Source organism: Neoarius graeffei, chromosome 20 (assembly GCF_027579695.1).
Source record: "Neoarius graeffei isolate fNeoGra1 chromosome 20, fNeoGra1.pri, whole genome shotgun sequence".
Taxonomy (NCBI): domain Eukaryota; kingdom Metazoa; phylum Chordata; class Actinopteri; order Siluriformes; family Ariidae; genus Neoarius; species Neoarius graeffei.
The window spans coordinates 48,050,427-48,181,195 of NC_083588.1; the positions used below are offsets into that span (position 1 = coordinate 48,050,427).

Below are 130,769 nucleotides of genomic sequence, written 5' to 3' on the forward strand. Positions count from 1 at the left end.
CAAATATTATACATCCTTATAAATAGCATATGATTAAACCTGGACTTGCATAACATCCAATTTTATCACCAAATATGCCTTTTTTCCTTTCTTCACACCTAAAATGGAAAATCACAGTAGTATAAACTAACAGGTTGTGTCCACTAGAGGTCACCTTGAGTCAACAAAACCAAATGGGCGTTTCACTAGATTAACAGTAACCCAGATTAGGCAATCCACACTTTGTTTTGTAGGTGGTTTATTTTAATCCTTGTTCTCCCTCTTGTTTTTTTCGTAGAAATATATTGGGAATTAGGGCGGCACGGTGGTGTAGTGGTTAGCGCTGTCGCCTCACAGCAAGAAGGTCCTGGGTTCGAGCCCCGGGGCCGGCGAGGGCCTTTCTGTGCAGAGTTTGCATGTTCTCCCCGTGTCCGCGTGGGTTTCCTCCGGGTGCTCCGGTTTCCCCCACAGTCCAAAGACATGCAGGTTAGGTTAACTGGTGACTCTAAATTGACCGTAGATGTGAGTGTGAATGGTTGTCTGTGTCTATGTGTCAGCCCTGTGATGACCTGGCGACTTGTCCAGGGTGTACCCCGCCTTTCGCCCATAGTCAGCTGGGATAGGCTCCAGCTTGCCTGCGACCCTGTAGAAGGATAAAGCGGCTAGAGATAATGAGATGAGAATGAGATATTGGGAATTACTATACACAAAGACAATCCAGCCACTTTTACATACATCTATAACTTTTATTGTTCAAAATATATAATGAATACTTCCTGTTCACAAAGCCAAAATCCAAGCTTTATTCCTGAAAACAAAAAACAGATTCCTGGAAATTCCTGACTTTCTCACCTCAGTAATCTCATCTCTCGGTCAGTAAAAGCAGAAAAGTAAGCAATAAAAATGTGGTGGGGAAAAACAAAAACCGTCAGCTGAGTTAGAATGAAAATGAGGCTCGTTTTATTGATGGACAAAAAGCATTACCACTACATAACAAAACAGGCCATATGCACAAACAAAGCAGCACAAGTCCTCAAGCCAATCAAAGCTTTAGAAACATAGAATAACCACAGGAGTTTAAGGCTGCTGCTATCTCAACAAACACACATCATCAGGCATAACTGTAGGTGGCACAAGCACATCAGTGAATACATGTACGGTTGTTCAGGATGGAGGTCTGAGCTCATGCAGACGAGCACAAATTCATTCTCTCGAATCGTGTGATGAAGGCGAGCAGTGGACGTGAGCGATAGAGTGATTATATGGCGTTGATCAGAAATTTGGGGACAATGGTGGTTCATGCCAGTATTCAACACTTTCTCAGGAAGGACGCTACAAATTGAGAAAGACATGCCTCTCAAGAACAGTTAAACTATTATTTATTTACGAGATGATTTAAGAATATGAATGAATGAGGATGGGATGCACAGTGGTGGAAGACAGGAATGATGAATCTCTAGTCAGAAGAAAAGAGAAAAAGGGGGAGGCGTCATGTATTATATTTTTTCCATCCCTAGTGAAAATGAACTCTTAGGAGTCCTAGCTGGGGGAGAGAGCAGGGCTGGGCTCGGTGCTGATGTTCACCAAATATTCGCTGGATTTAAGACTGGCCAAAGACTTGCAGCTCGGTGAAGAAGCCAGCGACCCACACAGGCCCAGCATAGACGGAGTAGTGTCTTTTACTAGGAGGAGAAGAAAGAAAAAAAAAAGAAGCATAAATCACATGCGAGAAACAGGATTCTTCTCCCACAGTGGAACTGGCAGACCTGTAGCCAGTCACCCACTCGCAGGTCCACAGAGCCTTGTGCGTTTTGGTCTGTTCAGCCATTATTGCATAAGTGTGTGTGTGTTTGTTTGTTTACGTGCGTGTTTACCTCCTGAGCACCAATCACTGTCCCCATTTTGTTTCCCGTCTGTCTTCGGAGACTCTCTTGAGTTCAGACTGACTTCACCAGAGAGGCTCAGACTGTGAAAACTTCTCCTAAACAACAGCAATGTGAGGACAGAAAGCACAGACAGTACATCTTATAAATATACAACTCGACTGCATTTACACTAATCCAAAACACACGTGTACACTCACCGACGGAATAGCTTTACGTCCCCTTGGTTGTTTGCAGCCTGTGCAGACGGCCACTGGTTAACCAAGGACACGGACAGGTCTTTTGACAAATGGGCCGGGTCACATGGAATAACACCAGTCCTTCAAGATGCAAGACACCAGAGAGAGAGAGAGGGGGGTGTCATAATCATATGATTGTGGGGGTAGGAGCTGGTATGCATTAGATTCCATTCCTCAGAAAGCAATGGTGCATTTGTTTAAGTTTATGGCACTGGATGCATTTCTGTGTGAGATCTGTATAGTACAGCTGAGTGCAAATGTTTGTACACCCTTAGGACAAAGTGAGGAAGGCAAAGAAATGTAATTTATATCGAGACATTTAGTGCGTTAGGTTTCACATACTGTATCTTCTTTGCCTTTATAACCGCATCTGTGCTCTGAGCAGCTTTTGGATGTTCTCATCTCATCTCATTATCTCTAGCCGCTTTATCCTTCTACAGGGTCGCAGGCAAGCTGGAGCCTATCCCAGCTGACTACGGGCGAAAGGCAAATGTTCTCATTTGTAACATTTGTCCTGTATTTCTTGTCAACATTTGAACAGTAAAGTGGATTTCGCCTAATGTATTGGACTGTTGTCTTGCTGCACGATAAACCTTTCATTTTTTAATTTTAAACCAAGAAACAATGGGGATGCAAACTTTTGCACACAACTGTAAGTATATTGTTGGTGTCTCTATGTACAGTTGTGCTTGTAGCTCCAGAATAATGGCCTCGAGCTCTTTCTTCTCCTGTTGGCTCTGGATTTGCAGCTCCTCCAGTTTTGCGTTCAGTCTCTTATTCTCCGTCTCGACGTTCTTCAGCTGCGACTCTCGCAGTCGCACCAATTCTTCCAGATAACCCTAAAAACAGTTACAAATATACACTTTCTAAAGAATATACAGGACATATACTGGTTTATAGCAACGCATAAGGCATATGATACAATCTAACATAAGCTTTGCTGCTACCCCAAATTCATGATAAAATTTGGGACAGTATAGGGAGATCAATCCTGCTACATTAAAGGAACAGTCCACCGTACTTCCATAATGAAATATGCTCTTATCTGAATTGAGACGAGCTGCTCCGTACCTATCCGAGCTTTGCGCGACCTCCCAGTCAGTCAGACGCAGTCAGACGCGCTGTCACTCCTGTTAGCAATGTAGCTAGGCTCAGTATGGCCAATGGTATTTTTTGGGGCTGTAGTTAGATGCGACCAAACTCTCCTGTTTACATAGGTTTATATGACCAGTGATATGAAACAAGCTCAGTTACACAAATTGAAACGTAGCGATTTTCTATGCTGTGGAAAGTCCGCACTATAATGACAGGCGTACTAACACTTTCTGCGCGCTTCGGCAGTGCATCGATACGGAGCTCAGATATCAATGCGCTGCCGAAGCGCGCAGAAGGTGTTAGTACGCCTGTCATTATAGTGCGGACTTTCCATAGCATAGAAAATCGCTACGTTTCAATTTGTGTAACTGAACTTGTTTCATATCACTGGTCATATAAACCTATGTAAACAGGAAAAACGCGGAAGAGTTTGGTCGCATCTAACTACAGCCCCAAAAAATACCATTGGCCATACTGAGCCTAGCTACATTGCTAACAGGAGTGACAGCGCGTCTGGCTGCGTCTGACTGACTGGGAGGTCGCGCAAAGCTCGGATAGGTACGGAGCAGCTCGTCTCAATTCAGATAAGAGTACATTTCATTATGGAAGTACGGTGGACTGTTCCTTTAAGCTCGTGTGTTCCTGTGTGCTTTCAGATATTTGTGTGTTCACCTTCTGGGCATAGACAATCTTGAACCTCTGCTCCATCTTGCGACACCTGGTGCTCCAGCTCTCCTCATCAGTGACCAGGGGGATGTAGGGATGCTCAGCCACGCTGTCTTCACTCGCACTGCTGTCCACGCTGCGCCGGTCCTCCTCATCACTCAGGTAGTCATAACTACAAAAAGCAACATCATCGCTATGGCAATCAGAGCTACAGCTGCAGCAGTATCACCATAGATACAGAATAAATGGCAATGATTTTAATTAACACAACTGGAGAAATTAAAGTTCTTATAGATCTTTTAAAACTAGTTAGCATTTATAATAATAATAAATTTCTAAAGTAACAATTCAATCAAATGAATGCATGTGCACTGGACACTCCACATGATCTAAACCTATTAATAAAAAGATTAATAAGCCTATTAATCTTTATTAATTAATGGATGGGCGGTCGTAATTATATGCAGTAGCAGTCATAGGTCTGAACACACCTAACTCAATGTTTTTTTCTTTATTTTTACTAATTAAAAAAACACTTCATGTCTTAAAGTAACGATGGATGTCGTTTCTCTTTACTTAGTTGTTCGGTTCTTGACATAATATGGATTACTACAGTTGGGGATGGAATAGAGCTATTTACCGCATTTTTATTATTTTCTATTTACTGTTTGATCTTAAAAACGCATTAAGGAGGCAAGAAATTGCACTAATTGACTTTTGACGAGGCATACCTGTTATTTGAAAAGCATTCATGAAGCTGGTTAAGATAATGCCAATAGTGTGCAAAGCATCATCAAGGTAAACGCTGGCTACTTTGAAGAATCTAAAATATGAAACATATAGAAATGGTTTGGAAATCTGATTTATGATCCACATATTTGATTTGGTATAGGTTTTACACTTCCTGATGCAACCCTCCCCAATGTATCCAGGCTTGGGATTGGCGCCAAGGGTGCACTGACTTGTGCAACCCCAATGGCTGGTTTGGAGGCTATAACATACTAATATGTCTATATTATACTAAATGGCCATTTCTATATACATCCAGTCTGTTTTTTTGCTAATTCCTAATGCTACACGCCCTCGTACACTGCAAGAGTTTCAGGTTCACGAGTTTCAGTTCTTGACATATGCATTACTACTATGATGCTCTCAAACACATTAAGAAGGCAAGAAATTGCACTAATTAACTTTTGACGAGGCACCTGTTAACTAAAAAGCATTTCAGGTGACGACCTCATGAAGCTGGTTAAGAGAATACCAATAATGTGCAAAGTGTCATCAAGGTAAACAGTGGCTACTTTGAAAAATCTAAAATATGAAAAATTTTTGTTTCCACATAATTCCATAGTTTTGATGCGTTCAGTATTGCTCAACGATGTAGAAAATAGTCAAAATACATAAAAACCTAGGAATGAGTAGGTGTGTCCAAACATTTGACTGGTACTCTGTGTGTGTATATATATATATATATATATATATATATATAAAAAAAAGGGGTGGGACTAGATTAAAAAAAAAATCTAATTAATTACAGGCTTTGTAATTAATTAATCTTAATTAATCGCACCACCGTATTTGCCCCAAAAGCAACATTTATTTAATGTAACTAAATAATATGTGAAGAGTTCAAATAATACACAGACATGATTTTTAGATTCAAGCTCATTTAATGGCTGTAAACAATATTTTGTTGGAAATTGTTCTTCTGCACGGCATTTGAAACGATGGATCACACGCCGCAATCTGCAATACATCTCGTAGACCCTTGTCTTCTACCACTGATAGCGGTCTGCAGTCCAGGGCAATCCACTTGGCCAGCGTGTTCGTTAAATTTTCCGACGTTGCCCTGCTCATTTTCTTCTGGAATCCAGCCATTTCTTCGAGTTTGCACTGCTGACCAGAACTGCTACCTCGAGCTGCAGCTGTTTCAATAATCACGGTGACATGCTTGGCATTTAAATGGTACCGTAAAGTTGACGAGCTTCTGTGATAAGCAAACTCCTTTCTGCACAGTTTGCAATAAACTGTGGTTTTATCAACAGTTCCATTGGGTCGTTTTTTGAATATAAATTTACCGTCCAGCAGACCCGACGCGCTTTCAAGCTCCATTGCTGTAACTGGAACTGTGTGCGTCAGTATATTTGTTGCACCATAACACGGTGCACTAACAACGATTCCGGGTTGTTTGGCATGCAAACTGCGATAAAATGCGTTAATATTTTTAAACGAATTAATTTGTTTGAAATTAATTAATGCATTAATGTCCCACCCCTATATATATATTCTTTTTTTTTTTAGATAGAGAACAGGATAAAGCAGCTAGAGATGATGAGATGAGATAGACAGACAGACACCCAACTGTTTTGTTAATAGAGAACAAATTATTGAGGAGTTTTCAGAGCAGAGGCCACAGAGAGTACAGTTAAAATAAATGTAAAATGTTTATTAGTGTGCTTGCTCAAGCGCACTATTGTTCTTCTTAAGTTTACTTATTCTGCCTTATTCCGACACATTTTTTGGATCCATTACTCCTCCTAGGGCGTTCGAGATAGAGACACTGTTCTGACTCTGAGACGTCTGGCCCGAAGTGGTGTAGTGTGCTTGTATACAGCTTTTGGATCAACATGCCCGTTCTCTTGTTCTTGTCATTTTTATTTTGTTTTTTTCCCCCCATAGAGAATGAATAGGGCTCATGAATCAAATCGTCCTATTCGGACATGCTCCATCACAGATGCACCAAACCTCATGTGATACTTCAGGCCAACTCCCCCGACACATACATGCAATCAGTTCTGACCCGCACTCATATTTTTCCTTTCTTTTTGCTCATCCCTTTTTCCTCCATAGGCTTACAGTACATTAATTTTTGGCCCCATTGAAAATGAATGGTAGTCTGGTTAACACCAGACCATATCACAAGTGAAATATGGTCTGGAATCTGCCTATTGAATTTCTCGTAGGGGAGGTGTGGTTTACGATTGTCAACGGCCATTTATTGGACGTTGCGAATGTCTATCATTTGGCGTATACGTAGCCCATGGCCAATCATGGCAGTTGTACCCGGTGACGTAGTTAGAGCGACGAAGACGAAGAAGAGGCGAAGAAGAGAAGGAAAGAGAAGGCAAAACAAAAATAGACTGTAACGCCCAACGCTGTTCTTTTTTTAAAACAAACTTTCGCTCTAAACTATTCAGAACAGTGTCTAAAGCTTGATCGAAAGTTTGGTTCGTATCGCTCGCCGCCATGTTAAATGTGATCCGTAAACAGTCCCAAATAAACTACAAGCTTCCATTTGTCGAGTAGTACGCGTCACCGTCTTTCCACCCCTCCCCACTCTCTGATTGGCTCCCTAACTCAGGCGAGCCTTTAGACCATAGTTTCCATGCTGTCTTTTCAGATCGGAACGATTGTGCAAAGCAGCATGGGATTTCCCAGGCTAAATGAATGGTGTTTCAGGAGAAAAACTTTCACTCTCCATCAATTTTTTTTTAACCAAGTGACCAAACTTTAAGAAACTTCACTTGATGCCTCAGGCCAAGTCCCCGCACAGATCCATCCCCTCATCTGAGACCTGCACTTGTCTTTTCCTTGGTTTTCACGCATCTCTTTTTACCTCCATAGGCTTCCATTGATTTTTGGCCCCATTCAAATGAATGGAGTTTTGCTCAGTAACACTTCACCACACATCCACCAAACTTCATATGGCACCTCAGGCCAAATCACCCATCACACACATGATATCAGTTCTGACCCACACTCATCTTTGTCTTGCCTTTCATCCGTCCATTTTTTCTCCATTTTGCCGCTAATCAATGGAAGCTTGACTGAGTCATTCCTCCCTTCCCCCATAGGTGATGATGCATTTGGCAAGGATCTGCTCATTTGAGACTTTGACAGCAAATCAATTTTAACTCAATGGCCACTTTATTAGGAATACTTACACGCACACACGATAACAACTAGCATATAAGCATTCACGTGTTACCATGCTAGCTGTTAGCATGGTAGCATGCAGAGTTCGCATGTTTGCTGTTAACGAGATCGCCTGAGCATGTTACCCTCAGGGTGTCAACATGCTAAATGTTAACATACTAGCCATTAGCATGTTAGCCTGTTTGCTGTTAACATGATAACTGTCAGCATATTAGCCTTAAAGTGTTAGAATTTTAACAAATAGCATGTTAATCATTAGCATGTTAGAATGCTAGCTGTTAGCATGTTATCTATTAGCATGTTAGCATTAACATGTTAACATGCTAGCTTTTAGCATGTTAGTATGTTAACTGTTAGTATGCTAATTGTTAACATGCTAGTTGTTAGCATGTTGGCATGCTAGCATGATAGCTGTTCTGCTACAGCTCAGCAAGCACACTGCATTTTCTCTGCGGAAATGCAGTCTAGTTCTGTTTACCTTTCCATTTTCCTTTACTAAAATCATGATGTTATGGATCTCCAAACCAATCTGCGGTTCAGGCGACTCGGTTAAAGGAGAACTGAAGGCAAATTTTTTATTATCAAAATTCTATTTTTTATCTCATTTTATTAAATATAGGAATGCATTTTTGATCGCTATTTTGTCACTGCTATAGCAAGTTATGAATGTTTGAAATATGCTATGTAATATCTCAGTCCATATGTCAAAGCAATGGCCGTAAACGAGATTCGTTGAGACCTGTGCGAGACATCGTAGGATGGAAGTAAAACGTACAGCGGAAATCAAAGTGACTGACATCTGCCAACGTTGTCAAAAGACGCACGCGCCCTCTTTCGAATGCTGATGTAATCAAGCCGGAAGTTGTTTGTTTTGATAGCAATCAGGAAAGTTTGAAAAAAGTAGGCAGTAATCGTCATTTAAACTCATTTTTGTGCAATATTTCGTTTGGAAAACAGTTTTCAAAATGGCGGCACTGACACCTGGCTGACACTTCACATTTCGAAGTCTCGCACAAGTCTTGTGAAGATCGCGCGGATAAGTGGTGCCTGCCGTGGACCAAACGAACTAAATTCAACATGGCTAAAAACCGAATAGGCCGATAAGTATAATATTTAATTGCAATTAGTTGCCAATACAAGTCACAATATAAGGTTGCTAAAACCGAAAACGTAATTGAATAACACGTTAATTAAGAAATAAAGCAAGTTTAAAAATGACTTCAGTTCTCTTTTAAACTATAGGCCATGCCTGTGAATTGGTTCTGTTCACACTTAGCCAGTTGTTTTGGTCATTTCTTTGGCCATCTTTTCATGATTTGTGGTGTGCAACCTTGGCCTACTTTATTTAACCCTACTACTAGAAACTGAAATTTGCAACGGTGAATATGTGAACACAGTCACACAGAGTTACATTTTGTCCACTGTAAGTTACAGTATGTCCTTAAGGCCTGTGCTTTAAACCATTAAATAGTGATAAGTGCTGGAAGGTATAGCCCTTAATCAAGTCTCGCTGGTTCACACTGTACGAGTTTGTTTAGCAAAAAAAGACAAATTCCTGCATAAAGCATCAAGTTATTGCCGTGTTAAAGTTAACTTCCCTCACCTCTGGGTAAATTTCAAGTATGGTGTGTAATCGATCACAGCTGGTGTCTTCCCATCCAGTACCTCTCCCTTCAAACAGAAACTGTAAAAAGAGTGACACATCAGACATTGGGGGGGGGAGGGGGGGGGGGGAGGGAGATATGCAAGATATGTACTCCATACTAGTCTTTGAACTGGTTTTGAATTTCAAAAAGCGCATTATCAGAATTGTCGTGCGTTAGTAAACGCATCCCTTTATTGTCCGTCTTTCCTTGTAGTACAGAGATCAGAGAGGAAATACATGGCTTCCTGTAGATTAGTTTTGCACCTGAAGTCAATAGCACTAAGTCCAATCAGCATCCCTGTCAGGACTGTAGCTTCCTCTCTCAGCATGATGGCACCATCATCGTAAAACTTCCTGCACAGACACACAAACAGTATATCATGTATCCATTACACACACACACACACACACACACCTGGCTAAAGTGGTCTAGGCCCAAAAAAAAAAAAATAAAAAAATCACATCAGGCCACATGTCTAAAGGACATTCTACAATAGTTTAAAAAGGGAGAGGGGAAAAAAAAGGCATTTCTACAGAATTCTCTAGGAATGAAATTCATGAAATGCTGTCCACTTTTTTTTTGTTTAAGTCACTGCCAAGGTTTTTAAGCTACAATTTTAATTTAAAGCCACAATCTAACCTTGTGGTACGAGTATCTCTTAAGGCTGTGGCGATGTATTCAGATAAACGCTTCTCCATAAGGGCCATGCGAATCCATGCTCGGCCCTGCAGAAGTGATCAAAAGAATTATTGAAGATGGAGGGGGGGCATTATCAAAAAGTAAAATAAACCAGTTCCAATGAAGAATTGCTTCAAGAGCACCACGGCTGTCGCATTATCATAGAATAAAACATTCAGATATACCAAGACTATAAAATTGTGTCACTTTTAGGATTGAATTATACTAGAAATGATCATTTGTATAGGCTCCAGCTTGCCTGCGACCCTGTACAAGTGGCTACAGATGATGGATGGATGATAATTTGTTGTTATTTAGGGTTCAGAAAATTTACACGACTCAAATCATGTGAGGCCAGGTATTTTAATATTGAAGACTCTTGCCTTGGCTCGGGACATGCTGATGTTTTCAATGTTCTCGATGCTGCTGATGCAGTTGTTGTGAACTTTACTGCAGGCCAGGCGAACATAATCCCAGAAACTCCTCTGTCCATCTGAGCTGAACCAACTGCCTGGACCTGATCAAACACCAAAACACAAAAATCATTTTAGGACCCACGATTCTTAAAAGGCACTTACTTCTGCACACACAAGAGGACATATTTCACCTTTGAAGCGGTGACTGAGAATGTGCTCCAAGATTGCAGCAAAGTTAACAAATTCTTCTGAGGAGTCATCGATGGGCTCAGCTGTGTACTTCTCCAAAAGAGTCTTTACTGAGAACCTGAATTAAACATGAAGATAAACAAGGAAAAGTTGTACAATAGTTTATGACAGCACATTATTTTCTTATAATAAACATGCATTCACAGAGAAATGGTGTAAAATAATGTCCACATACACACACACACGCTTCAGTTCTCCACTCTGACTGAAGGACTAGGAGCCTTTGGGAATGGTGCCACAACAGGCAACTGAGGTCACTGTTAATTGTCCTGTGTACTACACAATGCACCTCTTCAAATGCCTTGCCTCTATTAGCAGGACAGCGATTACAATCAGAGTCCTTGTAGCCCTATCCAATCGTGCAATGCTATTGTCAGCGTGAGGACCTTTGTCCATTTGCCTGGGTTCCATCCTAGGTTTCCCCCCCCCCCCCCCTTCTTTATAAGATCAGCTTCAGTCAGAAAATGACAGAATACCCTAAACAAACACCCACACACTACATGTCTCCACCCACTCACTGAAAAAGTGATGGCCTGATGCTGCGTTCAGCAGTAGCACAGCTACTCTGGAGCGCTTCAGTCTCACAAGGTTTTATAGCACAGGAAAAACCTGTAGGGTACTGGCATGCAAAGACTGCACTAACCCACTCCTACGCAACCAAAGTACAGAAGAAAGAGAGAGAGAGAGACTGAAACAGGGCTGGCAGCATCTCTGGAGCCAGCACCATTCATGCCTTCATGGGGAACACCAGCATCACTGAAGGCAAGACAGCCCTGTCTTTGGGTGGTTCCTCTATAGCTCGTGGCAAGACCTCTATCACCATGGGCAAGTCTTCCATCACTCGCGGTGTGACCACAACCTCCATGGGGGACTCCACAATCACACGAGGCAAGACTACCATCTCCCTGGGCAGAGCAAGTTTTAGCAGAGGCAAAACCACTACCTCTTTCGGAAAGGCTCTGATGTCCAAACGTCGTACCACTTAAATGGCAAAAAGCACCAAAACTGCTGGAATGAAGAGCAGGTTTTCGAGGGCGAGGAGGACAGTTGAAGACAGTGAGGCAACGGACATCCAGGAAGAAACAACTGGAAGCAGATCAGGAGAAAAGGCATCCATTTTGTTAAGAAAGACTTCTTTCATAAAAGGGAAGATGAAACTGCTGAGAAGCAAGAACGCCATCTCATGGGGACAAACCGCTGTCTCAAGAAGCAAGACAAAACTGAGGAGGGGAAAGACAGCATTTACGGTGGGTACAACCACAATTACACACGGGGAGACCACTAGTTCCTTAAGCAAGGCCACTTTAAGTCAAGGAAAGAAGTCTGTAACTGTAGTAAAAACATTCCTCAAAAGAGGCAAAGAAACTCAATGGAACCTCTACTGGGATTTTCATCTTTGACTGAAATACATTTACCAAATAGACTTCGGAATAAAGAATGTTCACGCAAGTTAGTTGATCTGCGAGATGCAAGTGTTTTGCCTGTCTGATCCGATGATATAGAATCAGTTGTTATTGTACCTTAAATCAGGTTGAAGTCTTGTATGAAATTTTTGTTCCTGAGTTGGAATATGATGGAAATGTCTGAGCTGATTTAAAGAAAAACAAACAAAACATTCATTTATGTGGTGATGGGAATCAGCCAAAAATGCTGATAAGGTCTTGTGTGTAGATTGTTTGAAGCAAGTGTTTGTATGGTTGGTGTCCTGGCAGGATTCCAGTAGGAAACAGCTGGTATGGTGTAATGTGTGTACACGAAAGAAGTCATGTGTCTGAAGCGAACCAATAATGTAAGATTCTGTTTTAAGAGGCAGTCTCATCATATATGAGAAGAGTGCAAAAGACTTATATGAGATAACCAATACAGAAAGTATGATACTATATGTGGATCATGTCTGCTATATTAATGTCAACAAACTAATGGAAAACTTAGCGAGGGTAACAAACATTAATAAATTGTACTTTAATATAGGTGAAAACTTTGTTTCTTTCATTTTTCCCCCCCTCAGAAGAGAGAATCACTCACCAACACAAAATCCCAGTAACAAACGTATTACAGTTCTCTATGTGGAGATTATATTTTGAAAAATGAAAAAAAAAAAAAGACTGAAGACTTGACATAGAAGTTTGATTTTGACTGCATTTTGAATAATTTTTAAATCTATCATTCCGTCACTCAAATGTTGTCCTTTGCAGATTGTGTAAATCAACCCAAGACTAACCCCAAGCTAACCCTAAACTATTTAAGGTTATTTTATATATTTGTATCCACGCTTTTAGTACCCATGTACAGTATCACCAGAGATACCATTAGAGAACAGTTCTACCAGAAAACAATGCCAAGGAACTTAGTGATGTCACCACCAATTGTATCTTTCAACAATGTGTCCTTCAGTTTGGTCCATGGCCTCGCATTGCCAGCGGTACAATGGAATCCACTGTCCAACCGGCCCCCAGATAGGGCTGCGGCCTCCTACAGCAGTTTCTATCCATTCACTTCGTACAGGGGAGGTATGTGGCCTTCTGGAGCCCACGTCGTCCTTCTCAACAACGGCTTTTTGCTGCTACGTGGGGGTTGTACCGAAAACGCATAGCATTCTGGTCCCATCCCAGCACTTGCTGCGTGGATCCGTCACACCCTGCCAGACATTGTCTGTGCAAGTGTGCTGCTACAAGGGTATGTGATGAGCCATTACATCTTTGGACTGTGAAACCAAAGAAGCAAAAAAAAAAAAAATCCCTAACTTCCCAAGGGATACAAGATTTAACCCCAACGTGCTCAACATCTCCCAGGCTGGGTGCTGCGGGAGGAGATCCCCTGCTACTCCTCTACCAGGATTTGGTTCTCCTCCACCATGGGTAACACCAGCTTCACAGAGGGAAGGACAGCCCTCAACCTGGGAAGCACATCCATCAAGAGGGAAAAGAGCAAGATTTTGATGGGCAACACCTCAATCTCTCGTGGGAAGAGCACCACATCCCTAGGCTCCTCAACCATTACAAGTGGCAAGACCAAGATCTCCCTGGGGAGTGCTTCCTTCAGCAGAGGCACCAAGACCACATCCTTCCGAAAAGCATTCATGCCCAAAAGGAAGACTCTTTAACAGGGAGTGGGGCCAAATTGTCTGGTCAAGGGTGTGTGGGGAGGGTGTGGGGTGCCAGGAAGGTGGAGGGAAGTTTTCTACAGTGTATCAAATCTAGAAAATATCCAAGAAAACTGAAGCCAAAATCACCACCACAATGGAATTCTGAGGGGGTTATTTTGGGCACCGATTTATTCATTTTTTTCGACAACCAGAAACTGTGGGATTGAATTTGACATCAAGGTTTCTTCTGTTCCAGTAACTGCTTTGGATTAAGTCAAAGATGCAGGTTAGTGAGCCAAGATATCTGCCAAAGTGGGTTCCAGTGTAACATGTTCTCTCGTTCATGGAAATATACTGATCAGGATAAGCCATTAAATCTGTTTAGGCCAAAATATATACAGCATTTACGCATACTGCTTGAAGATTTTTTTTTAGGTTCAGGTGCTGTTTTGGCTTGTCCTACAGTAATGATAGAGTTTAATATTTAAATTGGAAAATTGACATTTCTTGCTCTTTTTATCCCCCATACTTGATTAATGGGATTAAGTATAATATAAAAGTATTTGAGTGGTAACCTGGCATAATCAGGCTGTTGGGGCTGCAGATAGAAGGACAAACCAAAAGGCGCAAAACATTCATCAAAGCAATTATCTGTCCCTTGAAAATAAGCTAGAACAGTAGAGCAATGGTTACTCTTCTCTGAAAAGAGGCAATGTGGCTGCAAGTCCTTATTCAAGCCAAATAGGTGCCACACTGAATATAGTGGTTTGTAAACCACCGATTACACAAATTCAATCTGGTGAGCCTATTTCTTGATTGGAATGAAAACTTTTAGCTTCATTAGCCATGTATAGACAAGATTGAAGACCACTAAAGAAAAACTTTGTAAGAAATCCAAGAAAATTCCAGCGAATTTTTCTTGCCATGTGTACTCATCTACAGTGATAAGGTTTATTTTTCAAAGCACGAAGTCCGTTATTCACATCTAATCTCATGTACATGATGGAGGCGTAAAAAAAAAAAAAAAATGTAGGACTCCAAGCTAGTGTGGGCAAATGCATGGCTAAATCTTTGTCTTTCTGAAGAGACATTAGCAGAAGATAGAACTTGCATGCCTCAAATGCTAATTGTTGAATGGCAGTAAGATGCTCTTGGTACGATTTGACACTGACAAACAAATGTACAGCCACAACAACTGGCTTTTGTGCCTTAGCTCTCGCCCACCATGGCAGCATTCCAAGGGAAAACCATGCTGTGGCCCTTTGGAAGAGTCCCTCAGAAAGACAGTTTATGGACGTTTAATGAAGCTGCCCTCCACATATTTGCTCGAATAGCATTAAAGTGATGATTCTCAGTCTAGACATGCTGCCTTAATGTTTCTATACCACATTCTCCTCTTCTCCAATAGTAGCTCACTGTATCTCCTACCGTACATAGACATCCCTCTTTCTTCTTCTTCTCTTCTGCAAATGTCTCACCACCCTTCACATGTTCTTCCCCTATCTATCTCTTTCTCAGTTGATATTCATAACACTTTTCTTTTTCCTTCCCCTCCCTGTTCTTCTTTCTCTATATGTCTCTCTTCCCCAGTACTTGCAGGATCAGCTGACTTTATGGAGTGCCTCCATTCTTGAAGCTCAACAGCAGACCTAAGATCAGCATTTAAAACTTTTCTCCAAATCTTTGCCATTACATGCCAAGGCCACACCAGATCAGGAATTATATATGCACACGAGTTCAGTTGATTCATCTGTATATCAGTTTGGCAATGAAGCCCATAACATCCAATATTCAGTTTTCCATCAAGTATGACGAAGTTAAGTATCTACTGCATGTGATAAGTAAACGGCAAACGTATGTAAATTCTGAGAGTTGACAGAGGCTGAGATTAGAGGGTGTACCATCCTGTACTGAATGTGGAGTCGAGAAAAGAGTGACGAAAGGTCAGTATTAGGGAATTCAGAAAGCAAGCAGTTAGGGGACACAAAAATGTGATTGAAGGACGAAGACTATAAGAATAATGAATCTTTACACAAAGATACATGTTTGGATCCACTCCATACTCATTTTTTTTCTTGTTTAGCCTTATAATTAACCTACATTGTTATTATAGTGACTGCATGTAAATGGTCTCACACTCAAATTAATTCAGCAAATCTTTAAAGTGAGACTGAACTTTGTATTTAAAAAAAAAAAAACCTCTCTCTCTTTCCTGGTGACCACAAATTGTCGTTTCAAAAATAAAAGAGGGATGCAGGAGATGCGTGGAGCAGGAAACAAGTCACAGCAGTGAAGTGCCTTTGCCCCTTTCCCTGAAGGGCACTCCAGATAATGAGTGGCTCACTTTAGATACCATGTTACCTCATGTTTCATACCTTCTATTCATTTCTTCCTAAGCTTAATCCCAGGTTCTCCCTTGTGATGGGAGGAAAAACCCAAGAACGCAATAAGAAATGAATAATAAGTTTAATATAATATAATATTAATGTTAAAACTTTATTTTTCTTAGGTTGAACATGCTGCCACCACCACCAACTTCCCTAAGCGTCTGCCACATGAATTAGCCTTTTACACAAGACAAATTACTCCTGTTGCTTCTATTCAACAGCCTGCACTTCTGCCTAGTTTCCACAAGAGCCTTTGTCTTTTTAAACATCTTTACACAATGTTTTGTGCAAGGGCCATTGTCCCCTGAACTTACACGACACTCTTATTTGCAACTCCAGGAAATCAGTGAATTCAGGGACGGGACTAATTTTATGCTAAGGTCAAAATATCTTCTTGACGTTCTTGCTGAAATCACGTCATTCAATTTTTCATTCAGCCCTCAAACATGTGGAGACTTACTTAAAACAAAGACTTTCTTCAAACCTGCTGGAACTCTGACCTCTCAACTTTGACCTGGAACAGAAGTCATCATGCCCCATGCAAAACCCCCAGATCACCCTGTGACGAAGATGATACCATTTACTCCTGTTACTGTCCTTATGTTGTGTTTTATATCACTGTATTCATGTCATATCAATGGAGATCATAATACTTCATACATAAAAGTGACTCAAGCTGATACATGATCAGCACCCTCATTGTCTAAATAACATTGGGAAATGAAAGCCAAAAACTGATCCCAGTTAGCATAGTTTCTTCATGTCTATACCTATGACTTCAGAAGTATGCACCTCTGTACAATGTGCTGGAAGGCACTGATACAGATGAAATACCTTAAAAATACTTGTTTTATTTCGAAAAGGTAAATGTAAACCATGTCATCATGTAAAACTGTGTGTAGTGTGGATTATGTCTGTGAAATGTGTGAAAAGTAGAAGGGTAAAAACAACAAGAACACCAACAACTACATAATAACTAATGCTTTAGACATTAATGCTGACCCACCACAGATCGAACAGGTTGGGCAAGGATAAGTGAAGGCTTACTGTCAAACCAACTGTGTTTTTGAGCATCAAAACAAAATGCCATCATGTGTAGTCATTCTTCAGATCAACGAGCCTGTTCAGACAGCGGTGCTTGGAAATTTGTCCCATGTTTAAAAAAAAAAAAAAAAAAACCCACACATTTAAATGATTGTGCAATTGCACTTGCATGAATTTTTCACGTCACTATGTCACCTTTAGAACATATTCCCAACCCTAGTCTTGGAATACCCCATGTCCTGTGCATTTTAGTGTTTTCTGTTTTTCTCCCAACACAACTCAAATCAACTAGTCAGCTAATAAAGAGCTCCAAGTTGGCACGAGTGAGCAGGAAAAGCGCAAAATTGTGCAGGACAGAGAGTTCTACAGGACCAGGGCTGGTTGGTTCATCAAAAAGCAGTGCCATACTGCCCTCTAGAGGCTTTGTGGGCAATGAAAGGCCTTTGTTTTGACTAGCACTACTTAAAAATACTGAAACAGCTACCTGTTTGGCCCCACCCAAAATATATAAATATATATATATATATATATATATATATATATATATATATATATATATATATATATATATATATATATATATATATAAAAGACATTACGCCACATCAAACGGACCTTCCCATAGCTGCAAATGAATTTTGTCATTTCACTACACAACAGCAAAAATAGCAACTCCGATCAATACACACGAGTGCACAATTCAATGGAGAACGCAGTCTGGCAACTGAGAGTTAAGGGGCAGGGACAACCAAGCTGAAAACCAGACCAAGAAACACAGTAGGTTTCAGATACATCAAGTTTTAGAGTCCTGAAGAACTAATTTATATAGCTACCCTAAAATGTAATGGTCATTTATGGTTGAAATGTCTGTTCTAGCAACTATTAATTCAATTTCAGGGTTTAACCTTTTTATTCTATTCTATTCTACGTCCTTGTCTTATGTAGCTTGTCTTTAAATGTCTGAGATTATATTGATCTTCATGTGGTCAAGTAAGGGTTGTGGAGGAAAAAATGGCCACTGTTCTCGTCAATGAAAATGTCTTAGTGTTTACTGAAATCCCATTTGGATGTTCTTTTTTTTCTCCTCTCTTGCTGTGTTAGCATGTTACATGTTTAACCAGTGTTCAGCAGACACCTGGAAAGAGAAGATCTGACTGTAGTGCTTGTTTAATAAACGGTTGCTGACTTTTGCCTGTCTTTTTTTTCCTTCTTCTTCGGACAAAAGTCTTATAGACATAGGCCAACAGAAACCCAGAGTTCCAAAGAACATAGTTATTTGGTGCCTAGATCGAGAGCTTCTTATCAATAAGTGGAGTATGTTCGATGAGATTATTTGAGTACGAGACATTTCATGTACTACAGGACCCCCAGGTCCTCCAAGTGGGCAGTTTAATGGAAAAGTGACTGTAGAGGTTTCATACCGGACTTGGAATGTCTAAGAAATATTCATTGCTTGCTCTTCATACTGGATAAACTTAAAGAATTACCAAGATATGGTACTACTCCACGGGGCAGTACAGTGCAGATGAGTCCTTGGCAGTGTGGTTCTTCTTTACATTATATTGCAGGCATTTAGCAGACGCTCTTATCCAGAGCGACATACAACATACCCTGGGGAGCAGTTGGGGGTTAAGTGCCTTGCTCAGGGGCATTTCAGCCATTCCTGCTGGTCCAGGGAATCAAACCAGTGACCTTTTGGTCCCAAAGCTGCTCCTCTAACCATTAGGCCATGGCTTCCACCTGCTCTCTGATTTTCAAGTTGGCCTTTAGTCCCATATCCAGATTGACCTGTGGCGTCTTGTTAGAAAAATGTTAGGAAAACTTCAACCAGTACACTTCTTCAGATTATTCATCTTGGTGATACCTGAAAGGTTTTATGTAGAACCCTAAAACAATGGGTCCTTTTGAGAAAGCTGGAACTTTTACCTATTCAAAGAATCGGTCAGTAATGCACACCAAGTGTGTGGTCCTGCAGGTACACCATTTCATTCCACTGGATATAGATAAAAACCCTGATGATTCATCCATGACGTAACTGTGCTGGATGGATATTTTCAAACTTTGCAAAATGCTGACTTTATAAACGAAGCCCTGATACCCTGGGCTTTTGATCAGAAGGTGCTGAGCTGAAATCCAAAACCATTCAGATTTATTGAACTGTTGAAAAAGGCCCTTAATCCATAAACTGATCAGTTGTATACCGTTTTAGTTGTAAGATAGTTGGGATAAATGCTTCAACAAAATGGTAAATGTTAACTCGTGTTTCACTATAATAAAGCTTGGACCACGAAGGATCATTTATAGGTCTCTGATTACTCCAGCAACTGCAGTTTCATCCTGCTGTTCCTATGAAGCACTCAGAGTCTCCATATATCTTGCTGGTTTATTCAACACTCTGATATCAATGGACAGAGCAGGAAAGAAGACATGAAGATAAACCTCCAGTGACAGATGAATGCTACTGAACTGGTATATGAAACAACAAAAAAAATTAACAAAAAACAGAGTTACAGGTCACTGCTATTGACCCCAAAATTAAAGCACATTACCATTAACAATACCTTTCAGGTAAAAATACATCAAATGCCTAACCACTGCTACATCAAACGTGTCATATTTATCACTTTTTTGTACATGCAAATAATTTAGATTTTTAAAAACTCATCCACTCAACAGTGGTTCTTGAATTCAGAGCTTCCAGCTTTTCTTTGTGATTGCTCCGAACATCCAGCTTTGTGAATTTAAGAGCCACCAAGAAAACTGTCAATCACGTATTTCAGACTGAGGCCAAACACACTAATTTTTGCTTCATTATATTTCAGCTTAGAAGAAAAATTGGCCTGGTACAAAGGCACATACCATAGGAATTATCACAGAGTTCTAGTGTTTGCTAACGTTTCTGAGGTTGGCAAGAAAATTTGAGCTCTATTGGTTTGTAACGTTAAGGTTCATCCATGATTAGCTGAATCTCCCAGACCACGAGTGTGTTGATATTCCATGGTCAAGCCACAAGCGCTGATCACTGTAAATTCAGTCGGCAGTGCCATGTAGCATTACAAGATTTATACTGGGGAATGAAATTATCACATCTATAAATAGAGAACATAACCTCAATATTCAGTTATACAAAATGACAGTCTAATGCTATGGTCAACCTTCTGCGAAGAAAAGAGCCATGGAATGTCACTCGATATATACAGTAAGGTCCAACTAGTAAACCTGAGGGAAGCCCAAGACCCCTGAACGTTGTGACATAGTGAAAGGTCAGGTTTCCTTTCCTTGCATTAAAATATTTAACAATTATTCTACGAAAACGAGTCATAGAACAGCTGATAGCCGACGAGGCACATAGCTCCAAGTTGGCTATAAGCCATGTACGACGAGATTCAGTGGAATAACTGTTATTCTATCCACATTCGCTGGATTTTGAGAAACAGAGCATTTTTATTTTTCGCAAATTCAGTAAATAAAAACTTTATACAAAACATCAGACAAAGTCATTTCCGCTTAGGCGGACTTCTTAAAAACCTATCGATGGCTGTACGAATTGACTTTAGTGTTTTTAGTTTTTTTGTAGAAAGTGCCGTCTTGCTGCTGTAGTTTTAGACATTTATTTAGGTCTTCTTTGGACATTTCAGTTATGTAATTTTCAAACTTCTTTGAGCTTTTGAACCAAACTTTTCAATGCTTAAAGGTGTAGAATGTAAACAAACTGACAAAATGACAGTAGCAATTTGTGAAAAATTTGATAATTCTTGAAAATTAAAAAATACATACAGTATGTTCTTACCATCAAATACTTTCATTCCATATTTTGTTGCTTGGGGGGGGGGGGGGGGGGGGGGTTGAAGTAAAGTTTGTGTTTCATCAACACGCTCCACCATTTTGTTTTTCTCTACTCACGGTATACGAGCTGATAGCCTAGTAGTAGAGTAGCCAATCAGAGCGCACGATTGCTCCTATCCAGTGAATGTGGATACAATATGACCCTTTATGCTTGCTAAGGGATAACCATGAGACCTTAATACTTGCTTAGTTGCAAGTACAGACTTCCAAACAGCTTTTCAGGTTAGTTATGCTGTGCTTTTCCAGCCTGCAGAAACTGGAATAATCTGTGGGTGGAAGTCAAAAATAGTAGGCTCGTCCTACATTTAATCTAGTTTGGACGCCACATGGCCATATATCAATGATCAAGAAACATTAACCGCATTAAAAATGCCAAGATTTATAAATATACATAAATATACAATTTGGGGAAATCTGCATATCCTCTTTGTCTCAAAAATATCTAGCCACTGCTCATAAATTAGCTTGTATTTTTCACAGAAGCAGCATTTCACCATTCTCAATTTTACATCATCAGTTCTCAGCCAGGAATGTCAAAAATATACCGTGATGACGATAAAATTGTGTGTTCAGCACTATCATTAGCTAAGTTAGCTAGCTTAGTATGCTGGTTAAAAAGTTATTGTACCATGTGACCCTTTAATAATACTCATCAGATATTATAAACTCAGCACCACTGAATCTAGTTTTTTCCAATCAACATTTAAGCTAATATTGAGAAAATATTAAGTTTTCAGTAACAACTTTATCCAAGTCAGAGTTACAGTGGTTACACATAGTGGGAATATTGGGTGTGAGCTGGGAATACACCCTGAATGATTAATAGATGGATGGAAAAAAAAGGTTCCTTATACCTTTCAAAAAAAAAAAAGGTATAAGGAACAGATCTTTATGAGGTATAGGGAGGAGGAATTACAATAACATTCTATTGATAATATAAAAAAGTGTATATATGTGGGTATGGGTACATACGGATTATATATATATATATAAAAAATATAAATGTGAGTATGTATGTGTGTGTATATATGCATAAAATATACAGTGCTCAGCGTAAATGAGTGCACCCCCTTTGAAAAGTAACATTTTAAACAATATCTCAATGAACACAAACAATTTCCAAAATGTTGACAAGACAAAGTTTAATATAACATCTGTTTAACTTATAACATGAAAGTAAGGTTAATAATATAACTTGGATTACACATTTTTTTCAGTTTTACTCAAATCAGGGTGGTGCAAAAATGAGTACACCCCACAACAAAAACTATTACATTTAGTACTTTGTATGGCCTCCATGATTTTTAATGACAGCACCAAGTCTTCTAGGCATGGAATGAACAAGTTGGCGACATTTTGCAACATCAATCTTTTTCCATTCTTCAACAACGACCTCTTTTAGTGACTGGATGCTGGATGGAGAGTGATGCTCAACTTGTCTCTTCAGAATTCTCCACAGGTGTTCGATTGGGTTCAGATCAGGAGACATACTTGGCCACTGAATCACTTTCACCCTGTTCTTCTTCAGAAATCCAACAGTGGCCTTAGATGTGTGTTTAGTCATGTTGGAAAAGTGTACGACGACCAAGGGCACGGAGTGATGGTAGCATCTTCTCTTTCAGTATAGAGCAATACATCTGTGAATTCATGATGCCAATGAAATGCAGCTCCCCGACACCAGCAGCACTCATGCAGCCCCACATAAGGACACTGCCACCACCATGTTTCACTGTAGGCACCATGCATTTTTCTTTGTATTCCTCACCTTTGCGACGCCATACAGTTTTGAAGCCATCAGTTCCAAAAACATTTATCTTGGTCTCATCACTCCAGAGTATAGAGTCCCAGTAGTCTTCATCTTTGTCAGCATGGGCCCTGGCAAACTCTAGGCGGGCTTTTTTGTGCCTGGGCTTTAGGAGAGGCTTCTTTCGTGGACGGCATCCATGCATGCCATTCCTCTGCAGTGTACACCGTATTGTGTCACGGGAAATAGTCACCCCAGTTTGGCTTTCTACTTCTCTAGATAACTGCAGTGAACTTGCATGCTGATTTTCTTCAACCCTTCTCATCAGAAGACGCTCCTGTCGAGGTGTTAACTTCCGTGCACGACCTGGACGTCTCTGTGAGATGGTTGCAGTTCCATCTTTCTTAAATTTTTGTAGCACTTTTGCTACAGTATTCTGACTGATAAGTAAAGCTTTGCTGATCTTCTTGTAGCCTTCACCTTTGTGGTGGAAAGAAGTTATTTTCTTTGGGGAATTCTGAAGAGACAAGTTGAGCATCACTCTCCATCCAGCATCCAGTCACTAAAAGAGGTCATTGTTGAAGAATGGAAAAAGATTGATGTTGCAAAATGTCGCCAACTTGTTCATTCCATGCCTAGAAGACTTGGTGCTGTCATTAAAAATCATGGAGGCCATACAAAGTACTAGATGTAGTAGTTTTTGTTGTGGGGTGTACTCATTTTTGCACCACCCTAATTTGAGTAAAACTGAAAAATGTGTAATCTAAGTTATATTCAGGGCTTTGAACCAGAATTTTTTTCCTATTGGTTCGTTCCGAACAGAAACGGAATTTTAACGTTTCCGGTTTTGGGTTCCACCATTAAATAGACGTTCCCGAACCGGTTAGAACAAAAAAATTTAGTTCCCGGAACGGTTAATTACGTTCCCTGTCAGCTGTTTAACAAATGGCTATAAAATTATGTCTCTGTCTCATCCAGCTTAAGCCAAATGTAGGCTAATTCTATTACAACCTTCATTAAATAAAACAAGAAATAATTCAAAATAATTATTATTTCAAATGTTGGCGATTTGGATTCTCAGTATGTCTTCCCATCTACACAAACAGAAAAAGTGCCAAAAATGAAAGATAATTCGTTTAGTGTGTTACCAAAGGCTAGTCAGGCCCTATAGAGGGCTACCGCATGACGTCACCACGCCGCGAGATTTTGTTAGGCGCCATATTGGAAGACCAAGTACACATCTATGCAAGTACATACATGCATAAAACAAACTACACCTGAAATGTAGCCAGGGCCGGTTCTGCCCTAATCTGGACGCGGGTGCAACATCGCGTAACCCCCCCCCCAAAAAAAACACCAGTCTAAATCAGGACAACCATCACATAACTATAAACATTTTATATCAACTATTTTAACTAAATGGGCTATAATAAATAAGCCTGCAGGCAGCCACGGCGGGCTGCCTCAGAAAAGTAACCATTCAATGACACAACTGAAAGCCTGCAGCCACGGCGGGCTGCCTTAAAAAGTAACCATTTGTCCTACCTTAAAACTCGTTTTGCATTTTCTGCCTCCTTTTTTGTATTTTCAACCCTCCGTTTATTTTCTTTCCTTTTCTGAAAACCCGATTTGTGTCCAGACATTTTGTTCTGCTACCAACGAACTAACTCGTCAGGTCTCGTCTCTCGAGCCCGCGATGATTCCCGTGGGAAGGGCAACAACTGATACATTTTTACAAACAGCCAATAGGGAGGTTGCATCGTTCAGGCTCTTCTTTGCTCAGACACTCAGTAATGGAGACGTGACAGTAGTCCACCTTCCCGCTCTCTCCATTCAGTCAGTGAACGTCACACAGGAAGTGAACCCCAGCGGGTCATAGAAACTTGCGCAGGAGAAGAATGGCTTTTTTATTTGTAGGCTACGGAAACTTTGAGGAACGAAATAAAAACCGGTATTAACCGGTTACCATTATTTTTAATAAGCGTTTCTGTTCCGGAACATCTCATTCTCATCTCATTATCTCTAGCCGCTTTATCCTTCTACAGGGTCGCAGGCAAGCTGGAGCCTATCCCAGCTGACTACGGGCGAAAGGCGGGGTACACCCTGGACAAGTCGCCAGGTCATCACAGGGCTGACACATAGACAACCATTCACACTCTCATTCACACCTACAGTCAATTTAGAGTCACCAGTTAACCTAACCTGCATGTCTTTGGACTGTGGGGGAAACCGGAGCACCCGGAGGAAACCCACGCGGACACGGGGAGAACATGCAAACTCCACACAGAAAGGCCCTCGCCGGCCCCGGGGCTCGAACCCAGGACCTTCTTGCTGTGAGGCGACAGCGCTAACCACTACACCACCGTGCCGCCCTTGTTCCGGAACATAAAAAATAATAAAGTTTCTGGTTTCGTTTCTGTTCCATGTGAAATAGAAAAAGTTCCCGGTTTTCGTTCCTTGAACCAGTTCAAAGCCCTGGTTATATTATTAACCTTACTTTCACGTTATAAGTTAAACAGATGTTATATTAAACTTTGTCTTGTCAACATTTTGGAAATTGTTTGTGTTCATTGAGATATTGTTTAAAATGTTACTTTTCAAAGGGGGTGTACTCATTTACGCTGAGCACTGTATATGCATAATTATGATATTGGTGTCTGTGTACGTATGGATGTGTATGTGTGTGTGTGTGTATATATGCATAAGTATCTGTATATATGATTTGATCGATATTATACCATGTTGGTATGTCTTGGTATGTTTTCTTTTTTGTTTGTTGCTTTTGTATATATAGTTTATTATGGCAGAAAGTGACGTTTGATTAGCAGTGGTATAGAGGGTTAGGATTTGATAAGTTATTTACTTCTTACTAATCCTTTCCGAACATTAATATGTTACTGCCTTGTGGCTACGCTATTCTGTTTGTTTATGACGATGTTTTGATTATTGCATTTTTTTTTTTAATATCTTCTTTACTGTTCGGAATAAAGCAATCAATCAATCAAGGAAGGAATATTCAGAATATTTGGAGGTGACACACTGCTAATACAAAGTATTTCAGGGATAGGCTCTGGATCTACCACCCCTCTGATCAAGATGAAGGGGTTACTGAGGATGGATGAATGGATAGATGGATGGAGGCCTCTGGTACTGTACTACTTTCCCACGCTACTGTACACTACTTTAGCAGGCTGGTAGTCCACGTACTACTCCCATTACCTCCGTAGATCATTTATGCTGCTTAGTAATCATGGATAAGACAAAGGCTTAATGATTTTGTTTGCTGGTATGCACTAAGCCTCGTCAAAACTAAGCAGAACTTCAGAACAACCCTCCGTTTCTAAACAAACACAGACACTAGGAAGACGAGATGCTGATGCTGCAGTCTGACATCGAGTTGAAGTCCAGGGCGCATGGGCCGTTTTGGAATTTACTCACGGAGGCGAAATACCCGAACATGCGGCAGTGTGCCACCTCCTTAACCGCATTGTTCGGCTCCACTTATTTGTGCGAGTCGGCCTTTTCGCATATGAAGATCATTAAGTCCAAATACCGCTCCAGTATGTCCGACGATCATCTCGAGGCCTGCTTGAGGCTCGCTACCAGCCGCTACTGTCCGGACTATGCAGCCCTCTCTGACTCCCTCCAGTGCCGATCATCATCGGATTAAGATCTGATTTAGGGCCTACATCAGTATGCTATGTATTAATGTTGTGCTGTTGCTAAGTTCCACGGTTAAAAAATATATTATATATATATATATATATATATATATATATATATATATATATATATATATATATATATATATATATATATAAATAAAAAAGAAGGAAAAATGTTTTTATATAAAATTGTTGTAAATGTCAAATCTCTGTCTAGCAGGCTATACAAAAGTCAATTGATGTGGACAAAAATGTTTTGGGGTTTACAATGCCTGTCTGGATGCATTTAACTTTTTTTTCTAAACATAGCCGTTTTTTTTTTTTTTTTACAGTGGGCTTGTTTCATGTTTACTTATTAGTAGTTTGCGGTTTATAAAAGTTAACAGTGATTTGAACAAAAATACGTTTAGGAGTACAAAGCTTATGCATTTAACATAATTTGAATGTAAATTTCAGTCACCTTTTTGTATGCATGTTTGCATGTTATTAAACAAATTGCATATGAATGTTTATAAATCAAAACAAGTGTCATTATTGTTATTATTATTATTAGTATTAGTAGTAGTAGCAGTACTAGTAGTCATAGTAGGCCTAGTAGTGGTAACAACCTAGTCCGAGTAGATCATATTAACATGGTCATTTTAAAAGTAGCTCGCGAATCAAAATATTATGGGCACCCCTGCAATATACCATCTATGGTAAGACCAATGCAGTGTCCTATCATGATAAATGTTAGATGTTAATGTCAGTGCATTGACCCCTGAGGACATCATGAGCACTTTGTCCTTTTTTGGAGAGGTGTGATGATGATGTCACAGAAGATGAGCTGAAGTTGATATCTATTGTGTGCTTGTGAAAAGCTCATAAGAAGAAACCTTTATTTGTCACATGCACACTTCGAGCACAGTGATGAGTGTTTAGTCTATGTATAGTTCTTATCTAGAGTGTTTATACTGTTTGTATTGTTTATTTCAATTCTATTTTTTATTTATTGCATTGCCTGTTTGCACCGTGGGTCAGAGAGGACTGTAATTTCATCTGTGCTGTATGTCAAGCATCTCATATCATCTCTAGCCACTTTATCCTGTTCTACAGGGTCGCAGGCAAGCTGGAGCCTATCCCAGCTGACTACAGGCGAAAGGCGAGGTACACCCTGGACAAGTCGCCAGGTCATCACAGGGCTGACACACAGACAACCATTCACACTCACATTTCACACCTGCGGTCAATTTAGAGTCACCAGTTAACCTAACCTGCATGTTTTTGGACTGTGGGGGAAACCGGAGCACCCGGAGGAAACCCACGCGGACACGGGGAGAACATGCAAACTCCGCACAGAAAGGCCTTCGCCGGCCACAGGGCTCGAACCCGGACCTTCTTGCTGTGAGGCGAAGCAGTGAACAGTGACACTAGAGCAGTCAGGGGATAGATACCTTGCTCAAGGGCACCTCAGCCCAAGGCCGCCCCACGTTAACCTAACTGCATGTCTTTGGACTGTGGAGGAAACTGGAGCACCCTCCACACAGAAAGGCCCTCGCCGGCTGCTGGGTTCGAACCCAGAACCTTCTTGCTGTGAAGCAACCGTGCTAACCACTACACCACCCATAAGGTGGTGTCAAATGAAGTGTCGACGCAAACTCACATCAACCTCCAAGCTCAGGTGTCCGACAGGAGATGGGATCCAAACTCACTTTGGCCTAACAGCCATCATCTTCACCTTGGTTAGTAAATAAGCAGGTAAGCGCAGTTGAGTCATAACACAGCTTACTGTCAAATCGCTTATTCATGCAGCAGACTCCTCCTGGACATGGCCAGCCATGGACGCTGTGTGAAAACAAAACCTTACCTGCACACGGTGATGAGGTTCTTCCGCTCCACCGCTATGTTTCTGTTCGATGCTTTTTTCGACGTTAAACCCATCGCCATCGCGGTGTGCACACAAGCCGCTTCCATCCGAGGGAGCCTTAACACATCGAGCTGTGAGCCTCCAACCCCTCCCTTTGGACCAAAACACACACTTCACACATACACACACGCACTCAGGACAACCTGAACATGTTCTCACAGCACTGCAATGATGCTCTGCCTCTCATCACCATGACTACAACTAACACTTTGTTTCCACACAAGCATTAAGCTAAAAACATTGTGTTTGTGTGTGATATTAATGAGGCCTAATTATTTAGATTAACACAGAGCACTTACAACATATGTCTGGATGAATCACGCTGTTAAATAATGTGTTAAAAGTCTCTTAACTACACCCCAGAAAACCCTAAATAGTGTCCATACATACCATAACAGCACAGTGCACTTCCCCCTTTCCCCTCTGTGACTCAGGTTGCCATGTTATCCAAAATCCCCCTCCCCAGAGAGCTAATACACAGCTGTTCGACCTATATTATTATTTTTAATAGACTATATATTGTTTAATATGAATCAATATATGCATATCATTGAATAGTCTCTAGTTTTAAGCCTTAAAACAAAAACATTCATTTCAAAATACCGACCTAAATATCAAACTACGTTACACGCCAAATTAAATCTGCCTAGCAACCTGCAGTTTTTCTTTCTTTCTTTTTTTTTTTTAAATAAACATCACATTAAAATAATTGATAAAAGTACCTTGTATTTTACACTGTAGTAGCCAGGGATTTCCAAGTTTTATCTGCTCTTGAAATATAAATAAACCCTCCTGATTTTCCCCCCCTCACAAATCAGCTAGTTAGCATATAGCTAACAATGTAAATGTGATTAACTGTAACTGCTTGCACACTTATTTGGTTTATGAAGGAGGAATTGAGTCTGGTGTCTCATAACTGTTAAATTAAAAAATAAAAAATGTCATAACTGAAAACCAGGAAAAAAAAAAATTTCCTTTGCCATAAGTGCATGGGGTACTTTTTTATCTTCTGCTATTGTATCTTAAACAAACAGCTACTCTATATTAATGTTTACATTTATGGTACAGTATTTGAAATAGAAACTTATCCCAGGTCAGACTACACAAATTCGAGACGATTTTGTCATGGCGGCCAACAAATTTCCAACGTCAGGCCTGAATATGGGGCGGCACGGTGGTGTAGTGGTTAGCGCTGTCGCCTCACAGCAAGAAGGTCCGGGTTCGAGCCCCGTGGCCGGCGAGGGCCTTTCTGTGCGGAGTTTGCATGTTCGTCCCGTGTCCGCGTGGGTTTCCGCCAGTTTCCCCCACAGTCCAAAGACATGCAGGTTAGGTTAACTGGTGACTCTAAATTGACCGTAGGTGTGAATGGTTGTCTGTGTCTATGTGTCAGCCCTGTGATGACCTGGCGACTTGTCCAGGGTGTACCCCTGGGATAGGCTCCAGCGACCCTGTAGAACAGGATAAAGCGGCTAGAGATAATGAGAATGAGATGAGGCCTGAATATGAATGTTGGGAATGGCAAAAACACCATAGCGTGAAATAATCAAAGAACAGGAATGTGGCCTCTGGGAAGTCCCATGACACCCCAGTGAAAAGTCTAGCATGTCAAACAGGGCCATAGGAAGCATTTTAAAATCACCGAGGTCCGTGATGCGCAAAGCGCGCGCTGAAAAATCTCATCTCATCTCATTATCTCTAGCCGCTTTATCCTTCTACAGGGTCGCAGGCAAGCTGGAGCCTATCCCAGCTGACTACGGGCGAAAGGCGGGGTACACCCTGGACAAGTCGCCAGGTCATCACAGGGCTGACACATAGACACAGACAACCATTCACACTCACATTCACACCTACGGTCAATTTAGAGTCACCAGTTAACCTAACCTGCATGTCTTTGGACTGTGGGGGAAACCGGAGCACCCGGAGGAAACCCACGCGGACACGGGGAGAACATGCAAACTCCACACAGAAAGGCCCTCGCCGGACCCGGGGTTCGAACCCAGGACCTTCTTGCTGTGAGGCGACAGCGCTAACCACTACACCACCGTGCCGCCCCACATAAGAGATCTATTCCTGAAATTACTTTTAACTGTGTTTGAACTGAATATCATCAGTTTTGAAAAAAAAAATGTATGTGGCAAAAGTAAGAATAATTTAAGCTTGTTTAAAGGTTTGATCTGGCCCCAGCAATGAGGACAAAACTGCGCTGCTTCGAAAATGTAAATTTAACAGCTTCATGAAAGTGCGCTGATGGTTACCATGAAAAACCCATGTCTACTGCACTGCATTCCTCCCCCGAGTCACGCGCTCATTCGTTTTTGTGTTCTTGGTGTTTTGTGTTCCTCTGGGTGCTCCGGTTTCCCCCACAGTCCAAAGACATGCAAGTTAGGCTAATTGGTGGCTCTAAATTTACCGTGAGTGTGAATGGTTGTTTGTCTCTATGTGTCAGCCCTGCGATAACCTGGCGACTTTTCCAGGGTGTACCCTGCCTCTCGCCCATAGTCAGCTGGGATAGGCTCCAGCTTGCCTGCGACCCTGTAGAACAGAATAAGCGGCTGCAGATAATGGATGGATGGTTGGGGTCAAACTTGTAGTGTTTCCAGTCTCCTGACCAAGAGAAGACAAGACTTTATGGCACTATGATTGCCTAAACTGACATGGTGACCATCATCTCAATAAATACATCTTCACTGGTTCATTAGGACAAGGATTAAGAGCACTATCAGTTGAAAAACCCTGTTGAAGAGATAGCATGGCATTAAAAAAAACCCCCACATAATTCTTTTAATTACAAAGTGCTAATTTGAGTACTTCATGAATATTTAATATTTATACTTTAATATTTAATACATTTAGCTATTGTTTGAATTAAGTCTCTTTGGACATGTAAAAAGCTTAGTTTTAGGCTTAAAAGACTTTTAACTGGTGAAAGAAATATATACATTTCAAAACATTAGGTTAATAAACAGGCGGCACGGTGGTGTAGTGGTTAGCGCTGTCGCCTCACAGCAAGAAGGTCCTGGGTTCGAGCCCCGGGGCCGGCGAGGGCCTTTCTGTGTGGAGTTTGCATGTTCTCCCCGTGTCTGCGTGGGTTTCCTCCGGGTGCTCCGGTTTCCCCCACAGTCCAAAGACATGCAGGTTAGGTTAACTGGTGACTCTAAATTGACTGTAGGTGTGAGTGTGAATGGTTGTCTGTGTCTATGTGTCAGCCCTGTGATGACCTGGCGACTTGTCCATGGTGTACCCCGCCTTTCGCCCGTAGTCAGCTGGGATAGGCTCCAGCTTGCCTGCGACCCTGTAGAAGGATAAAGCGGCTAGAGATAATGAGATGAGGTTAATAAACACCACAAAACTAACAAATAGCTGACTGTTTGTTTGTTTGTTTTTTGTTTTGATTGATTTATGCCCTTCTTTTTGATGGATTTTTCTTTTGTAAACAGTGCATTTAAAAATGTGTTTATATAGATTTTTCACCACTTTATTTTTTAACACTGTATACAGATATATTGATTTTATTATTTTGGTTTTATAATGAAAATTCCTTGATGTGTTGGAAGAGTACCAAAGAGTGTGAGAAAGAAGCCACATCTTATTCTGAAGGTCAAATTGGATGAGACCATTACATAAAACATAACCATGCTCTCCAGTCACTTTAACAGAAATACATCTGCTCATTCATGCAGTTAGCCAGTCAGCGGCAGAAGTAATATACATAAAACTGTGCAGATACAGGTCAAGAGCTTCAGTTAATGTTCTTTTCAAACATCAGCACAGGGGAAATATACTAAGCCTGTTTGAGGGGGGAAAAAACCCACCCTGTCTGGCACCAGCAACCATACCATAGTCAAAGTCACAGTGATTACAGTCTAAATATTTGATGTGAACATTAACTGAAGCTCTTGACCTTTATCTGCATGGGTTTATGCATTGTGCTGCTGCTGCTACATGTTAACTACATTAATAAGCATAGGTTTTTGCTATTAAATTGGTTGACGTGTGTATGTTATTGCATAGTGTATCATTAATTTCTTATTTGGGTCTATTTGTAATATATGGAACTTAAATCCTGTAGGATTAGCTCATTCTTCTGTGTGAAAATGTACTTGAAGCTCCACTCTATGAGTGAGTTCATGTGGGCAGCTCAAACACGTTATTATGAAACTTAACCTCCAGGGGGCAGCATTTCATAAAAGTTAGATTTCACAGTCTTTTGCTCTCAAGTGGGCATTCCTATAATCTGTAGTCCTCAGCACCAGAGTTCAGTCACTTCAATGATTTAGGTCAATAGGAAACTAACACTCAAAAGTATATAGACACACTGAACAGAGTGTGAGTTGCCCAGACCTCAAGGCTGACATCTCGGCATACAGAGGAATGCTGAAGAAGAATTAGACGAATCTGAATAGTGGCTGGCGACACGGTGGTGTAGTGGTTAGCGCTGTCGCCTCACAGCAAGAAGGTCCTGGGTTCGAGCCCCGGGGCCGGCGAGGGCCTTTCTGTGTGGAGTTTGCATGTTCTCCCCGTGTCCGCGTGGGTTTCCTCCGGGTGCTCCGGTTTCCCCCACAGTCCAAAGACATGCAGGTTAGGTTAACTGGTGACTCTAAATTGACCGTAGGTGTGAATGTGAGTATGAATGGTTGTCTATGTGTCAGCCCTGTGATGACCTGGCGACTTGTCCAGGGTGTACCCCGCCTTTCGCCCGTAGTCAGCTGGGATAGGCTCCAGCTTGCCTGCGACCCTGTAGAAGGATAAAGCGGCTAGAGATAATGAGATGAATGAATGAATAGTGGCTGTACTCCATCAGACTTGGAGCAAAGGATGGTGTCAGGCCTTAAACATGAAACTCATTATTTAAAACCTTAATGAGATTAAAATTAAGCATGGCACAGCTTAATCTCATTTCAGTCCAATCAGCACAGATTTCCTTTCATACATTTATGGTGTAATTGCCCTGAACATTGGCTCATGAGCTTCCTGACTTGTCGATTTTCCAGAAGAAACGTTGTTGGTTTTTTTTACTCAGTACTAAGAGCATGCTCTATTAATGGTGTTGCATATATCAAGATTGGCATGCTGCTCTTCATATTGTATCATACACGCACACACATACAATAACTGAGTGCCAATAAAAAGAGGTCTCACACACACAGTACTAGAGTACAGTAGAAGACAGTAGAGTATATTGTAGCTGAGAGGACGAGTACAGGAGAGCCTTTAGCCAGGCAGCAACAGATGTTGACTCAACAGAACATTAGACATATTCATATGTACATTCAGTCTTCTCCAAATAAATAACATAAATGACTAAAAATAAATAAATAAATCAATAAATGCAACTTATTTTTACATTACCATCTCCTATTCACTTGACACTCCCTTTCTAAACACTAAACCTGTTCTATTAAAGGGATCTATGCAGGAATTTGATTCCTTTTCAAAAATAACAATGCTGTTCATGTTCCAATGGACAGAACTCCCCAACAGGACATACAGGTGACAAATTAAAGGAAAAGCCAGTTATGCACGGTTTGCATCCATTTGTCCCTTTAGAGAAAAGCTTGAATGGAAATCAATGCAAATTTATTCGGACTGATTAACGTTATCCTTTGATAGATAAAGTTTCTATCCTGATAGGCGTGGTCTCTTTCAGAATGACCCCGCTCCAATCCACAGGACTGGTTTGATGGGGATGAAAATTCTACACCATATGCTAGAACCTTCATGTACATCAAATATTAACCCAATTGAACAGCTATGGGATATTTTGGCTCAGCATGCTCATGCTTTCCATCACCACTAATTGAGGGAATATCATTTGGAAGAGTGGTGTTGATCCGTCCAGTACAGTTCCAGAGCCTGAAGGTGCTCTAGTGTTCCAACACCTTACTAAGAAACACTGTGTTGATTTTTACTTTAATTTATCACCCGTCCATGCTTAAAACAAACCCATTTTAGCTACATAGATGGCATTCAGTACAGGGAATAAATATGTAAAATGATATAATAAATAATAAAACCTAACAGTAGTTAAGACTTAAAGGAATACTTGTGTTTCTCCAAGTTAATTTCCATCCATCACATCTGTAGCATGGGTGTTTACCATAGACAATAATTTCTATGGTTGTTGAATTATTTCAATAAATACTTTCATACATTTTCAGTTGAAAATTAAATGCTAAAGAAACTGAGTTGTATACAGCAACAAAAGGACAGTTTTGGTAAGGCTTTCTTTCATATCTGTCTCATCCTTTATCATCAGAGTATAATGATTGCATCTTTGAATTTTCACCTATTTTGATCTTTTTTCTTTTTTTTGATATTTGTTATTGAGTAAACATATTTTCCATTCTTTTCTTAACACAGGGAAACTTCTAGTCCACGGAAACGGCATATATGCTACAGATACAGTGCTGCTTGAAAGTTTGTGAACCATTTAGAATTTTCTATATTTCTGCATAAATATGACCTAAAACATCATCATATTTTCACACAAGTCTTAAAAGTAGATAAAGAGAACCCAGTTAAACAAATGAGACAAAAATATTATACTTGGTCATTTATTTATTGAGGAAAATGATCCAATATTACACATCTGTGAGTGGCAAAAGTACGTGAACCTTTGCTTTCAGTATCTGGTGTGACCCCCTTGTGCAGCAATAACTGCAACTAAACGTTTCTGGTAACTGTTGATCAGTCCTGCACACCGGCTTGGAGGAATTTTAGCCCATTCCTCCGTACAGAACAGCTTCAACTCTGGGATGTTGGTGGGTTTTCTCACATGAACTGCTCGCTTCAGGTCCTTCCACAACATTTCGATTGGATTAAGGTCAGGACTTTGACTTGGCCATTTCAAAACATTAACTTTATTCTTCTTTAACCATTCTTTAGTAGAATGACTTGTGTGCTTAGGGTCGTTGTCTTGCTGCATGACCCACCTTCTCTTGAGATTCAGTTCATGGACAGATGTCCTGACATTTTCCTTTAGAATTCACTGGTATAATTTAGAATTCATTGTTCCATCAATGATAGCAAGCCATCCTGGCTCAGATGCACCAAAACAGGCCCAAACCATGATACTACCACCACCATGTTTCACAGATGGGATAAGGTTCTTATGCTGGAATGCTGTTTTCCTTTCTCCAAAACTAACACTTTTCATTTAAACCAAAAAGTTCTATTTTGGTCTCATCCGTCCACAAAACATTTTTCCAATAGCCTTCTGGCTTATCCATGTAATCTTTAGCAAACTGCAGATGAGCAGCAATGTTCTTTTTGGAGAGCAGTGGTTTTCTCCTTGCATCCTGTCATGCACACCATTGTTGTTCAGTGTTCTCCTGATGGTGGACTCATGGACATTAACATTAGCCAATGTGAGAGAGGCCTTCAGTTGCTGAGAAGTTACCCTGGGGTCCTTTGTGACCTCGCCAACTATTACACGCCTTGCTCTTGGAGTGATCTTTGTTAGTCGACCACTCCTGGGGAGGGTAACAATGGTCTTGAATTTCCTCCATTTCTACGCAATCTGTCTGACTGTGGATTGGTGGAGTCCAAACTCTTTAGAGATGGTTTTGTAACCTTTTCCAGCCTGATGAGCATCAACAACGCTTTTTCTGAGGTCCTCAGAAATCTCCTTTGTTCATGCCTTGATACACTTCCACAAACATGTGTTGTGAACATCAGACTTTGATAGATCCCTGTTCTTTAAATAAAACAGGGTGCCCACTCACACCTGATTGTCATCCCATTGATTGAAAACACCTGACTCTAATTTCACCTTCAAATTAACTGCTAATCCTAGAGGTTCACATACTTTTGCCACTCACAGATATGTAATATTGGATCATTTTCCTCAATGAATAAATGACCAAGTATAATATTTTTTGTCTCATTTGTTTATCTGGGTTCTCTTTATCTACTTTTAGGACTTGTGTGAAAATCTGATGATGTTTTAAGTCATATTTATGCAGAAATATAAAAAATTTTAAAGGGTTCACAACCTTTCAAGCACCACTGTACTGTGAACAGTGACCAGTTTGAAGAATACAGGAGTATTCCTTTAAGGAACTTTGATCCAGTGCAAAGTCCTCTCCTTCTTTGCAGTGCAGTGTTTTTCCTGCTAGCAGCTCAGTGATGCAGAGACCTGCCCAGCACCCATCACAAGTTAACTTCTGTTTCTGAAGCACACAAATAATGTAGCAGTACATTCTGCCTATCTCCTGTATATTACTGTTTTGCTCAGATTAATATTATGGTGAGAAAAGCAAAGCATGGACTGAAGCAGAGTTTTAAGGCCAGTGTGTCAACAGTCCTCGAAAACTCCAACACAAAAGCCCTGCTGGGTTATTTTAAGCTCAATAAATAGGTCGTGATTACTGAAAACAGCAACACAAGCTTGAGAAAAGGACAGGTGCAATGGGGCGGACATTTCAGAAAACCCCTGGAGTTCCCTTGGGTGCTTTAGGTGAAGCACTCAGGCTGAAACGTCTGACTGTGGAGAGACTGCAGAACTGGGAAATCCATCTCTCAGCACTTTTCCCCTTCGCTCTTTCTTTTTAACTCTTAAGTCAGATTAAAGGCAGCTATCAGTGTATATGTAATCCAGTCAGAATAAATAATGGAAACAAATAAACAGGGGCAATAATTCAAAATGAAAACGTTCAACATAAATAATAGTAATAATAATAATATGTTAAAAATAAATAATTAAAACTAAACAATTTGACATTAGACATTTGCTATGTACATCCTGACAGAAAAGCTGTTCCCTATTCTTTCTATGAAATATTAAACTGAAGAGACAGAGAGACTGGGCTAGGAAGGAGAAATTAAAGAGATGGAACCATCTCTCCATCATTCACTCATCACATTTCTGTTAATGGTGGTTCAGCAGTTTGGAATACTAACATGCCCACAGCTTTCACCTGTTGTTTCTGCAACTAGGACGATAATGGCAATGTACAAATGATAAGTGCTTGTGTACATTACATTATATTACATACCCCTTCCCCAACGGTCTGAAATTCAGTCATGGATTATAACTGGGATGACAAATACAATCCGAACATCTGTCCGCATCAGGAGGTTTAACATCAGGAGTATGAAACAGGCTTTATTAGCATGCTATTGCAATTCCTCTGAGGGAAATAAAGAATGGAGGTGATCATCTGTCTCTTTCTCCCTCTGATTCCTCTGCCCCTGTCTTCTATCTTCCTCACCTAATGGAGCAGCAGGACATTTACTATTTGTAATATATTAGTATTTAACCTCAGGTTTCCTGTTATATCTGAGGCCTAAAAACAGCCACTGTGCCTTTTTTTTTTTTTGCTTCCAGCCCCTCTGTGTCTCTCAGTGTGTGTTAGGCTCTCTTTCTGTGTCACGGGGGCTGTAACCATTGGCTGGAGGCATGATGGGGGTTTTGGGCTCAGAGTCCCTACTGACTGAGGGACGATGATGGCGAGAAGCCCGGGTGAACAGGCGAAAGGCTCCTCTGCAGATCAGACAGAACCAGTACACCTGAGGAGCCATGAGGAGAGCAGCACCCATGTTACAGTGCCACGGAATGGACAGCGGCACCATGTACAGGGGGATATCCGCATACCTACCACACACACATACACAAACAGTCACATCACATGCCAATGACAAGAGACTAAACATTTACACTGCTATTTTTTGCATAGCAGATACAGTGGGGCAAAAAAAGTATTTAGTCAGTCACCAATTGTGCAAGTTCTCCCACTTAAAAAGATGAGAGAGGCCTGTAATTTTCATCATAGGTATACCTCAGCTATGAGAGACAACATGAGAAAAAAAAATCCAGAAAATCACATTGTCTGATTTTTAAAGAATTTATTTGCAAATTATGGTGGAAAATAAGTATTTGGTCAATAACAAAAGTTCATCTCAATACTTTGTTATATACCCTTTGTTGGCAATGACAGAGGTCAAACGTTTTCTGTAAGTCTTCACAAGGTTTTCACACACTGTTGCTGGTATTTTGGCCCATTCCTCCATGCAGATCTCCTCTAGAGCAGTGATGTTTTGGGGCTGTCGCTGGGCAACACAGACTTTCAACTCCCTCCAAAGATTTTCTATGGCAGGGGTGGCCAACCAGTCGGAGCCCAAGAGCCACAATTCTTACTGTGTTACGGCAAAGAGCCACATCGGCACATGAACATGGGCACACAATTACCCTTCCTTCTGCGCGCGCGGACACACACACACACACACACACACACACAGAGCCACATTGATGTCACACTCCAACTTAACCAATGCCCCACACCAACATGATGATACATTTACTGCAGTACCAAGACCACAGGCCAGTCATTTTCAACAGTGGCGACTGGTGAAGAAAATTGTAGGTGGGGCACAAAGGCAGACATTGTTTACATGTGGGGATTCCCCCCATTGGGGGGGTTCCGGGGGGGCCTCCCCCGAAAAATTTTGGATTTCTTAGATGCAATTTCCTGTATTCTAGTGCATTTTGGAGTTACCTTTTTAACATCGAAAATGCAAAAGCCATTTTGATTCAGCTTGAATTCTCAATTGCATGACCTGCACAAGACCTGCATTCAAATAAATAAGTATTCAAATAAATACAGTCAGTCGGAAAATGGAAATTACAAAGTGCTAATTTAATTTCCTCAAACAGTACAAGCTCCATCTATGGGGTTGAGATCTGGAGACTGGCTAGGCCACTCCAGGACCTTGAAATGCTTCTTACGAAGCCACTCCTTCGTTGCCCGGGCGGTGTTTGGGATCATTGTCATGCTGAAAGACCCAGCCACGTTTCATCTTCAATGCCCTTGCTGATGGAAGGAGGTTTTCACTCAAAATCTCACGATACATGGCCCCATTCATTCTTTCCTTTACACGGATCAGTCGTCCTGGTCCCTTTGCAGAAAAACAGCCCCAAAGCATGATGTTTCCACCCCCATGCTTCACAGTAGGTATGGTGTTCTTTGGATGCAACTCAGCATTCTTTCTCCTCCAAACATGACAAGTTGAGTTTTTACCAAAAAGTTCTATTTTGGTTTCATCTGACCATATGACATTCTCCCAATCCTCTTCTGGATCGTCCAAATGCTCTCTAGCAAACTTGAGACGGCCCTGCACATGTACTGGCTTAAGCAGGGGGACATGTCTGGCACTGCAGGATTTGAGTCCCTGGCGGCGTAGTGTGTTACTGATGGTAGCCTTTGTTACTTTGGTCCCAGCTCTCTGCAGGTCATTCACTAGGTCCCCCTGTGTGGTTCTGGGATTTTTGCTCACCGTTCTTGTGATCATTTTGACCCCACGGGGTGAGATCTTGCGTGGAGCCCCAGATTGTGGGAGATTGTCAGTGGCCTTGTATGTCTTCCATTTTCTAATAATTGCTCCCACAGTTGATTTCTTCACACCAAGCTGCTTACCTATTGCAGATTCAGTCTTCCCAGCCTGGTGCAGGTCTACAATTTTGTTTCTGGTGTCCTTTGACAGCTCTTTGGTCTTGGCCATAGTGGAGTTTGGAGTGTGACTGTTTGAGGTTGTGTACAGGTGTCTTTTATACTGATAACGAGTTCAAACAGGTGCCATTAATACAGGTAACGAGTGGAGGACAGAGGAGCCTCTTAAAGAAGAAGTTACACGTCTGTGAGAGCCAGAAATCTTGCTTGTTTGTAGGTGACCAAATACTTATTTTACCAAGGAATTTACCAATTAATTCATTAAAAATCCTACGTTGTGATTTCCTGGATTCGTTCCCCCCATTCTGTCTCTCATAGTTGAAGTGTACCTATGATGAAAATTACAGGCCTCTCTCATCTTTTTAAGTGGGAGAACTTGCACAATTGGTGGCTGACTAAATACTTTTTTGCCCCACTGTACATTTTTTTCTTGAAAGACCACCCCTTCTGTTTTAGAGAGACACCATTCAGAAAAACCAAGAACAATGATAGCAGAACACCAAAGAACAGGTTCCTTATGATACATGGATATGAATCGTGCATTATCAACAATCTGTGACACCCAAGTTTGTACAGTATTTTATACCTGACGCAAGGCACAGAGCCCCTGTCCCAGATTCTGATTAATCCTAAAGGAAGTGTATGAGACAGAACATACCTGCCATAGGTGTAGTAGAGGTAGGGGAAGAGAAGAACTCGACAGACGAAAAAAGTGATCAGCATGACTGCTCCGTTAACTTTATGAAGGAGAGTGTGCTGCTGCTTGTACTGAAGCATGGAAAGACAGACAAGGCAGGAGAAAGGAAGAGAAGGGGTGAGTACCAGGCAAGCTTATGAAAGGAGAATATCATCATGAGACCCAACAGTAGGAGGTACATTGCTCTTTCTTCTGGAAAGTGAGGGAGAGGGCTGTGCTCACAAGGAAGCTAATAAGAAAGAGGCAAAGATATACACACGCAAAGAGAATGCATTTGAGCAAACTGAGCTTCAAATGTGCTTGTTTATGGAGTCCACAATACAAAAAGAAAGCTAATTAGTAAGCAGAAAATGAGGAAGGAAAAATGGCTGATGGAAAATGTGTTGTTGGGTAGATGAATGTGCAATGGAGAAATTGGCAGTGGATAGATGAGTTAATGGATTAAGCAGTGTTGGGTAGATGAATGTGCAATGGAGAAATTGGCAGTGGATAGATGAGTTAATGGATTAAGCAGTGTTGGGTGGATGAATGCATGATGGACAATGTTGGGCAAATGCGTGTGTGCTGGAGAAAATAGTGTTGAGTGGATGAGTGGGTGATGGAGAAAGTGGTGTTGGGTGGATGAGTGCGTGATGGAGAAAGTGGTGTTGGGTGGATGAGTGCGTGATGGAGAAAGTGGTGTTGAGTTGATGAGTGCGTGATGAGAAAGTGGTGTTGGGCAGACGAGTGCGTGATGGAGAAAGTAGTACTGGGTGGATGAGTGCATGATAGAGAAAGTGGTGTTGGGTGGATGAGTGCGTGATGGAGAAAGTGGTGATGGGTGGATGAGTGCATGATGAGAAAGCGGTGTTGGGTTGATGAGTGCGTGATGGAGAAAGTGGTGTTGGGTGGATGAGTGCGTGATGGAGAAAGTGGTATTGGGTGGATGAGTGCATGATAGAGAAAGTGGTGTTGGGTTGATGAGTGCGTGATGGAGAAAGTGGTGTTGGGTGGATGAGCGTGTGATGGAGAAAGTGGTGTTGGGTGGATGAGTGCGTGATGGAGAAAGTGGTATTGGGTGGATGAGTGCATGATAGAGAAAGTGGTGTTGGGTTGATGAGCGCATGATGGAGAAAGTGGTGTTGGGTTGATGAGTGCGTGATGGAGAAAGTGGTGTTGGGTGGATGAGTGCGTGATGGAGAAAGTAGTGTTGGGTGGATGAGTGCATGATGGAGAAAGTGGTATTGGGTGAATGAGTGCGTGATGGAGAAAGTGGTGTTGGGTGGATGAGTGCGTGATGGAGAAAGTAGTGTTGGGTGGATGAGTGCATGATGGAGAAAGTGGTATTGGGTGAATGAGTGCGTGATGGAGAAAGTGGTGTTGGGTGGATGAGTGCGTGATGGAGAAAGTAGTGTTGGGTGGATGAGTGCATGATGGAGAAAGTGGTGTTGGGTGGATGAGTGCGTGATGGAGAAAGTGGTATTGGGTGGATGAGTGCATGATAGAGAAAGTGGTGTTGGGTTGATGAGTGCGTGATGGAGAAAGTGGTATTGGGTGAATGAGTGCGTGATGGAGAAAGTGGTGTTGGGTGGATGAGTGCATGATGGAGAAAGTGGTATTGGGTGAATGAGTGCGTGATGGAGAAAGTGGTGTTGGGTGGATGAGTGCGTGATGGAGAAAGCGGTGTTGGGTGGATGAGTGCGTGATGGAGAAAGTGGTATTGGGTGGATGAGTGTGTGATGGAGAAAGTGGTGTTGGGTTGATGAGTGCATGATGGAGAAAGTGGTGTTCGGTGGACGAGTGTGTGATGGAGAAAGTGGTGTTGTGCAGTCAGATGAGTACTGGATCGTGTGCTACAAAGTCCTGGTCCAAAGGAAGTGTTGTGAATGTACCTGAATGAGTATTTTTCCCAGACAAACAGATGGAGTGCTGAGTTCAGCTAGGAACATGACACCTTGGAAAAAATCCCCCTTTCCTTGTCGCCAGAACTGAAAGAAAGAAACCATTTTCGTTCTCACCAAATATTATTCATGTGTTATTCATATCTTACTCACTACTCCACTTAAATCTATACTTAGCAATATAAAAACCCATTTGTAAGTAAGTGTAATGTGCTTTTTAATGAAAAAATACCATTAAGGACAGGGATCCATACCTTAAAATGTTTTTTTTTAATTTAAATACAAGCACAGCTCTCTATTTTGAAGCGATCATGACTGCCTTATTTCCTCCAATGGGTCCAACCCTCACAGTAAGAACTCAGAAGTGTCTCCATCCATCAGAGTCGAAAGTAGCAAGCTTTTGGAGTGCACTTAACTTCTCGTTTTATTTAATAAAAACAAAGTTGGTGTTTTCCTGCCACACAATCATTGACACTGATGTACTGTACATAGAAACAACTATCATAGTTTAATAATGAACATGTGGCCTGAGCAACAAAAACATCCTGACAGTCACCTATTTTATGTCGGAGCTGCTGTTCATAACAAATGCATGAGCTATGAGCCGTTTCCTGAGGTAGTTAAGAGAAACAGGAAATCTGCATCACAGATCTATGATATAGATCTATAATATTTCTTACTTGAGCTTGACTCATATTTATAGGAAATGCCCATCTGTTTCTGCAGCCGTTTTCTTATTCGGGATAAAAACAACACGTAGAATCTGAGGAGTGAAGTGTCAATCCTTGAGAAAAAGACCTTTCTGAAGATCCTTTGAAATAAATATAACTTTTCGGTTCTAAACAGCGTTTCCCCTTCAAAGTGGCCTGTGTAGGGTTCATCGCATCAGAGTTTTTCCCCGATCTCTGCTGCACTTCCTGTATTTAACAATTATTCCACGAAATTGAGTCGTACATGAGTTGATAGCCAACGAGGCGCGTAGCGAGATTCATCTCATCTCATTATCTCTAGCCGCTTTATCCTGTTCTACAGGGTCGCAGGCAAGCTGGAGCCTATCCCAGCTGACTACGGGTGAAAGGCGGGGTACACCCTGGACAAGTCGCCAGGTCATCACAGGGCCGACACATAGACACAGACAACCATTCACACTCACATTCACACCTACGGTCAATTTAGAGTCACCAGTTAACCTAACCTGCATGTCTTTGGACTGTGGGGGAAACCGGCGCACCCGGTGGAAACCCACGTGGACACGGGGAGAACATGCAAACTCCGCACAGAAAGGCCCTCGCCGGTCGCTGGGCTCGAACCCAGGACCTTCTTGCTGTGAGGCGACAGTGCTAACCACTACACCACCGTGCCGGCACGTAGCGAGATTGAGTGGAATAATTGTTTTATTCTATCCAGATTCACTGGATTTTGAGAAACAGAGCATTTTTATTTTTTGCAAAATCGATAAATAAAAACTTTATACAAAACGACCGATAAAATCATTTCTGCTTAGGAAGGCTTCTTAAAAAGCTATTGATGGCTGCATGGATTGACTTTAGTGGTATTTTTGTAGAAGGTGCCGTCTTGCTGTCGTGCCGAGGTATAGAATAGCTTTAGACATTTATTTAATTCTTCCTTGGACAATTCAGTTATGTAATTTTCAAACGTCTTTCAGCTTTTGAACCAGTCTAAAAAAAAATATTCAACAAATTTTAATGCTTAAAGATGAAGAATGTAAACAAACCAGTGAAATGACAGTAACAATTTGTAAAAAATGCTATAATAATAATTCTTCCAAAAAAAAAAAAGATACGTTCTTACCATCAAATACTTTCAATCCATATATTTTTTGCTTTTTTTTATTTTTTGGGGTTTTATTTCCAGGTAGAGTTTTTATTTCATCCTCGGTTGTTTCAGCAACACGCTCCGCCATTCTGTTTTTCTCTACTCACGGTATATGAGCTGATAGCCTAGTAGTAGAGCAGCCAATCAGAGCGTTCGATTGCTCATATCCAGTGAATGTGGATAGAATTTTAACCAATGGCACCTTTGTAAAATATACCCTTCTAACAACGCCCAGGATATACCCTCTTAAACCTGCAGGAGCTTGCTGATAAGAACCCCACAAACCACGTCCCAGAAATCATTTTGAATATATGAACAGTGCATATTCACAAAAGTGTTACATCTCAGGCAGTTAATGCTTAAGCTTCCGTCGATGCAAGAAACAGAAAATATCCAAACAGTACCAAAAATGAGGCAGAATACTGCTGCTGCTGCCTATTCTGACATTTTTATCCCCAGACTTTCCACATCAATCAGCTCATTCAGTAATGCACTGTAGCTGTATGTTAAAGACAGACTCCATCAAATCAATTAAACTGCTTCATTTCAAACACCACTCCCTTTTCCACAGTTTCTTCATGGTTGTGACAGCGCTCAGACTTTGTCCAGTTCTATCTGATGTTTCCATTGAAAGATCAATAAAACGGATTAAACTCAAGAGCGCAATGTCTGAAAGCAGGATGTCAGGACTGGAAAACAGGCATATCTGCAAAACTCGATATGAAAGTTGCAGTAAAAATGTTTATCGAGGTGAAAATTAGGCTACTGTTGCATCATGGACATGAAGTGTTGAATGATTCGTCCTAATCAAAGTCTCTGAATAGATGCTTTTGAAAAAAAAAAAAACTAAATAGGAATAGGACAATGGAATTTTGTCGGTTTTAAAATAATAATAATAATAATATTATTATTATTATTATTGTTACGACCATAAACCAGTCTCTTGCTTTGTTCTGGGCACAGCACATTTAATTAAAATTGACCACCATAAAAACACCTACAGTATTTTTAAGGTTTGCGGAGGATCCTCCAAGTTTGCACTATACCATCGACCTACACCACGCTGAAACATGAGCGATCCTCTTTCCAACTCACCACAGACACAGGGAAGCAGACAGTAACCATGACAACATGATGAAGCACCATGAGAAACTCTCGCCACAGGTAGCTGCGAATGGCCGTGCTCATTTTCGGTGCGTCCTCCTCGTGACCTTTGACTTGCATCTTGTACCAGTAGCACAGGAACATGGCATAAATGTCATAGATAAAATAAGGGACCGCAAACAGGATGTAGGTGCTAGTGAGCCAATGCCTGCAGACAAAGAAGACAAACGAGAAGAGGAGAAGGATTGAGGGGAGGAAAGAAGACAAAAAGCCATGTCTGTCATGCAGTTCTATGCATTGTTGAGGCTTGAATACCCACTGCCTACCTATTATTCCAGTGCTTGACATTAAATGCCACTAAGAGCTGCGTGTGGATTCTACTTTAGGACTGCACACCTGTCCAAACATGGCCTGCATAATGCAGCGCAGGGGAGGGAGGAGGGCCTATGGCACTATTCAAACTAACCACTGCTCCCACTTTTCCTCAACTTTGACTATCAAAATCAGCATCCAGAATGTTCTCCTTTCCCTTCCTCCTTCTTGTCTACTTTCCCTTTCTGGACCAATCCTCTTAATCCACCTACCGTACGCATATGCTCTTTTTGCAGCTGAGTAATAAATCTGACTGAAGCCATGACAAAGTGAAATTCACTACAGCGTCGGAGTCTCAGACAGCTCGGCTTCATCACGTTGCCGTGGCCGTTAGAACGCCACAGTGGATTTACAGCGCAAAACTAATTAGGTTGAGAGCCTATTTTGATTAGAGGGACACAAGGTGAGCTGAAGGCAGTCTTAGAAAAGCTCATTTTACACAACTTTACACTGACATGCACACAGCCCTGTAGCCTGCAGGTCTCTGTACTGGAGAAACTAAAGATAAAGAAATTGACGCTGGAAGTAAACCTAATGCCAAAGCCTCCAGAATGCTACATACTACAGTACAGCTTTCACTGATTACAATAATACTGGTAATGCAAGTAATACAATATATCTTCTTCTTCTTTTGGCTGCTCCCGATTAGGGGTCGCCACAGCGGATCTTTCGTCTTCGTTGCTCCCTGTCTTCTGCATCCTTCTCTACCACACCTGCCACTTTCATGTCCTCTCTCACCACATCCATGTATGTCCTCTTTGGCTTTCCTCGTTTTCATTTGCCTGGCAGTTCCGTCCTCAACATCCTCCTTCCAACATGTTCTGCATCTCTTCTCAGGATGTGCCCATACCATCTCAGTCTCATCTCTCTTAGCTTAATTCCCAAGCTCTCCACATGTGCTGTCCCTCTGATGTGCTCATTCCCTATCCTGTCCAACCTCCCATCGCAAACCTTAACATCCTCAACTTTGCCTCCTGTCTCTTCGTTAAGGGTACGGTCTCCAATCCAAACATCACAGCTGGTCTCACTACTGTCTTATACATCGTACCTTTGACTTTTGCTGGGACTTTCCTATCACTCCCAAAATCCTTCTCCAACTGCTCCACCCTGCCTGCACTCGCTTTCTCACCTCACTATCGCAGCCCCCATTTTCCCGCACAGTTGACCCCAGGTACTTGAATTCCCCAACTTTCTTTACATCTACTCCTTGCATCTTCACTACACTCTCATCCCCATTCTCACTGATGCACATGTATTCTGTTTTGCTACTGCTCACCTTCATTCCTCTTCGTTCCAATGCATACCTCCATCTCTCAAGTAATACAATATATCTGTGCATAAATTCTGAATAAATATCTAAACAGCGTTACGTTAGATCGAACACTTACTGGTCCTCGATGATGTCTTCACATGATGATGCAATGATGAACCCTGCTGAGGAAGCCAGGACTGCTTGAATGGAGGACACTAGCCTGTAAAAATGCAGTGACTAGGTAGTGTGATGTGCTACGGTTGATTATGTTACACAAACAGCATGTCTCAAAGCATTGCTCTTATTAAAAAAAAAAAAAAAAAAAGCACTTTTCCAACATTTGTTTAATTAATTAAAGAACGACACAATGCACTTTTGGGCGGCACGGTGGTGTAGTGGTTAGCGCTGTCGCCTCACAGCAAGAAGGTCCGGGTTCGAGCCCCGTGGCCGGCGAGGGCCTTTCTGTGCGGAGTTTGCATGTTCTCCCCGTGTCCGCGTGGGTTTCCTCCGGGTGCTCCGGTTTCCCCCACAGTCCAAAGACATGCAGGTTAGGTTAACTGGTGACTCTAAATTGACCGTAGGTGTGAATGTGAGTGTGAATGGTTGTCTGTGTCTATGTGTCAGCCCTGTGATGACCTGGCGACTTGTCCAGGGTGTACCCCGCCTTTCGCCCGTAGTCAGCTGGGATAGGCTCCAGCTTGCCTGCGACCCTGTAGAAGGATAAAGCGGCTAGAGATAATGAGATGAGATGACAATGCACTTTTTATTCATTTTAGTTACTCTTAGTGTTGTGGATTGTCTGTGAAATCCTGTTATCCATTTATTGCATGTTAGTGCATCCCTACCAGCCTCTTAATTCTCGCAAAGTTAAAAAGACAAAGTCCGAAAAAGTTTCCTGTTGTGGAAAATGTATTCCACCATTGTTACAGTGGGACAAAAAAGTATTTAGTCAGTCACCAATTGTGCAAGTTCTCCCACTTAAAAAGATGAGAGAGGCCTGTAATTTTCATCATAGGTACACTTCAACTATGAGAGGCAAAATGAGAAAAAAAATCCAGAAAATCACATTGTCTGATTTTTAAAGAATTTATTTGCAAATTATGGTGGAAAATAAGTATTTGGTCAATAACAAAAGTTCATCTCAATACTTTGTTATATACCCTTTGTTGGCAATGACAGAGGTCAAACGTTTTCTGTAAGTCTTCACAAGGTTTTCACACACTGTTGCTGGTATTTTGGCCCATTCCTCCATGCAGATCTCCTCTAGAGCAGTGATATTTTGGGGCTGTCGCTGGGCAACACGGACTTTCAACTCCCTCCAAAGATTTTCTATGGGGTTGAGATCTGGAGACTGGCTAGGCCACTCCAGGACCTTGAAATGCTTCTTACGAAGCTACTCCTTCGTTGCCCGGGCGGTGTGTTTGGGATCATTGTCATGCTGAAAGACCCAGCCACGTTTCATCTTCAATGCCCTTGCTGATGGAAGGAGGTTTTCACTCAAAATCTCATGATACATGGCCCCATTCATTCTTTCCTTTACACGGATCAGTCGTCCTGGTCCCTTTGCAGAAAAACAGCCCCAAAGCATGATGTTTCCACCCCCATGCTTCACAGTAGGTATGGTGTTCTTTGGATGCAACTCAGCATTCTTTCTCCTCCAAACACGACAAGTTGAGTTTTTACCAAAAAGTTCTATTTTGGTTTCATCTGACCATATGACATTCTCCCAATCCTCTTCTGGATCATCCAAATGCTCTCTAGCAAACTTCAGATGGGCCTACACATGTACTGGCTTAAGCAGGGGGCACTGCAGGATTTGAGTCCCTGGCGGCGTAGTGTGTTACTGATGGTAGCCTTTGTTACTTTGGTCCCAGCTCTCTGCAGGTCATTCACTAGGTCCTCCCGTGTGGTTCTGGGATTTTTGCCCACCGTTCTTGTGATCATTTCGACCCCACGGGGTGAGATCTTGCGTGGAGCCCCAGATCGAGCGAGATTATCAGTGGTCTTGTATGTCTTCCATTTTCTAATAATTGCTCCCACAGTTGATTTCTTCACACCAAGCTGCTTACCTATTGCAGATTCAGTCTTCCCAGCCTGGTGCAGGTCTACAATTTTGTTTCTGGTGTCCTTTGACAGCTCTTTGGTCTTGGCCATAGTGGAGTTTGGAGTGTGACTGTTTGAGGTTGTGGGCAGGTGTCTTTTATACTGATAACGAGTTCAAACGGGTGCCATTAATACAGGTAACGAGTGGAGGACAGAGGAGCCTCTTAAAGAAGAAGTTACAGGTCTGTGAGAGCCAGAAATCTTGCTTGTTTGTAGGTGACCAAATACTTATTTTACCAAGGAATTTACCAATTAATTCATTAAAAATCCTATAATGTGATTTCCTGGATTCTTTCCCCCCATTCTGTCTCTCATAGTTGAAGTGTACCTATGATGAAAATTACAGGCCTCTCTCATCTTTTTAAGTGGGAGAACTTGCACAATTGGTGGCTGACTAAATACTTTTTTGCCCCACTGTACAAAGCAATGACTGACAATGGATCATAATGGATCACATTTTTCTTTCTAAACATGACATAGTGAAACAGTATACTCAGCAGGGAAATACGGAATAACTGGACTTTTGTTTAACCCACTTGAATTTAATTGTGGGATTTTGAAAACAAACATACAGTGAGACCTGGATGATGAGTGCTCCGGGTAGTGTTGTAATCAAGACCACCTAAACCGAGACCAAGTCATGACCAAGACCAGAGTGTATCGAGACCAAGACTTTGAGGGGCTGAGATCAAGTCAAAACCAAGAGCAAGGCAGGGCGAGAACGAGTCAAGACCAGGACCAGACCAGTGTGTGTGAAAGGGGTGGGGAGGGGTAACAGCCGTTAACAGGAAGAAACATTTCAAATTAGCGATGAGTCACGCTACTGGTCGTATTTGAAGCAGGACATTTTTACATCCAATCACAGTAATGATGATCACAAATAAATCAGACAATGCACCGGCAATTTAGTGAAATCCCTGCAGTTGTGGTCTTGACCGGACTTGAAATAAAACCCCGAGTCCTCAATGTCCGAGACTGAGACAAGGCCGAGTAAAAATGCAGCCGATTCCGAGACGAGACCTTCAAAAAGTGGTCTTGAGACTGGTCTCAAGTACTACAACACTAGCCCAGGGTATAGGAAAGGGAAGGTAAAACTCAATATTATCAGTTAATATTATATTTAACCACATCCACAAATGCATTGTACATAATGACAGTCAAAACTCAAGTGTTTTAACAGAAGCTGGAAAAAAAAATCACAGTATGATCACTAGCTGACTGATACAGATGAACTGTGTACAATATCACAGAGACCTAATGCGGTTAAAAAGCTTGATTTTGATTTCAGATGCTTTATATAAAATATGATAATAAATTATGCAGTCTGTGTCTTGATGAACATATCCATTTTCTCCATTTTCCCACATCCTACACACAGCCCCATCACAGCATTACGGCTTATATCACAGAGAAATTGACTATTTGCATCATGTGCGTGTAAGGTTGAATAGGAATATAGAGTACCTTGCGGAGACGATGACAGCGTCGGCCTCGCTCCACTTCAGCCCTGGCGCGTGTTTCAGACATCGCTTCGACAGCAGGAAAAGGCCTGGGAAGAATATGGAGCCGGCTGCTAGGATGCTGAGCATGGTCCTTGCAATACTGCTCTGCTTCTCTGTCTATCTCTAAGGAGTGGAATGATAGGCTTTAAGACATGTCCCTACATTCGAAAAAACAAAAGTGACTACCAGAGCTGATTTACATATACATTCACAAATGTTGCCCAGCTGTTTTTGTATATGGAAATAAATATTATACTATGAAAAGACATGGAGATCACTCAAGGCAATACCATTCAAACAGTGTGGTTGTAAAAAATACTAGCAGAGTATTCTCACACATCCTATGTAGTTACTAGCCTAATTCAGAATCAGAATCAGAATTCTTTACTGTCCATTAAAGGGATCCTCCAGCAGATTGATTTTCAAAGTTATTTTATGTAAAATTAGTCATAGATGTCAAAAATCAAGCGTTCATTTTCGGAGACCAAATAGTTGCTGAGAAAAATGCATTTTTTTTCATTTCGTTTCATTTATTATACAGGAAAGTATTAAAAGTAACAGTGCAGTTACAGTTAAGACGGGCCTGACTCAGTTTAACAAACTGGTTTACAGCAGGTTCCTGTTCTGCAGAACACAAAACATAAAACAGTCATAACAAAAGCAGGACATTAACATGAACTAAACACAAATAACTTTTTAAGAATAATTAAATAATTTTTTAAGAATACTATGGCGGCACGGTGGTGTAGTGGTTAGCGCTGTCACCTCACAGCAAGAAAGTCTGGGTTCGAGCCCTGTGGCCGGTGAGGGCCTTTCTGTGCGGAGTTTGCATGATCTCCCCGTGTCCGCATGGGTTTCCTCCGGGTGCTCCGGTTTCCCCCACAGTCCAAAGACATGCAGGTTAGGTTAACTGGTGACTCTAAATTGACCGTAGGTGTGAATGTGAGTGTGAATGGTTGTCTGTGTCTATGTGTCAGCCCTGTGATGACCTGGTGACTTGTCCAGGGTGTACCCCGCCTTTCGCCCGTAGTCAGCTGGGATAGGCTCCAGCTTGCCTGCGACCCTGTAGAACAGGATAAAGCGGCTAGAGATAATGAGATGAGAATACTATATGAGCTTCCTGTGATAATGACGTATGCGACCATGCCACACACTCTCTTTGTTAATCTACCCAGCAGCAGCTGTAGATCATGTAAAAAATAGACACCCTATGGGTACATGTGGCTACTGCTTATAAATAAAATTGTTTTCTGATCCCATGTCCATACAGTAAATATAACATATATACATATTATTAATTATACTAACCTCATCTCTTGTAAGCATCACCAAGCTGTGAGCAGCATCAGGGCTTGTAGTATTTTGGTTACCAAATTTGTTTACTGTGTTTTGTTCAATATACAGTGCCGTGAACTCTATTTTCAAAATCGTAAGAAAGCACTTGTTCATGAATTGTCTTAGAAGCATTATTTAGTACTAATGAGCACATTTTGTTTCACAAGTGTAGTGTAAAGACTCAAAAATAAAATTAAAAAATTAAAGCGAATAGCAGAAATTTGACCAATTATACTTTTAACTTTTATTCTTAGTTTTCATGAAGGAGCTGATTTATTCCTAAATGGGACTTTTGTAATCGCAAACCGAGCGGATCGCTCAAAAAGATTCCAGTGTTGTCTTCGCTGCCTTCTCGAGTTTTTGCTGAATGGCTGGAATTCTTGGCGTAAATATCTGCCAAGGACCAAACAAAAGCTGTGATAATCAAAACTTAAATTTTCTTAAAATAAACACCACTTACTTGACATCGAATCAGTAGCCTTGGCGAACCACGAGGTGAATTTCATTTATCTTTTTATCTGCCAACTATCTTCCGATACTACAAAGTTATAACGAGGTTCCTCTTATTTTGTTTTTGGTTCTGATTGGTTCCGAAGTTTATTAAGAAGTAGAACGGGTAATCAAACTTGATCAGGATAAGTGCTGATTGGTTACGAAGTTTTGCTATTGTTACACTCATTCTTACAACACGATGACAGAGCGGCTTCGCCGCTCGTTCTTGTGTACCTTTGATAATGTGAGATCAACTGTTCATATCGCCAGATCACGATTTGGTGTTCTGGTGATTGTAATGCTTATGTGTATGCGCATGGGCAGTGCACTATTGTTACACTCATTCTTACAACACAATGACATAGTGGTTACTGCCTAGCTTTGCCTCTATGAGGCAGTAGTCACAAAAAAGATTTTAGAGTGCGAAGTGTCATGTCGTGCTGCGAGTTGAGCCATTTTAAATTGAGACTTTAGTGCGTGCAGCCACACACGCTACACACACACTTTGCCACACACACTTTCTGTAGATCATGTAAAAAAGATTTTGCAGCACGAGGTCTCATGTCTGATCCAGGTTCTGTTGGTGACCCTCTGCCACAGCTGAGCAAGCACACTTTGTATTTTCTCTGCGGAAATGCAGTCCAGTTCTAGCTTGTGCTTTCTTTTTTAGCATCATTGTGGCATTTATATGCTACATAATGAGACACACTTATTTAAAAACTGATAAATTCAGTAAAATACTTGTAAAACTAGCAAAACTACGATGTAAACAGAGAATATAAACAGCCGAGTTGCTCCAAGTGACCACTACTTGATGTCATCGCATATATCACCACCCCAGGAAGCCCATCTTGTATTCTTAAAAAAAAAAGCATTTTTCTCGACAACTATTTGGTCTCTGAAAACGAAAGTTTGATTTTTTAAATCTACAACTAATTTTACATCAAATAAGTTTGAAAATCGATCTGCTGGAGGATTCCTTTAAACTTACATAACATGAACAATTGTCTTTAGCAGTGGCATGGAAGAAAAAAAGACATACGTCATACAAAACAATAGACATTAAGAACAATACATTACAATAAAATACTGTAAAATAAGCAAATGGCATAGTCAGTTCCAGTTTAGTCTAATAATAATAATAATAATAATAATAATATTAATAAACAGAATAGGAATAAAATAAATAAAATTAAAAGTTGAGTGTGCGTTGAGTGGGCAGATCCTGCGGGACTTAGGCTACATCCACATGACAATGGCAACGAGATTTTTTTTTTTTTTAAATATCGCATCCACATGGGCAACGGATCAGTAAAATATCAGGTTCATATGGCAACGCAACGCTTGCTGAAAACGATGCAATACACATGCCACACCACTACATGCGCTGTAAGACGGTCCCATCGGAGACACCAGAACAATAGAAGTAGACGCATGCGCACAACTGCGCATGCGCACAGTGACTATCCCTGTCACTGTCACACGCACACACTTTCTCACTCCCTATCCTATGGATATAGTCCCTTTAAATCACGTGCTCACTTTTTGAATGGAGACGCGGAAAGAGGAATGAACGGGGGTAGATGGAAGCCGGTACGCCAACATTCTGATATCCTCCAGAATTCTTTAATGGTCCAGAATAAATTGAATGCTACACGTTGATGGATTACTTTGTTCTTCTACACCCTTTTTGAGGAATGTATTGTCGGACTTAAACCAACATCTGAAGAGGTGAGATCGCTCCTTTTTTTTCCCTATTTTTGCTGGCGGGATTGACTCTGCCCTAAGGGCTATTCTCTCTCTCTCTCTCTCTCTCTCTCACTTTGCACCATTACACAATAAATACTCACAGTGAAAATATTTTGTAAGCGCGTTTCATGAACCAAGTTATAGGATTTGTTGACAACTCGCATCGAGTTCGTTACACTTCTACCCGGCGTGAAGCACATGTGGTTGTGACGTCATCGTAAACAAATCCGTTCAACTCATCTAGACGACTTCGCAACGGCTCCGTTGCCAGATTTTTTCACTCTGGAACCCATTCTCAAAAGATTTCGTTTTGGGGCACCCAAAACGCCAGTGCCGTGTGGACGCCAGGCCGAAACGATAAACAATTTTATCAGATTCACCTGAATCCGTTGCCGTGTGAACAGGGCCTTATTTTAGCAGTCCCTTGTTGAGAATGGCCACAGCTGCTGGGATAAAAGATTATTTGGGGGCCATTCTTCTTGGCCATTGGGACTATAAGTCTGTGGCCTGATGGCAGCAGTTGAAATGCATAGTGGAGAAGATGGGTGGATCCTGATAGATCTGGCTTGCCTTTTTAATTAACGCCTGAGAATGTAAGTCCTGGAATGGAAGATGTGCAAAGTGAGAGAGAGAGAGAGAGAGAGAGAGAGAGAGAGAGAGAATAGCCCTTAGGGCAGAGTCAATCCCGCCAGCAAAAATAGGGGGAAAAAAGGATGTTTACATCCAATGATCTTTCTGGCCTGGTTGAAGATTTGTGCCAGTTTATTCTTTTGTTTCACTGAGAGGCTTCCGTACAGACAGGGTGCGCTGGCTGGTGTTGAAGCTCCTCAGTTTCCTGAGAAGAGCAAGGCACTGTCTTTCTTTTTTTGTAGATGTAATCGACATTGTCCTGAAAGGTGAGCTGATTATCTATTATTTTTCCCAGGTATTTAAAGTGAGTGACCTGCTCCACTTCCTGGCCCTTCATGCTGATTGGCGTGAAGGTGAGCATGGAGCCTGTGCCGCCTCCTTTCCTACTGCCGCCCATACACAGCTCCATGGTCTTAGTAACATTAAGATCCAAAAAGCTGCTGTCGAACCAGAAAGCAAGGGTGTTAATATACTGGCAGCAGGAGGTGCTGTTTGTGTCTAGCAGGCAGGCTACTAGGGCCATATCATCCGCATATTTAATGAGCGAGAGGTCACTGATGTTACACTGTACTTTGTTTGTGTATATGAAGAAGAGCAAGGGAGATAAGACACATCCTTGAGGAACACCTGTATTCAGGACAAGAGTGTCAGAGAGGATGTTGTTGACACAAACTCGCTGGGGTTGGTCTCTCAAGAATTCCTTGACCAGGAGGACCAGACTGCCGCTGACATTCAGAACACACAGGCGCTTCAGGAGGAGATGGGGCTGGACTGGGTTAAATGCTGAGGAGAAACCCATAAATAGGATACGGACATGAGTGTTGATTTTGCCTTTGCCTTTGTCTAGATGACTGTGGACCCTATCCAGGAGGGTGAGTGTGGCATCCTCAACACCTCGATTAGCAAACTGCCTGGGGTCCAGTGATTCAGCTACTTGAAATAGCAGTTCATCACGTATTAGATGCTCCATACACTTGCTAAGAAGAGATGTGAGAGCATCCATCCATTATCCATAACTGTTTATCCTGTGCAGGGTCACAGGCAAGCTGAAGCCTATCCCAGCTGACTATGGGTGAGAGGTGGGGTAGACCCTGGACAAGTTGCCAAATCATCACAGGGCTGACACATAGAGACACACAACCTTTCACACTCACACCTATGGTCAATTTAGAGTCACCAGTTAACCTAACCTGCATGTCTTTGGACTGTGGGGGAAACCGGAGCACCCGGAGGTATGCAAACTCTACACAGAATGGCCCCTGTCGGCAACTGGGCTTGAACCCAGAACCTTTGGGTGGTAGAAAAGGGCAACTGAACTTGCTTGAAGATTCTTGAAAACGTTTCACCTCTCGTCCGAAAGGCTTCCTCAGTTCTGTCTGACTAATAGGGAGTATCAGATATTTATCCTCTCCTGGATCAGAATCAGAATTCTGATGACAAGTTCATCTAAGGTGTCGTTGAGGCATCATGTTGGTGTGGATCACTGGAGGCTGGGTGTGAACGGTGAGTCATTAGGGTGATCAAAGGATTGCCCGTTAGGGTGATCAATGGAAAGCTGACTCTCTCTGTCCTCCTGTGAGTCACCGAAAACAGCTGTCACAAGAGGACAGAGAGTCAGCTTTCCATTGATCACCCTAACGGGCAATCCTTTGATCACCCTAATGACTCACCGTTCACACCCAGCCTCCACTGACCCACACCAACATGATGCCTCAACGACACCTTAGATGAACTTGTCATCAGAATTCTGATTCTGATCCAGGAGAGGATAAATATCTGATACTCCCTATTAGTCAGACAGAACTGAGGAAGCCTTTCGGACGAGAGGTGAAACGTTTTCAAGAATCTTCAAGCAAGTCCAGTTGCCCTTTTCTACCACCCACAGTTTACTATGACCTGGATGATTGAGAATCTTCACAGACATGAACCCAGAACCTTCTTTCTGTGAGGCGACAGTGCTAACCACTACACCACCATGCCACCCGGTGTGAGAGCAATAGGTCTGAAATCATTATTGGATTTGGCATGAGGGAGTTTTGGTACAGGTATAATGGTCGCTGCCTTCCAGGCCTGGGGGTAAAAGTTTGAATTCAGGAATAGCGGGAACACTTGGGTGACAGTGGGTCCCAGTTGGGTCACACATTCCTTTAAAACCCTCCTCTTGAGTCCATCTGGGCCACAGGCCTTGTGAGGGTTAACCTTTTACAGCATGGAGATGACCCTTTCCTCCTGGATAATCACTGGGCATGAGCTCAGTCCAGTTCAGACAGCGTCACACTCATCCCTGAACTCCCTTGTGTCAAATCTGGAATAGAATGAGTTCAGGTTGTTTGAGAGATTGAGGGGGTCCTCACACAAAGCAGCTGGTCTGTGCTGCCTGCCCGTCATCTTATTCAGTCCCCTCCATGCATTTCTCACATTACCAGTCCTCAGTTTCTCCTCAACCTTGTCCTTGTAATCTGTCCAAGCTTTTTTTGATCAAGCATCTTATTTCCTTAGTCAGCTCTTTCATTTTTTGCAAATCACCCTGAAGAATAGGCTTTTTTCTTCAGGTTTAGAATCAGAAAGCCCTTTATTGCTGTTACATATTAAAGGGATCCTCAAGCTGATTTATTCTCAAACTTATTTGAAGTAAAAGTACTCACAAATTTCAAAAATCAAACTTTCATTTTTGGAGACCAAATAGTGTTCGAGAAAAATGAATTTTCTTTAAAATGTCAGATGAACTTCCTGGAGTGGTGATGTATGCGATGACGTCAGGTAGTGGTCGCTTGGTGCAACTCAGCTGTTTACATTCTCTGTTTGCATCATAGTTTTGCTAGTTTTACAAGTATTTTACCAAATTTATCAGTTTTTAAATAAGTGTGCCTCACTATGCAGCATATAAATGCACAATGATGCTAAAAAAGAAAGCATAAGCTGGAACTGTACTGCATTTCCGCAGAGAAAATGGCAAGTATGCTTACTCAGCTGTAACAGAGGGTCACCGACAGAACATGGATCAGACATCAGACATCTTTTTTACATGATCTACAGAAAGTGTGTGTGGCAAAGTGTGCGTAGTGCATGTAGTGTGTGTGTATGGCTGCGTGCTCTAAAATCTCGGTTTAAAATGGCTCAACTCACAATGCGACATGACACTTCGCACTCTAAAATCTTTTTTTTACATGATCTACAGCTGGTGCTGGGGAGATTAACAAAGAGAGTGTGGCGTGGTTTAAAACAGAGATTTTAGAGCGTGAAGCGCACAGCGTGACATGACACTAAATTTTTAAACTTAACGCCAAAACTCCATTCATCTGAATGGGGGAAAAATGAATGGAAGTGAATGGGGGAAAGGGATCAGCGAAAAGAAAAAGACGAGTGCAGGTCAGAACCAATTGCATTTATGTGTCGGGGGAGTTGGCCTGAGGTATCACATGAAGTTTGGTGGGTCTACGACAACGCGTGTCCGAGCAGGACGATTCAATTCGTGAGACCCATTCATTCTCTACGGGGAAAAAAAACGAAAGGAAAACGACAAGAACGAGAGAACGGGTGCGTCTATCCAAAAGCTGTATACAAGCGCACTACACCAGTTCAGGAAGCTGGAGATTATGTAAAAAAAGATTTTAGAATGCAAAGTGTCATGTCGCACTGCGAGTTGAACCAGTTTAAACTGAGATTTTCGAGCACGCAGCCATACACACTTCACGCACTATGCACAGTACACACACACTTTGCCACACAGTTTCTGTAGATCATGTAAAAAAGATTTTGTAGCGTGACGTCTCATGTCTGATCCAGTTTGTGTTGGTGACCCTCTGCTACAGCGAAGCACACTTTGCATTTTCTCTGCGGAAATGCAGTACAGTTCCAGCCTGTGCTTTCTTTTTAGCATCACTGTGGCATTTATATGCTACACAATGAGACACACACTTAAAAACTGATAAATTCGGTAAAATACTTGTAAAACTAGCAAAACTACGATGTAAATAGAGAATATAAACAGCTGAGCTGCTCCAAGTGACCACTACCTGACGTCATCGCATACGTCACCACCACAGGAAGCTCATTCATTTTTCTTGAACGCTATTTGGCCTCCAAAAATGAAAGTGTGATTTTTGAAATCTGCGACGACTTTTACTTAAAACAAGTTTGAGAATAAATCTACTGGACGATCCCTTTAAAGTGACTTATGCAGTTATTGCACATTAGTGTATTATGATTGCACTTGAGGTAAAATTGTTATGGTGGCAGCGGAGGGGTGTAGGTTCACTTCACTGATAGCTGTCGGGTAGAAGCTGTTCCTGAGTCTGGAAGTGCAGGCCTTTAAGGCTCTGTAGCATCTTCCAGATGGTAGTATTGAGAACCGTTGATGAAAGGGATGTGTATTGTCCTTCCTGATGTTCAGATGATGTTTGCGTTCCTCACTAACCCATGGTTTATTATTTGGATAAATTTTAAACTTCTTTAATTTCAATTACAGTATCTACCCAAAAGTTTATGTAACTAGTAATGGTGTCATTTAATAGTTCATAATTGTTTAGGCAATAACGGTCCCCAGTAAATAAATCCCACTCAATAGACTCAAACCAGCCCCTCAGCTTATCCACAGAGCTATGTGTCCAGGCTGAACAGTGCAGGACAGCGGGTTTAGCCTTCTTTAATGACTGATGGTACCTTGGTAAGAGGTGAATAACATTGTGATCCGACCATCCCAGAGGTGGGCAGGCCCAGGCCACATATGCACTGTCCACATTACCAAAGTACAGATTGAAAGTTTTATCTAATCTTGTCAGGTATGTCACGTACTGTTCCAGGTTTGGCAGGAGTAGAGAAACATCACATCTGTTAAAATCTCCAAGAAGAAAGACAGGGCTGTCAGCAGAATGATGCAGCGCCTTGTTATAATTGCTGTGAGTGTATAATCCGGCCCAGACACATACACCAGAATTGTTATCTAGCTAAACTCACGGGGCAGATAATGCGGTCTAAGTGAGACAGTCATTATTTCATGGTGAGTGATGCATTCGGTGTCACGTACCATGATGTTTGTTGCCCAGCTGGAGTTTATAAACATACATAGACCAAACTGATCCTTTTCGCTGTCTGTGTCATATCCGCGTCAAAGTGAAGGAGAGAATATCCATCCAGATCGATGCTGTTTACATCCTCAGTCAGCCATGTTTCCATGAAACAGATCAGACTGGTCCTGCTAAAGTCCCTGTCATGTTTGAAAAGTGCAGCAAGTTTGTGCATTTTATTCTGAAGTAAGAGCACATTCGATAGCGTTATTACTGAAAGGGGAAATTGACTTCCCCTCCGTGTGAGTCTATTCCATTTGAGTCTATCCCCAGAGATCAGATACTAACAGAGGTCAGATACATACTAATTACTATGTAATTACAGAATAAACGGATACTTCAGGGGCAGCACGGTGGTGTAGTGGTTAGCACTCTTGCCTCACAGCAAGAAGGTCCTGGGTTCGAGCCCAGCAGCCAGCAAGGGCCTTTCTGTGTGGAGTTTGCATGTTCTCCTTGTGGGTTTGCTCCGGTTTCCCCCACAGTCCAAAGACATGCAGGTTAGGTTAATTGGTGGCTCTAAATTGAGCGTAGGTGTGAATGAGAGTGTGAATGGTTGTTTGTCTCTATGCGTCAGCCCTGTGATGACCTGGCGACTCGTCCAGGGTGTACCCCGCCTCTCGCCCATAGTCAGCTGGGATAGGCTCCAGCTTGCCCGCGACCCTGTAGAACAGGATATGCGGCTACAGATAATGGATGGATGGACAGATACCTTAGTAAACATACTTACAAGGAAATTAATTTGCTTTGCTGTTTACTTGGTCAGTTTCTTAAGCACTTATTTAATTATGTCTAGACTTTGAAAGGTGCCAAAAAAACCTCTACTGAGAGGTTTACTGACTTAATTATGATTTGCAACCTGCAAAGAAAAAAAATTAAAAGCAGTATACGGTTGAGTGAATCCCCCATACTTGTGGGTACAAAAAAAAAAGAAATATACCCGTTTTAAAAATTTAAAATATACCAATTTATCTACAGTTTGTTTCTGCAATAAGATGACAAAAACATGAGGCAAAATAATTCAAATTGGCACATAAGCAAATTTAAATAGGTGGGTGGGCGGGCGGGCAGGTAGGTAAGTAAATAAATAAAGACCCGCTTTGTCATAACCCTTTCTTCCGACTTGGGTAGATGAACTCCAAACTTAGTAAAAACACCTCTCTATGTAAAAGCATCAGAAAATAAAGGTGCTTTTAATTCTCTTTCGCTCAGTCATGTAATGCCATGTATGCCCAGTAGTCCAGCATAGCAGGAGCACCTCATCAGTCAATGACAAGGTTTTGTAAGAACAGGGAAAGCGACAGTGGCCTCTGAACATCAACAACCTGAGCTGGGAAACCCTGGTTTAATCCATGTTCAGTAGGGGGGTTACCAAAATAGACTCGGAAAGGATTAGCCTGCTGGAGATTTTGTAAGATTACTGCATCATGGAATGAGGGAGGAGGTGTCGGATGGGGGGGGGCAGAGAGAGAGAGAGAGAGAGCGAGAGAGAGAGAGAGAGAGAATGTTTATAACACAGAATTTCCAAACTCTGAGATTATTAGGTTAAATCTATAACACTGACCATACAGTTCACTATTTTAAGAAAGTAAATACATCATAAACTTGTGATTACAAAAGATAACTTCCATGAAAGCATCCGGTTTTGGCCACACTTTGTGCTTCAAATTAACTGAGCTTGGAAATGATATAATTCAGGGTTTAGGTAGGTAGGTTGGTCGGGTGGGTCGGTCAGGCGGGCGGGCAGATAAATAGATAGACAGAAATCAAGCACGCTTTTAATGCCAGGATCAGACTTCACAGTATTTTTGTCTTTCCCGATGGTCACCATGTCAGAGAGGAAATCATAGTTCTATAAATTATTGCCGTGTCTTGGTCAGGAGACTGGCAACATTACAAGTTTGACTCCAAGCAGTCATTGTGCACGTCCTTGCGTGTTGTCGTGGAGGATCGTTCGTCATTCCTGATGTTCATATTCGGGCCTGACGCTGGAAATTTGTCAGCCACAAAAAAAAAAAAAAAAATCATGTCAAAACCGGGCTAAATTAATGTAGTCTGATCATGGCATAGCTCCAAGAATTTCCAAACTCCAAGATTAGTTGGTTAATTATATACCACTGGACAATACAGCTTGCTGTTTTAGAAGGTAAATACATCATAAACTTGATCACGAAATGATCACTAAAGTTTGCTTTCGTGAAAGTGTCCATTTTTTCCTCCACTTTGTAACTCAAACAACCCAAACTGTATGGACTTAACGCTGCAATTCAGAGTTCAGACTTCCCACTTGCGAGTGAAGTCAAATGAAGAAAGAGTGAGTGAGTGAGTGAGTGAGTGAGTGAGGAAGGGAAGATGGCTCTGAGTGGTACCCTGTAAAGGGTTCGTGGATAAAAGGGAGTGAATTGTTCCCTTTCTCCAGCAGCGCTGCCCACGAACAGAGGCCTCCACACACTGCAGGAAAACACACTGGAGCACAACAACATTGTGGCACATGGCACTCATTTAAGAAAATCAAACCTGATCAAAATGAAATATGAAAGTGAAATAAAAGCAAATGTTACGCACTAAAGTTGGCAGAAACGTCCTGAAGGAATCAGCAACAATGTGAAGCGCTGACGGGGCAAAACCATGGTGTTTGTTTCTGCAATGCAGCCGCAGATGGGACAGCTTCATTCATTCCTGATCCAAACACACACATAAGAGAACTTCAACCAGCAGGCCATTTTAACACCAAAACAACCAATAACAAATAAATCAGGCTTTATACATTTATAACTTACTAATTTACATGGACACTCTTGTGAATTAAAAATAATTTTGGCTAAACTGAGCATGCGCGTTACATTACTCATCACTTACTGGACCAATGACCAAAAGAAAGAAAGAAAAAAAATTAGCCTATTGATATGTCGAGAATTTTTTTTTTTTTTAAACAGGATAAAGTCATGCATTTGATCTGGTTTCTCACTTAAAAACAAAACATAGCTAGCAATGTTTGTACGGTAGTTATTAGCTGTAGCTAACAGGCTAGCGCGCTGCTTCTATTGTTTCCATGGCACTGCATCTCCATCATCAGTGTGGCGGCGCGTGCGGCAAAGCAAAGGCACCACCGCTAACAGGCTGCACATAAACACGCAAACATCCGGCTTCAAACACGTCGCTGTCAAAGCCCTCAAGTGCTTATTTTTTTTAAAATGTCTTTTAGAAATAATTTCACCTCTGTGAAGAATAAAAACACCTCAGAGCCTCAACACGAATCGCATCACTGATGAATTGAGGCCGCGCGCGCGCGCGACAGACAGAGACTTCTCCAGACGCTCGTGCTTCAGGAGAGCATCCGGTTCACACAAAACACCGCGACATGTCAGATTTCACTAAGCACGGGGTTAGTTTCTGCACTGAGCAGCAATACAGAGATGTGGAAAGAAAGAAGAAGAAAAAAAAGAATACCGGGAGACATTTCCACCAGAGCCGGCGCTCGTGCACAAACCTGATTGAAGTCCACGTGATTTACCGAGACTAAACCGACTTTCAGCCTCCACGCTGATTTATTTATCTTTTTTGAAACACAAACGATCACATTTGCAAAGCTAAGAGTGAGCTGAGACAACGTGACGAGCCATGGCCGCCTCCTAAATGCCCTTAATTACCCGTCTAGTGCACTACTTACCTCACACGTCATTACCGTAATGTAGCATCCCTGCGCAGGGAGCACTGAAGGGTTTGGGACGCGACCGCGTTCAGCATCACACAGAGACGGAGCCTTCCTTAGCTTGGCTTTCACAAGCATCCGCCTCCTCACATTTATCCTCCGAAACGACACAGCGCTCTATAGGTCTAGGAACAAACAACACTCTTATTCGCCCACAACTAGAGTTAAACTCGTAATTCTTGCAGCAACAAGCCGTACACATCTTATCCCATCACCTTAGTGAGGTGAGGTCAGTCATGGATTAGATACTGAGCATTAATAGCATTACAGCTAACATGGGCCCTTGAAATCATTTAATGTTGACGATGAGGAAAATCGTGGAATGATCACCCAAGGCTTGCCTGCTGTTGCAGAAGACACTTTCTCTGCTAATTGGGTTACTATTAATGAGACTGAATAATGGGTTTTGTCGAATAAAAACAATAGTTTTGGTCACCTTCTTCACAGTTAACAAGCTTGTGGTTGAAAACTTCAGTGAACATTGCGACACCTACAAAGAAAGCGCAACTTTATTCGTCACACACTTGTGAAATTCCTCTCTGCATCATCTGAAGCAGTGAACACACACACATACCCAGAGCAGTGGGCAGCCCAAGGAGAAACCCACACAGACACGGGGAGAACATGTAAAATCCGTACAGAAAGGCCCCTGCTGGCTGCTGGGCTCGAACCCAGAACCTTCTTGCTGTGAGGCAACCGTGCTAACCACTTACACCACCGTGATGATGATGGGCTGTACATTGTGCCATTATCTCATCTCATCTCTTCTCATTATCTCTAGCCGCTTTATCCTGTTCTACAGGGTCGCAGGCAAGCTGGATCCTATCCCAGCTGACTACGGGTGAAAGGCGGGGTACACCCTGGACAAGTCGCCAGGTCATTACAGGCCTGACACATAGACACAGACAACCATTCACACTCACGGTCAATTTAGAGTCACCAGTTAACCTAACCTGCATGTCTTTGGACTGTGGGGGAAACCGGAGCACCCAGAGGAAACCCATGCAGAACATGCAAACTCTGCACAGAAAGGCCCCTGCTGGCTGCTGGGCTCAAACCCAGAACCTTCTTACTGTGAGGCGACCGTGCTAACCACTTACACCACCGTGATGATGATGGGCTGTACATTGTGCCATTATCTCATCTCATCTCTTCTCATTATCTCTAGCCGCTTTATCCTGTTCTACAGGGTCGCAGGAAAGCTTGATCCTATCCCAGCTGACTACGGGCGAGAGCCAGGGTACACCCTGGACAAGTCGCCAGGTCATCACAGGGCTGACACATAGACACAGACAACCATTCACACTCACATTCACACCTACGGTCAATTTAGAGTCACCAGTTAACCTAACCTGCATGTCTTTGGACTGTGGGGGAAACCGGAGCACCCGGAGGAAACCCACGCGGAACATGCAAACTCCACACAGAAAAGCCCCTGCTGGCTGCTGGGCTCGAACCCAGAACCTTCTTGCTGTGAGGCGACCGTGCTAACCACTTACACCACTGTGATGATGATGATAATGATGGGCTGCACATTGTGCCATTATTTTCTTTGTAAATGTACAAATGTTCATAGAATCTAATCTTTATTAAAATGGTTATGTGATCATCTTTCTGTTTTTTTTCCCGTGTATTTTAGCAAATATAAAACGACGAATGGTCGTCTATCCAAATTATTCAAACCATACTTGATAATTACGAGACTAGAGCCACACATTTAATGATTTATCTATCTATCTAGATCTACATCTAAAAAATATTTAGCTAGATCGAAGGGTTTTTTTTCAACATTTATTAAACGTTTATACAACCACTTATTTTCCATAAAATTATTCCCATGTTTTTTGATACTTTTTAAAAACATTTCATCATGTAGTGTTTATAATCACACAATTAATTGTAGAAATTTTAATATTATCTGTTTTAGCCAGAAGTCTCCGAATATGTATAACGTTTTATAAACGTTTCATAAACGTTGTGAATGAAACGTTTTAAAGAGAACGTTTATAAAACGTCAATAAAACGTTACTCATTTACTGATTATTTTGATAATTGTAATACAATCATTATGACATCTTAATATCTAAAAATACCAAGAGATGATAAAAAATGTGCCACGGGTCAGCAAATATGACTTTATTAAATTTTCACCAACGTTTCATAAACGTTTCATAAACGTTTAATAAAACCTAACCTTAATGCAACCCAAATGAAACGTTTTATAAACGTTTTGTGTTTGCTGGGATACCACTTCAAGTACATCTCACGCTTCTCATATTTTGTACCAACTGCGCCAAATTTTCCAGTATGAATGGTCAATTCAGGAAGAATCAAAACATATGATAAGAAGTGGTACGTCACGGACAACACAGCATTCAGAGCGTACAATACAGGATTCAAAATGACTGGGGTCAAATCAGGTTTAAGGCTGCTACAGGCTGCAAACGAATACATCACTCGCGGCCTTGACCAGTTTACCACACCATAGGATTAAAAAAAGAAAATGCAGCTTGTAACAATACCCAATTCAGAATAACTTCATAAAATGTATTTTGTTAGCATGCAAAACACTCCAGAATTAATAATTGCTTAATTCAACATGGTCCTGGCTAACTCATTACAACATATGATAACACTGCATGTGCTGGAGTTAGAATAATACACTTTTTGAATAGGCCTGTGATTTAACAGAAAACAACCTTCAGTATAAACAATCTCAATGTCTTTGCTGTATTTTACTGTAATTATGATCATTCATAAACCAATTTATAATTACTTTTAATAGAATTAACTTCATTTATTCTTTAATGAAAATCAGCATACTCAGCTTTGAATTAATATATAATCAGCATAAAAAGAAATCAGTGTACGTGTCCCTAAGTTATGGAAACATTCCACTATTATCCCTGTTGCAAAGATTAATAAGCCTTCTACATTAAATGATTTCAGGCCTGTGGCGCTGACATCTTTAGTTATGAAGACGTCGGAGAAGCTCATTAAAAAGGAAGCTTTATGGGGGCGTCGTGGATAAGGCGCCATACCATAAATCCGGGGACCTGGGTTTGATTCCAACCCGAGGTCATTTCCTGATCCCTCCCCGTCTCTCTCCTGCTCATTTCCTGTCTCTACACTGTCCTTCCTATCCAATAAAAAGGTGAAAAAAGCTGCCCCCCCCCAAAAAAAGGAAGCTTTATTACACGTAGAAGAATTTTTGGACCCCCTACAATTTGCTTATAGGCCGGGTATAGGTGTGGAGGATGCCACCGTCACACTGCTACATTTTCTGTATCGTCACCTTGAGGGATCCAAAGCTCAGGCAAGACTGTTGTTTGTAGATTTCTCATCTGCTTTTAACACTATCCAGCCACATCTGTTAGCAGAGAAGCTAATCAGTCTTTTTAAATTGGATTTTAATCTTGCTGGTTGGATACTGGACTTTTTGACCAATCGGTCCCAGTGTGTGAGGGTTAATGGCTGCTTTTCAAATCAGCTGCAGTCCTCAAGGTTGTTGTCTCTCCCCATTACTATACATTCTGTACACTAATGACTGTCGCAGCAACTATGCAAATAGACACATTATTACATTTGCTGACGATTCTGTCATTGTGAGTCTTCTTGAAGGGGAAGAGCTAATTCATGGGCCTGTTGTAAATGATTTTGTATCTTGGTGCGATGAATCCTTTCTCCAACTAAATGTGTCTAAAACAAAGGATATATGATGATCAGCTTTAGAACGTCCAGTCCTTGTCCTGTAGCAACCAGCATTAAAGGTGTAGATATTGAGCTGGTAAACAGCTATAAATACCTGGGAGTGGTTGTGGACAACAAATTAAGCTTTGACGCTCACGTTGCCTCCACAGCAAAAAAAGTTCAGCAACGGCTCTATTTTTTGAGGAAAATGTACTCTTTTAATGTTCGCTCAGAGATGATGACCCTCTTTGATAGAAGTTTTATTGAATCAGTTTTTATGTTCTGCATTGTTGCTTGGTATGGAAACTTGACCCTGGCCAATAAAAACAGGCTTGGTAACCTTGTTAAAGTGGCCAGTAAGGTTACAGGAAGGAGTCAAGTTCAGTTAACTGATCTGTATAACATACAAGTGTTCAGGAAGGCTTCTTAGTGTGTAGATCATCCCCTTCAGTCTGAATTTGTACTGTTGCCCTCAGGCCGTCGGTGGAAGGTGCCTGCTCTTCGGACTAAGAGATTTAGGCTACATCCACACGACAACGGCAACGAGATATTTTTTTTTAAAAATATTGCGTCCACATGGGCAATGGATCAGTAAAATATCAGGTTCATATGGCAACGCAACGCTTGCTGAAAACAATGCAATACACATGCCACACCTCTACATGCGCTGTAAGACGGTCCCATCGGAGACACCAGAACAATAGAAGAAGTAGACGCATGCGCATAAACCCCTTCTTCTGTAGCATTAGCCACATAAAGTTTTGATTATTAGTCAGTAGCGTAAAATAGTATCTATTGTCTAAGACACTTATTTATATTTCATATTAAAACATCTATGTAAATTAATGCATAGAAAGCCTGGCGGGCGGCACGGTGGTGTAGTGGTTAGCGCTGTCGCCTCACAGCAAGAAGGTCCTGGGTTCGAGCCCCGTGGCCGGCGAGGGCCTTTCTGTGTGGAGTTTGCATGTTCTCCGCGTGGGTTTCCTCCGGGTGCTCCAGTTTCCCCCACAGTCCAAAGACATGCAGGTTAGGTTAACTGGTGACTCTAAATTGACCGTAGGTGTGAATGTGAGTGTGAATGGTTGTCTGTGTCTATGTGTCGGCCCTGTGATGACCTGGCGACTTGTCCAGGGTGTACCCCGCCTTTCGCCTGTAGTCAGCTGGGATAGGCTCCAGCTTGCCTGCGACCCTGTAGAAGGATAAAGCGGCTAGAGATAATGAGATGAGAAAGCCTGGCCAGGCGCTGAACGTTCTCCTGCCTTCACTTTAAGAGAAATTCAGGGTGAGCATGAGCCTAGGTTCTTCCCTGTCACTGTCACACGTGCACACCTTCTCACTCCCTGTCCTATGGCTATAGTCCCTTTAAATCACATGCTCGTTTTTTGAATGGAGACACGGAAAGAGGAATGAACGGGGGTAGATGGAGAGAGAGAGGAATGAACGGGGGTAGATGGAAGCCGGTACGCCAACATTCTGAGATCCTCCAGAATTCTTTAATGGTCCGGAATAAACTGAATGCTGCACGTTGATGGATTACTTTGTTCTTCTACGCCCTTTTTGAGGAATATATTGTCGGACTTAAACCAACATCTGAAGAGGTGAGATCGCTCCTTTTTTTTTCCTATTTTTGCTGGCGGGATTGTTTTTGTTTTTGGAAAGCGCACGGGCGGTGCGCGGTTTGGTACTGCTTCTGCAGTGTTTGGACTAAAGACTCTGCCCTAAGGGCTATTCTCTCACTCACTCTCTCTCTCACTTTGCACCATTACACAATAAATATTCACAGTGAAAATATTTTGTAAGCGCGTTTCATGAACCAAGTTATAGGATTTGTTGACAACTCGCATCGAGTTCGTTACACTTCTACCTGGCGTGAAGCACTGACAGTCATGTGGTTGTGACGTCATCGTAAACAAATCCGTTCTACTCATCCAGACGACTTCGCAATGGCGCCGTTACCAGATTTTTCCACTCTGGAACCCGTTCTCAAAAGATTTCATTTTGGGGCACCCAAAACGCCGGTGCCGTGTGGACGCCAGGCCGAAACGATAAACAATTTTCTCAGATTCACCTGAATCCGTTGCCGTGTGGACAGGGCCTTAAGGTTTCCTTTGTCCCTACTGCCATCCAGGTGCTGAATGGCAGTTAGCTCCATGTTTGTAATTGTCTAGTGCTCATGTTTAATTTGTATAGACTCTGCCCATGATGTGTTATCTGTTGTTGTGTATTGTGTGTGAATATCTTTGTGTGCATCTTTCTGGCTGCAAACCCATTTCCCTGTTTTGGGACAATAAAGATACTTTGACTTTTGACTTTTTTGTGTGTTTATACGACTCAAAATACATTTGTGATTACTTAAGATGTGTGTTTATATATGTGGTTATATGGAACTTTGCGCATAAAAAGAGCCCTGAAACCACATATAGGAAATTGGTATAAAAGTATTACATCATTAATATGCAATTATTATATCCATAATAGGTGTTATTTGTGGCACACAACCTTTTTACTCAGGTCAAAAGCATGGTTGGGTGGTGTAAGTGGTTAGCATGGTTGCCTCACAGCAAGAAGGTTCTGGGTTCATGGCCAGTGAGGGCCTTTCTGTGCGGAGTGTCTGCGTGGGTTTCCTCTGGGTGCTCCGGTTTCCCCCACAGTTCAAAGACATGCAGGTAGGTTAATGTGGGACGGCCTTGGGCTGAGGTGCCCTTGAGTGAGGCACCTAACTCCCAACTGTTCCCTGGGTGCTGTTAGCATGGCTGCCCACTGCTCTGGGTATGTGTGTGTTCACTGCTTCAGATGGGTTAAATGCAGAGAGGAAATTTCACAGGTGTGTGATGAATAAAGTTGTGCTTTCTTCATACATTAGATACCCATTTAAAGTGCATATCACGGGTAAATTCAGGAGCGAGATCAATGTAATTCTCCTATTTTATATTAAACTTTGGTCAAATATGTGTCACATTTTGCGCAATTTTTTTACCTTGCGTAATACCAGAAAAATTCAGTTGAAATTAAGCCATTTGAGGCGAATTGGTCCGCCTCTGAAAAAACTTGGCATTTGGATTTCCTGGGAAACACTGATTTTCGTGACGTCATCTGCGGGACGCCTTCCTCTGAATCCTACGTCAGCGCTGATTTGTTTATGAGAAAACGACCTGGTGGTTTTCTGCAAATTTCTTCAACGTTATCACGCAATTATTAAAATGGTTAACAGATGTATCGTAGGAGGGTGTAGCAACACCAATCTTGATGGGATTAGTACTCATTGTTTTCCAAAAGACCGGACAATGAGAGAGAAAAGAGAGCACTTGGTCTACACAGGCTGTGCACTGAAACCGTGCAAAGCTCGTGTAGCCTGCTGGCGCTTCCGCAGATAACGTCACGATTCTGGCTCCAGACTCCGTTGGGATTTTTCCAGACGCGTTTTGTTATTTTATTTTTTTCTGCTGTAGACAGATGGCCTTGTGCAAAATTACCCTTCTGGATGAGTGTGTAAAGGGACATACTTTCATATAAAAAAACCTGAAATTGGTCCAGAATACAGGTAGTCGTCGACTTACAACTGCGTTTGGTTATGACTGACCGGTCGTAAACCGATCTGGTCGTAAGTCGGCCTATGTTAAATGAACGTAAGTATATTGTGATGTGTAATGATATTGTAATCATCTTAAAGTCTTATTTTATCAATATTTTCTTATTTCATTACCTTGGCTCATTATTTGGTTTAAGTCAAACACTGCATACTATACTGCGTACAGTACAATTCGTTTAATATGTGCAAAACAAAAAATATGAAATACAGGTGTGAAAAATAGAAAACATTTTAGTTTGAAACATACCAAAATACAAATGTAAAACAGCGAAATACAAAATTTAGTGACCGCTGGCATCACTGGTGCTTGGCTGCGGGTCGTCTATGTCATCATCAGCTGTTGCAGCGCTCGGGCTGGCGGGAGGATTTGCTCGTTTCATAAACTAGGAGCTGGGGCGGAAACTGTATGACGGAGTGCGCGAGGGAGCGCGAGAGAGACTGCGCATGTGCCTGGAGCTGGGGCGGAAACTGTTGTACGCGGCGAGAGGCGCTACCGGGAGCTGGGGCGGAAACTGTTGTACGCGGCAAGAGGCGCTGCCGGGAGCTGGGGCGGAAACTGTCGTACGCTCAGCTAGCTCAGCTGGGAAACACTTGCCAGTCATAACCAGACGGTCGTAAAGTCGATCGGTCGTAAGTCGCATAGGTCGTAAGTCGACGACTACCTGTATGCCCTTTAATCCTAAAAGGACCTCAACTACTGAGTGGGATCAGTTCGAACCTCAGAGGTGGTGTGGTGTGCTGCTCAGTCTATTCAACTGACATAACGTTTTGCTTTTAGGAGTTTGTTACTCTATAGATTCTTTATCTAAAAGTATGTTTGCTTCAAGATTGATGAAAAAAAAGTGTTTAACAAGGTGACTGATTTTCTGTTGGGGTCCGATAACTCTGAGAGATTTGTTGCAAAAATATTTCAGCAAGTTGGTCGCTTCTTTGTGTGTCTATCTTTGCCTATCTGTATGTTTGCATGCTTGTCTCAGATGTCTGCCATAATTAAGAATATAACTCTTGCTTACAAATTGTAGATAACTAGTGAACCTGTTAGTTATAGAGTTACTGAGATGTCTGATGCTTGTCTGTCCATGCACTCTCCATACAGAACAACAGACAGTCCAGCAGATACACAGGAAACTGACATTGTCTAGTTGTGAAAGTGACATTGTTTACTTTTGAAAATAGTCCAGTGGCTGTTCTGGTCATAATACGTGTTACCAATAACTGCTTTTATCTTTGTGTTTTGTGTTTGAATCCTTAGGCAAAGCGTTACTTCTTGATGTAGTTTGGACATAAAAAACAAAAAACAGAAACTGCTAGCAGCTTAGTAATAAATGTATCACAGAAATTTCTGAAATGAGAGCTTGTGAGCTGAGTTCTGGAATGTAGATAAGCTAGAAATATTCTCAAGTTCTGTAGCAGTAGTGTAAAATATTTCTTGCTTTCTTATGTTCTCTATGTACTGAAATGTCTCATTTTAAACTTAACTTGATAATATCATGTAAATATATGATTTCTATTCACATAAAGTTAGTAAACGGGTCATTTAAAAAATACAGATGTTATAATGGACTTAAGTGATACAGATATATGTTATTGTTTTTGTTTTTACATTTTTTTACATGTGATATTTAGCATTTCCTTTTTTTTTTTGGGTGAAAATGGTGATTGCCGACATTACAACAAGTAAAAATAATTTGTTTGGGATGTAAATAAAGGGTTAATACTGAGAAACCAGACTTAGCAAATTTAGCAAAGTAGGTTACATATCCTCCCTGACTATAAGGTGTGTGTGTGTGTGTGTGTGTGTGTGTTCGTGGCTGCATATAAAATCACCACAATACACAGCTCACTAGATTGATATATAGGCAAACTTTAAATTCAGTTTCCCTTTAACTAACATTATTTACAACATTTAGCTCTTACACACCATGAAGGTCATCATCACTAAACAGGAAGCTTAACAAGCAGTTCATTCTTGTATTAATTGTGTATGTGATATTAAAAGTCAATTCATCTATCTATCTATCTATCTATCTATCTATCTATCTATCTATCTATCTATCTATCTATCTATCTATCTATCTATCTAGTTTAATAATACCAAAACACAATGACAAATATGAACTAAAGGCTTAATACTTATGGTTGCAAAATTAATTAAGTAAGCCTGGTTAGGTTTCAATATTTTACAACTAGAGAGCTGTGTTGGTTTAGAAACCTATTAAGAAACATATTGTAGTCTAATTGATACGGATCAATTATAGTCATCTCATCTCATTATCTCTAGCTGCTTTATCCTGTTCTACAGGGTCGCAGGCAAGCTGGAGCCTATCCCAGCTGACTACGGGCGAAAGGCGGGCTACACCCTGGACAAGTCGCCAGGTCATCACAGGGCTGACACACAGACACAGACAACCATTCACACTCACATTCACACCTACGGTCAATTTAGAGTCACCAGTTAACCTAACCTGCATGTTTTTGGACTGTGGGGGAAACCGGAGCACCCGGAGGAAACTCACGCGGACACGGGGAGAACATGCAAACTCCACACAGAAAGGCCCTCGCCGGCCACGGGGCTCGAACCCGGACCTTCTTGCTGTGAGGCGACAACGCTAACCACTACACCACCGTGCCACCTCAATTATAGTCATAAATTTAAATTATTAACTCTTTCATAAATGTGTTTATTTCATTTGAACAAACTCTGATTAAAGACGTAACCTATGTATGTCAACATAAACTATGAGTTGTTAATGTTTAACAGATCCTTCATAGACACCAACTTCAAACTTTAAAAGAATAAAAACATCCAAACAAGGCAAAACATTCAAATAGGTCACTTTTAAATTTATATTCAGAGATTATTTAGGACTGGACATTATGAAGCTACGACGTTAAAACCCCTAAATCACAACACAATAGAATTTTCTGAGAATACTAATAGTATTTTATTGTTATAGTAAAAAAGGTGGTTAAAATCTTTTGTTTTTGTACCAAGCGTTTTGTATTCTTTGCTAAATATACATGCACAAATATACAGTATACAGTAAAATTATCACTAAGGAAACTTGAAAACGGTGTTATTACTGATGTACTGATGTGTCTGGCATTTTGGGATACATATAGTGAGAAACATTGTGTATGGGGTGTTAATGCATGTAAACTTGTCAGTATCTACTACTACTACAACTACTTGTAAGCAGAGGTGGACAGTAATGAAGTACATTTACTTGAGTACTCTGAGTATCTGTACTTTACTTAAGTAGTTTTTTTTTGGAAACTTACGACTTTAACTTCACTACATTTGAAAGACAAATATCGTACTTTTCACTCCACTACATTTCTATCAAGGTCCTTGTTACTCGTTACTATGAAGCAGCTTTGAAAGTGGCTGTTTTTTTCTTTTCTAAAACCTGATTGTTTTTTTTCATAGGTGACACTGAGACAGCCAATCAGTAATCACTTGGGTCACATCACGTCCATAGACTGTATAAAATCAAGTTTAATGGTTTCTCCACAGCATGAATTAAACACGATCAGTGGATGGCAAAATGGAAGGAGGCGGTTCTTCTGGAGAATGCGCACACCCATGGCCCATGAACCCATGTTTAAGTTTTCTGAAAGGAATAACAATTCATTTCATTTTAAATGTTTGCTTCGTTTACCAAAAACAAACCACATCATGGCCTACAAAAACTCGCCGTCCAACCTGTGGAAGAATATTGAGGTCTGTGAACGTTTTATTCCAAGAGAAAGCCTGCAACGAAGTTGTCTGTGCTTTTAGAGCTAGTGATAATGTTGCAATAGCTATGCAGGCTGGGTAGTCAAATGACTTTCTGTGGATTTGCCCACCAAGTTGCCATTGCCTTGTCCACGGCTAACGTTTGCACATAGCTAGTTAACTTGGACACTGTTAGTTAGCATGTAAAAACGGAGTTACGCTAACATGAATAACGTTAACTTATCTGAAGTCCTTTCAGAAATATGTTTTAGCATGATCTTGCCAAATAAACAGAATGTAGAAATCTTTCTTTTCTAGTTGCGTTAGCTACCCAATATGATTTCAAGTTTGAAAAGAGTTTGCTAGCATGTCAGGTGGAGTTTCACTGACTAGCTAGCTTAACGTTAAACCACCATGATGGCACAGCATGCGTTCATTTTGTGAATTCACATTTCTGTCTTTGGTAACGGCATTAGGTTTTGTAAGCGTTGTGGCAATAATACAACGATGCGTTGACAGAAAATGTACTTTTAATACTTAAGTATTTTTAAAAGCAAGTACTTCAGTACTTCTCATCTCATTATCTCTAGCCGCTTTATCCTGTCCTACAGGGTCACAGGCAAGCTGGAGCCTAGTCTGGCTAACGCAACTTCAAAGCTCTGCGAGCATTGGTCTGGCAAAGATATTAAGCCCAACCGTTTCCCAAGGCGCGTGGTTGACCCGCCTCCCTGAAATGCCTCAGTTTGCTACTGGTCGAAGCCAGAAAAAGCTGTGATGAAGCTTAAACCAATCACATCACTCTTTCCTCTGACGTATGTGACGCGACGGAAACTGCTTGAGTAACAGGAAGAAGATAAATACCTCCAGGGCTGCTCTTTCCTCCGTTTTCAATGAGAACTTCCCGTTGAATGCTTTCAATACAGCATCTACCGCTGTGTCAAAGGCTTGCCGCTGTTCCATGTTCGTAATGTTTCTAGTGAATGAAGCGCTTCCGGCATAGATTCTGTAAACAATCTATGGTTTCTGGTCGCAGTTCTACTACGTCACTGCCTTGAACACGCCTCTACCCAGGGCCGTTTGAGATGCTCAAAGTTGATTGGTTCCCGATTTTTCGGGAGCTTGGAAGAGCTGGAGATAGCTTGCCTTGCCAGACTAAGTTCGCAACAGGCCCCCGTGTTGCATCACACTTAGGATGGGCGGGCCCAGGCTAGCTGGAGCCTATCCCAACTGACTATGGGCGAAAGGCGGGGTACACCCTGGACAAGTTGCCAGGTCATCACAGGGCTGACACATAGACACAGACAACCATTCACACTCACATTCACACCTACGGTCAATTTAGAGTCACCAGTTAACCTAACCTGCATGTCTTTGGGGGAAACCGGAGCAAACCCACGCGGACACGGGAAGAACATGCAAACTCCACACAGAAAGGCCCTCGCCGGCCACGGGGCTCGAACCCGGACCTTCTTGCTGTGAGGCGACAGCGCTAACCACTACACCACCGTGCCGCCCACTTCAGTACTTTGACTTAAGTAAAAATTTGATTGGACAACTTTCACTTGTATCGGAGTAACACTTGACCAGTGGGATCTGTACTTTGATTTAAAGGTGTAGCACGAGATTTTGGAATAACGGTTCCCGCAAGCCATATTTTGAAAAGAAACACGCCCACCCTTGCCATGCTCCCACCCCCCGTGTCTCCACCCCTCCTCCCCCTCCCTACCCGCGCCTCCAAAGCACATGAACGCGCATTGCCAGTTCCCGAGCGTTCATGGTTGTCGCGAGGACTGTTTGCATTAGCTCAGTGTGTTTCAACCACTGTTAGCGCGGAAGGAGAGATCATCAGGTGTGCCGTGGCATCTTCTCAGGTAAGACTGAACAACATCGTAGTGAAAGTAACCAACTAAGATGATTATCATTTCAAGAAATATTTGTCTGCATACTACATTAGAAGTTGACTTTTCACTTGTTTTCATACTTGTTATACCTAATCTAATTGTAGTAAGACTGATATGTCGGGGGTTTTATAGCAGTCACCGCCCTAGCCCAAGCAGTGTAATACGTGTATTAATACGTAATACGACTATACGCGTTAGTATAACAATCCGTGTCAGCTAACTTTGCAAATCATGCTAACTTAGCAAAACCTACATTGTGGTCCGTATCATCGGTTCTGCTCTCGCTGCCAGGGTGTACACTTGTTAAAACGACAACACTGTCCTATCTGAAAATGTAATAAATACATAATGTTATCTTACCTATCGAGTAGAAACAGGGCCACCATTGCATTGGTTTGAAGTCCTTTTTGTTGTTTGAGTCGCCGCCAGCGGTCGAACGCTGCGCCAATGTTCACTCCGGTCTTGACTCGTCCTTTTTCATAAAGTTTCCTGGCAGTTGCCTTTTCGAATACAGATTTTCGTTTTCTTTTTTGACCAGTTGTGTGCGTTTGTTCTGCCATAGTGTTATGCAATTATTGTAGGCCAGTATCTAGATAAAATGGGCTAGTATGGTAGGCTATCTATCCGTTGCTTTGAAATGGCTTAGTTCACCTGGAGTGGTCCCTGCGCATACTGTACGTGCAAGCGTAGGGGCGGGGGTGGGGCGGTGAGGGTTGGGGGTGGAGGTTTGGGGTCGCGGGCTTCAGTCTGATTGACGTGTCAGTATCCAATCATTTTGAGGTGGTTACCTCGATAGGATTTGATGGCGTTTTTCCTTTATTTTACACTGTAGACTGGATTAAAATATTTCGTTTTTGGGTCAAACCTTCTATTGTACTGCTTGCAACATGGGTGTGAGGAGCTTTTCAAGCAATATGGTAAAAAATACTCCTGAAAAAAATCTCATACTCCACCTTTAAGTAATGAAGTTGGGTACTTTGTCCACCTCTGCTTGTAAATTCTCTCTTGACTATTTACACCTACACAAGTCTACAGGATACAAAACGAGACGGGAGTAGAGAGTGAAGAGCACAGAGCCACATTTGACTGTTAAATACAGAGTCAAATAGGTATCGTGCTGCTTGGACACTTTAACAGAGAAGGTACTGTAGGTAGAAAGGTGTTTTTGGTGCTGGCTATGCAAAATCCAGTTGTGTTATATAGATTAAAATGTTAGTAATGAGTGAATTAGAAAGTTGCATGTGAAATAATTGTGATAATGTTATGTATGATTACCATATTTAACCAAGTCACAGTTTAATACAATCATACTGTCACTACCACATTAAAACTGTGGTAATGTTATGGTCAAGAACTGAACATCTAGAATTGCTGTAAGACACAGCTGTAAACGTGTACGTTTTTAAACTCATCTCATTATCTCTAGCCGCTTTATCCTGTTCTACAGGGTCGCAGGCAAGCTGGAGCCTATCCCAGCTGACTACGGGCGAAAGGCGGGGTACACCCTGGACAAGTCGCCAGGTCATCACAGGGCTGACACATAGACACAGACAACTATTCACACTCACATTCACACCTACGGTCAATTTAGAGTCACTAGTTAACCTAACCTGCATGTCTTTGGACTGTGGGGGAAACCGGAGCACCCGGAGGAAACCCACGCGGACAACATGCAAACTCTGCACAGAAAGGCCCTCGCCAGCCACGGGGCTCGAACCCGGACCTTCTTGCTGTGAGGCGACAGCGCTAACCACTACACCACCGTGCCGCCCACGTTTTTAAACTAATTATGGTTATTATTAACTATAGAATAACCAGTTATCATAAAGCACCATATTAAAACCCTAGGAGTATTATGGTTTAATATAGGCCTACTACCAATGTACACAATTATAAATCATGGCTCAGAGATTGATCATCATAAAAACCATCATTATCTATCTATCTATCTATCTATCTATCTATCTATCTATCTATGATAAATTTTATATATATATATATATATATATATATATATATATATATATATATATATATATATATATATATTAGCTGTGCACGTTAGGAGTTTTTTCTTTTTTAGTTTGTTTATCTAGTTAGCTGGTTAAGCACACAGGACACTATATTGTACTTAATGATGAAAAACGTTTTGAAAAGCTCACCTGTGTTATCCAGCGGCTCTCCTTTTCACTAAATGTCTCTGAGCTTCATTTCACTTTTAAATCTCCGCCGCAGGAGCCAGTAGGAGAGCACTGATTGGCTGAGAGAAATCCAGTCTGCTGGCTGGCTCCTACTCTATTGGAGGATTTATTTGACTGACAGGATTCTGAGCCAATCGTAAGTCAAAATAAAGTGACCTGATTGTCCAAGTGTTTGTTAGCCATTTGTAAAATCCATGCTGATAAAAAATGATGTTAAAAATAATTTTTAATTAAAAATAAACGCAATTTTACTATCCGTGGTTCATTATTTATCAAATATTTTGTAGGCACGTTAATTCTTAAGAATATAAACTAAATTAGTATATTTATCATATATTACTATATAATAATACTATGTAAAAAATATCATCTCATCATCTCTAGCCGCTTTATCCTGTTCTACAAGGTCGCAGGCAAGCTGGAGCCTATCCCAGCTGACTACGGGCGAAAGGCGGGGTACACCCTGGACAAGTCAACAGGTCATCACAGGGCCGACACATAGACACAGACAACCATTCACACTCACATTCACATCTACGGTCAATTTAGAGTCACCAGTTAACCTAACCTGCATGTCTTTGGACTGTGGGGGAAACCGGAGCACCCGGAGAAAACCCACGCGGACACGGGGAGAACATGCAAACTCCACACAGAAAGGCCCTCGCCGGCCACGGGGCTCGAACCCGGACCTTCTTGCTGTGAGGCGACAGTGCTAACCACTACACCACCGTGCCGCCCCTATAGATTGTTTTCATGAAAATTATTTCAACGTGCACAATAATATTTTTATCTATTTATTAAAGCCTATTATTCCCGAACTTTCCACTGACAGAACACATAAGGTCCAAGTGGATTAAGTTGTGTCATTTTCATGCAATTTCCAAGCCATATTATACTGATATTTTTACTATCCAGGATGTTTATTATATACACTGTCAGAAATAACGGTGCTGTACGAGTACATTTTTATTTAAGAAACAGCCTTTATTTACCTTCAATGTGTTTTAACTCTTTACCCCTTAAAGCAGTTGCTACAGCCACCCTTGTATATGTATATATTCACCCTTAGAACATACTTGCAAGAAAAAGTCTAAAGACAAGGTCAGTTTTCTCCTTCATGTTGAAACAATCATGACATATCATACATTTTTGTAAAGAGGACATGACACAGAATACAAAAATCACTCAAAGTTATGTTTCAACATTCACCAACTCACAGGGAGTGTCTGAAAGTTTTGTAATACCTGTGTGAAAACCAATCTTCACATTTTACATGAATGTCAAATGGTGTACAATAAATGATTACTGCAACTTTACAAAGATGCTTTATATAATGTTGTTCAATTATCTTTTCAGAATTCATACATTTTATCATAAATATTCACCTGGGATACCTGTAAAGGGTAAAATACGTATGTAGAGGCAAATTCAGAGTCGTCAAATGTCGTCATTATGGTGCACACACGCCGGCGTCATATGTCGTCATTATGGGATATACACGGGGTCGTCATATGTCATCATTAAGGGGTAAAGAGTTAAAGATAACTAAAGGTCCCATAGAGTAAGTCGCGACCCTCAAAAGCATTTAGTGCCTTTCCAGTGCCATTTATGAGGGATGACTTGTACTTTAATCTGTTATAATTAGAGAAAACGCACATAATCAAGCTATATTTCACCAACTAAAAGGAGGGACAGTCTTGGAGGAACATGACCTAGTTAGTCTAATTTTATTGCTATTAAATTTTAATTCCCATTAAAATTTCATCACAGTGATTTTAATATGGCAGATCAGTACAGGATCATGCCACACTGGGGAATCTTTTGTGGACCTGATATTTTCTGACCAAGTTTATTCTCAAATTACTTTCTGCTTATTAGACAGTTGATGACAGTCTTGGCTTTAACAAACTGGTAGATCTCTGCTGATTTTGTCATGACTGAGTGTCGCAGTGAAAAAGCAGGTTATCTATAAGCAGCATGGTGTGTATAATCTGGTCTCTGCTCTGGAACCATTGAAAATATTGCTTTAACCATCTGAACCAAATGTTGCTATTAAAATATATGAGATTATCAATGAACTTTTGAGTAAGTACATGATCAATTCTACACAATTACATGTACATCTTTTGTTAGACTCGCTTAGGTATGAAAGTACTTTGCTGACTCAGGTCTTTAGCTTTTGTAACGTCGCACTGTAAGTTTAAAGGCTCTGATTGACATATGGGTTGTTGATTGTCCCCCAGCTGAACTTCGACTACATTTCTGAGAGCTCATGCAGAGTCACTCTGTGTAACATTGATTATAGTCCTGGCCTTTGTCATCAATAACAACTGGGCTATTACAACACTTTACTGATTAGAGTTTCAACATGCTTCTGGTTACAAATGTACCAGCACAACCTCAGCCACCTGAAACGAGCACATTATACATCGCTCCTTGTCTCAGTCCTGATACAGTAGCTGCTTGCATGAAACTATAACCAAGAAGTTCAACACGTTCCTCAGAACTGGAGTGAAGAGGGAGCAGAGTTAATACAACATTCCTTGATGCAATGAAACATGGGGTTGGGAACAACCCAAATTCACCAGCTGTAAATACCACACAGCTTTTTTTTTTTTTTTAAATGAGAAAGTGTAACAGAGAATAAAGAGCAATGCACATTTTTTTCCCCTTCTAGTTACCCATGAGTGTCATACCATGAAACGGTTTGCTCTACAACGTTTATGGCATGGTCACGTTTATCCAAGGTTTGAGTATTTGCCGAACTAGCATGTTACTTTTGCATTTTGATTAGGGGAGACCAGGTGTGGTTGCAACACGGGGAGAGTTAACACCACCAATTTCACCAGTCAGGAAGGAGGAATCATGTGATCATTTCAGTGTTCACCAACTTTCCCCCAGATCCCACATGGTGGTTGCCAAGGCCGGAAACCGGAGGATGCAGATTCTATAAAAGAAAAAAATGATTTTGAGGTCAGAAAGTTTGTTTTTTTTAAACCAAGACTAAATTGTTGTTCAGTATTTATACTTTTACAGATAAAATCATGGCGGCACGGTGGTGTAGTGGTTAGCACTGTCGCCTCACAGCAAGAAGGTCCGGGTTCGAGCCCCGTGGCCGACAAGGGCCTTTCTGTGCGGAGTTTGCATGTTCTCCCCGTGTCCGCGTGGGTTTCCTCCGGGTGCTCCGGTTTCCCCCACAGTCCAAAGACATGCAGGTTAGGTTAACTGGTGACTCTAAATTGGCCGTAGGTGTGAATGTGAGTGTGAATGGTTGTCTGTGTCTATGGCTACGTTTACATTACGTCGAATCAGCGGATCATCAGATTAACATTCTTAAAACGATTCGCGTTTACACTAAAACCGTTAGCCGTGCACACAGCAACACCAATACGCGGATACGCTCGGCTCCGCAGGCATCCTGCGCTCCAAATCACTCCGCCCTGAACAGCGAGTGCCCTCTGGAGGGTGTGCACTCCGGCCCTGTGCAGCTCACAGAGCGCGCGAGTGAAGTGAACAAGCCACGATTCGGGACTGAGCCGCTGTGTGTGAGATCCCAGCGCATATCACTTATTACTTGCAAGTGGAAGGATGGCAAGCCTAAAGACAATCATAACTACACAATGGGCAGTATTTGCATCAGTATTTGCAGTATTTTCATACTTTTATACTCTTTAATGAAAGGTGATACAAGGCGGAAGTCTGCGCCGTTTTTCAGCAGTTGCGTCACATGACCAACGCCAGCGAATCAGGAAGGTGGATGTCACAGTGACGTTGTCCAATGAGACGCCAGCTAGAGCTCAGCACAGCGTATTCGCGTATTCTCAATGTTCACACAGCACCGGAGCTGATACGATCTAGATTGAATACGTGGACGCTGGCAGATTCCCGTTTCCCCGCTTTTTCAGGGGGGTTAATGTAAACGGACAGTGCATCCGCGAAGAAAACGAGACAGATACGGTCTAGTGTAAACGTAGCCTATGTGTCAGCCCTGTGATGACCTGGCGACTTGTCCAGGGTGTACCCTGCCTTTCGCCCGTAGTCAGCTGGGATAGGCTCCAGCTTGCCTGCGACCCTGTAGAACAGGATAAAGCGGCTAGAGATGATGAGATGAGATGAGATAAAATCATACATCTTATATTAGATTGAATTGTAGTGTCTCATGCAAAGTGTGATGCATTTTTTCCAGATGCTAATTTCAAACTACTATGCTAATACAACCAGCTAAACAATGGCTGACAGGGGTTAGGTTGGTCGTAACATTTTTTTTAAGTGTTACAACCATCCCCTTACATACAACCAAGGATACCTGATTTTTTAAAATTTTAGAGAATGCCTAGGCAATGGAAAAGAAAGAGTGAAAGACGTGTGTGCCTGCCAGTGTTAAAAAACAAACAAACAAACAAACAAAATCTGATGAGGTCACAAAGAAGGGCAAGTCTGTCAGATCAGTGGTGAAGGCACATGGGATCTGCCATGTCACACTGAGCAGATACAGCAAATCACTGCTGAAGCTGAGAGACCAGGGTTCCAGTGATCTTCCCAGTGTAGGTGTGTTGTGCTCCAGATGAGAAATGGCACCTCAGGGCTGTCTCCAGGTCAGGTGTTCAATCCTTCAGCTATACGGCCATTTCCAAAAGCAGGGCCATGAAAATCAGGATTAGGAAAAAGAGGCAGTCCGAAATGCTCACTGATACAACAGTGAAGCAAGAATTGGTGGAATCGGTGTTTGTTTTGAACCAACCAAGAACAACAGAGGACAGGAAGCACAAATGTAAGAAAGAAAGAATAACTTAGAAAAGAATAGAGGCAAGCAAAAGACAAAGGAGAGAAAGCTTGCCCCCCCTCCAAAAAAAGGCTGAAAACCGACGCTAATGATTCTGAGACCTCAGATGATGAAGTTTTGTGCGGTCTATATGGAGCCATTTGGCAACTCGAAGCCAAAGGAAGTGTGGGTAAAATGCGTCCTATGAAACCTCTGGCCCCATTAAGTCTGCACCTTCAGGGTTACCACCTGGTGGTATTTACCACCATTGTGACCGACTAAGGCTTGTTTTTTTTAATCTCAATAAACCTGGGTGGCACGGTGGTGTAGTGGTTAGCGCTGTCGCCTCACAGCAAGAAGGTCCGGGTTCGAGCCCCGTGGCCGGCGAGGGCCTTTCTGTGTGGAGTCTGCATGTTCTCCCCGTGTCCGCGTGGGTTTCCTCCGGGTGCTCCGGTTTCCCCCACAGTCCAAAGACATGCAGGTTAGGTTAACTGGTGACTCTAAATTGACCGTAGGTGTGAATGTGAGTGTGAATGGTTGTCTATGTGTCAGCCCTGTGATGACCTGGCGACTTGTCCAGGGTGTACCCTGCCTTTTGCCCGTAGTCAGCTGAGATAGGCTCCAGCTTGCCTGCGACCCTGTAGAAGGATAAAGCGGCTAGAGATAATGAGATGAGATCTCAATAAACCCCTTTCTGAAGTATATCGTATGGTGTGGCCTCAGTTTTCACTTCTTTTGTCTAATTGTTTGGGAAGCCACGGCCTAATTGTTAGAGAAGCAGCTTTGGGACCAGAAGGTTGCCAGTTTGATTCCCTGGACCAGCAGGAATGGCTGCTCTTGGGTATGTTGTACATCCCTCTGGATAAGAGTGTCTGCTAAATGCCTGGAATGTAATGTTACAACTTACCCCAGTATGTATTACAACCTATCCAGGTAGTGGGGTAGCTTATAACAAAAGGGACACCACTGGTGCCTACATCCATGATACTGTACGCACCGTGCATACATTTTTTCCCCCATTCTCTCTTAACAAACCCACCTATAAGTAAAGCGAATGCACGAGGCAGTGACTATTTCATTGGTCAGCATCCAACCATTCTATTGGTTGGTGAATTTTGCAAGGGTTATTTTCACTAAAATCTGAGTGCGTGCACAAATCTGTGAGCAGAAGACTCACGAGTGCACAAAAGCAGTTAAGGTCATGCAGGGGCTATTTGAGAGAGAGGGCAGATTGTGAGGGAAATGAATACCCACTAATTAAAAGACTACACTCTTGATTAAAGATAGGGGGAGAAAACCTCCCTAGAGGTTTGCTTTGCTGACTTTTACTGCACATTTTTCTGGGCTATATTCAATATACACTCACCAGCCACTTCATTAGGTACACCCATACACCTGCTGTTTTATGCATTTATCTAAATCAGCCAATCCCTTGACAGCAGCACAAAGCATAAAATCATGCAGATACAAATCAAGAGCTTCCGTTAACGTTCACTTCAAACACCAGAAAAGGAAAAACTGTGATCTCAAAGTGTGACTTTCACTATGACATGGGTGTTAGTGCCAGATGGACCGGTTTGAGTATGTCAGAAACTGCTGATCTCCTGGGGTTTTCACACACAACAGTCTCTACACTTTACACAGAATGGCGCAGGGGAAAAAACCCCATCGAGTGAGCAACAGTTCTGTGGGTGGAAACAAACATCTTGTTGATGAGAGGTCAGAGGAAAACGGCCAGATTGGTTTGAGCTGCCAGGAAGGATATAGTAACTCAGAGCAACTCTTTACAACCATGATGAGCAGAAAAGCATCTCAGCATGTAACAGCACAACACCACACTGGGTTCCACTCCTGCCAGCCAAGAACAGGAATCATAGATTCTTAGAATCAAAGTGGCTGGTGAGTGTTATATATAATAATGTAGTGTACTGAAATTTTGAACTGTAGCTCAAAAGTTCAGCGAGTTACATGTGCTGAAGCAAAAGGTGTTACAACCATACCCAGTCTCCCCTTGTTAATTATTATTATTATCACTATTGTTATAGTTTTTATTGTATAGGTTTACATTTAGGGCGGCACGGTGGTGTAGTGGTTAGCGCTGTCGCCTCACAGCAAGAAGGTCCGGGTTCGAGCCCCGTGGCCGGCAAGGGCCTTTCTGTGCGGAGTTTGCATGTTGTCCGCGTGGGTTTCCTCCGGGTGCTCCGGTTTCCCCCACAGTCCAAAGACATGCAGGTTAGGTTAACTGGTGACTAAATTGACCGTAGGTGTGAATGTGAGTGTGAATGGTTGTCTGTGTCTATGTGTCAGCCCTGTGATGACCTGGCGACTTGTCCAGGGTGTACCCCGCCTTTCGCCCGTAGTCAGCTGGGATAGGCTCCAGCTCGCCTGCGACCCTGTAGAACAGGATAAAGCGGCTAGAGATAATGAGATGAGAATGAGGTTTACATTTACTTTGTTTTCTGTCACTGCTATTATTTATTGCACTCATTATCTATTTTACTAGTTTATTTTGACTGCCTTTTGTTTCTTTTTTACTTTACACTGTAAAGCACTGAGCCGTAGAGTCAAGGTGTAAAAATGTACAATATAAATATATTTATTATAGGTGTATTATATGTTTATTAATGGAATTCAACAACTGCCCTTAGACTAAAATTATAGACAAGAAAAATGTTTTTCATTCTTTTCTCAGTACATTGTTAACACGTCAAAATACCAGTCTAGGGTATCGAGCATATGCTAGACAGAAATCCGCTGTTATTTTCAGGCTGTTCTGGAAACAGCACTTACCTCATCTCTCATTCCACCCAAGGCCGTCCAATCCACTCGGCAAATGCTCATCATCGAGAGCTGTTTTTATTACTCACCCCAAATGCTTCTCAGGAGCCTGTGCGTCCTCAGTAGTGGCATGAGTGACCTCCCTTCGATTTCAGAATCACTTGCAACCTTCACAAAGCATCTCTCTGCACTGGAGCATCTGATCATAAAGCTCTTTCGCTTCATGCTGCTCTACATGACAACGGGACTTAAATTGTGCTTGAACATTTGCCTTCTCTCCTCTCATATATACTGTTGTGCTGTGCATTGTACTGGAGTTTCTTCACTAATCCCCCTACAGCTGTTTTCTCTTATTCCTGAAATGGAAACATATCAGTGTTGGCTCTTCTGATCTCAATTGTGCTTGTCTTACTTGTAATTGAAGTTCTGTGTCAAATGAATAATTCTAAAGATAATATAAATATATGGACTGTCAATGCCAAGCAAAACATTTTCAAGAAGAAGTGATTAAACCTGTAAAAAGTGGGGAGGGATCTACCTGAAGGGGGAAAAATAAAAACATTAAATTAAAAAAAAAGACAGACTCCTATCTATTGAGTTGACGTGGCACTTTGTCTCCAGTGTTTGCTCTTTATTGACAGCTCCATCTGCCTTAAACCATTTTTTCCTTAAAAATTTCAAGCATCTGTTGTAAACACAAAGTCCAAAAACATTTTCAATAAAAGGACAAAAAATAAATAACAAAAAAAAAACCCAGCCATCTTTTGAAACAAGTGTTTGATATTACTAACCATAATAGTTATCAACACAAATATCGAGTTTTCTTTTTTCGTCATAAAACGTCTAACTTCTATGAGCTAATGCATGACTAATGCACATCTCACCATTAATTAAAACATCCTCACGTTGAAGTTAGCAGTCGGTACAAGAAATCCTAGACCAACAGAAGTTCTCTTCGTGTCACTACACTTCTAGTTCCTCTACCAACACAATAGCAAAGTGGTCAAACTACAAAACCTGAAGAAAGAAACAGAAAAAAATAATTAAATTGGTCACAATGCATTGACATAAAAGTAGAAGAAAACGATTCATTTAAGAAAATATCTTCCTATGACCAAATTAAATAACAGCACAAGGGCAAGGGGTTGTCAGATTACTGGACTCCTGAAGTGCTGCAAATCCCTAAGCAAAGTCCTTATCCACTTGCGGATCTGTTTGAACGAACATCCTTGAGAACTGTCTGTCCAGCAGAGCTCAGAGTACTCGTCACCACCTAGTGGTGGCCCACAGGCACGAGTCTCGAGGTTGTAGAGCAAAAACTGGGCCTTTTCAGTTCACAGCACCAGGAACGGACCATTGTGGCCCGGACACGCGTCCCTGTGTGTTTACAGCAGAGTTTGCGATATGAAACCTGAGCTCGACACTAGTTATGACTGAAGTGAAAACGTCAATCAAATGAACAGCAGCATTTTCCTCTGAAAGCAAATCTGAGACATGTGCATCAGCCGGAGCAAGGAGGGAGGGAGACTGACAGATAAAGGGGATTTGTCGGGATAGTGGTTCAGTGATTAGCACAGATCCCTGTACAGTACGTGGTTAATAGTCGGGTTTAGTCTGAGCGCACTCAGCCAGTGCACAGTGGGTTTATGTGAGGTAATGAATGTGAAATAGCACGATACTATACATCCCCCTAAATGCTCTCCATTCCTGAACACACACACACACACAAAACTTAAGTGTACATGTTCTAGCTTCAATCACACAACAGTTCAATAATGCTCTCTCCAAACCTTAAAAGCTGTCCAGCTCATAAAAGTAAATAAAATCCTTGCACATAAATGCTTAGAGGTACGTACACATACAAAAACACCTGTACGTCTACGTGATCTTAATCCCCGCAGCATCTTAATCTACGATCCAGTGACGATTACGTCACGCAAGAGGAAAACTGGTGGCAGTCTAATAATAAAATCGCTGTGTTTCTGTATCGAGTAACAAAAGCAAAGAGAAGGCAACCCAAATTCGTATGACACTATGCAAATACTGGAAAGATGGTTAAAATAGAGTTACAGGAAATAAAGGAAGAACTTGTGAAGAACTTCAGCAAGAACAGTTAAGTGACACAGCAAGACTATTGGCCGAGAACATAACAGGAACAGGTCTGAATGGCAGCTGAAGCCCACAAAGACTGAAACCTCCCCCCCCTTATTGGTATTGCACAACATTCAGGGACTTCAACACACGCGCACACACACACACACGCGTGCCATCACCACCACCACAATGTTCATCTGTCTTCAATCCAATCCATGAAAAGGAGTTTCTTCTGAAATTCAGTATCCACAATCCTCAAGCTCAGTCAGTATAAAATGTTCACAGCAGCATAATTTGACCGTCACTATTGAAAAAATGTCTACAGAATTAGGTACTGTAGGGTGGTTGGGTTTTTTTTTTTTTGGACAATGTTAGGATATTCATCCTGTGCCAAACTTAGCACCAAGCCTAGGCATTCAGACCTACATAATCTGACAAGAACCAAATGTAAACACAGTCATTCATCTCGAGCACAAGCATGCTTCTATAGTCAACTACGTCTTCTGTGACTCCTATTTTAACAAACTCCTCATCTCATCTCTCTTCTTTCCTTGATACTTTCGAGGAATGCCAAGCAGTGGACCTGAGAAAGTAAAAGACGCAGAAGATTAGAGAGCTGTGCAGAGTGAAGAAACAATGTTTAAGAGCCTCACCTGATGAAGCTCTTGAAGGCTGCACTCTGGGGGTTGATGCACAAAGGCACTCTTTTACCCTGCTGGTGCTCAGTGATGAAACGATGGATGAGCTCTGAGAGCAAAGAAAACTTTATTTTAGAGGAAGATCAGCAGTGTGAAACAAATAAATAAAATGCTCTCGGTATGAGCCAGGGAGATCGTCATGTAATTACGGTCTATGTTACATTTGTATAATGCTAGGCAAGCTACATTCAACAACTCATTTATTGTCGTGATCAGGTTTTCCCAATTTGATTTGTTCAATATGAAATCATATCACCCACCCACCAATAAATGAATAAATACAGCAAGCAAGCTCTCAGTATAAGGAATATGACACATTCTTTAACACACGTAGGAGCACACTGGACATGGCAGTTTGTTGTTGATTCATCTTGAGTAAATGCATTTTTTTTTCTCCTCTGGGCTGCTCTGTTTAATCACTCAACACTTATACCTTGGGAAATCGAACCAACGAAAGTAAACTGGAAAATACAAAATATGGCCAAAAGTTTGTGGACAACTGACCAGCACACCCATATGTGGGTCTTCCCCAAACTGTTGCTACAAAGTTGGAAGCACACAATTGTACAGAATGTCTTCGATTTCTCTTCACTGGAACTGAGAAGCCCAAACCTGCTCCACAATGACAATGCCCCTGTGCACAAAGCACGCTCCAAGACAACATGGTTTACCAAGGTTGGAGTGGAAGAACTCGAGCGAGCAGCCAACACACAGCCCTGAGCTCAACCCCACTGAACACCTTTGGGATGAATTGAAACAGACTGAAGTGTCTGTATGACTTAAATTGTAAAGCACTCTGAGCTATATATTCAAGGTGTAAAAATGTACAATATAAATATACATTTTATTATAGGTGTATTATAATATACATGTTTATTAATGGACTTCAACAACTCCAAGCCTCCTCACTGGACATCTGTGCCTGACCTCAGATTTTTTTTAAGCCATCTCAGCACCTAAGACTATTTCATGACAAGAGCATTTCTTTAAAAAAAATGTTTCTTCATAGATAAATAATGAGCACAAAAAAAGTTACATAAATAAATAACTAAAGCCTCGGTCACAACCGGCCGTACGTGCTCCTATGGCCGGTCTACGTGCAAAAAACGCAAGAAACGCATGGAGGGCGCGTGTGACGTGCTGATTTTCGAGCCGTAGACCGGCCGCAGAGGTTCTTTGTCATGTCAAACAAACTCTACGGGCACTTACGGTTTTTTCAGGTTGCAAGACAAACTTACGGCCAACGTGCGTCTTTCTCCACGAACAAAAAAAACGCAGTGATTTGGGAAACGCCAAAAATCGCACGGCCAAAAAATCGTACGTCCGGTTGTGACCTAGGTTTAAATGAGATGCTCGAAATACACACGTGATAAAACTTCTAAAGCTTTTTGTGGCGGCACCTTGTTAAAAGAATCATCCAAAGTACTTTGAGAATAAAATCTTTCCCTTGTGGCGTTTGGACCAGGACAACAAAGTAAAATATGCTTGACTGTCAGAGATATTCTACAGAAATGGCACGATGGAGCCTTGAACGACCAATACGACGCCTGGTATACACCACTTGATCACGTCTGGTTCAAAATGAGAATAAGAGTGCCTTCTTGATGGCAGGGTTGATTTCATACAATTTGTTTAAGACGTTCATTCATCCCACTCAGTCTGCCACTTCATTGAAATATAAGATGCCAATGCAGGTCTGAGGCTGGGATTTTACATTCAGTGACCTCTTTAGGGGCGGCACAATGGTGTAGTGGTTCGCACTGTCGCCTCACAGCAAGAAGGTCCTGGGTTTGAGCCCAGTGGCTGATGAGGGCCTTTCTGTGTGGAGTTCGCATGTTCTCCCCGTGTCCGCGTGGGTTTCCTCCGGGTGCTCCGGTTTCCCCCAAAGACATGCAGGTTAGGCTAATTGGTGGCTCTAAATTGACCGTAGGTGTGTGTGAGAATGTGAGTGTGAATGGTTGTGTGTCTCTATGTGTCAGCCCTGCGATGATCTGGTGACTTGTCCGGGGTGTACCCCGCCTCTCTCCCATAGCCAGCTGGGATAGGCTCCAGCTTGCCTGTGACCCTCTACAGGATAAGGGGTTATGGATAATGGATGGATGACTTCTTTAATGACGGCTCTTTGAGCCCCCCCCCAAAAAAAACCCCATTCCACTGAATTTCTCTTTGTAAAAGTTCAAGTTTATCTAAAATACTGACAATCATAGGATGATCAATCTTTATTTAAATAAATAAATAAATAAATAAATAAATTCCCAAGCACCTGGAGGCACAATCTTGAGTCTGTAAAAATTAGAGTTCTGTTGTTTGGTACTGTCTATATGCATATTCTAGTGCTAACAGCAAAGCATGGTGTCAGTCCTGCGCGCTGTGGTGCGTGCACCTGAAGGCGTGCCTCAGGCTGCACGCGTGCATAGCGGACTTCGGCACGCACACCGTGAACAAGGCGCACCTGAACTCAATTAGAGAACATTGTGTTTGCCTATTTAAGGACTGCGCTGATGCAAATGCATCGCAAAGCATTACGCTACGTTAAGTATGCATTACTGAGCCTTTCTACCCGTGTTCTTGTTTTCCTGGTTTCTTGATTCTTTGGCCTGTTTCTCGTTACTGTTCTCGCTTAGCCGCCTATGTTCTGTTTGCGCCTCGACCGACCCTTTACCTGTTTTCATGTCTCTGATCTAGCCTGCCGATTTGGACTGTTTGCCTTTGTGTGTATCTGTATTTATATACAGTATGCACTTTATTAAGGGGCGGCACGGTGGTGTAGTGGTTAGCGCTGTCGCCTCACAGCAAGAAGGTCCGGGTTCGAGCCCCGTGGCCGACGAGGGCCTTTCTGTGCAGAGTTTGCATGTTCTCCCCGTGTCCACGTGGGTTTCCTCCGGGTGCTCCGGTTTCCCCCACAGTCCAAAGACATGCAGGTTAGGTTAACTGGTGACTCTAAATTGACCGTAGGTGTGAATGTGAGTGTGAATGGTTGTCTGTGTCTATGTGTCAGCCCTGTGATGACCTGGCGACTTGTCCAGGGTGTACCCCGCCTTTCACCCGTAGTCAGCTGGGATAGGCTCCAGCTTGCCTGCGACCCTGTAGAACAGGATAAAGCGGCTAGAGATAATGAGATGAGATGAGATGAGATGCACTTTATTAAACTGAACACTTCTGCACATACATCCGCCTCCCTCGCGTACCTGACACACGGGCCTCGGCTGTAAAAATTCAACTCCGTTCTGAAAAGTGCAGTGCATAATGATTGTGTCCAGTTACTATAGCTGCAGAGACACATTTATCTTCTTTAGATCCATCAGTGTATGAAAAGGAAAACAGCATCCTGTATCTAAAAAACCTGCTGCTGGTACACATTTGGGTGCGTCACTGCCTTCCTGTTATGGCCCAAATCCATTATGATATGAGGTCTTTTCAAATTCCAACGGGAAATGGGACAAAAACGTGTGTGTCAAGTTCTTCAAATTGATGTTCAGCTTCTCCAGATGAGGTTTTGTATGAACTCCACACTGTAAAAAAAATAGTTGAGAATACTTGAAATTTCAAGGCAACCGTCTGCATTAAGAATTTTATGTTTTGCCAACGATGTGCCCATGATAATCCAAACTATGATAAAACTGTTATCTTTATTAAGAATTCTTAATTAAGTCAATTTTCAATTCCTCATTCTGCCAACATAGATTTCTCTTTTTGCTGAACAGTGGCATTCACAGTAGTGCAAAAAGGCAATTGAGGTTATCACAATTTTTTTTTTTAGATTTTTTTGGGGCTTTTTTCACCTCTATTTGGATAGGACAGCGTAGAGACAGGAAATGAGCAGGAGAGAGACGGGGAGAGATCGGGAAATGACCTCAGGTTGGAACCGAACCCGGGTCCCCAGATTTATGGTATGGCGCCTTATCCACCTGAGCCACGACGCCCCTGAGGTTATCACAATTTATCATTAAACTATACATGCCTTTTTTCATTGTTCTACACAATTACAAAACTTCAATATTGAAATAAAGTTTTTAAAACCCACATCATGGGTATGGCGTCGTGGCTCAGGTGGATAAGGCGCCATACCATAAATCCGGGGACCCGGGTTCGATTCCGACCCAAGGTCATTTCCCGATCTCTCTCCCCCTCATTTCCTGTCTCTATACTGTCCTATCCAAATAAAGGTCAAAAAAGTCTGATAACCTCAATTGCCTTTTTGTACTACTGTGAATGCCACTGTTCAGCAAAAAGAGAAATCTATGTTGGCAGAATGAGGAATTGAAAATTGACTTAATTAAGAATTCTTAATAAAGATAACAGTTTTATCATAGTTTGGATAATCATGGGCACATCATTGGCAAAACATAAAATTCTTAATGCAGACTGTTGCCTTGAAATTTCAAGTATTCTCAACTATTCTTTTTTTACAGTGCAAAAGGACTGATGTAATCAGGCCTGACCTCATACAACTGCAGGTGCTGGGACTGGAAAACCGCAGAGTAAGCTGGATTGTCTCGATTTGCCTTACGTTTGACGACATACTAAAAAGCCAGTTCTGAAGTGAGGGTTCATTTGTTTCTGTAAAGGAGAAGTCCTGAAGGCTCCCAAGGCCAGTCTTAATCCTTGATGATGAACAGTATCCCGCATCTGTATACATCACGTCTGTGCAGATCCATAAACTATGCCCCCATAGTCCAGTCGAGATCTGACCAGTACCCTGTCAAGGCACAGGAGGACACTGAACTCTGCAGCGTCTACTGTACTTCTTAAGGATTTCATGGCTGGAATAAAAGACAGCCTGTTATCAAAAATAAGTCCAAGGAATTTAGTCTCCTTTACCACTTTGACAGCCTCTCCATGCATGAAGAGCTCAGGGTCATGATAAAGGCCCCACAGGAGGCAAAAGTGAAGACAGTTTTTGTTCTGGAAAATTTAAATCCATTTTTGACTGACCACGTATTAATCTTACTTATGTATAACTGCAACTGTCTTTCATTAGTATTCATGTTTTTTTCCACCTGCAGCAAATGCAGAGGTCGTCAGCATAAAGACGACAAAAAAAAATTGAACTAAGAGCACTACATATACTATTGAGTTTAATACTAAAGCGTAACTGAGAGAGAATGCTTCTCTGAGGGACTCCTATAGATCCTGCAGGTGAGAATTTGAATGAGTAGTTCCTATTCAAACTTGAAAATGTCTACTGGACAAAAAACTGGAAATGAAAATGGGCAAGTGTCCTCTGAAACCCATTTGATGTAGGTCCTTTAAAATGCCGCATGTCCATGTTGTATCATGTACTTTTTCTAAATAAAAAAGGACAACAATTACATGTTCTTTTCTAATAAAATCATCACGTACATAGGACTCTACTCTGACGAGATGGTCTAAAGGGCTCTTTCCTCCTCTAAAACCACACTGGTGATTTCAGATTCAAGTATCCAGACAAGGGGTGGCACGGTGGTGTAGTGGTTAGCGCTGTCGCCTCACAGCAAGAAGGTCCGGGTTCGAGCCCCGTGGCCGACGAGGGCCTCTGTATGGAGTTTGCATGTTCTCGCCGTGTCTGCGTGGGTTTCCTCCGGGTGCTCCGTTTTCCCCCACAGTCCAAAGACATGCAGGTTAGGTTAACTGGTGACTCTAAATTGACCGTAGGTGTGAATGTGAATGGTTGTCTGTGTCTGTGTGTTAGCCCTGTGATGACCTGGCGACTTGTCCAGGGTGTGCCCCGCCTTTCGCCCGTAGTCAGCTGGGATAGGCTCCAGCTTGCCTGCGACCCTGTAGAACAGGATAAAGCGGCTCGAGATAATGAGATGAGATGAAGTATCCAGACAAAATGATTATTCTCCATTCGCTCCATGGTTTTACAAAGACGACTTATCAGTGTGATTGCTGGAATCTTTATGGTCCTTTCCTGGTTTAGGAACGGGTATTATTGCTTCCTGTCAGGATCTTGGTCCATTTCTTGGCATCCAAATGATGTTAAAAATTTCCAACACTGACAGGCAAGTGTTTTAAGAAGTGATCGTGCATTTTATCTGGCCCCATAGCAGTATCATGAGAGTTCCTTATGAAATAGAAGAGCTCCTCCATTGCGAAAGGCTGATTATACTGCTCTGTGTTAGTGTGTTACACCGGAGCAGAAATCAAGTTGTTTTGTGCTCTTCCTGCAGCCGTATAGCCTGGAAATCATGGTGACCATTCTCGCTGGATGAATTCTTCCCCTAGGTCTCTGCTAGCTGATTTGCCATTTCTTGTTTTGTGGTTAACAGATCACCTTGGTGTTTAATATGCTGTATCTGTGATTCACTTGCCTTGCCCTTCATCTTTTTAATCAAGTCCCAGACCTTTTTGTAGGCGTGTTTGACGCGAGACTTAATACAAATCTCCTCCAGCTCTGTCTCTTTGTTTCACTGAGGATTCTGCATGCTTGAGCTTGACAAATTTTCAGTCTGGTGAGGTTTTCTGTTGGATGTTTGTTAAATAAATAATCTCTATGCTTTTTTCCGTTTCTCAATAGCCGTCTTACAGTCAACATTAAACCATGGATTAGGCCTACGGTGTGGCTTTGCTGAGATCCTAATGCTCTTATGGATGAACAAGCAAATCCCCACAGCCACGCTCCAAAACCAAGTGGAAAGCCTTGCCAGAAGAGTGAAGGTTATTTTAACAGCAAAAGGGGACAAATCTGGAATGGAATGATCAAAAAGCACACACAAGTTGTGATGGTCAGACGGCCAAAAACTTTTGGCGATAAAAGGCATCATAAACATGCGAAGTAGTGTGGGTTTTTATTTATATATTATTTAAAAAAAAAAAAAGTGTTCCACCTACGTACACCTCTGTAAAAGACACATCATCTTTCATAGTCACACACATACGAGTTTGCTTATTTATTATATATCACACACACACACACACACACAGTACTGTACTGCCTTAGGCACATGTAAAGAAATGCTGTAGACCAAAAATGCCTTAAAAATAATGAAATGAAATGTTTTAACATTAAAAAAAAAATAAATAAACAGCAGTAAGCCATTAGCCTAGTAAACTAGACCCACCCACCTAGCGGTCAAAAATATTTTTGCCTACAAGTGGGTCTAGCCTCGCACCATATCAACAACACACCCCGGGCATCAAATCGTGTCCGCCAATCACAATGCAAGGTTTTTGTTTGGATTCTTTGGGCGGGCTTTTGCAGGAGTGACGACAAGGCTGCGCGACGCTGGAGAAAGCACAGCAGGAAAGATGGCTACGGCTATCGAACAGTGCGCGTTTGACTCCGCTTTGGAATCAGTTTTAGAAGAATTAGACTTGGAGTTTTCGTTGAAACATGAGCAGGAAGAGGCTCTCCGCTCATTCTTTTTCAAGAAGGACGTTTTCGCTGTTTTACCGACTGGCTATGGCAAAAGTCTGATCTACCAGCTGCTCCGCTCGTAGCCAAAAGGATGGGGCTAGTTTGTGCAGTACGAAGAATTAATAAACAGCTTTGAAACATTACTTTTTGATTGTTTCTTATTTTCCCGTTATTTTAAATTTAAGGGAAATTATTTCACCAAACACCACTAAATAAAAATAAAAACTCTCAAACAGTTTAAGCAAACCCTTGAAAAACACTTGAAAAAAAAAAAGTGTATGCTAAGTATGTGGTACAGACTCCAAACTTGTGGTCATTATCTCCAAACTTCTTAATATCTAGAACCTGTTTATTAATTAATATGCATTTTGAAAAATTATTTATTTCAAGGCCTCCCCCACTGCTTTCTGTCGCTCTGACTACGTCACAGTCACTGTTGCGCTGATTGGTCAGAGCGTTGGCCTATACGCACAGAGACAGTTTGAAAGACAGCGGGTTGTTCCTCCCACACCCTTCGGAAATGTCTACGAGCGAGGCCAGACTAAATATTCACATTTAGTCTGGCTTGCCAGGCTAGTAAGCCATAATAAACGTGAAACAAAGTCAATATTTGGTGTGAGACGACTCTCTGCTTAAAAAAAAAAAAAAATAGTGGTCTGAGGTACAGTGAGTGCAGTTTGATAAGGAAATGAGCTATAGCTATAGAACCAGACCCAGTTCTTCTGGACACTTTGACTGTCACACTCGTGTCTTAATTTTGCACCGAAACCCAGTAGCTTTCATGATGTTTCTTTTTTAATCTGAAAAGTGCTCTCTTATGTAAAATGCTGCTCAGATATAAGCATTTTTTTCTGTAAAATTTAATTTTGTGCTGGAAAACGAACGTTTGGACTCTACAATGTTTTTGTACTGACTCGATAATGCAGAAGTTATAAAACAGAAATCTATCACAAAGTTTGTATGAAAAAAATAGCGTGCCTAAGACTTTTACACAGTACTGTATATGCACACACACATACACACACACACGAAGTATGCTTTGAGCGTCAAAGCATAAAAGACACAGATGTAATGATGGAAAACCTCATTAACGCATGTTGTAGTCAACTACACCTTTTTAATTGTAATGTTTCTTCAAGAAGCACATGCTTGCTTTGTTATTAAAGGAGAACTGAAGTCATTTTTAAACTTGCTTTATTTCTTAATTAACGTGTTATTCAATGACGTTTTCGGTTTTAGTAACCTTGTATCGTGACTCGTATTGGCAACTAATTGCAATTTAATATTATACTTATCGGCCTATTTGGTTTTTAGCCGTGTTGAATTTGGCTCGTTTGGTCCACGGCAGGCGTCGCTTGATCTTCACGAGATTTGCGCGAGACTTTGAAACGTAAAGTGTCAGCGCCGCCATTTTGAAAACTGTTTTCCAAACGAAATATTGCACAAAAACGAGTTTAAATGACGATTACTGCCTACTTTTTTCAAACTTTCCTGATTGCTATCAAAACAAACAAAACTTCCGGCTTGATTACATCAGCATTCGAAAGAGGGCGTGTGCGTCTTTTGACAACGTTGGCAGATGTTGGTCACTCTGATTTCCGCTGTACGTTTTACTTCCGTCCTACGATGTCTCGCACAGGTCTCAACGCATCTCGTTTGCGGCCGTTGCTTTGACCTATGGACTGATATTACAGAGCATATTTCAAACACTCATAACTTGCTATAGCAGTGACAAAATAGCGATCAAAAATGCCTTCCTATATTTAATAAAATTAGATAAATAGAATTTTGATAATAAAAAAATTTGTCTTCAGTTCCCCTTTAAAAATTGATAGACAAATAAATGGTGTTTGAGTACTGATGACTCAACTGCAAAATTATATAAAATGCCCATCACTAGTACCAACTAATATAAACAATGGGCCAAGTGTATAATGCAGTGATGGAACAGTGAGAAAACACATGATAGGATATTCACCTTTGCCCTGCCACACAGAAAGCATGCTCTCCTCATAGCTGTGGCTAAAGGTCCTCTCTGCAGCAGGTTCAAAGTCCCGAGTGTACACTCGGCCACTGGGTACTGAGTAGCAGCACTTACACATGCAAGTGTGATACCGCAAGCGGCCCTCGTCTAGATATGGGTGAGACAGTGCGTCGCTGCCAGAGATCCGCTTAGCCTACACACACACACACACACACACACACACACACACACACACACACACTTACATATGCATACAAGACACCTTGCTCATGGACACAAACTCACTGTGCCCTTTTCCACCAAAGCAGTCCCAGAGCTGGTTCGGGGCCAGTGCTTAGTTTGGAACCGGGTTTTCTGTTTCCACTGACAAAGAACTGGCCAGGCCCGGCACCAGGAACAGTTTACTAAGGGGGCAATTAGAAATCGCAAGGGGGCAAATATTTTTCATTTTTAGTGTGTAGTAGTGATGGTGGTCTGACAACGTGTTTGAAACAATTAACTGCACCAACCACAAAACCACGGCCCCGAAGGTTGCTTTAGTATGGGAAAATCATGTGACACATTACCAGGGTAGTTGCGCTTTATCAACTCCCGTGCCCACCTGTTACCCCTCCCCTCCAATTTTCTCACAGACACGCGTTACAACCAGAAAGATGCCAAACATAAAACAACACTCACAAACCTACAGGCAAGTCCTTTACATTTAAAATACATACAAATAGCTCGGCATGAAAACAAAACATCAATGCAAGTCTAAGGTACTTGGCTCGGCGGCCAAAATCATAATTTAAAAAAATCAACAGACCCCGCGGCTGCACCAGTAATAGCCTTCCTGACTTGCACCGAGTCAACGCTAACCACTGAATCCGCGATCCCAGTTTAGGCGTGTAGGGGACAAAACACTCTGAGGTGATGAATTTTCACCCCCGCTGCATGGGGGGTGACGTCAACGACACATATTCTGACGCTATTTGCGCACAAAGCGGACCATATATGAACACATACACCGACATAAACGGAGATAAACTTAGCCTACAAAGAAAGAAAATGGATTCACAATATTGTGATTGAATTCGTTTAATTCGGAGGGGGAAAGACTACTCCCGTAAACTTGACTGCATATTACAGGATATTGCAGAGACAGTGCACTTGTAAGTGTACATGTAAAACCCCCGCCCGCACGACCCCTCCCCTTGTCCTTATCACAGGTCTGTGTGTGCGCGGCTGTGTCAGCATTTCACACATACACCCACAATAACTAGTCCCCAGTAGTTAGGATTGATACATATGTCTAAAACAGGTGATTTATGTGAAATATATTTTTGTGCAATGCACAACCACTTCATATTTCATATTTGAAAATGCAAATTATTAATATGTCTATAATACATTATATTTTCATAAGAAAACAATTAAGTGATCCGAGTCTCCGTTGAGGGGGCGGGGCTGTAGCCACGAGGGGGCGACGCCCCCTTTCGCCCCCCCACGGCGCCGGGCCTGGAACTGGCTCTGGGGCCAGAAAAACCGGTTCCAGGCTAGCACCAACTCTCTGCTGGGCCAGAGGAAAGAACCGCTTACGTCAGCGGGGGGGCAGAGTTGTTAAGACCAACAACAATAACAAGACCGCGAAAGATCGCCATTTTTAAGCGACGAGAAGCAGCAGCTGTACAAACGCGAAGTCATCATTATTATTGTTGTTGTTGCTGCTTCTTCCGTGTTGTTTTTGCTTCAATATTCGCGCCAAGGTTTATGCAAACGTAGCGACGTAACTGACGTATACAGCGACGTAACTGACGTATACAACGACGTAACTGACGGATACAGCGACGTAATGACGTGGCTTCCCTTAGCACCGCGAGCTATGGAAAAGCAAACTGGTTCTCAGCTGGCTCGCAAGTTGAACGAGTTGTGAACCAGCACCAACACTGGCCCCGAACCAGCCCTGGAACTGATTTGGTGGAAAAGGGGTAATTGACATCTTATAGAATGCTATAATAATGCATAATACAGTGACATACTGATTATACCATTTGTATGGATTACAGTGAAGGTCAAGTAATAACCATGTTGATGAAGGCATCAAAAGCCCATCACTGTAAATAATTTTAACAATACCATCAACATCATCGCGTGATCCCATTCCATTCCCCATAACAGCTCGTGACTCAAGATTGAGGATGGCGTAACAAAATGGTGACTATGAAAACTTTAGAGAGTGAGCGTGTATGTGTGTGTGTACTCACTGGATCAAAGACTAGCATGCGGCACAGAAGATGAACAGCCTCGTGGGTGGCTCCGTCTGACAGCATGTACAGAACAGACAGTGATGGCTAGCGGAGAAAACAACAGACAGATAATGAGAGAACGGGTAAATGAACGTCGGTAAACAATGAGTTACGGAGTAATAAACTGGGGCATATCAAGTTTTTGAGCTTATCGGTTAAGCTAAAGCTCAGTCCTGTACTGTGAAGTTTTCTAATGTTGAATGCACTGCAAAAATGCCATGTTTTCTTTGGGGAATAGAAAAGCAAAACTGTGCTTATACCATTTGCACTGGACCAGATTTTTCGCTTGTGCTTTCTGCTGTTATTTCATGACCTGCACAAATATTTAAGCTTGATTTCAGAAAACGGTAACCAGCTCATTTTTAATGAAATTCATCATCACCGTCATATGGGGTGCCACTTCAGAGGACACTTCACTTCATTTTCAGTGAGTTTATCAGCCATAGATCAAAACAGGAAATTTTAATCTGTCAATAAGGCAATTTGCATTTATTGTTAGTAAAATTAAAAACACTTTGAACAAGGCTTTCATCCTTTCCTTGATTCTGATGTACGCCAAGTGGACATTTGTACAAAGAAAGCACATATTTACTGAACTTAATCATGGTACTGGGACACATTACTGATGATGGAGTCACTTATTTTTACCACTATGACCATGCTGGTAATTTCTCAACCCCAGTTTTAATTACTGGGGCGAATACAAGTGTTTTTGCAGTGTTTCCCACACATTGACGAGACTATGGCGGCCCACCATAGTCTAATTTGGGCCGCCATAGTCTCAGTCCGCGCCCGCCCACACGCACGCATGGCGACACTGGCGCACCCGGTCTGACATTGCGTCCATTGCCTATCTGAGACAGCGTGAGGAGACAACTCTGATTAGCTACATCCTGTCTGCATCTACATGTTAAGCTAAGTTTATACAACTTTATGTAGCCTTTGACACGATTGAGAAGGTGACATTTAGGCTACGCTATTGTGCTTTATAGGCGCATGGAGAGCGCAGTGATCACACCCTCCAGGATTTCGCGATGTTGCCATTTGCAACTTCAACGCAAATTCAACCAATCCCCGAGAATTCAGGGTGGTGTTGCAATTATATCCAATCACCGCAACTTTCCCGCAAATTTGACCAATTGTTGGCGTCGTCTTGAGGTGACGTCGACAAACTACCTTCCACCTTACTTCCTCTGTTCAAGAGAAGCAGCATGTGCCGCGCAGTGTTGCCAGATTGGGTGGTTTCCCGCCCAATTGGGCGGTTTTAAGTGCATTTTGGCGGGTTTTGAACATATTTTGGGCTGTAAAACGTCAGCAGTATCTGGCAACATATTTTTTACTTAATACAAGAAATTAATGGATGCCAACGTTTTTGCCAAAATGGTATTTTATTTTCCATTGTTTAGGCAGCTTCAGCATCATAACTGTGAGATTCTGTTCAAATTGTTTTTTTTTTCTTCTATGAAGCCTGAGCCATTTATTTTATTAGTTTATAATTATTGTTTAATTTAGTCTTCAGGAGAGACTGCCTGCACACAGTACGAGTATTAATAGTTTTTTTTTCTTACATGAAAGCTGAGGCATTTATATTATATTTTAAGGTAACTTCATGTTGTGCTGTGAGGTTCTCTGCACTTTAACTTTTGAACCAACAGGAGCATTTGGATAAGTAAAGCCTATTTTTCTGCATTTTTGCAGTCCTGGTAATCTTTTATATTGGTAAAGTTGTTTATAGGACCATTTCTCAGTGTCTTTGTTTTTTTAATCAATAGTTTTTCAGTAATAACTTAATATTTAACATATCACTCAATTTTAAACAACCCCCCCCCAGTGGGCTTCCCCCATAGTCTCCAAAATTTCTGTGGGAAACACTGGTTTTTGTATTTATTTTTTTTTTTTTAAAAGTGAGAAATCAGCCCAAAACAGTTCATTTGTGGTCTAGGTAACTGTACAACTGATTAGGCCTATCATTTAAAAAAAAAAAAATTGTTTGTTTCCAGTCACCCGCCTGACCCTACACAAATATACCCGATCCTGACATTTCTGAAATGTTGAATTAATACGACCATTCATTTTAAGAGTTTCATGCATTGCAAATCATGAAAAATGCTTACCTTTGCTCAGAAATGATCATGGCTATGGGTGCGGTCATATTTGATGTACCACGCGACTACAGCGATAACGTACGGGAGTTCAACGTGATTCTAGCGGAACATGTCGAACAACGTAACAAAAACAAACACGACAAATTGAAATGCAATATTTAACATCCACTTCAATTGTCACAAAAACTGTTAAATGATTGTAAATATAATAAAAGCCGATTTTAAAAAATTGCAGATGTTTACAATGGTCATCATCCCTCCACACAAAATCACACGCTGCCATCCATGAATGCCCGCAATTTTAATTGTGTTATTGTGCCTGAAAAAGGCGCCAAGTTAGTACAGACAGCCGCCTCGAAAGGTTTGTACACTGATTCAATAACACTGTATTTTAATGAATATTAAAATAAATCTACTCTATACAGCTGTAAAATGGAAATGACTCCATTCCGGCCCTGTCCACAAATGTTTTTCTGTGCATTCCACAGACTTCTTGTGAGCAATAATATGAGAAAATTCTTGGCTTAGGTGTAACTCTGCCTACCTAAACTGGGCTTTGTTATCCATTAAACATCCTACTTATTGGACCTACATACACTACCGTTCAAAAGTTTGGGGTCACTTTGAAATGTCCTTATTTTTGAAAGAAAAGCACTGTTCTTTTCAATGAAGATCACTTTAAACTAATCAGAAATCCACTCTATACATTGCTAATGTGGTAAATGACTATTCTAGCTGCAAATGTGTGGTTTTTGGTGCAATATCTCCATAGGTGTATAGAGGCCCATTTCCAGCAACTCTCACTCCAGTGTTCTAATGGTACAATGTGTTTGCTCATTGCCTCAGAAGGCTAATGGATGATTAGAAAACCCTTGTACAATCATGTTAGCACAGCTGAAAACAGTTGAGCTCTTTAGAGAAGCTATAAAACTGACCTTCCTTTGAGCAGATTGAGTTTCTGGAGCATCACATTTGTGGGGTCGATTAAATGCTCAAAATGGCCAGAAAAATGTCTTGACTATATTTTCTATTCATTTTACAACTTATGGTGGTAAATAAAAGTGTGACTTTTCATGGAAAACACAAAATTGTCTGGGTGACCCCAAACTTTTGAACGGTAGTGTATAATTAGGACATTTTCATGGATCATACATCAATTTGATATTTAGTCGCAAGAAACTGTTTGTACCTACAATTTTAATATGGTTTTGAAAGGAAAAAAGAAAAAAAAAAATACAACCGTCCTACCATGAATTTTTTAGGTCTTGACAGGAAACAAACTTTTTTTTTTTTTTTTTGCTAGGCCTTATGAATCTATTTTTAAGTGCATTACTGAAAGAAAGACATATTACTGGTTTGTGAGGTCCTCTTAGAATGTGTGCTCGGGCACCCTCACATGCAGATGCCATGGCAGACAGGGGAGGAGTTCCCAGTAAATCAGTTATCAGATCCAACTACACACAGAAAAAAAAAAAAGAGAGAGCATTAAACAACATAGAATTTTTTTTTTTCATGCTTTCCCATTTTGGCCACTTGCCAATCCCCACCCACAATCCAGTTCTCCCGATCACACAATAGCTGCCAACTGGGGAGGGTAAAGATTACCATGTGCTTCCTCTGAAACACGTGAAGCCAGCCACATCTTTTCAAACTGCTATGCATGCAGCGTCACAGAACGGTGTAACACTCAGAGGAAAGCACCATCAGCCTTCTTTCGTATAGACCCTTTTCAGTCACGTGACCTTCGTAAACGCGACCACCATTTTGGACATGTAGTGGACTTCGGCTCGAATTGGTTTGAATGCGAGGAAGGCGACAAACGGAGAACATACAAGAAAAAGGAGTGAGATGCAGAAAACACCTTCGCTATCCAGCGACGTAGGGCATTTACAGGGCGAGCAGAGGGAGAAATAACAACAGTAACGACACATTAGCAACGCCGTACAGAAATAACGGTTTATGGCACAGACCCTTTCGGTTCTCGCTCATCTAGCTGCTACAATGACTGCTTAGACTGCAACAATAATACCTAACACACATTTAAGTATCCGTCGTAAAGACGTGAAACTCGTTGAGTGACGAGTGTGTTCATTGATAAGCTAACACAATCTAAAAGTAGACATACCATCACACTGCCCTGGGGCTGTGTACAGTTTACCTTCTATGGTTTGTGCACTCACTAGTTGCCATTACTTTCTCCAACCGTTGTTACAGATTACAGGGAACGGCCTGGATTTAAGAGACAAATACATGTTCCTCTTGTTTTGAACACTTATTTGTAGGCAGTGCTTAATTTGTAAAGTGGGAGGTCCCGGAGCGCAGAGGATGAGCGGCTCCGGAGCGGAAAAAAAGAGGAGAGGAGAGGGGAGAGGGGCGCGGCGCTGCGCTTCTGGGCATGTTTTGTAATAACACTGCAAATTAAATTCATCTGCAGATATTTTGTGGATGTCGTTTCATGAGAGAAATCACCAACAAGACAGATATCAAAATCAAACATTAACACTAAATAAACTTGCATTTTTTTATTTTATTATTATTATTATTATTTTTGTTACATAGTCAAAAGAGGTGTCGGATCACCGGATCCAGTGTAAATAGCTGCCGGAGCCAACGCCCGAGGTTCCGGAGCGCGCTCCGGCTTGCTCCCCCTCAAATTAATCGCTGTTTGTAGGACACTGCCTCTGATCTGTCCTACAGTCTACCAACAGCAAAGGAACAACGCTAGCTAATGTCGTTAGCTAATAGCTACTACAGAAGAACAAAGAGGTTACAATGGGTTATTTTAGCCTATTTGGTTACACACTCGCCGCCACAGAATGTTAACAGCAATGTAATGCCTTTTCTGGCTAATTTTATTTGTCTTACCTCCAACAAAGTGGTCACTACACAAGCGTTGGTATGCCGTTATCCATCTTCTCCGTCGGTCAGCATCTACCGGGATCCGATAAAATGATAACCCTTGCCTTGTTTGTTGATGGTTACTACATCCAGGTGCACAACAATATAGTGGCATGATGGAAGTCTTGCTGAAAATAAACACTTTCTTTGCTGCCGTTCCTCAATGTTGGCTGTGGTAAACTACTGGTAGTACATGTCCAAAATGGCGGCTGCGTTTGTCGTGACGTCACGTGAAAAGGGTCCATACATGAGCTCACAGACGAGTGCTAAGGTCACTGTTGCCCCTTTTCCACCAAAGCAGTTCCAGGGCTGGTTCGGGGCCAGTGCTTAGTTTGGAACCGGGTTTTCTGTTTCCACTGACAAAGAACTGGCTCTGGGGCCAGAAAAACCGGTTCCAAGCTAGCACCAACTCTCTGCTGGGCCAGAGGAAAGAACCGCTTACGTCAGCAGGGGGGCGGAGTTGTTAAGACCGACAACAATAACAAGACCGCGAAAGATCGCCATTTTTAAGCGACGAGAAGCAGCAGCTGTACAAACGCAAAGTCATCCATTATTATTATTGTTGTTGTTGCTGCTGCTTCTTCCACGTTGTTTTTGCTTCGATATTCGTGCCAAGGTTTAAGCAAACGTAGCGACGTAACTGACGTATACAGCGACGTAATGACGTATACAACGACGTAACTGATGTATACAGCGACGTAATGACGTGTCTTCTCTTAGCACTGCGAGCGATGGAAAAGCAAACTGGTTCTCAGCTGGCTCACAAGTTGAACAAGTTGTGAACCAGCACCAGCACTGGCCCCGAACCAGCCCTGGAACTGATTTGGTGGAAAAGGGGTATGTGAGAGTGAGAGTATACCATCCCTCCCAACCACAGAGCACAGGCAGTTTTACTCCCTTGCCTCCTGGATACAGATGCAATCGCCAAGCGAGAGCGTGAATGCTTTTCTGTTGCCCCACTCGAGAGTCCTTAAACAACATTTTTGATGTCTTATCCCATTATACAATTCATTTTACCATATTTTGCGACCTACGGTCATGGTATTACATCTTTATGAAATGTGGAAGAGAAATAGGTAATAAGGTAATACAATGGTTGTAATCCAGTACTTGGACAACCCGTTTTCCCATGCGGTTTCTGAACACCCATCTTTTAAACAGAACCCATCTTCACACTGCATGCTTCCTTATGGCCATGTATGAAGCAAAAGACCACGCCGTGTAGTGCAGTTCTGAGTCAGTACCTGCTGTATGGGGCTCTGAGCCTGAAAGAGGATTCGGCGACCCAGTAACTCCGCGAAGATGCAGCCCACAGACCATATGTCTATGGCTGACCCGTAATGGCGTGAGCCCATCAGAACTTCAGGGGCCCTGTAGTACTGCGTCACCACTTCCTGGGTCATGTGACGTGAGGAGTCGGGCTCTTCAACTCGAGCCAGACCAAAGTCACAAATCTGGTCAAACAAGAAATTAAAAGAGACGGTGCCGTCATAACCGTGATCTTGTAACCACAGCGTAAACACGGTCATGGCACCAACATTTCTCAACATAGTTTACATAATTTCAATCAAACTAGTCATTCCTAGACATCATTAATATGCTATATAGCCAAAAGCCTGTGGACACCTGGCCATCACACCCATATGTACAACTCTATACAACTGTATAGAATGTCTTTGTATGCTGTAGCATTACACTTTCCATTCACTGGAACCAAGAGGCCCAAACCCGTTCCAGCCCCTGTGCACAAAGCAATCTCCATGACAAGTTTGAACTGGAAGAACTCGAGTGGCCTACACAGAGCCCTGAACTCAACCCCACTGAACACCTCTGGGATTAACTAGCCCCAGGCCTCCTCGCCTGACATCAGTACCCGACCTCACAAATGCTCTTGTGGCTGAATGAGCAAATCCCCACAGCTCTGCTCCAAAAACTAGTGGAAAGCCTTCCCAGAAGAGTGGAAGTTATTAAACAGCAAAGTGCAGACTAAAACTGGAATGGGATTTTCAAAAAGCACAAACGGGTGGGGCGATCAGGTGTCCAGAAACTTTTGGGCATGTATTTTGAACAGCCATGTCTAATTTAATGAGCTTCCATGTACCTTGAGGAGACAGTTGCTGTTGACTAGCAGGTTCCCTGGTTTAATGTCTCTGTGCAGAATTCCAGCAGAGTGCAGGTATTTCAGGCCTGAGGGAGAGAAGAGGGAAAGAAGAGAGGAAAAAGGAAAAAAAAAAAATCACAGCTCAGTAAAGCTCAATTTACACACAGGTGTTTTGTACAATCTTAAATCTGTCCAACCCACGAAGATTGTGTATACAGTAACTGCCAGATGTGGACAAAGTACCCAACTTCATTACTTAAGTCAAAGTACAGATCCCACTGGTCAAATGTTACTCCGATACAAGTGAAAGTTGTCCAGTCAAATTTTTACTTAAGTTAAAGTACTGAAGTACTTACTTTTAAAAATACTTAAGTATTAAAAGTAAATTTTCTGTCAACGCATCGTTGTATTATTGCCACAACGCTTACAAAACCTAATGCCGTTACCAAAGACAGAAATGTGAATTCACAAAATGAACGCATGCTGTGCCATCATGGCGGTTTAACGTTAAGCTAGCTAGTCAGTGAAACTCCACCTGACATGCTAGCAAACGCTTTTCAAACTCGAAATCATATTGGGTAGCTAACGCTGCTAGAAAAAAAAGATTTCTACGTTCTGTTTATTTGACAAGATCATGCCAAAACATATTTCTGAAAGGACTTCAGAGAAGTTATTCATGTTAACATAACTCCGTTTTTACATGCTAACTAACAGTGTCCAAGTTAACTAGCTATGTGTTAATGTTAGCCGTGGACAAGGCGATGGCAACTTGGTGGGCAAATCCACAGAAAGTCATTTGACGAACCAGACTGTGTCGCTACTGCAACGTTACCTCTCGCTCTAAAAGCACAGACAACTTCGTTGCAAGCTTTCTCTTGGAATAAAACGTTTATATACCTCAATATGCTTCCACAGGTTGGATGGCGAGTTTTTGTAGGCCGTGATGTGGTTCGTTTTCGGCAAACATTTAAAATGAAAAGAATCTTTAATCCTTTCAGAAAACTGAAAAATGGGTTCTAGGTAAAGCCATGGGTGCGTGCATTCTCCAGAAGAACCGCCACATTTTAGAAAAAAAAGAAGAAAAAAAGACCATCCACTTTCCAAGCTGCTTCATAGTAACGAGTAACGAGGACCTTGATAGAAATGTAGTGGAGTAAAAAGTAGGATATTTGTCTTTCAAATGTAGTGAAGTTAAAGTCATCAGTTTACAAAAAAAAAATAATACTCAAGTAAAGTACAGATACTCAAAAGTGTACTTCAGTACAGTACTCAAGTAAAAGTACTTCGTTACTGTCCACCTCTGATAACTGCCACATAGATTAAGCATATCTAAGCCTTAATTTATGAAAACAGCAAAAAGTGTGTGGAAATATGGTTGGGTGATGTGGGAGGGAGGGAAAAAAAATCATCACTTGGACATTTTCCCATATATATTCCCATTTTTCAAAATTAATTTATTTAGCAAAAACTAATTACAGAGGCTCCAACTTGGGAAATTGCAAAGAGGGAGATTCTCCCTCTCTGCGAGTAGCTCGGAGGGAGACAAGTTTGAGCGCTGTAGGTGCGAAGCTCAGCTAGGGGGGTCCGGGGGCATGCTCCCCTGAAAATTTTTATGAAAATAGATGCTCTCGGGTGCATTTTAGTGCTTTCTGGGTAGTTTCCAGAAGCCATTATAAGCCTTAAGTCTTATCTGTATTTTCATGAAAAAGTAGGTCTATGTCTTGCAGGTTTGTATGGAATTTCATACTATGATATTCTATACATACCTGTAAACCAGCTATAAAACCATTAACTGATTAGAGCCTATATATCCAAGTAGTGCTGTGAGAAATGATAAAGCAAAACTAGAAAAATTTTAATTATTTAAGAAATAACATTTATTATTATGCATTCCTTTCCCTACTACATCTTCACATACAAATTCTTATAAACAGCAACTGGTTCATTTAAGAGCTATTCATTGTTAAACTGCCTATTCTGAAAAGCGCCGGAGACGCTGATTACATTTTCACTATCATTTTGTAAACAAGCAGTCCATTTTTACTGCATTATATATCTGATATTATCAAGAAATCTTCGATTTATTGTCGATTATTATATAGGTGTGTGTGTATATATATATATATAAAATGATATGAATGATTCACCACATTTCGTGTCAATTAAATCTTATTAATAGTAACGGATCTAGACAAATCCAGTGACTACGGACCAAACTTTAATATGCCTAAAGTCATGTGTTAATGTCAATAATGACTATTATAAATTGCCAATGGTAGACCCTCTGATTATAATGTTCTTCTAATAATATTCTAAGTCTAAGTTAGTAAAAGTCAGACAAGTTCGTTAGAATCTAACGTCTGGTCTGGTGATCTAACCTTGTCAGATATAGGACCGTCTTGCTGCTGTCCAGAATAGTCCGCCATTCGTCCCTGGCGACCATCGCGACGGGCGATCCGAACTTTATCTTGGGGATTTTCTGATGTTTTTTTCTTCGTAGTTTGGCTTTCGCCATTTCTACCAACAGAACTTCGTTTCATTATCTCATTCAAGAGAACATAAAGTTAAAGACGAGCAGGCGATAAATGCAGACGCAAAAAAACAAACAAAATGGTTGAGTGTCGCGGGTTTTCTCGTTCTCTCGCGCGTATCACTAATAGCGCCATCTGTATGCTTTATCGGTAACTGCCAAGACATTGGGTGGGCTCAAGTGTGTACCCCGCGGCGTACCGAATTCTGCTCGATTCATATGCGCGTGCTTGATCTGCGCACGCATGCCTCCGGCATTCACTCCAATCCCCCCATTACGCCAATCGGTGTACCGACCGGGGAATCGGCATATACCGCGGAGTACACACTTGAGTCCACCCATACAATGTCGGACACACGAAAAGCGGAAAGTCAACTATTAATTTTCGTCAACATAAACGTATCAAGTTATATATTTTTTTAACTAATCATGTGTAGTAAGGGCAGGCGGGAGATTTTTATGTTGTCAGCGGGGGGTCGGGAGGATTTTCTAAATGTTCCCTAAAGCGGGAGATCTCCCGCCCACGGCAGGAGAGTTGGAGCCTCTGTAATTAGCATGAAGACAGCTTTTAATTTTTTAACAATGGAGAACTACATCTTATCGAATCACTGTGTTAAGAAGTTTGTTTTCCAACTGGAAACCGGTGTGCAGAAATGATGAACACTTTCAGCCTTCAACATTCTGAAACTTGTGACCAGAAAAGTGTACAAACACTATCAGGTGCTGCGTCGGCCTGGCTGGAGCGTCTAAGGCCGAGACCATAATAGCACAGCTGGCTAGGTTAACTTCAGATGTTGTACATTGTTTTCCTAATTGCCCGGCACTACTGACTATACAGTATTACTCCAGACTATTCTTAACTGCCCCTCTGTGAGCTTTCAGACATAAATAGGCTCGTGATGCTAAATGGAATTGACTCATCCCCTGGTTTCTCAGAATAACTCACCCCTGAGTATCTGGTAGAGGAACACTTTTATGTGGTCGGTGGTGAGAGGCTGAGGAGACACTATGACTTTGTGCAGGTCACTCTGCATCAGCTCTGTGATCACATATCTACGGCATAACTAGAGTCAAGGCACATGTTTCTATAAAACAAAAAATTAAAAAATAATAATCCTTTCCATTGACCTGGCTACGGCCTTATAGAACCGGGGGGGGGAATTATACATACATACATACATACATACATACATTTTATATATATATATATATATATATATATATATATATATATATATATATATATATATATATATATATATATACACACACACACACACACAGTGGTGGTTGAAAGTTTGTGAACCCTTTAGAATTTTCTATATTTCTGCATAAATACGACCTAAAACATCATCAGATTTTCACACAAGTCCTAAAAGTAGATAAAGAGAACCCAATTAAACAAATGAGACAAAAATATTATACTTGGTCATTTATTTATTGAGGAAAATGATCCAATATTACATATCTGCGAGTGGCAAAAGTATGTGAACCTCTAGGATTAGCAGTTAATTTGAAGGTGAAATTAGAGTCAGGTGTTTTCAATCAATGGGACGACAATCAGGTGTGAGTGGGCACCCTGTTTTATTTAAAGAACAGGGATCTATCAAAGTCTGATCTTCACTACACATGTTTGTGGAAGTGTATCATGGCACGAACAAAGGAGATTTCTGAGGACCTCAGAAAAAGCGTTGTTGATGCTCATCAGGCTGGAAAAGGTTACAAAACCATCTCTAAAGAGTTTGGACTCCACCAATCCACAGTCAGACAGATTGTGTATAAATGGAGGAAATTCAAGACCAGTGTTACCCTCCCCAGGAGTGGTCGACCAACAAAGATTGCTCCAAGAGCAAGGCATGTAATAGTTGGCGAGGTCACAAAGGACCCCAGGGTAACTTCTAAGCAACTGAAGGCCTCTCTCTCATTGGCTAATGTTCATGTTCATGAGTCCACCATCAGGAGAACACTGAACAACAACGGTGTGCATGGCAGGGTTGCAAGGAGAAAGCCACTGGTCTCCAAAAAGAACATTGCTGCTCATCTGCAGTTTTCTAAAGATCATGTGGACAAGCCAGAAGGCTATTGGAAAAATGTTTTGTGTGCGGACGAGACCAAAGTAGAACTTTTTGGTTTAAATGAGAAGCGTTATGTTTGGAGAAAGGAAGACACTGCATTCCAGCATAAGAACCTTATCTCATCTGTGAAACATGGTGGTGGTAGTATCATGGTTCAGGCCTGTTTTGCTGCATCTGGGCCAGGACGGCTTGCCATCATTGATGGAACAATGAATTCTGAATTATACCAGCGAATTCTAAAGGAAAATGTCAGGACATCTGTCCATGAACTGAATCTCAAGAGAAGGTGGGTCATGCAGCAAGACAACGACCCTAAGCACACAAGTCGTTCTACCAAAGAATGGTTAAAGAAGAATAAAATTAATGTTTTGGAATGGCCAAGTCAAAGTCCTGACCTTAATCCAATGGAAATGTTGTGGAAGGACCTGAAGCGAGCAGTTCATGTGAGGAAACCCACCAACATCCCAGAGTTGAAGCTGTTCTGTATGGAGGAACGGGCTAAAATTCCTCCAAGCCGGTGTGCAGGACTGATCAACAGTTACCGGAAATGTTTAGTTGCAGTTATTGCTGCACAAAGGGGTCACACCAGATACTGAAAGCAAAGGTTCACATACTTTTGCCACTCGCAGATATGTAATATTGGATCATTTTCCTCAATAAATAAATGACCAAGTATAATATTTTTGTCTCATTTGTTTAACTGGGTTCTCTTTATCTACTTTTAGGACTTGTGTGAAAATCTGATGATGTTTTAGGTCATAATTATGCAGAAATATAGAAAATTCTAAAGGGTTCACAAACTTTCAAGCACCACTGTGTATATGAGTGAGCAGCCATCAATCTAGTATGAAGTTATACATGCCAAAATATGAAAGGATACATCTCTTCAAAGCAGTCAATCTGTGGAGGCTGGAGTATATCCAGAGCAGACAACACCTGAAAACATAAATCACTACAATAATTCAAACTTCAATTCGCTTTCAACCATTCAACTTACAAATCTTTCATCCATAAATGGTTCTGTAAATAGTTCGATTTAACCTTTTTTTCGCTCATGAGTGCATAAATGTCAGCCAGGTTTAGACTGTACCATTACAGCAGCCTCAAGATTATTACTCTGTACGATAACGTGTCCTACATGTCAGATTACTCGATGAAGATCTGCTAACTCAAGTCATCTCCATTTTATCTGTATAGCACTTTTAACAACAGACAGACATTGTCCCAAAGCGGCTTTACAGAAATATATTAACTCCAGGTATAAATATATCCCGAACGAGCAAGCGAGGGATGATAGTTGCAAGGAAAAATCTCAGACGACGTGAGGGAGAAACTTTGACAGGACTCAAAAGAGAACCCGTCCTCATCTGGGTGATGCCGGATTTGTGGTTATAAATAATTTCCCTTCTTTAACTATAAAGATGGACCTCTGATTAAAGAATCAGCACCATGTGCATTACAAACAGAAACATACTTCAGTGAGCTTGACGTAATAAGGATTAGCCTGTTTTCAAAATCTCTATCCAAGTTCATTTTTAAGCCATTCGGGTAATAATAAAATGTTTATTAAAAAGTCACTGAACTATTAATAGAAAACCAGCAAAGACAGAAGACGTGCTTTGAAAGAGGTGTTAAGGAGGCCATCTATGCCAAAGTGGAGCAGCCCTCATTAAACAGAGAAGGGGGTTTGAGACACCACCTATCCCCAACCTACAGTACATCGTTGTGTTAAAAACTGTACCGGTTGTGTTAAAAACGGTACTTTACGGATGAACCAGCTTGCTCTACATCACAAATAAGGAGAGGGGAACCACCGTAAGCTGCTGGGAACACCACCTTCTCTGGCAAGAACACTTCAGTGACATCTCAAGTAGTCATGTCACTGACATCTCATGCCACGTACTGATCATGTGTCGGCTGTGTGTATTTTTGTCAGATTTACTTCCTGTCATACCTTTATGACTGAGTGTTGTAAAAGCAGACACACTCAGATTTTAATGAAAATTTTTAACACTACTGCTGTTTTGTCACTGGGTGTTTCTGGTTGCAGGGGCACTAAACTGGCTGTCAGTGGGCATGTCATATTATGCATCAAAGGCCAATAATCTCAGCCAAAGAGTTCTTTTCAAAACCGTGTCTGCAATGTAAAGACAGCTCAATAAAAGCACAACCTTCTTCCAAGACAGCCAGACTCCCACAACATTTAGATACAACCCAAATGTAACACCTGTTCCAGCAAATGAAATGCTTCAGACACTAATTAGAAATTATGGTATTTTGGAATTGGGTCGGAGCTAAAGCCTTGGGAATAAAGAACGATGGCTGGAATGATTATGGTGTAGTGATTTGCAGACTGGGTCACATGGATCCATCATGCCCTGTCTCAAGCTAAACAATAATAATAATAATAATAATAAAAAAAGCCTCACGTTGTCATGTTTGAAGAAGCACAACATGCGGAGCTCCCTGAAGACACGCTTACAGGAGACCAGATTCTGGAAGACGTTTGGCATTTTCTTGAGAGCAACTTTCCGTCCATCCCGGGGGTCCGTCACTGACCTGAGGGGGTAAAGACAGGCTACATTACACAGCTGTTCCTCCACAACACATTTTCCTAAATGGGACAAAACATTACAGTGGTGTAGTAGTTAGCACTGTCGCCTCACAGCAAGAAGGTTCCGGGTTTGAACCCCACAGCCAGAACAACGGGGGCCTTTCTGTGTCGAGTTTGTGTGTTTTCTGCATGTCTGGGTGGGTTTCCCCTACAGGTCAAAAACATGCAGGTTAGGTAAAATACCCAGCCACTGGGGTTACACAAGCCAGTGCATACTTAGTACCCATCCCAAGCCTGCAAAGCTTGCGTCAAGAACAGCATCCGGTATAAAACCTATGCCAAAGGGGTTGAAAATCAACCGGGGATTTGCCCTGCATTCTCCTGTTGTCTTTATGTGACAAGTCAAATAAATTAAATAACTTATTAAATTCTTGGCACGGTGGTGTAGTGGTTAGCACTGTCGCCTCACAGCAAGAAGGTCCTAGGTTTGAGCCCAGTGGCTGACGGGGGCTTTTCTGTATGGAGTTTGCATGTTCTCCACATGTCTGTAAGGGTTTCCTCTACGGTCCAAAGACATGGAATTAGGTTGACTGGTGGCTCCAAATTGACCGTAGGTGTGAATCCATCCATCCATCCATCCATCCATCCATCCATCCATCGCCACTTATCCTGTTCTACAGGGTAGTGGGCAAGCTGGAGCCTATCCCAGCTGACTATGGGCGAGAGACAGGGTACACCCTGGACAAGTCACCAGGTCATAACAAGACTGACACATAGAGACAAACAACCATTCACACTCACGGTCAATTCAGAGCCACCAATTTACCTAACCTGCATGTCTTTGGACTGTCGGGGAACCCGGAACACCCGGAGGAAACCCATGCATACACGGGGAGAACGTGCAAACTCCCGTAGTTGTGAATGTGAATGGTTGTTTGTATCTATGTGTCAGCCTTGCGATGATCTGGCGACTTGTCCAGGGTGTACCCCGTCTCTCGCCCATAGTCAGCTGGGATAGGCTCCAGCTTGCTGTAGAACAGGATAAGCAGGGATGGCTGGATGATCAAATTCCTGCACATATGTTATTATCATGTTGTTACACGTTATTATCTAGGGGGAACAAGTTACCCTACAAGATTTAAGGAAATAAATAACCTTTCAGGCAGGGGCGTGTTTAGCCTATTTTTGGGGGTGCTCAAGCACCCCCAAAAACGAGCTCAGCACCCCCTAGCTCAGCACCCTCAAAAACACTGCTTTTGGACGTAATTTTCAGAAATAAGTGCCCTTGCGCACTGCGCAATGAATGTGTGCGCGGGCGTGTGTGTGTTCTTGAATTCACCTGTTACGTGATAGTTCTATGACCAGTAAAATACCTCTCCTCATTGCGTCCCCTCTGATTGGGTTGCCTGTCTGCGCAAGTGCTTGCTACGACATGGTGTTTTTTTTAACTGGATTCCACGCCGATGAGGAACTCGAAGTAGCACCTGAGTATTACTGGCATAGCGAGATGTGAAGGTACGGACTGGAGTTACAATTGTTAAACACAACACAATAATATGCATAATGCAATATTGATGTTCCCTGGTCTATGAACAGAATGATAAAAATGACATTTATCATCCATATCGAGATACTTTTGTGCAGAGCTGTACAAGTGCTACGGTGCTAGACCACCGTGTGTTAGTCAATTTTATTTAATGTAACATAGCGGTGACTAATGTAAACTAACGTAAAATCATAATAATACACACTATTATTACACAATACACAATAACACATTAATTAACAATTACCACTGTTCAAAATGAATAGCTCCAACATTACAAATGCAGTAGTAGGTCTTGTTTAGTTAAAAATATCACGTAAATATTAGTGCTGTCAAAAACGTCGCGTTATTAACGCGTTAACTTGACTCAATTTTAACGGCGATAATTTTTTTATCGCGAGATTAACGCTCTGTGACATGATGTAGGTTTTTCATAAGCATTTGAAACTGCCAGGAACTTGGAACAGAGACTTTGCTTAGAAAAACGATAGCAGCTAGACTGTAATGCCCCGCACAGCCAGAGTCCTCTGCCCTCCTCCCCCAAAGAATCAGCGCGGGCAGGGCGCGCTAGTAGAGATGGGATTTATGGCTCTTTGATGGGATCCGCATCTTTGTGATCCGTTCTTTGAAAAGAGCCGTTCAAAAGACTGGCTCATTTGGCTCTTTTTAAATATTTATTCAGTTTTAAGAAGACAGCGTCTAAAGAAGCCAGATCCCTCTGAACTGTAAACTCAATGCTATCCCAGAAATCTTTCCTGTAATATGCAAATTTGGCCGCCTCTGATTGGACAGCGCGACGCATCAACAGGCAGAAAGTGTAAAAGTACAAAATGTGTTAAGTGAGCTGAAACAGTAAAGATCAGATTCAATGCAATATTTATCAACGAACAACTTAAAGTTAATATAATAGTGTACTTTATATTATAATCAAGCATGTCAAGCCTACCGGCACTGTGTAACCTGTCTCTCTGATTAGAGTTGTAGACTAACTCAAGCAGTAGCACTCATGGTTCTTTTGCTAGCCCCGGTGCTTGGCTTAGGTTTCACTTTGCAGTGGCTGTGTCAAGACGTGTTATGCTTTGCAATAAAAAAAAAAACAAAAACATTGGTACAAAGCAAGCCCATTCACTTTTTTATGCTGTTAAGAGAATTACAATGGTTTTTCATGTGACAAAAATGTGCGATTAAATTAACTATGACAGTCGTGACATTAATCGCGATTAAATATTTTAATCGCTTGACAGCACTAGTAAATATTTGTGTCAGTGGTTGTAAATGTGTAGATATCATAGTTTATTGGGTCAGCTTCTGTTAAAACATCGCATAAGTCTAGTCTTGTCTAGTTAAGTCTAGTCTAAATGCGGAATAAACGTGGAAATCGTTCAAGCCAGATGCCTCTGTCAGCTCTGGGGGCTAAGCACCCCCAAAGATCAGATGCTAGAATCGCCCCTGCTTTCAGGCTCACTGTGCAACATATAAGAAGAAGTGTCAATAACAAGTGCAGACAGATGACTGCACTCACCACACAACACCAAAGGCTCCGTAACCGATCGGCCTGTCGGGCTCCATCTCAGCCGGGCAGGGCACCTCACTGGCCGGGCTGCTGTGAGGCTGAGGCACCGCTGCGCCTCCACCTGTGCTTCCTCCGACAGCCGACGGGTGTCTCGGGGTCTCGGCCGGCTGACTGGGCCCGGCTGGGTTCTGTGAGCCGTTTATCCCGCTGCAGGCTGCGGTACTTCCTGAAGTGTTCACACAGAAATATTTGTGGCCCAAATCCGAGCCTGGGAACAAGTTTCCACACACAGCGGGCCGAGCGGAGCCATGGAAGGCCATTTCTCTTAGTGCGAGCCGGCGGTCCGGGAGGATTGGCTACGTTCAGCCGCGCTTATTAATCCCATTAATAGACTTAAAATTGCAAACAGTTAAAAATTTCCGTGCGTTAAAACGCCATTTTTATTTTTTGCGTTTGACAGCAACAAACGCAGCTAAATACTACAAGAGTTGCTCATACCGGACTATAATCTCCTGCGCACACACACACACACAACTTGGGTATCTTAGCTAGCTAGCTAAAGGCTCGGTGAGGTAGCTTCGGGTTTACTTTTAGCTAAATAAGACACTACAGACGGCGCATGTGGCATAGTCCTGAAAGCAAGGGAACAAAATCATCATCACTGACAGACGGCTGTCTGTCTGTCCAGACCATAAACGGTAGCCTGAGTAGCTAGGCTAGTCAGCTAACCTTCATCCTATGCGTCAGGACAGCGAACTAACCTCAAATTCACGTTACTTTACGCAAATAATCGTCCGTAAATTGTCTCCGGCTTACCAGGCGCACACGCAAACACTTCTTCAGATTGCGCAGTAGGAAACCGAACTATACCTCTAATAACCTAATTTTTTGGCACAGGCAATTCGAGCTAATCATCTTTGTTTGCTAGCTAACCTTCGTTCAGTTTGGGGAACCGGCTAATTAATACAGTTCCGTTAGAAGACCGAATACTGTGTGTATAAAGACGTAACTATTAAAATTCACGCCATTATTATAAAGATCTAGATCTTAAACCCTGTCGGTGCTAAAAGGGACCCGGAACCGACTGCGTTTCTGATTTATTAATGTTTGTAAATCCGTTGCAGTGCAGTATCCGACGTTAAACGAGCAAAACAAGCTGTGTTTTGGCTGCCTGCGGGTCGCTGTGTTGTTTTTCCCTTCAACTCCTTTCTGCTTGGACTCCAGTCTTTCTGTGGCTTTCTCTTTATCTGCAATCAGCTGTTGGAAACAGTGGCAGGCCAGGATGAAGGAGGAGGAGGAGCTGGTGGATGGAGAAGGAGTGAAAATGGGGGAGGGTAGCACTACCGGTGTAAACAAGCCATGAGATCAGATTTTAACCATTTCACTGCCTTTTTATTTTTGAAAAGCCGAGGTGGATAGGACTGTCGCCTCACAGCAAGAAGGTTCTGGGTTCGAGTCTGCATGTTCTCCCTGTGTCTGTGTGGGTTTCCTCCAGGTGCTCCGGTTTCCTCCAAAGACATGCAGGTTAGGTTAATTGGTGGCTCTAAATTGACCGTAGGTGCGAATGGTTGTTTGTCTCTGCAATAACCTGGCGACTTGTCCAGGGTGTACCCCACCTCTCACCCATAGTCAGTTGGGATAGGCTCCAGCTTGCCTGCGACCCTGTAGAACAGGATAAGCGGCTATGGATGGATGGATGAAAAGCCGAGCAGATTTCAGCAACACATAGACTCCGTGCTTTTTTTTTTTTATCAATGTAGGGTTCAAGGTGGGCGGCACAGTCGCCTCACAGCAAGAAGGTCCTAGGTTCGAGCCAAGCAGCCAGCGAGGGCCTTTCTGTGTGGGTTTCCTCCAGGTGCTCTGGTTTCCCCAACAATCCAAAGACATGCAGGTTAGGTTAATTGGTGGCTCTAAATTGACCGTAGGTGTGAATGTGAGTCTGAATGGTTGTCTGTGTCTATGTGTCAGCCCTGTGATGACCTGGCGACTTGTCCAGGGTGTACCCCGCCTTTCGCCCGTAGTCAGCTGGGATAGGCTCCAGCTTGCCTGCGACCCTGTAGAACAGGATAAAGCGGCTAGAGATAATGAGATGAGGGTTCAAGGTGGGCGGCACAGTTGCCTCACAGCAAGAAGGTCCTAGGTTCGAGCCAAGCAGCCGGCGAGGGCCTTTCTGTGTGGGTTTCCTCCAGGTGCTCTGGTTTCCCCAACAATCCAAAGACATGCAGGTTAGGTTAATTGGTGGCTCTAAATTGACCGTAGGTGTGAATGTGAGTCTGAATGGTTGTCTGTGTCTATGTGTCAGCCCTGTGATGACCTGGCGACTTGTCCAGGGTGTACCCCGCCTTTCGCCCGTAGTCAGCTGGGATAGGCTCCAGCTTGCCTGCGACCCTGTAGAACAGGATAAAGCGGCTAGAGATAATGAGATGAGGGTTCAAGGTGGGCGGCACAGTTGCCTCACAGCAAGAAGGTCCTAGGTTCGAGCCAAGCAGCCGGCGAGGGCCTTTCTGTGTGGGTTTCCTCCAGGTGCTCTGGTTTCCCCAACAATCCAAAGACATGCAGGTTAGGTTAATTGGTGACTCTAAATTGACCGTAGGTGTGAATGTGAGTGTGAATGGTTGTCTGTGTCTATGTGTCAACCCTGTGATGACCTGGCGACTTGTCCAGGGTGTACCCGGCCTTTCGCCTGTAGTCAGCTGGGATAGGCTCCAGCTTGCCTGCGAGCCTGTAGAACAGGATAAAGCGGCTAGAGATAATGAGATGAGATGAGGGTTCAAGGTGGGCGGCACAGTCGCCTCACAGCAAGAAGGTCCTAGGTTCGAGCCAAGCAGCCGGCGAGGGCCTTTCTGTGTGGGTTTCCTCCAGGTGCTCTGGTTTCCCCAACAATCCAAAGGCATGCAGGTTAGGTTAATTGGTGGATCTAAACTGACCGTAGGTGTGAATGTGAGTCTGAATGGTTGTCTGTGTCTATGTGTCAGCCCTGTGATGACCTGGCAACTTGTCCAGGGTGTACCCGGCCTTTCGCCCGTAGTCAGCTGGGATAGGCTCCAGCTTGCCTGCGACCCTGTAGAACAGGATAAAGCGGCTAGAGATAATGAGATGAGGGTTCAAGGTGGGCGGCACAGTCGCCTCACAGCAAGAAGGTCCTAGGTTTGAGCCAAGCAGCCGGCGAGGGCCTTTCTGTGTGGGTTTCCTCCAGGTGCTCTGGTTTCCCCAACAATCCAAAGACATGCAGGTTAGGTTAATTGGTGGCTCTAAATTGACCATAGGTGCAAATGGTTGTTTGTCTCTGCGATAACCTGGCGACTTGTCCAGGGTGTACCCCGCCTCTCACCCATAGTCAGTTCGGATAGGCTCCAGCTTGCCTGTGACCCTGTAGAACAGGATAAGCGGCTATGGATGGATGGATGAAAAGCCGAGCAGATTTCAGCAACACATAGACTCCTTGCTTTTTTTTTTTATCAATGTAGGGTTCAAGGTGGGCGGCACAGTCGCCTCACAGCAAGAAGGTCCTAGGTTTGAGCCCAGCAGCCGGTGAGGGCCTTTCTGTGTGGGTTTCCTCCAGGTGCTCTGGTTTCCCCAACAGTCCAAAGACATGCAGGTTAGGTTAATTGGTGGCTCTAAATTGACCGTAGGTGCGAATGGTTGTTTGTCTCTGCAATAACCTGGCGACTTGTCCAGGGTGTACCCCGCCTCTCACCCATAGTCAATTCGGATAGGCTCCAGCTTGCCTGCGACCCTGTAGAACAGGATAAGCGGCTATGGATGGATGGATGAAAAGCCGAGCAGATTTCAGCAACACATAGACTCCTTGCTTTTTTTTTTTATCAATGTAGGGTTCAAGGTGGGCGGCACAGTCGCCTCACAGCAAGAAGGTCCTAGGTTTGAGCCCAGCAGCCGGTGAGGGCCTTTCTGTGTGGGTTTCCTCCAGGTGCTCTGGTTTCCCCAACAGTCCAAAGACATGCAGGTTAGGTTAATTGGTGGCTCTAAATTGACCGTAGGTGCGAATGGTTGTTTGTCTCTGCAATAACCTGGCGACTTGTCCAGGGTGTACCCCGCCTCTCACCCATAGTCAGTTTGGATAGGCTCCAGCTTGCCTGCGACCACAGGGTACAGGACAGAACAGGATAAGCGATTACAGATAATGGATGGGTTCAAGGTGAAGGTGGGACTTCATGAAGAATCTGCTTTGAGTCCTTTCTTGTTTGCCATAGTGATGGATAGCTTGACGGATGAAACGAGGCAAGAGTCACCATGGAACATGATGTTTGCGGATGATATTGTGATATGTGGTGAAAGTAGAAAGGAGGTTGAGCTGGGTTTGGCGAGATAGAGGCATGCATTGGAATGAAGGTGAGCAGTAGCAAAACAGAATATATGTGCATCAGTGAGAATGGGGATGACAGTGTAGTGAAGATGCAAGGAATAGGCGTAAGATACAGCTACATGTAGGGCTACAGATAAGGGATGGATGGCGCTCAGTTATGGAATAGTCTTCCTTCTACTTTAGTCAATCTTTGTTAAATTTTAAGAAAAATGTTAAGGCTTATATAATGTTATGACTTCTATTGAGAATAATGATTTTTTTAAATTAATTTTTGTATATTTTTATTAGTATTAGGTTTATATCTCTCTTTCATGCCACATCTTGTATTATGGGGACCACAATGGAAATAAGTTTTTAACTTTTTTGTGTTATCCCCGGCAATACCAACACTATTTTTGTATTTCATGTATTTTTTATACTCATGTTTATTTTGGATTATTTTGTTACGTTTATCATTTTTATGTACTGTATTATTGCCAAATAAATCAAATCAAATAAAACAAAATTACCAAGACATGCATCATGAAGTATGGAAGCAATTTTGATTGTAACCAAACAAACTAGCTTAGTCTTGTAATTTACATGAAAGTGTATTGACTTAAAGGTGCATGAGATAAGGCCAGTCCATCCATCCAGCCGTTATCAATACCTCTTATCCTAAAAAGGGTCACAGGTGAGCTTGAGCCGATCCCACCTAACTTCAAGCAAGAGGCAGGTTACACCCTGGGCAGTTCATGGGACTAACACAGAGACGAACAGCCATTCACACCTATGGGCAATTTAGAGTGGCCGTTTAGCCTAATGTGTTTGGACTACGGGAGGAAACCGGAGCACCTGGAGGACACCCATGCAGGCATGGGGAGAACATGCAAACTCCACACAGAAAGGCCTGGCAGGGTCAAATCCAGTACCTGCTGGCTGTGAGGCAACAGTGCTAACCACTGCACCACCCTGCCAGTAAGAATATAGTCTTAAAAAATAAAAATTAAGTCTAATGTTTAGGTGTCTGTCATTTGAATGATTTTCTTTGCTCCTTGAGCCCACTGTGCCATTCACACATATTATGTTCATGAAGCCCCACTCCCAGGATCTTTAATGGGATTCTGGACCAGAAGTCAGTTTTCCAAACTGGTTTTTCCTCACAACTTAAAACACTTATACCATATGTAGAAGGCTTTAAAGAAAAACACAACCTACTGCACCTTTAAATGCACACCTGAGTGACACACACACACATCACTATTTGGATATAAATAAGCAAATAAGAGCATTTGATTGGATAATTACTGCAGTGATTATGTTTCAGCTGGCAAAAATTCTTTTAACCCTGACTGATGCAGTGAGTAGCTTCTCATTTCTTCGAAGTGTATGTAATGCCTTTTTGTAATGTTTTAAAATGAATATACATCATTAGTAACGAGCAAAATGAATTAATAAAGTGTGTAGGGGGGAATAGTATAAATTATTTGTTATTTTATTATCAAGCACAAAACTATCGCTCAATCGCAGTTTCCGGATCCCAGAAGGCAGCAGCCTTGCCTCAGGGCTAATCTCGCATGGCGTCACGTGTGGAACTCCGGTTATCTGGGTCATTTCCATTCATCTGACTCCGTGCTTGTTTACTCAGAGAGATTGGATACTGTTGTGGGAATCTTACAAAAATAACAATGGAAAAGCGCTGCGTTGTGTTTGGATGTTCAAATTCCTATGCAACGAGACATTTGGTTCACGAATTTCCAAGAAAAACACAAATCTAAAGTGACAGTGGGTGAGGTTTGTACAAACAAAGTGGGCAGATTTCGTGTCGCCTACTAATAATAAATCTGATTCATCAAGTGTTCATCACCACCAGAACAACCACATGGGAATTATTAAAGCAAAAAGAAACTCATTTATTTAATAAATAACATTTGATCTGATATTTGGACAGTTTGTCGATTCCCCCATCATCTCACACACACACAGTGCACCAGACGCAGGATTATGAGCAACATTTACACGCTCACGACATCCGATCTTCTCATATCTGATGCACTTTAATAGGAAGAAAAATGCGCGTGCGCAATCATCTCATCTCATTATCTCTAGCCGCTTTATCCTGTTCTACAGGGTCGCAGGGAAGCTGGAGCCTATCCCAGCTGACTACGGGCGAAAGGCGGGGTACACCCTGGACAAGTCGCCAGGTCATCACAGGGCTGACACATAGACACAGACAACCATTCACACTCACATTCACACCTACGGTCAATTTAGAGTCACCAGTTAACCTAACCTGCATGTCTTTGGACTGTGGGGGAAACCAGAGCACCCGGAGGAAACCCACGCGGACATGGGGAGAACATGCAAACTCCACACAGAAAGGCCCTCGCCAGCCCTGGGGCTCGAACCCAGGACCTTCTTGCTGTGAGGCGACAGCGCTAACCACTACACCACCGTGCCGTCCCGTGCGCAATCATCATTAATTATTTACTGAAATCTGTTAAATGCTCTCAGATTGCAAAATTGCAAGACTCGATTTGTTTTTAGTTTTGTTCAGGAAAACACAAAAGGTAATCACTACATTCTGCACATCTCTTTATCTGTCTATCTATCTGTCTCTCTCTCTCTCTCCATCTCACACGCTATAGAGGAAGACTGTTGTGAACTGAGTGAACTGGCAGTTTTTCGTCTTGGGGATTCAAAAAGATAACCATTTACTCCGGAATATCCTTGATAATCATCTGCCCCTTCATCTGACATATAAGAATCCCAATCACTATCAGAATTCTCTCCAAAACGTGATTCCATATCAAGACTGATCTAACCACTGCTGTGCACACGAACAAAATTGATATCTGGATTGTTACACGTGTGACGTCACACACCCTTTCGGGATCTTCCAGATGAGTCTCAGCAGATTCCGTGAAAATCGGCTGATCTTATTGCTTTTACATCAATTTATGGCCTTTTGGATCGAAAACACATGGGCAATCAACATAATGATTGTTGCTTTGTACAAGGAAAAAAAGTGCGGTTTAGAGGCATTACATACACTTTAAAAATTGTGTCAGAAGATGTATCCCGTGGTTGTAGAAAACATGTTACTGTGTTTCAGAAAGGTCAAATTATTGACCTGCATCAAGCAAAGAAAACACCTAAAGAGATTGCTGAAATTACTGGAAATGGGTTAAGAACTGTCCAACACAGTAACCTGGAAGGATAGTGGTGAACCCTCAACTTCATGGAAGAAGTATGACTGGAAAAAAAAAATCTTGACTGACCATGATCAGAGATCACTTAAACACTTGGTGAAGTGGAATCGTAAAAAAAAAAAATAGAATTCACAACTATGTTTAATAGTGAACGTAAAACTGTTTCCACATGTACAATGTGATAAGAACTCACAGGATTGGGACTAAACAGCTGTGTGACCATAAGAAAACCACTTGTTAGTGAGACTAATCAGAAGAAAAGGCTTCGGTTTACTAGGGAGCGTAAAGATTGGACTCTGGAGTAATGGGGAAAATGTCATATGGTCTGATGAGTCCAGACTTACCCTATTCCTGAATAATGGGTGTGTCAGGGTTAAAAGAGAAGAACATGAAGAGATGGATCCATCATGCATAGTGGCCACTGTACAAGCCTCTGGAGACCTTGTTATGATTGGGGGTTGCTTCAGTTGCTCAGGTTGAGGCTCAGAAATAATAAAATGTGATAATAAAATGAAGTCAGCTGACGACCTGAATGTACTGAGGGGACCAGGTTATCTCAATGCGTTTTCTCTTCCCTGATGGCACGGGCATAAAATTATGGCTCAAATTGTGAAAGAGTGGTTCAGGGAGTATGAAGAATCATTTTTCACACATGAATTGGCCGCCATAGAGTTCCAACCTTAACTCCATTGAAAGTCTTCAGAAAGTCTTCCATTCATCAAGACAAGATCTTGGCGAAAAATTAATCAATAAGTGTTGTGAAATTGCATAAGGTTTTTGAAACAACACCACAGCAAATGTGCACCCGAAGGCTAAAGACGGTCCAACCATATATTAGTGTGCGCATTTTATATATATATATATATATATATATATATATATATATATATACTACCGTTCAAAAGAAGTTTGGGGTCACCCAGACAATTTTGTGTTTTCCATGAAAAGTCACACTTTTATTTACCACCATAAGTTGTAAAATGAATAGAAAATATAGTCAAGACATTTTTCTGGCCATTTTGAGCATTTAATCGACCCCACAAATGTGATGCTCCAGAAACTCAATCTGCTCAAAGGAAGGTCAGTTTTATAGCTTCTCTAAAGAGCTCAACTGTTTTCAGCTGTGCTAACATGATTGTACAAGGGTTTTCTAATCATCCATTAGCCTTCTGAGGCAATGAGCAAACACATTGTACCATTAGAACACTGGAGTGATAGTTGCTGGAAATGGGCCTCTATACACCTATGGAGATATTGCACCAAAAACCAGACATTTGCAGCTAGAATAGTCATTTACCACATTAGCAATGTATAGAGTGTATTTCTGATTAGTTTAAAGCAGGGGTCACCAAACTACGGCCCGCGGGCCGACTCCGGCCCGCCACCTCCCTTTGACCGGCCCCCCAGCCCCTCTGCCCCCCACCACTTGAACCGGCCCTATGAAGCAATCCCCAAAAGTGGTTATGGCATATTTTTTTTTAAATTGCTTTTTGGCAAATAATAACATGTCTGCATCTTGTATTTTGTTGATTTTATCAATTAAAATTGATATTTAGTTATAAAATGAACTATTCATATTTTCCGAATTTTCGTCATATGCTCGCGATCAAGCAGTGACAGGCAGCGCATGCGCAGAGAACCGTCAGTGTTCAGGACAGCAAAATGGCGAGCGGTCAGCGAAAAGCTGACAGAGAGTGCAGAGTTTTTAAACAACAGTGGACACTGATTATTTTTTCGTTCAGTGTAAGGACCGTGCAGTTTGTCTTGTATGTAAAGAAAGTGTGTCGGTTTTCAAAGAATATAATCTGCGTCGTCACTACGAAACCCGCCACAAAGAGTATGCTAGTTTGCGAGGGCAAACAAGAGAAGACAGGATTCGGAGGATGAAATGCGGACTGGCTGCACAACAGAATGTATTCCTTCGCCAAACCCAGATCAACCAGGCTGCTGTCCGAGCTAGCTATAAGGTAGCTCACCTACTAGCTACCCATGGAAAGCCATTTACTGATGGGGACTTTGTTAAAGTATGCATGCTTGCTGTGGCCGAGGAGGTGTGTCCCGACAAGAAGTACAAATCAACAAGTACAAATCCAGCTCACCTACATATACTACTGATTTTGATTCCCATTATTCTGTATTATGCTTTAGTTTTGACCTGTAAATGGCCTACTGCTCATTTCATTTTCACCTTGACCTAAAAAATGTTTACTGAACATGCTCAAATGGATAGGCATAAGAGCTGGCTAGTTGATCTATTGCTCATATTATTATAATTTGACTGTTTTTTTTTTAAATGTATTTATCTTCTAGGCCTATTTATTTGACCTTTATTAAGTGCTGCACACAATTATTAATAATATCAACAGGCCTACCTACAATTTATAATTTTTCACTCACCTCTCCAGTGACAATCACCTCAACTAGGCAGATGTTTCTTACCTTGACAGCTTTGATGTTATTTTTATTAGAAAATAAATAAATGGAATATCTGTGGTATTTCAAATTAAAACAAAGTGTGAAGACTCGAGTACTACTTTTGCAAACCACTAGTAAAGATAAACAAATATGTGCCAGGAATCAAGTGTTGATATCATAGTGTGGATATAGTAGTGTTGATATAGTAGTGTGGATATAGTAGTGTGGATATAGTAGTATTGATATAGTAGTGTGGATATAGTAGTGTTGATATAGTAGTGTGGATATAGTAGTATTGATATAGTAGTGTGGGGATATAGTAGTGGGGATGGCTGTGGCAGGCTAGTAATCTCTACTACACAATGAGGCCTGCTGGTGGTCATATTTGTCTGGGTCATACAATTCTATGTTATATAGCTGACCTGACCCCGGCCCCCCATCACAGTCAGGAACGACAATGTGGCCCCCAGAGAAAAAAGCTTGGTGACCCCTGGTTTAAAGTGATCTTCATTGAAAAGAACAGTGCTTTTCTTTCAAAAATAAGGACATTTGAAAATGACCCCAAACTTTTGAACGGTAGTGTATATATATATATATATATATATATATATATATATATATATATAAAATGTATATACACGTGTGTATGTATAGATAGATAGATAGATAGATAGATAGATAGATGTGGACAAAGTACCCAACTTCATTACTTAAGTCAAAGTACAGATCCCACTGGTCAAATGTTACTCCGATACAAGTGAGAGTTGTCCAGTCAAATTTTTACTTAAGTTAAAGTACTGAGGTACTTGCTTTTAAAAATACTTAAGTATTAAAAGTACATTTTCTGTCAACGCATCATTGTATTATTGCCACAACACTTACAACACATACCGAATGCCGTTACCAAAGACAGAAATGTGAATTCACAAAATGAACGCATGCTGTGCCATCATGGTGGTTTAATGTTAAGCTAGCTAGTCAGTGAAACTCCACCTGACATGCTAGCAAACTCTTTTCAAACTCAAAATCATATTGGGTAGCTAATGCTACTAGAAAAGAAAGGTTTCTACATTCTGTTTATTTGGTAAGATCATGCTAAAACATATTTCTGAAAGGACTTCAGATAAGTTAGCATTATACATGTTAGCATAACTCCGTTTTTACATGCTAACTAACAGTGTCCAAGTTAACTAGCCATGTGTTAATGTTAGCCGTGGACAAGGCGATGGCAACTTGTCGGGCAAATCCATAGAAAGCCATTTGACGAGCCAGACTGTGTCGCTATTGCAACGTTACCTCTCGCTCTAAAAGCACAGACAACTTCGTTGCAAGCTTTCTCTTGGAATAAAACGTTTATATACCTCAATATGCTTCCACAGGTTGGATGGCGAGTTTTTGTAGGCCGTGATGTGGTTCGTTTTCGGCAAACACTTAAAACGAAAAGAATCTTTAATCCTTTCAGAAAACTGAAACATGGGTTCTAGGTAAAGCCATGGGTGCGTGCATTCTCCAGAAGAACCGCCTCCTTCCATTCTGCCATCAACCGATCAAGTTCAAATCACACTGCTGAGAAATAAGTGAACTTGATTTTATAGTCTGTGGATGTGACGTGACCCTAGTGATTATTGATAGACTGTCTCAGTGTCACCTGCAAAAAAACAATCATTATAAAAGAAACAACATCCACTTTCAAAGCTGCTTCATAGTAACAAGGACTTTCCCTTACGAAAATCTACCATGGTTTACTATGGTTTTTATGTAGTAACCATGATTCTACCATGGTATCTCATGGTGATTCTAAGTACTATGAACCAACCATAGTATTACTATGATTCATCCATGGTAGTAACCATGGTTCTACTATGGTATTTCATGGTGATTCTAAGTACTATGAACCAACCATAGCATTACTGTGGTTTATCCATAGTACTGCAGTAGCTGTGGTAGCATCATAGTTGTATGTGTAATAGGTCATAGTAACTATGAAATTAGTTTAAAAAGGGATAGTATGGTTTTTAAAAGGATGCACTAACTGTAGTATTACCATGCTTTCGTCCAACAGTCAATGCTGTAGAGAAGGATCTCGATTAACAGCCCAGATACATTAACATTTACTTAGAACCTAAAAATTTCAGTGAACATTGAGGTAAAATGCATATAGTACATCCTAAACAACAACAACAACAATAATAATACACTCTAAAAATAATGGGTCAAAAATAACTCAACTTTAACCCAACCACTGGGCTAATATTGCACGAACTCAACACTAGGTTATCTTGTTGTTTGCTGTGTGAATTATTGTAGCCTAACGGTGGTGTAGTGGTTAGCGCTGTCGCCTCACAGCAAGAAGGTCCGGGTTCGAGCCCCGTGGCCGGCGAGGGCCTTTCTGTGCAGAGTTTGCATGTTGTCCGCGTGGGTTTCCTCCGGGTGCTCCGGTTTCCCCCACAATCCAAAGACATGCAGGTTAGGTTAACTGGTGACTCTAAATTGACTGTAGGTGTGAGTGTGAATGGTTGTCTATGTGTCAGCCCTGTGATGACCTGGTGACTTGTCCAGGGTGTACCCCGCCTTTCGCCCGTAGTCAGCTGGGATAGGCTCCAGCTCGCCTGCGACCCTGTAGAAGGATAAAGTGGCTAGAGATAATGAGATGAGATTATTGTAGCTTACTTTTGAAACTTGAATAAGAAAACCATGGTTTAAAAAGCATGGTTTGGTTGAAAAAAAACCCCCATGGTTTATGGCAAAGATTATACCATAGTGAAACCATGGGTAAATCATGGTTAAACCATAGTCATGAACCATGGTTTTCATGGTTACCCAAAAAACCATGAAAACCA

At 41.9% G+C, this 130,769-nt stretch overlaps 3 protein-coding genes across 6 annotated transcripts; all 3 read right to left on the bottom strand.

Moving 5' to 3' along the window:
* Positions 1 to 762: 762 nt before the first annotated feature.
* On the bottom strand, positions 763 to 28,575 carry rundc3aa (RUN domain containing 3Aa). The gene is made up of 11 exons (XM_060902651.1): positions 28,405 to 28,575; positions 10,730 to 10,845; positions 10,506 to 10,639; positions 10,084 to 10,169; positions 9,708 to 9,797; positions 9,402 to 9,482; positions 3,869 to 4,034; positions 2,783 to 2,940; positions 2,063 to 2,182; positions 1,854 to 1,960; positions 763 to 1,661 (listed from the first exon to the last, which is right to left on the bottom strand). The coding sequence occupies exons 1-11, from the start codon at positions 28,509 to 28,511 to the stop codon at positions 1,519 to 1,521; spliced, it is 1,308 nt and encodes a 435-aa protein (XP_060758634.1). The 5' UTR covers positions 28,512 to 28,575; the 3' UTR covers positions 763 to 1,518.
* An 8,636-nt stretch (positions 28,576 to 37,211) lies between these two features.
* tlcd3ba (TLC domain containing 3Ba) lies at positions 37,212 to 78,719 on the bottom strand. 3 transcript variants are annotated; one of them, XM_060902653.1, is made up of 8 exons: positions 78,699 to 78,719; positions 62,492 to 62,605; positions 50,620 to 50,780; positions 47,189 to 47,272; positions 45,420 to 45,636; positions 42,480 to 42,575; positions 40,570 to 40,679; positions 37,212 to 38,059 (listed from the first exon to the last, which is right to left on the bottom strand). In XM_060902653.1, exons 3-8 carry the CDS (start codon positions 50,742 to 50,744, stop codon positions 37,807 to 37,809), a joined length of 885 nt encoding a protein of 294 aa, XP_060758636.1. In that variant the 5' UTR covers positions 50,745 to 50,780; positions 62,492 to 62,605; positions 78,699 to 78,719; the 3' UTR covers positions 37,212 to 37,806. The 3 variants fall into 3 exon arrangements, with proteins under 3 accessions (XP_060758636.1, XP_060758635.1, XP_060758638.1); XM_060902652.1 differs by lacking the exon at positions 78,699 to 78,719 and adding an exon at positions 63,377 to 63,498; XM_060902655.1 differs by lacking the exon at positions 78,699 to 78,719 and adding an exon at positions 63,144 to 63,178.
* A 1,120-nt stretch (positions 78,720 to 79,839) lies between these two features.
* nlk1 (nemo-like kinase, type 1) lies at positions 79,840 to 119,298 on the bottom strand. 2 transcript variants are annotated; one of them, XM_060901842.1, is made up of 11 exons: positions 118,009 to 119,298; positions 114,816 to 114,945; positions 113,267 to 113,322; positions 111,258 to 111,364; positions 107,782 to 107,867; positions 106,925 to 107,134; positions 104,135 to 104,236; positions 100,636 to 100,722; positions 98,387 to 98,585; positions 89,025 to 89,118; positions 79,840 to 87,294 (listed from the first exon to the last, which is right to left on the bottom strand). In XM_060901842.1, the coding sequence occupies exons 1-11, from the start codon at positions 118,317 to 118,319 to the stop codon at positions 87,258 to 87,260; spliced, it is 1,419 nt and encodes a 472-aa protein (XP_060757825.1). In that variant the 5' UTR covers positions 118,320 to 119,298; the 3' UTR covers positions 79,840 to 87,257. The 2 variants fall into 2 exon arrangements, with proteins under 2 accessions (XP_060757825.1, XP_060757824.1); XM_060901841.1 differs by having other exon boundaries at positions 79,840 to 88,954.
* Positions 119,299 to 130,769: the final 11,471 nt, after the last annotated feature.

What these genes read in the sequence shown, in the direction of transcription:
- rundc3aa (XM_060902651.1), bottom strand. Translation starts at nt 28,511, where the DNA reads ATGGAAGCGGCTTGTGTGCACACCGCGATGGCGATGGGTTTAACGTCG. An exon ending in AACCTCATCACCGTGTGCAG is followed by an intron (nt 10,846 to 28,404) that starts GTAAGGTTTTGT and finishes TGTTTAATTCAG; the next exon opens with GTTCTCAGTAAAGACTCTTT. An exon ending in CAGTGATTGGTGCTCAGGAG is followed by an intron (nt 1,662 to 1,853) that starts GTAAACACGCAC and finishes TTCTCCTCCTAG; the next exon opens with TAAAAGACACTACTCCGTCT.
- tlcd3ba (XM_060902653.1), bottom strand. Translation starts at nt 50,744, where the DNA reads ATGCTCAGCATCCTAGCAGCCGGCTCCATATTCTTCCCAGGCCTTTTC. An exon ending in TGGGAAAAATACTCATTCAG is followed by an intron (nt 40,680 to 42,479) that starts GTACATTCACAA and finishes TCCATGCTTCAG; the next exon opens with TACAAGCAGCAGCACACTCT. An exon ending in CTCTACTACACCTATGGCAG is followed by an intron (nt 38,060 to 40,569) that starts GTATGTTCTGTC and finishes TGTGTGTGGTAG; the next exon opens with GTATGCGGATATCCCCCTGT.
- nlk1 (XM_060901841.1), bottom strand. Translation starts at nt 118,319, where the DNA reads ATGGCCTTCCATGGCTCCGCTCGGCCCGCTGTGTGTGGAAACTTGTTC. An exon ending in ACAGCAACTGTCTCCTCAAG is followed by an intron (nt 107,135 to 107,781) that starts GTACATGGAAGC and finishes TTGTTTGACCAG; the next exon opens with ATTTGTGACTTTGGTCTGGC. An exon ending in TTCTGTGTGGCAGGGCAAAG is followed by an intron (nt 89,119 to 98,386) that starts GTGAATATCCTA and finishes CTTTGCTCTCAG; the next exon opens with AGCTCATCCATCGTTTCATC.